The sequence below is a fragment of the Abramis brama genome, assembly GCF_963993115.1.
Source record: "Abramis brama genome assembly, chromosome: 8".
Taxonomy (NCBI): Eukaryota; Metazoa; Chordata; class Actinopteri; order Cypriniformes; family Leuciscidae; genus Abramis; species Abramis brama.
In genome coordinates, this window is record NC_139970.1 from 594,146 (window position 1) to 706,375 (window position 112,230).

Here is a 112,230-nt window from a genome sequence, read left to right on the forward strand (position 1 = left end):
AAACACACACTTTATCGTCACTAACACACAGTAGTGATGGACTCACCCAGTGAAACACACACTTTATCGTCACTAACACACAGTAGTGATGGACTCACCCAGTGAAACACACACTTTATCGTCACTAACACACAGTAATGATGGACTCACCCAGTGAAACACACACCAGCAGTGAAACACACACTTCAGAGCCGCGGAGCTTCATGTTTGCGCATCTGAATCCGCATCGCGATGATTCTCTTTCTCTGAGTTTGAGCTCAAGTTTGTTTCAGTTCCGCTCAGTCTCGAGGACAAGCTCTCTCTCTCTCACACACACACGTGATGCGGAAGTGACGAACAGCAGGAGGTGCTCTAGATAAGAATGAACGAGCAAACCATATGGAGCAAACGCCAGGGCGTGTTGTGGCGCATGCGCAGTGTTTCCTCAGCGTCACCACAGAGTCTCTCGAGCCTGAAATATCAACAACTGCTCAAAGAACTCATAACTAAACAACATATTTTACATCAGCAACAAACTCTTACATGCACTCTCCCATAGGAATGTTTTTTATGCTCAAATACAGTGAATGGTTCTGTCTTTGTGAAGGTGGAATTTACTTTATTATTAATTGAAGTAATAATCCAGTATAACCAAGACTGACAAAGTAATAATCCAGTAACAAGATTAACATCCTTAGAATGAAAATCGGACCAAAAAAAGATTATGTAATTTGTACAACAGAAGAACACTAACATGGTAACCTCTGACCTCTGACCTCTGACAGCAGAGATGTAGAGTTGATTCTTCTTCAATTACACTTACGATACATTCTCAGAAAACCTGCTCAAAATAAATGACAAGGGTGATATCTATATGAACAGTTCTTTAATTTTACTAGGGATAAAAAGTTTGTGAGGAAAAAGACCATTTGTTGTTGAGTTTGGATAACAGATTGTGCTTTAGGGAGGTTGAACTAAATTTAAGAATAATCTAGAATATCTACAATTAATATGTTAGAGATATGTCTACCTTTTAAAAACCCAGATTGATTGTTAGAAATTAGAAGCTGTGTAGAGCTTTTCAGCTTTCCAGCACACAGAAGCCAATAACTAATAATCAGAGTTCAAAACATGATCGTTCGGGCGCCAATTACATAATCATCTGTGATCCTCATTAGGCTTGTGTATGAGAGAGATGAGAGCATGTTTCATTGATTCTGCCAATTCATCTTTCATTACACACTCAATAAGTGGAGAAGATGCTTCACAGAGTCCCAGAAGACTTTAATACATTCAAAGGGTAACCATTGTTTTTACTATGATATAAAGATCATGAGATGATCCACTGAAGAAAGCGTTTCCATAATCTCTCCTGTTGAAATCCTCTGTCAGTGATAGAGCGCCCCCACCTGACGAACTGGAGTTACGACAGAGAGAAATAGATCTCCCGCACCAGAAGCTTTCATCGTTTACACAACAGTGTGTCTCTCCATGAAATACATGTCCCTTTTCATGGATTTACAAAACAAGACTGAACGCAGTTTTACCAGTGCCTCTTCTTGTAACTTGCTAAGCTGTTTGACTGCCGATAGCAGCACAGAATCGGATTGCATGTCTAATGTTACAGTTTGTTTTATGCTCACTGGAAGTGATGTGAAATGAGGCGTCTCGCTGAGGTCAGGGTGAGCGATGTCCCCCGAGTGCCCAGGGCAGGGGTCCTCCTCAATCCTCGTCTCCTCGCTCCCCCGTCCTCCAGCCGGGACCCGGGAACCCATCGAGCTCAGCCAATGTTTTGAAAAAACGTAACTTAACAAAAGCCAAGGGTCAAGAGCCCAACTAAAGCAAACGCTGATCACCATGATGCTGACCTCAAACGAAACAACCTATCATCAACACCTAAACCTCTGCTAGTTCTCCATAAGAACTGAAAGTCAGTCTGGCTAGTAACACGTGGAGCTGGTGATGCTGTTTGTGGAGTTGTGTTTAATCCTCCTCTGCTGAGATCTTTTTATTAAACACTTTTTTTTGTACTCGGAGTCAAGGATTCAGTAACTATGTGATACAAGTAGAAATGGTGGTACAGTTCTAAAAGTCTACTAATTATTTGGGGTTTTTTTGTATGTAAGAATCCCATTTCCTCCAGTACTTTCCCCCTTTGTCCTTCTGTAAGCGAAGGGAGCATATTTGACTGACAAGGCATGAACACATCAGGGGGATTTCTCTTGAGCCAACATTTGGTGACCGCTTGTTTGTAGGTGACCAGATCTTCAAGAGATAAATATCACTTTTAGCCAAACCCTCCGGAGTTACCCAGAGGAACATAGTGGGAAATGACACGTCTATGTTAAAAGCTAATATTCTGGACATTATTTGTCCCACCCTTACCCATAAAGAGTGTGTGGTGAACATGTGGGCATAACCCTAAACTGTGGCCTGCATCGGTAATGATCCACACTCCCTCCAGCAAGGGTGTTGTGTCCCAGAAAACTTTGATTTTTGCTTTGGTGTAAAAACAATCTAATCAGACTCTTCCAGCCAAAACATCTCCAAAACATGTTCATGGAGCACTGAGTTTAACCATACTTCCTCAGATATATCCATCCTCACGTCTTCCTCACATCGCTTTTTAACACAGTCAACTTCATTTTTATTCACTGAGGAGATTGCGTTGTATAATTTACCCTTTCACTCCTTTCACATTTTCACCCTTATATGCTTCAATACAAATCTGGGTCAGTTTAGAAAAAGTTATATTATTGGGGCTTTTGATCTCCGTCCAAAAAAAATGGCGTACTTGTAGATACTTATAAAAGTCCTGTCGATTGAGGTCGAAGTTCTGACAAAGATTCTTAAAATTATCCAAATCCCCATTAGATATAATTTTACAAATGGCGGTAATGTTGTGAGAGATCCAAGTCTTATATCTGTGATCATAACGAGCTGGAGCAGATTGAGGATCGTAGGCCGGCCAACCCAATGCCTTTACCTCTCTGTGGAGCGAGAAGCGTCTAACCACCTCCTCCCATAGCTGAACAGAATGACCCACACACTGATCCTGTATTAGATGTAGATCTTTCACCTGATCTGGGGCCGACTGTACTGGAGAGTACTAGTGGTCTTAGCTGTGCCGCCAGCTGATAATCCCTCAAGCACGGCTATGGCACATCTCCCCTCTCTCAGCATATCATGTGCGGGGTCTTCTGTTGCTCCAGATAAATCTAGAGATGTGTTTATCCCACTCTCTAAACTGGTTCCGAGGGATCTCAGTTGGCAGTGCTGTAAATAGATATAATACTTTGGGTAAAATATTAATCTTAATAGATATTACGGCCCATATCTAGAGGAAGCAAAGCCCATCTGTCCAAATCTTTATTGATTTTCCTATTTAATAGGTTGTGATTTAGAGTGTATAAAGAGGACGAATCCTTCGGTAGATATATCCCACCCAAGATACTGAATATATGATAAGTCCCAATTAAAATTATACCTATTTGCCAGTTCTTGTGTGGGAACCACATTTGTCAAAGCCTGAGTCTTATGAATGTTAAGTGAATATCCAGAGTAGCTCCCATACATCTTTAAGACATCCATCAACAAGGGCACTCCCGAGCCTGGGTTTTGTAATGTCACCAGTACATCATCTGCATACAAACAGATTTTGTATTATGCTCACCCTATAATTATCCCCTCTAAACCATTATTATGTCTAATTGTCTGGGCCAATGGTTCAATAAAGAGGTTGAAAAGAGAGGGACAGCCCTGTCTACATCCTCTGTGTAACACTATAGAGTTAGAGAGACTGGCGTTTATTTTTATCTTAGCTGTCGGGGATGAGTATAATGTCTTTATGCAATGTATGAATCCCCTACTGAACACACATCTATCTATAACTTCATAAAGAAAGTCCCAACCAACAGAATCAAAAGCCTTCTCGGCATCTGAACTAAGAAGAATCGCTTTGCTTTTTCTTTTGTTTATGAAGTCAATAATCTGCAGGAATCTCTGAATATTATCATGGGTTTGCCTATTGCTAACAAACCCGATTGGTCCTTGTTTATTAGGAGTGGCATTATCTTTTCCAACCTTCCCGCTAAAACTGATGCAAACCATTTATAATCCGAATTCAAGACACTTATTGGCCTATATGATTTGCAGTCTAGCTTATCCTTACCCTCCTTTAGTATTACAGAAACATAAGCTTCCCCAAGACGGGGGGAGGGACCCTCCTGCCATAATGTAATTGAAGCAAGTTGTAAGCAGTGCAAGTAGTGATTCCCTCATTGACTTGTACCATTCTGGAGGGAATCCATCTGTACCTGGTGATTGACCAGAGTTGAGGGATGAAATTACCTTGTCTATTTCCTCACTTGAAGTCTGAGAAGTAAGTTCATCATTATGATCATTGCTCAAAGTGGGGAGATTTAATGGGTTTAAGCTTTCTTGGGTTGAGTACATAAAGATCTGTAATATGTTTCAAATGATTTTTGGATTCTCTCCAGCTCAGTGATTATTGTATTTGATGTAGGATCTCTAATTTTATGTATTGTCCTCCAGGGCAACAACTGTGCTGCTTTTGGTCCCGCTTCATAGAACCATTGCTCCATATATCTTATTTTCTTTTCAACCTCTTCACTATGTATTGTATCAATTTCTTGTTTTATAGGTCTCATTTGTAAAGTATTGAAGGGTCTTTGTGGTGCCATGAAGAAGTTCCAACTTTTTGCTTTTTACTTTTTTTGTAAAGTTGCATGAGCTATGATTTTTCCCTGATAAAAGCTTTTTCTGCATCCCACAGTATAATCGGGCTCACCTCTACATCGTCATTGTGCTCAAAAAAAAAAAAAAAAACTTAAATTCTTCTACCTTTTTAGCTCTATATGTTTCACTATTAAACAAACCAATATTTCACTTTTAAACTTTTTCACTTTTAATATTTAGCTTCCAGACCGTTTTTAGGGGCATGATCAAGATGTAGTTTTAAATATAGTCCGGAGTGGTCTCAGAGATCTCTCTGGCCTATTTTACATTCCTTGATCCTATGCTGGTCTCTGCTAAACATAAGGAAATAATCTATACTTGAGTAAGTGTTGTGACGGGCCGAGTAAAAAGTGAAATCCTGGTCTGTGCCGTTCACATCTCGCCAAATACACAAAATTAAGTCCTGAATCATATTTCCCACCTGAATCTTAGAGGGGGGTCTTTTCCTTCTTCAAAAATCTTCTTAAAAGAGCTCTTTCACTCCCAGGTGGAGCATATACATTTACTAAAGTGACATCTGTGTGTTCAAGTTTTCCCTTGACAAGAGCATGTCCTCTATCTTTGTCCTTTATTTCAGAGGATAAATCAAAACAAATTGAATTTGGAATTAAAATTGCTACTCCCATTTTCTTACCAGATTTGCATGAGGAGTAAAAGATGTTTTGAAACATCTTATGTTTTAAGCTTTTCCTTTTTCAATTTAGTTATTAGCTTTTTAATGGGATTGTTTAGTCCATTTACATTTAAAGACAAGATGCTATAAAACTGAAAAGACATGTTTCTTTGCTTAGTAAATTACCAGTACCTGACATATCCAAAAGTCCAGACCTCAAGTAATAACAAAGATAAGTAGGAACAAATGAACATCTATAACTATAATACCGTCCAAAATAAAAAATCTGGGCTTCCAATCAAGAGGAAACATTTCTCCTCTAGAGACAATAAGGGTAGATGGCCACTAGGTGGGGCCCCTCGATCGCTAACAAAATAAATAAATAAAACAAACTAGGGAATACCAAAAAGTTATGGCACAGTTAACACTGCTTGTATCAGCCCTTAATAATAACCAATAGTATATTTAAGAGGTAATTTTAACCCTGTACATATTCTGTTTAATACGTACACTCGCCTATATTCTAAGAGGGATTAATAGATGACGATTAGTAGGTTGACCGACACAGTTTACAGTTCAGTTATTTCCATTGGACACATGCCCAAACTCGAGAGTCAGTTCTCCTTCTCCAGATCCCCTCTATTCCTCCTCTGAAACCAGCGGAGTTTCTCCCGTGTACCTTCCTGAGAACCAGACGTGTTACTCGCTTGGCGTTTACAGGTTACATTCCACGGAAGAAGTCCGGTGATGTCCTCCTCCGTGAGTCTTGCTGTACTACTCGAGTGAATTGGATCTACTGCGATGTCTCGCTTGGTCGGCTCCTCCGCCGTTTCGAGGCCGTTGTTGTAGGTGACTGTGCCTGAGTCAAAATGTACACGCATCTTTGTCAGCGGGGTTTGAAAACAAACTTTTTTATCCAGAAGCGCTCTCTAAATTGGGGCATACGTCCTTTCTTTTTTGTTGCACCTCAGGGGCGTAGTCATGATCTTCTTCAATGCTGCGTGCAGGATGTTCTCTTTCATTGGAAACTGTAGAAACTGGACCACGATCGAAATCCGAAAGTTTCATTTCTGATTCCCAGTCACCCATGCTTTGGGTCATGGCTTCGCTCACTACTTTGCGAATAGAACTGATTTAGGCCGTCGACTTCCTCAACGTCGCCATCTTCCCTTGAGCCGACTCCACTAGCGTGGGCTCTCGGCCCCTTTTCTATTTCTTTCTCTTTCTTTTAACAGTCTTTTATAATCCAAGTATTAGATAGTGATTGGATAGACCAGAAAGTAATAAGTGACGTAACATTTAAGTCTTCCTGGCAGAACTTTACGCTAGAGCTTTCATGTCTTGTGTTCTTATTTCTCTTTCTTTCAGTGTTTGTTCACAGCAGGTTTGAATGATTGAGAGAATGTTTCAGGAACTTCATACTAACCTTTAAATAACATTCTATTAACATTCAGGAAACTGGGCATTTTTATGGTCTTGGAATTTTACAAATCAACGTTCCTAGAATGTTGAATTGTTAATCAAAATTAAGTTAAAAGAACGCTTGAGGAACATCATACCTTTTAAAACACGTTCCTCTAACATCAAGAAAACTGGAAATTTTTTACGTTCTCAGAACCAACACTGAATATTTGGAGAACGTTCTTGTAACAGAACTCTGTTAGCTGGGTCGCATGATGTGGGAACCTTTTTAAAAACACTAGAACACTCTTTGTCATTACTTCACCGATCTGGGCTGCGTTTCCAGATAATGATGTTTCTTAGCACTTATGAGCATTTTCTACGAGCGACTTTATGAACGTTCGTGTTCATTTCAAGTGCGTTTCACAAAAATGCACTTTTTGAGTGCACTCTTTAAAGTGCTACTTAAGAGTCGCTGTCCGCCTGTCAAGTGCTGAAATGTCACCTTGTAGAATGGCTCGTAACTGTAGCAGTTTTAGAGGAGGGGGAGCTATACAAACATATTATTTTCAGCAGGTTTAAGGTCATACAAATAAACAAAAACAAAAAATCTGGGAGGACATTGCTACAAAACTGACTGCAACTAGTGGCATTAAAAGATCAGTGAGGGGGGTCAGGAAGAAGGGGAAGGACTTTGCCAGCCTTGCTCACTGAACTCAAGAAGGCCAAACTGACTTTAGAAGAAATGAGATTGGCACTGGAGGAGATAAAATTAAATATAATATCTTGCCAGATGAGTCAGGTAATATTGTTTAATCTTTACTAATTGTATGTTTTAATAATCTCTTGTGTACCATGAAATATTATTTTCCAAATGTAGTTAGGACTCATCCCCCATGCAATGTCTTAGGAGAAATAGTCCAACTGCTAAACGTCAGCTGATGCGTGCTACCAGGAGGGATTTTGCTTTGTCCCCTGACGAGCCGCTCTGAGATTTCATGGCAGTTTCCTTCAGGTACCTGGTGATGGACTTGGACTCAGTAAGGCATCTGTGTCAAGAGCTGTACAAGCAGTCCCCTATGCATTGCTTCCACTTGCTGCTGAACACATTACATTTCCAGCATCAAGATGACATACAGGCCATGTCAGACATACAGCAGTATTTGTTAAAACATCACCATATACCGCAAGTCATCAGAGTGATTGATGGTACTTTAATCCCGATCAGTACGCCTTCTGTGGATGGCCATATATATATATGCCACAAAGGTTATGCAGAAATCAACTGTCAGGGAGGAGGAGAACAAAGATGGCATGAGACATCACGATGAACAAGCAAGACATGTCCAATCCATCCTGCACGCCAGCATTGACATGTTTTTTTGAGTACCTCCTTTATTTTTAAAATCTTTAAAGCATAATAGCCATTTCCCTGTTAAGTATAACATTTGTACTCTCCTTGAAATGTCCAAACACAGCAGTGTACTTTTCCATTCCTTAATTTATTTGTGTTCAGTCATGTAATTTTGATTTTATTTTTTTTATTCATTAATATTTCTTTATTGAATTACGTTAAATGTATTTAAGGGGAAAAAATAAAACAAGTAAAAAAAAAAAAAAAACGAATAAAGAAATTTACATAAAACCAATATTAAAGTAAAGCTTAGGTGCAATTTTCCAGTTGTCCTGCTGGTGACCTCGTATCTCTGTCTCCTTGCGATGCACTGAGGGATTTACGATTACTTCAGAGCACTAGTAGTTTTACAAACATTTTCAAGTACTACTTAAAGGGTTAGTTCACCCAAAAATGAAAATTCTGTCAGTAATTACTCACCCTCAAGTTGTTCCAACCCCGTAAGACTTTCGTTCATCTTCGGAACACAAATTAAGTTTTGTCAGAACGGAGGCTCTCTATTGGCCGATGCTGGTCATGTGTGTGATGCTGGCCAATAATGAGCCGACGTTCTGACGTAGAACCCAGAAGTCAACAGCGTATGAGAATGACATGGAAGAGAAGAGATTGTTGAATAAAGTCGTTATTCTTGTTTGTTGTTGCGCACAAAAAGTATTCTCGTCGCATGATAAACTTAAGGTTGAACCACTGTAGTCACTTGGACTATTTTAACGATGTCTTTAATAACTTTTCTGGGATGACAGGTATCGATTACCTAAAAGCCTATGGAGGAGTGATCCAGCTCTCAGATTTTATCAAAAATATCTTAATTTGAGGGTGAGTAATTACTGACAGAATTTTCATTTTTGGGTGAACTAACCCTTTAAGTTACGACGGTTTTGGGAAATGGCCGGTAAGTCTAGGATGATTTGTGTGATCATTTTTACGATCTACTTAGGCTTACGATGCTTTTGGGAAACACAGTCCTGGTCAGTGTTTTACACTTTCACAAAAAATTAAATAAAGCTTTTACTTTGTATTGTTGTGCTGCCAGTTACCCAGCATGCCTTGTAACTTCTGCCTGTTATGGTTGTGTCAATAAATCATGTCCTGCTTAAGAGGTTGGTGTCTGACATTACAGTATTTTTCTGTGCTCATAATGAACACTTCTGTCACAAACATCACACCTTATTTTAATTTTTTTTTTATAAAATAAAAATAAAACAGAAAACTACAAAGTAAAAAGCTGCTCTCTCTAGAAACTCTCTGTATCTGATCTGTAAACACCTGCATCATCTAGAGTCTGGAGGAGGGATCATTTACTGATGCTTCCTTAACATGGCCTGATTTAAAGGAACACGCCGACCTTTTGGGACTTCAGCTTATTCCCCGTATCCCACAGAGTTAGATAAGTCCACACACACCCTTCTCATCTCCCTGCGTGCCGTAACTCTGTCTGACGCACCCACCGCTAGCCTAGCTTAGCACAAGGTAAATGGCTCCAGCTAGCATACTGCTCCCAATAAGTTACAAAATAACCCAACATTTTCCTATTTACATGTTGTGATTTGTATAGTCACAGCAGCGTGTACAGATAACAAGGTCACATGAGACACAACCATCTTCTAAACGTACACACACTGGGAACTATATTCTCAGAAGGCGAAGCACTGCTACTTGGGCGGAGTGATTTGCTCGCAGCTCCTGAGAAGCGACTCGCTCGTATGTATTCTAAATGGCAGATTATACACTTATGAGAATACTTAATTAGTTGGTTGAAGTGATTACACATTAATGAGAACGTATAATTTTGAAATAACGTGTTTTTTGCTAAAAATCAACTTAAAACATTACACAGTGTAGCTTTAAGAAAGGTCCGAAATTGGTTTTTAAACGTCAAAACAACCTTTGTGACTTGCTTGTGAAATCCAGATTTCCTTCACGTGTAAAACAAGGTATTCCAACTCTTCCTCCAGGCAATTACAGGTGTGGCAATTGTGTCCAGTGTGCCTTTACATATAAGTGCAATTCCTTTAGTCATCCACGCACTGGTCACAATATTCCGATACGTGGTACCATTACCTGTGCTTCTACTCATGTGATTTATCTCATTCATGCCCTTGTGGTCTTGCGTATGTCGGTAAAACCTCTAGATCACTGCGTACTCGCTTTAGCGAACATCGTAGTAATATTAGGACCAGAGATATGCGTAGTCCTATAGCGTCTCATTTTAAACAAGCAGGCCATAACGTCAGTGTTTTACAATATATCGGTATAGAGAAGGTAAAAAACCCTCAAGAGGAGGAGATTATGAGAAGAAATTATTACAGAGGGAATGTTTTTGGATTTATACCTTAAATACTTTGTCACCATTAGGGTTGAATGAGGACTTTGATATTAAGCCTTTTTTATAGTGATTGAGAAATTTCTTTATCTGTTGTTTATTATTAGTTAAGCTGTTTGTATATATAATGAATATAAAACTATTAAAACTAAATGTAATAACTAAATTAAAACTAAAATTTAGCTAGTGAGCCAGTTCCAGACACTGTCAGCAATCTTTACATCTTGTCATGGTCACATAAACATTGCTTAATCAGCTAATATATCTCCTATATGTTTAATGTCTACAGTCTCAGATCCGCTCCAGCAACAACAGCAAAGGCAGTAACTCACTTAAGGACTTTAGTAAGATTTTACCACAACAGGTATCACATTAATGTTAAAAATCTAGTATTAATTGCTGTATTTTTTTCTGTTTGCTTTGTTTTTATTTTCATTGTATAAATGTAACTTGTATTTTTGTAAATCAGTTTTTGCCATGAAAATAGCCACAGATGCTGATATGGCATTAAATAAAACTATACTGTACTGTACGAAACATGGGCCACGTTGATTTTGTCCTACACAGTTTACTATAACAGCTGTTCTTTATTATTCTGTATAACAGAGAAGGATAAGCCATCAGGTTGGGACAACTTAAAATACTTCAGTTTCTAATCCCAGAGTTATTAACAGGTGCACATAACTTATTTTTTTAACTTTTAAACTTAAAACGTGTCTTTTCTGTTCTGTTTCTTTTTCAAAACTGCATCAATGCATTTGCTGCTGTATATTGCGTTAGTAGCTAATACCACCAAATCAGTAAAATAATTTGAAACAGAACCAACGAAGCGGGAGCAAACGTTCCCTTTCCATTGGTGGTCCAGGGCCGGACATGGAGGGCGAGTTGATTGTTTATTGTTGTTTTGTTCATGCTTTCGTCGAACATAACTACGAACGATTCGTCGTTAACTGTTGTGGTCATTTGTCTTTTATAAATGGCGAAATTCCAAATCTGGCTTCGTATGCTGTTTTATCTCTGAATGTCTTTGCATGTTCGGCAAGTGTGTGTACGGTGTTGAACTGTGTGAATGGCGTCGGCTCACCGTGTGCAGAACTGTGAAACACCTGAACACCACGATCCAGTCCAACATCACCAGTCTGTGATCCAGCAGGAGTAACTGTTCAAGCACACACATTTTTTAGTCTAGCTTCATGCATTTTTATTCAACATTTGTAGGTGAGTTTCATTGAAAAAGCAACAACTCGCTTTTTTAAAAGACCACAATGTGCATAAGCAATGCTTTTATCGCTTGATTCTTCTTCTTCGCCTGTGTTTTGATCCAGAGATTATGCACTCTTTCAGAAGATGTGTAATAGCGCCCCCTGCCGTATAAGAGTGAAGACATGGACTGCTGGGAAATCCTGTCAATGGTGGCAAAGAGTTGAATATCTGGCTGATCAAAGCTTGAGTGAATACAGCAGCAAACGGCTCAAACTGAAATTACTGCAGGAGAGTTCGGTGTACAAGCGCAACAGATGTAATGAGAAATACAAACAGGTTCTTCTTGCCTTCAGATATTACACCGTTCCTTCTTAAACATCTGTTATATTTCACATTCAGATGTGGCAAACTGACGCCTCGTTCTGTTTATGTTTGCATGTCTTTATTGTCTACCAAGGTGGAAAATGATCTTTGGCTCACCAGCACATACAATAACAATACAGGCATAGTAAGAAAAACAAGAACAAAAACAAAACACACAGAACAGATTCACATTACATAGATATAAAAATACAGTTCATGTCACTGTCATTTGGTTTATCGATGACTTGCGGAGTTGATGTTTTTAATAGCGTTTGGAATAAAAGACCTCTTAAACACACTTAATTGGCCAGAGGGATTCAATAGCGCTGAAGACTGGCTCAGACTGACTAAAGAGAGGGTGAGAACTCTAGAATAATCCTCAACGCCGCCTTTGCCCTTTCAGCATTAAAAGCTCTGAGGTCTGCCGACTATTTTACTGGACATTGACACAATTCAGTTTGAGTGATCAGAGATGAAACGTTTGTACACAGTCCTTGTTTGTACACAAGTTATAAAATATGCTGACTAATTCCAAGGCCACTAGGTTGTCTAAGAAGAAATAAACGCAGCAAGCATTTTTTTTTTATTTACTCTGGATAACGAAGCTCAAATGTGAGTCCAGAATTGAGCCATGCTATTTAAAATTCTCCACAATTTAAATTTATAGGCTGGATTATCATGTCTAGTTTTGTGAACATAATTATTTTGTCTTTGCAACATTTATTTCTAATTGGCTGAAGTGACACCAAGTTTCAAGGGCCTTAGTTAGAGTTAGTTTTGTCCAGTAGGCCAACTAAGACCATATCATCAGTGTATTTAAATAGTCTGAAATGTTCCTCCTTAATCATAAACTCATTAGTAAACAGAGAGAAAAGCACAGGGGAAAGAGCCTGTGCTTAAAGTGAGCACTTCTGACAGGATCCCTCGAACACAGACCGTCTGCGGACGGCAAGTTTCTAATCCAGAGGACTAAACCTGTATTAACATCAAGATCAACAAGCCTTTTTATGAGTATACGTGTCTTCACTGAAGTAACTGTATTAAGCAGGGTCAGTATTGTTGTGCGGTTCTCCACGTGCTGTAGAGCCTAAAGCTGTTATTATAATTACAAACAAATGCAGTAAGAGTAAAAATAGACAAACAGTTGAATGAATAAAGCCTTCCTGGAGCAAATATGCATGTAAACAACAGGAACAGGGTTTTAACAAACTCTTCCTAGTGACAGAATCTGAAGAAGAACAAGGAGACTGCACATGATAGAGTCTATTTTAATCTGACGTTGGGTGGAGGTGAGTGTGAAGCTAACGAATGGATGAATAAAGATTCTATAAGAATCATAAAGAATCTGCATGCTTAAATACAGAAATGCAAATATGGCTGAAATGACAAACACACAAAGGTTTCACATGTACAATAAGATGATTTGAATGGAGAAAAACAAGTCTAAGTCATGTCTGTTTGACATGTGTTTGTGTTGTTAAGCGCAGATCTCCAGCGTCCCATCATGCATCTCTTCCCTGTGCTGCGTGTCTGTCTTGCACCTGTGGTCAGTGTGTGTGTCGAGACTGGAGTCCTCCTCTGTTGAGTTGAAGCCGGAGTCTCCGCTGCCGTGCCGGCTGGGAACGCTGGTGTCCTGATCCTCAGGGATGGAGATCTGGATGTCCGGGACTGTGTCCGTCTCAGCGCTGATCATGTCCAGCTGATCCCACACAGAGCCGGAGCATGGAGGAGGCAGAAGATGCGGCGTCTCCGAGTCCGACAACCAAAGCTGGAGACACACAGAGAGAACATGTTTTATTCCAGAGCAAGACTAATACTCTCTCATTAGATGGGCTAACAGTCCTTCATTAGATGGGCTAACAGTCCTTCATTAGATGGGCTAACAGTCCTTCATCAGATGGGCTAACAGTCCTTCATCAGATGGGCTAACAGTCCTTCATCAGATGGGCTAACAGTCCTTCATCAGATGGGCTAACAGTCCTTCATTAGATGGGCTAACAGTCCTTCATTAGATGGGCTAACAGTCCTTCATTAGATGGGCTAACAGTCCTTCATTAGATGGGCTAACAGTCCTTCATCAGATGGGCTAACAGTCCTTCATCAGATGGGCTAACAGTCCTTCATCAGATGGGCTAACAGTCCTTCATTAGATGGGCTAACAGTCCTTCATTAGATGGGCTAACAGTCCTTCATTAGATGGGCTAACAGTCCTTCATTAGATGGGCTAACAGTCCTTCATTAGATGGGCTAACAGTCCTTCATCAGATGGGCTAACAGTCCTTCATCAGATGGGCTAACAGTCCTTCATCAGATGGGCTAACAGTCCTTCATCAGATGGGCTAACAGTCCTTCATCAGATGGGCTAACAGTCCTTCATCAGATGGGCTAACAGTCCTTCATCAGATGGGCTAACAGTCCTTCATTAGATGGGCTAACAGTCCTTCATTAGATGGGCTAACAGTCCTTCATTAGATGGGCTAACAGTCCTTCATCAGATGGGCTAACAGTCCTTCATCAGATGGGCTAACAGTCCTTCATTAGATGGGCTAACAGTCCTTCATTAGATGGGCTAACAGTCCTTCATTAGATGGGCTAACAGTCCTTCATTAGATGGGCTAACAGTCCTTCATCAGATGGGCTAACAGTCCTTCATCAGATGGGCTAACAGTCCTTCATCAGATGGGCTAACAGTCCTTCATCAGATGGGCTAACAGTCCTTCATCAGATGGGCTAACAGTCCTTCATTAGATGGGCTAACAGTCCTTCATCAGATGGGCTAACAGTCCTTCATCAGATGGGCTAACAGTCCTTCATTAGATGGGCTAACAGTCCTTCATTAGATGGGCTAACAGTCCTTCATTAGATGGGCTAACAGTCCTTCATTAGATGGGCTAACAGTCCTTCATTAGATGGGCTAACAGTCCTTCATTAGATGGTCTAACAGTCCTTCATTAGATGGTCTAACAGTCCTTCATTAGATGGTCTAACAGTCCTTCATTAGATGGGCTAACAGTCCTTCATTAGATGGGCTAACAGTCCTTCATCAGATGGGCTAACAGTCCTTCATCAGATGGGCTAACAGTCCTTCATTAGATGGGCTAACAGTCCTTCATTAGATGGGCTAACAGTCCTTCATTAGATGGGCTAACAGTCCTTCATTAGATGGGCTAACAGTCCTTCATTAGATGGGCTAACAGTCCTTCATTAGATGGTCTAACAGTCCTTCATTAGATGGTCTAACAGTCCTTCATTAGATGGTCTAACAGTAAGAAGTCCACTGCTTTAATCTACCCTGCTGGTAGTGACTGCATGAATGCTCTTCTCCAGGTCTTGTTCAGACACATAAGATCTGATTTCTGCTGTTTGAGTTGGTAGAATTCAGGATCACTGACTTCATGACAAGTTTTTAGACCCTGGTTTACCTTTATCCTTCTGAAATCATTCTAATATGATGATTTGATGCTCAAGAAACATTTATGATGACTATCATTGTTGAAAACAGTTCATATTTTTATTGAAACTGTGATGCATTTTATTCTTCTGTATTCGTTGAATAGAAAGTTGAAAAGAACAGCTTTTATTTGAATGAGAATCTTTTGTTTTTTGATCAATTGAATGTTTCAGATATGTCTGGTTTCTGCACGTGAGGGAACTGGAAGTGGTTAAGCACCTGCTCGACCGGAAACACAACATCTGCAGCTGCAGGCGAGCGGTGAGAGACGGCTCACGTCACACAGCTTTGCTCTCGCATTTAGATCAGACCACCAAACCACATGCCATCACAAACCAAATGACATGCTAACTACAAAGCTTTCATAATCGTTCTAAATCTAAGAGAACAGTGAGTCCCCAGCACAACAGTAACAGCACAGAGAATCACTGCCAGAACAGTATTTTCCAGCCGATGAACGATAACATCACTGACAGTCAGAATCTATCCTTCTTCAAAGCATTTAAACAGAAGACAAAACTGCAGCACACTTATAATAAACAATGTGATCATCTGCCAGTGCGGATGCTAAAATAGTTATCGATATCATTCTTGGTGTGAACGGGCCTTTAGCCGGGTGTGAGAGCTGAGCGAGTTTCTAATGGTTACTCTTAGGGGTCTGAATTCATTGCTAATAATTCAGAAGTTTTATCATCCTGAGTTAATTTAGAAGGCTGTAGTGTGGATAACAAATATAAATTTCCAGGCTGTAAAGTTACAGAACTCATTCACTGATGAAGAAAGCACAGCCTCAACTCTTCGGAATCTCAGGACCTTCTATCACAACGATAGCGGTAGTTAGCATCCTAACAACACAGCTAACACAGCCTGGATAGGGAGCCGACCTGCCTTCCCTTCAGGATATTAATACTGAGTGATGCTGAGAAAAGGCTTGGCCAAGCGTGTTTGGGAGAAGGTGCTGTAGTATTAAAGCAGGCTCAGAGATAACTTTCCTCAGGACATCTGAGTATGAAACAGCACAGTCTGTGTTCTGGATCTGTGTGTGTACACAGCTGTTATATTGTGTAGCTCTTTGTTTCTGCAAAAAATGTATACATAATAACTAACTATTTGTATTGATTTGATTTGTATTATCTTCGAACTGTACATTTCTGGCATATGGACACAAAGTAAAATAACTAAATTGTAATGTAAAAACATGCATATGTATTGTGAAAAGCGCTATACAAATAAATGTCAATGGAGTGAGAATGTGAGAGAGAGAGTGAGTGAGTGAGTGAGTGAGTGAGTGAGTGTGTGTGTGTGTGTGTGTGTGTGTGTGTGTGTGTGTGAGAGAGAGAGAGAGAGAGAGTGAGTGAGTGTGTGTGTGAGAGTGAGTGAGTGAGTGAGTGAGTGAGTGTGTGTGTGTGTGTGTGTGTGATGGATCTGCTGACCTTCAGAGCGTGTGCAGTGTATGTCACTGAAGACACTGGTCTTGTTGTAGAAGTCATAGCGACTCTGAACTCTGACACAGTACCCCGTCCGTCGGTCCAGCTCAGACAGCGTCACCACATTATTCCGCGTCTTCAAGACTTCAGCCTTCTGCACAAGAGGAGAGGGAATGGGTTAGCTATAGCGAGAACGCTATACTTCACTCAGAAGTACCATTATTATCATTTTTAATATTATTATTATTGGTCCAAAAGTCCAGTGACATCCACATATTCAGACTTCTGGACCTCAGTGTTTGTGGAAATAGTTTTAAAGTACTTTAAGAGAGAAGAATCTGGATACAGATTAGAAACCAACATCTTTCTAAAGGACGTGGTCATCATGCTCTTAAAAGCACTTCTGTATTCCTTCAGTCTCAGGCATGATGCTGACATCAGAGATTCTACTAGTCCACATTAGATGCCACTTTCAGACACTATCGGTGCGTCCCAATTCGCATACTATCCATCCTAAATAGTACTTGAAAATAGAATAAGTACGTCCCAAATCATAGTATGTTGAAATGAGTATTCCAAAGATACACGGATGGTCTACCATTTCTGGTCAGAATCCAAAGTGCAGATTGATGCACACTTTAACGGCTAAAATTACCAACAACCAATGGCGCGCAGGATGAGGATTCGATTAGAACTACAAACACGAGTGAAAAGTGTTAAAAAAAAAAAATCTACAGACATGGAGGACACACGAGTCCGGCGGTTAAGCAGAGAGGTTTAGATAGAGCGGTTTGAGTGATTAATTATCAGTATCTAACCTGACAAAAATGTATTTATTCAGTGTTGTCCACATCATATTTCATCTGCAGCAGCATAGTGAACTTTTGTAAAGATATGTTTAACCATTACATTTTTAATGCATCATTATATTCAAATTGCAAACATTTCAGCGTGCTGCAACATTTCTCTCCGAAATGGTAGGAAATTATATTTAGATTGAATGGAGGATTTTAACTGTGACAAAATGATTGACTGGGCAGTTTATGGTGACAGGATCCACATAACAAAGCTGTCCGTTAAAGATGATGAAGTAGTTTGTCCAAAAGATTGACTACTCTTTTGCAACACACTCAAAAGTATGTACTTTTTCTTCACAAAAAGAATACATACTTTTAGGGCATAGTATAAGTAGGCAAATTGGGATGCAGCAGAACTGTCCTGCAGAGTTCCGGTGTGTTTGATCAGGGTTGATCTCTGCAGGGCCACTAGAGAACCCCAGGCCGGTGTGTTTGATCAGGGCTGATCTCTGCAGGGCCACTAGAGAACCCCAGGCCGGTGTGTTTGATCAGGGCTGATCTCTCCAGGGCCACTAGAGAACCCCAGGCAGGTGTGTTTGATCAGGGCTGATCTCTGCAGGGCCACTAGAGAACCCCAGGCCGGTGTGTTTGATCAGGGCTGATCTCTGCAGGGCCACTAGAGAACCCCAGGCCGGTGTGTTTGATCAGGGCTGATCTCTCCAGGGCCACTAGAGAACCCCAGGCAGGTGTGTTTGATCAGGGTTGATCTCTGCAGGGCCACTAGAGAACCCCAGGCCGGTGTGTTTGATCAGGGCTGATCTCTCCAGGGCCACTAGAGAACCCCAGGCAGGTGTGTTTGATCAGGGCTGATCTCTGCAGGGCCACTAGAGAACCCCAGGCCGGTGTGTTTGATCAGGGCTGATCTCTGCAGGACCCCTAGAGAACCTCAGGCCGGTGTGTTTGATCAGGGCTGATCTCTGCAGGGCCACTAGAGAACCCCAGGCCGGTGTGTTTGATCAGGGTTGATCTCTGCAGGGCCACTAGAGAACCCCAGGCCGGTGTGTTTGATCAGGGCTGATCTCTGCAGGGCCACTAGAGAACCCCAGGCCGGTGTGTTTGATCAGGGCTGATCTCTCCAGGGCCACTAGAGAACCCCAGGCAGGTGTGTTTGATCAGGGCTGATCTCTGCAGGGCCACTAGAGAACCCCAGGCCGGTGTGTTTGATCAGGGCTGATCTCTGCAGGGCCACTAGAGAACCCCAGGCCGGTGTGTTTGATCAGGGCTGATCTCTGCAGGGCCACTAGAGAACCCCAGGCAGGTGTGTTTGATCAGGGCTGATCTCTGCAGGGCCACTAGAGAACCCCAGGCCGGTGTGTTTGATCAGGGCTGATCTCTGCAGGACCCCTAGAGAACCCCAGGCCGGTGTGTTTGATCAGGGCTGATCTCTGCAGGGCCACTAGAGAACCCCAGGCCGGTGTGTTTGATCAGGGTTGATCTCTGCAGGGCCACTAGAGAACCCCAGGCCGGTGTGTTTGATCAGGGCTGATCTCTGCAGGGCCACTAGAGAACCCCAGGCCGGTGTGTTTGATCAGGGCTGATCTCTCCAGGGCCACTAGAGAACCCCAGGCAGGTGTGTTTGATCAGGGCTGATCTCTGCAGGACCACTAGAGAACCCCAGGCAGGTGTGTTTGATCAGGGCTGATCTCTGCAGGGCCACTAGAGAACCCCAGGCCGGTGTGTTTGATCAGGGCTGATCTCTGCAGGACCCCTAGAGAACCCCAGGCCGGTGTGTTTGATCAGGGCTGATCTCTGCAGGGCCACTAGAGAACCCCAGGCCGGTGTGTTTGATCAGGACTGATCTCTGCAGGGCCACTAGAGAACCCCAGGCAGGTGTGTTTGATGAGGGCTGATCTCTGCAGGACCACTAGAGAACCCCAGGCCGGTGTGTTTGATCAGGGCTGATCTCTGCAGGGCCACTAGAGAACCCCAGGCCGGTGTGTTTGATCAGGACTGATCTCTGCAGGACCAGTAGAGAACCCCAGGCAGGTGTGTTTGATCAGGGCTGATCTCTGCAGGGCCACTAGAGAACCCCAGACAGGTGTGTTTGATCAGGACTGATCTCTGCAGGACCACTAGAGAACCCCAGGCAGGTGTGTTTGATCAGGGCTGATCTCTGCAGGACCCCTAGAGAACCCCAGGCAGGTGTGTTTGATCAGGGCTGATCTCTGCAGGACCCCTAGAGAACCCCAGGCCGGTGTGTTTGATCAGGACTGATCTCTGCAGGACCACTAGAGAACCCCAGGCAGGTGTGTTTGATCAGGGCTGATCTCTGCAGGGCCACTAGAGAACCCCAGACAGGTGTGTTTGATCAGGGCTGATCTCTGCAGGGCCACTAGAGAACCCCAGACAGGTGTGTTTGATCAGGACTGATCTCTGCAGGACCACTAGAGACCCCAGGCTGGTGTGTTTGATCAGGACTGATCTCTGCAGGACCACTAGAGAACCCCAGGCAGGTGTGTTTGATCAGGACTGATCTCTGCAGGACCACTAGAGAACCCCAGGCAGGTGTGTTTGATCAGGACTGATCTCTGCAGGACCACTAGAGAACCCCAGGCAGGTGTGTTTGATCAGGACTGATCTCTGCAGGACCACTAGAGAACCCCAGGCAGGTGTGTTTGATCAGGACTGATCTCTGCAGGACCACTAGAGAACCCCAGGCAGGTGTGTTTGATCAGGGCTGATCTCTGCAGGACCACTAGAGACCCCATGCCGGTGTGTTTGATCAGGACTGATCTCTGCAGGACCACTAGAGAACCCCAGGCAGGTGTGTTTGATCAGGGCTGATCTCTGCAGGGCCACTAGAGAACCCCAGGCAGGTGTGTTTGATCAGGACTGATCTCTGCAGGACCACTAGAGAACCCCAGGCAGGTGTGTTTGATCAGGACTGATCTCTGCAGGACCACTAGAGAACCCCAGGCAGGTGTGTTTGATCAGGGCTGATCTCTGCAGGACCACTAGAGACCCCATGCCGGTGTGTTTGATCAGGACTGATCTCTGCAGGACCACTAGAGACCCCAGGCCGGTGTGTTTGATCACCTGCAGGACAGGGGCCCTCGAGGGCCAGAGTTGAGGACCGCTGATCTATGCAGTGCAACTGCTGGTCATTAGTGCACAGATACCTGATAGCCTTCAAGCTGCTTCCAGTAGTGGATGAGGTACTGCATGTCGTCGACCAGCGTCTTCATGGACTCGTTGGTGCTGCTCAGAGGGTCAGCGATGACGATCTCCAGATCTCCTTTAACAGAGGTCAGCTTCACACTGGACGGAGGACCTAGATCAGCTACAGAGGAGAGGGACAGAGCTGTGGTCACACCGCAGAATCAAGAGCCAAGGCCAGATTACAACAGACCAGTTTAATCACCCTCTTTATCTGGGCAGAAGGTAATGTTGGTCCAGTTGGAGAAATGCTGTGCTGTGTTGGCCCGCACACGCAGGAAATACATGCCCAAGTAACTCAGTCCAGCATCAGTGAAATCACAGCGCTGCTCCAGAACATCCGCACATACAGTCTTCCATTTCTGCTTGTGAGGCGGCTTACGGGAATGAACTGCCCTGTTGGAGGAAAGACCACATGAGTGACTCGATTCATCATGTGAAGTACAGCAGTCACTGACCCTGGACAGAGGGTTTCTACATGATGTCTGAGGGAAACTATTGGATGTCTCCCATTTGGAGATTATTTATTAAAGCATTAACATGTCATGGCTTGGACGTCCATCCCAATGTTTACTTGCTTCTGTGTCTGTCTGTATTCTTCTATATATTTACTTACAATATACAGTATAATGCTTTAGAATTCAATATCATTGGCTGGATGACGTCTGTTCCCATGAACTTTTGCCTATGCTTTGCATAGATTTGGCTAAACATTTGTCAGTCTGAAGAGGACTGGCTTCATGGATTGAGTGTCTGTAGGCAATGAAGATTATGAGCTTCAATAAAGCCCAAGCACAATTCAGCACATTTCACACTTAATTCTTACTATTATAATGCAAAAATGACACAAATTACTAGAAAAATAATTCTATATTACACATCAAGGTAGTATTTGTTGTACTGCCTTTAAGCAGACATTCATTTCTGCATTACAGAAATAAGTCACATCGAGAAGAGCAAGAATAAAACAAAACATCTGGACAGATTACGATAATGAGAAATTTGGAGAAAAATAACGTCAATATATAAAAATATTTTTATACTACAGGACATGAACCTCAAATCTCTCACAAGAATCTATAATGACCTGTCCAGCCTGTGTAATTATTTTTCATTTTGTTATCTGTAATTAGAAGATTGGCTCAAAAATCTGAATAAACATGATGTTATGGATGAAAGCAGAGATATAGTGTTCTTACGCAAGATACTGTGCAGTGAAGGTGATCGTCCCGTTGATGGCGCTCTGCTGATCATCAGCCCAGTCCCAGCGCAGAACATACTGTGTGTTGAGACTCTGAACAGAGAGATTCTGAAGAGGGCTCAAATCTGGAAGAGCTGGGAGAGACACACACACACACACACACACACACACAATCAAACACGCTTAGTTAAGGTCGCATATAGGTTTTCACACGTCACATAGTACTTTTAACGCTACCTATAACACCTGATATACTTGTTACATCATAAGAATGGCATCTACGCTAATGTTACTCTTTCTGTTTATATCCCGAAGTTTACATAAGTCAGCCGGATCCGGGCCGTATCCAGATCAGATGGAGGACCTGCGCCTAGACACGACCACAACGCATGATGTAGTCAGCCGGATCCGGGCCGTATCCAGACCAGATGGAGGACCTGAGCCTAGACACGACCACAACGCATGATGTAGTCAGCCGGATCCGGGCCGTATCCAGATCAGATGGAGGACCTGAGCCTAGACACGACCACAACGCATGATGTAGTCAGCCGGATCCGGGCCGTATCCAGACCAGATGGAGGACCTGAGCCTAGACACGACCACAACGCATGATGTAGTCAGCCGGATCCGGGCCGTATCCAGATCAGATGGAGGACCTGAGCCAACACATGATGTAGTCAGCCGGATCCGGGCCGTATCCAGATCAGATGGAGGACCTGCGCCTAGACACGACCACAACACATGATGTAGTCAGCCGGATCCGGGCCATATCCAGATCAGATGGAGGACCTGCGCCTAGACACGACCACAACACATGATGTAGTCAGCCGGATCCGGGCCATATCCAGATCAGATGGAGGACCTGCGCCTAGACACGACCACAACACATGATGTAGTCAGCTGGATCCAGGCCGTATCCAGATCCGATGGAGGACCTGAGCCAACACATGATGTAGTCAGCCGGATCCGGGCCGTATCCAGATCAGATGGAGGACCTGCGCCTAGACACGACCACAACACATGATGTAGTCAGCCGGATCCGGGCCAGATCCAGATCAGATGGAGGACCTGCGCCTAGACATGACCACAACACATGATGTAGTCAGCCGGATCCGGGGCGTATCCAGATCAGAGGCTTAGTAATGCGCCCGGCCCTGGGTTAGGGTCAGGAGCTGTGGAAGGGTTCCTCCGCTGCCAAAGCCCTTATTCTACACCTCTAAAGGGCGACATTTCCCCTGAGATGCACATATTTACAGACAGATTATGAAAAATAAAAAAATAAAAAAATGAAATTTAAACATAAATGTAACAAGCTTACACTTAAAAACAACTTTTTATACGATATACATCCACTTTTAATGAATTCATCTTTGAAAAATGTGGGGGTTAAATCTTGTATTGTCTTGTGATTTGCAACAAACTTCGGGTCAAGCGTGCTTATGTTCATGAGCCTCAGAGGAAGGGAAACTTGCATTAGGAGTATCATATGGATCAGCCAGAATGTGCTGAGTGGGAAAACGATCTTTATTAAGGATTAGGGTGACAAAGGTGTAATTATTGTTTTGGATTTGTTGAAGGAGGACGGCAGCTTTTATTCCTACACTGGATTTATCAACTCTTTCGGAGTGGATTCCACACATAAAGTTTATGACGTCTAAAGCGCCTGCCGCCCGAGTTGAAAAATCTGAACTTTGGCCTCAGTTCGTGCCACGTTAGCCAATCAGGAGCCTGCTTGCTGCAAGCGGTCAAGTAAAAACAAAGTAAATCTTTTATCACATAAAAACTTGATTTCAACATACGAGACATATTCATTTTGTATTGAATGCTATTTATTCCATATCTAAATCCAGATTATATGAAACATTATTATTCTAATGTAAAGACAACCAACATACTTTAGTGTACAAGAATAGTTTGTGTCTGGACAGTGTTGCGTGAGAAAAAGAAAAAACACAGGACAGGTTAATTACTTTTGGAGGCTAACTCCATTTATCATCAATACAAAAACTAATGACAGATTATGTGGGAGAGGGGGCGGGTGATCCTCGCTCTGGTGCGGGACAACAGGTCCTCAGACCGGGCGCGGGACAGGCGGGAGCACCGCTGAAGAGCGGCCGTCACCCAGGAGCAGCTCCTGGAGCAAAGGGGGAAACTCGCCAAACTGGGTTCAATCTGGGTCTGGTGGACCCAAATCCGGTGACGGTGACCCCTACGCCGCTGTTCTGCTCTCCAGAGCGGTGACTCTCTCGATGAAGGACCGATCAACATCACACATCTTGTAAAAAGATGGCCGCCAACGGGTTTCGCAACTTTTAAAACTTTCGCCTCTGATGCGCGTAGAAACAAAATTTTGAAGCGAAATTTACAATGGACACAAAAGTGGTCAAGCGTATAACTAGACGCTATTCGCATCCGGTGTGAACGCACAGTAAGACATTTATTGTGTGTGTGTAAATATAGTTTATTTTATTTTAATAATGAAATTCAACAAGTCAACTCAAAGTAAAAAAACTCAAAACTTGAATATAGGCTATTTGAATTTTCATTTAATCATTTAATATTGATAAAACAATTCTCATTTCATTTCATCATTTGATAGAATTTTAAATGCACAAATGGGCCTAATCATTTTTTAGTTTTTAAAAGCCTTTTCCAAGATTAACGCGTTTCAATTAATAGTAAAATTCCATAAAACTGAATTGAATAACCCTTACATGAATCAAGCATTTTAGACGAGTAGCCGACTAGAGCTTAATAACATATTTTGTATTAATCTTAAACTTAGCCTACATTTAAACATATTCATTTATTATTATTTTTTTATGAATACAAAACCCATACACTAAATGGTCCATTCCCTTCTTGCTTAATATAAAAATTAAGCTCTAGTTTTTTACTCATTTATTCTTAATTCATAATATGAATAACTTGTAAGGATTATTCAATTCAATTTGATGAAATTTTACTATTAATTGCATTAATTTTGAGATATCCTTCAAAGTTCGGCAATGACGGAAACGTCCCATTTCGGTTAATCGGCGCCGAGGCCCTACCCTAGGCTCTTCTGTTGCTTAGCTGGGATGACACTTGTATCTTCACCTGCCAGATGTGTGCATCTCTGGGACACAGCTGCAGCGAGCACGGGAGATACACCTGTCGACAGGTACAGAAGAACCTGAGCCAACATCAGTGATAAAGTGGAGTACGCAGGGCTCTGGATCATCTTCTGGGTGAAATGCAAGTGCGTTTCAGTGAGCGTAATTCAAAGTTTGCCACAGCACTTGCCGCTCTTGACCCAGAAATTAGACCTTTTTGGATGTAAAGTCCAATCATGGATTTAACTAATTCTACCATTGTGGAAGCGGAGTGCATTGCTGCAAAGCAATATATCTCCAGAATCAAAAGGGAGGAAAGCCAGCAGATGATGACTACTAGGAGACTTCTCTCTGAACACCTCAAAGTACTTGGAGCTATGCCTAGAGTTTCGCCCGCACTCAAACTCGCGGCCACATCCGGGGCCTTCTCCACCGCTGTGAGTGAGAGCTCACGAGCGCTTTCACGGACCACAGACGAGCAGTGAACCACAGCAATGATGACGAGAAGACCTCGCTCTGAGAAAGCTTAAAGGAGTAGTTCACTTTAAAATGAAAATTCTGTCATCATATACTCACCCTCAAGTTGAAAAAAATATACTCTGGAAGTCAATGGGACCCAGAAACTGTTTGGTTACTGACATTCTTCTAAATATCTTCATTTCTGTTCAGCAGAAGAGAGAAACTCATACAGGTTTGAAACAACATGAGGGTGAGTATATGATGACAGAACTATCCCTTTAATATTCTTACACTTTTTTTGTGAATGTTTTGAATGTGCACAATCTACAACTAATAATTAGTGTTAACAACATGTTAAATGAAATAAAAAATTAAAAGTAGTTTTTTAGTAGTTTTGCACATGTTTTGAATGTGATGCATTGCCCCATTTTATTTTATTATCAATTAAACGATGAAAAGACAAAAACACGGACTGTATGCTGATTATTTACATATATATTTACTGTTGTATTTTATTAAAGTAAAAAGAGATGAATTTAGGTTAGTTGAACGTTAGAATAATGTTAGGGGAACGTTAAGAAAACTTTACCGGCTAACTAAAAACAAACCATAAAAAAAACATTCTGGGAACCCAAAATTGTTAGCTGGGGCACCTCCACTGACTAAAACAGACACACACACACACACACACAGAGACAGAGATAGACAGAGAGAGAGAGAGAGAGAGACAGAGAGAGAGAGAGACGTAAACAATATCTACACAGTGACACACACACACACACACACACACACACACAGAGAGACACAGAGAGAGAGAGAGAGAGAGACATAAACAATATCTACACAGCGACACACACACACACACACACACACACACACACACAGCAGCACTAGATAAACACACGTCGTTATGGTTACTAACAAATACTTTACACCACTGTATCGTCACTAGTAGTGATGTACTCACCCAGTGAAACACACACTTTCTCGTCACTAACACACAGTAATGATGGACTCACCCAGTGAAACACACACTTTATCGTCATTAACACACAGTAGTGATGGACTCACCCAGTGAAACACACACTTTCTCGTCACTAACACACAGTAGTGATGGACTCACCCAGTGAAACACACACTTTATCGTCACTAACACACAGTAGTGATGGACTCAATCACCCAGTGAAACACACACTTTATCGTCACGTCACTACAGGCCCGGTTCTACGGGGGTGCTTGAGGGTGCTAAGCACCCTCAAATAAAAGTGAAAGATGAAAAATTATTAATAGCACACATAAACGAGATTTTGCCGAAAATAAAACACTGACGGATTTCACACTCTTGCCTATAATAGGATAGCCTACACAAAATAAATAAATTAATAAAATTAAACAAATATATATATATTAAATAAATTATTTCGTTATGCTTTCATGTTTAATGCATTGTAGTTGTCCTTTCGTGATCGCGATACGCAAAAGGTGAAGCTGTCTCTTTAATTGCCCACTTTGCTTGCGTGCGTGCTTCCCGCTCAGAAATTTTGTTAGCTGACTTTCTGAGACGGGGCTTTAGGTAACGTAAAAATAAGTGTCCATTTTTAATCATCATGGACATAAGAAAATGGCTTTTTTTAACCTTTTTTTTCCACTGCCCAGGGACAAGCATGTGAAGAGTCAGTGGCTACAGTTAATATTTACTAACACAGAAGTTTAGCCCGAACCTCGCGTCATTTTAATGACGTTTCTCCAACATAATGTTCTCCAACATAAATGCTTTCAAGTCTGGATTCGCAAGCCGTTTGAAGGAAGGTTACAGTACTGAATATATTTGGATTAGCTTCTTCCTCCTCCTCCGAATCACAACCTGTAAGTATTATTATTAATAATTGTAGCATGCTCAATAATAAGTATTTTGTGTAACGTTATGTGTGTTGTGTAACGTTAAGCTAGCGCAGCTTCTTGGTCTTTTGCTGTCAATTGTTTTGAACTGCTTGTTGTTGTTATTGGAGTTGTCATAAAGAATATAGCAGCAATACCTTGGTGTAATAACGTTACTGCAGCAGTGCTTTATCAATATGTTTATGCATAACGCTAACAATGAATGACTGATTGGGTGTTGATGTGTTGTCATGGTTGTCATATTGTACAGACCCGGCAGTCAGCGCTAGTGCATTATGGGTAATTGTTTGTTGGGAGTTGATTTATGCGTTATTACAGCAATATGGTTGGGGTTTGTGTTAGTAAAGTTACGTGTGTTTATGTTCAAGTTAGGTTGGATGTTCTTGGTACATTTTCTGCCTTATGTAAAAATGTGTCTCTCACTGTCATGGAGAGAGACGTGTGTAAGGCAGTGACTTTTGGCCATTCTAGGAGTGTTCAATTGAAGTTGAAGCCGGTTACAACAAGGGTATCACCACAGTGTAAGTAGGCTATGTGTGGCATGTTTTAATGTTTTGCAAAGTGAAGATTGCTGCTTGTTTACATGCTATTCTATAATTTACTGCCAGATCGTATATTGTCTAACATAACAGCAATAACAGTAGTATTGTTGTATACAACATCCCCAATTTTGAGATACTATGTTTCAGACTGATGACTGAGCTATTTCCTACGATTATGTAAGCAGCACCCTCACTATATTCAGAAGCACCCTCAGTGATTTGGTTCTAGAACCGGGCCTGCGTCACTAACACACAGTAGTGATGGACTCACCCAGTGAAACACACACTTTCTCGTCATTAACACACAGTAGTGATGGACTCACCCAGTGAAACACACACTTTATCGTCACTAACACACAGTAGTGATGGACTCAATCACCCAGTGAAACACACACTTTATCGTCACTAACACACAGTAGTGATGGACTCACCCAGTGAAACACACACTTTCTCGTCATTAACACACAGTAGTGATGGACTCACCCAGTGAAACACACACTTTCTCGTCATTAACACACAGTAGTGATGGACTCACCCAGTGAAACACACACTTTATCGTCACTAACACACAGTAGTGATGGACTCACCCAGTGAAACACACACTTTATCGTCACTAACACACAGTAGTGATGGACTCACCCAGTGAAACACACACTTTATCGTCACTAACACACAGTAGTGATGGACTCACCCAGTGAAACACACACTTTATCGTCACTAACACACAGTAGTGATGGACTCACCCAGTGAAACACACACTTTATCGTCACTAACACACAGTAGTGATGGACTCAATCACCCAGTGAAACACACACTTTATCGTCACTAACACACAGTAGTGATGGACTCACCCAGTGAAACACACACTTTCTCGTCATTAACACACAGTAGTGATGGACTCACCCAGTGAAACACACACTTTATCGTCATTAACACACAGTAGTGATGGACTCACCCAGTGAAACACACACTTTATCGTCATTAACACACAGTAGTGATGGACTCACCCAGTGAAACACACACTTTATCGTCACTAACACACAGTAGTGATGGACTCACCCAGTGAAACACACACTTTCTCGTCATTAACACACAGTAGTGATGGACTCACCCAGTGAAACACACACTTTATCGTCACTAACACACAGTAGTGATGGACTCACCCAGTGAAACACACACTTTCTCGTCATTAACACACAGTAGTGATGGACTCACCCAGTGAAACACACACTTTCTCGTCATTAACACACAGTAGTGATGGACTCACCCAGTGAAACACACACTTTCTCGTCATTAACACACAGTAGTGATGGACTCACCCAGTGAAACACACACTTTCTCGTCATTAACACACAGTAGTGATGGACTCACCCAGTGAAACACACACTTTATCGTCACTAACACACAGTAGTGATGGACTCACCCAGTGAAACACACACTTTCTCGTCATTAACACACAGTAGTGATGGACTCACCCAGTGAAACACACACTTTATCGTCACTAACACACAGTAGTGATGGACTCACCCAGTGAAACACACACTTTCTCGTCATTAACACACAGTAGTGATGGACTCACCCAGTGAAACACACACTTTCTCGTCATTAACACACAGTAGTGATGGACTCACCCAGTGAAACACACACTTTCTCGTCATTAACACACAGTAGTGATGGACTCACCCAGTGAAACACACACTTTATCGTCACTAACACACAGTAGTGATGGACTCACCCAGTGAAACACACACTTTCTCGTCACTAACACACAGTAATGATGGACTCACCCAGTGAAACACACACCAGCAGTGAAACACACACTTCAGAGCCGCGGAGCTTCATGTTTGCGCATCTGAATCCGCATCGCGATGATTCTCTTTCTCTGAGTTTGAGCTCAAGCTTGTTTCAGTTCCGCTCAGTCTCGAGGACAAGCTCTCTCACACACACATGATGCGGAAGTGACGAACAGCAGTTTTTTGTTTATTTTTTATCACAAAGAAACGTACAAAATACCAAACAAAGCTCAAGAAACAAATCTTATTAGATTACAAAGAAGTCCAAATAGCAGCACAAAATATAAATAAACCATAAACCTAAAGAAACGTAAATAACAAAAAGAAAATAAATAAAAAAGAAAATATTACACAAGGGGGTTATAATCAAAAAATACCTTAAGAAGATTATATAATTTAAGGGCTTTTTTGTTATATACAAGTCTAACGACTTGAAGAAGATCATTAAATCTTTATGGCCGTAATTCAAAGAAAAATACAAATATTTTATAGTTTTAAAGTTAAAGTCAGGCATTACATATTTCAAACTTAACCAAATATAAAGGTCATTCCATAATTTCTTTGAAAATTTGCATAAATAAAATAAATGTTCCAACGACTGCTTCACAAAAAGTGCACTCATTACAATCCATATTAAATCTGTGTCGGAGGAATAGAATAAATATCATTAATGATTTTAAACTGAACCTCTTTTACCTTTGGAAAAACTGGAAAAGTGAGAAATCTTGTTCTAATTTTCCCCCCTTTGTCTTTCGGGAAATCAAAAATAAGAGGTCTCTTTTTAACTTTACAAGGGAAAGTCTCCATATTTACCAATGTTCTTAAAACTTTAATCTTACAGCCCTCCTCTATAAAACTAAGGCCAGAAATGATTAAACTCTTCAATCTTGGAATCACAGGTGAATAACACAATGCACCTTTAACCATCTGAACCAAACCACCAGGAACAGCTTTTAACAAAGCCACATATGATTTCTGAGTGCAAATAATGTTATATTTTTCACAAAAATTGTCATATCTAAGGAAATTTCCTTCTCCATCCATAATGTGTACAATGGACCAGATACCTTTATCCATCCAGTCCTGAAAGAACACTGATTTCCTAATAATAAGGATACACTTATTATTCCACAAAGAACAACTATGTGGGGAAAAATTGTGTTTGTATATCAGTTTCCAATACAATAATTAATACCTGACGACAATTTACACTTTAGTTTTGATGGCTCAAAGTCACACCTCAAAAGAAAATCAATGCCCCCAAAAGAATCAAAGATTTCTGAAGAAAACCTAGACCAAACAGAATGTTTATTCCTAAAGAAGGCTTGGAGCCACCTCAATTTAAGAGTGCCATTCATAACATCGAAATCAATAATATCAAACCTCCCTCACTGATTGCCTTCACTACATCTGATTCTCTTATGTAAGGGTGTTTGTTTTCCAAAGAAATTTACACTGAATTTGATTGATATCCTTAATCCACCTGTCAGAAATACCCAAAGAATATGCAGGATAAATCAGCCTAGAAAGTACCTCAGTTTTCTGTAATAAAATTCTGCCAAAAAGGTAAATATCCCTTAGTAACCACACATTTAACATATTTTGACGTTTTGTTATATTGTCAGCCAAATTCATTTTTTCTCTAGTTTTAGTGTCTTTATAGCTGACTCCCCTAAAACATTCAATATCTTTAATATCTTTACTACTTTTCACGTAAATTGCCAAAAGTTCAGCTATTAAAACAAACAAATACGGACTTGTCGGGTCTCCTTGTCTAATACCTCTGTTTATGTTAACGCGCTTAGAAGACCCACCTGGAAGCGATACTGAACTATTAATGTCTTTATACAACATCTCTATCAATTTAACAAATTTGTAACCAATTCCAAAAAACTCCAGTGCATGTAAAACGAATGTATGTTCTACAGTATCGAATGCCTTATAGAAATCAAGAAACAAAATAAACCCATCATCCTTAATCAAATGTGCATTATCAAATAAATCCAAAATATTATTGTGTATTAACCTTCCTTTAATAAAGCCAGATTGTGTTTCACTTATAACTTGACAGAACCTAAATTTTAGCCTGTTTGCAATAGCAGATGTAAGAATTTTATAATCAACATTGAGTAGGGTAATCGCCTCAGATTATCAATAACTCTTTTGTCTTTGCCTGACTTTGGGATGAGAATGATCAACGCCTGCTTCATAGTTGGAAGTAAAGAGTTAGAATCAAAACATTCCTTTAAAGCTTTAACAGCAAATCTTTTAAATCTTCCCAGAAGAATTTGTAAAAGTGTGTAGTCAGACCATCCTGACCAGGAGATAGCATAGCAGAATCGATGTCCTCCAATCTCAGGTGTACATCACAGCTTTCTTTAAATTCAATATCAATCTGCGGAATAAAATGTTTTATCTTTTCTAGATATTCTTGACCATTTTTGACAGAATATGAGGAAGAATAAATATCACTATAAAATGAGTAAACTTCCTCGGATATTAATTTGGGGTCTGTGATTACCTTCTCATTAACAATAAAACTGTTCACATTGCTTTTCTTGAATTAAACTTAACTCTCTTTGTTTATGTTCTTTTTTTTCTTTTCTTTTTTTTTTTGCCAAATCTAATTGAAACTTCCCTTGTTTTGAATTTAAACTACTCCCATTTATTCCCATTAGAAGTTAAGGTGAGGTCATCTTGAATCTCAATAATCAAATTTCTTACTTGACTACAATAATCCTTAAAAGTTCTGCATTAAACTTCCCGTAGTTTTTTCTAAATGTATGTTTTGTTGTTGGTGTCAAAGTTAATGAAATAAGGCAATGATCTGTCAATGGTGCGGCAGAAATGGAAACGTTAGTGGCAAACTCAGAATGTTCCCCAGTAATAAGCCAAAAGTCTATCCGTGACTTAGAGGATCCATTCGGTTTGACCCAGGAACACTGAGACTTCAACCTCTAGATGTCATTAAGGGAATTTAACTGGCTAAACTCCTGAATAATGTTATTAAAATGGTGACTTGTACAACTAGAAGGAGATCTGTCCAGCCAATCATCTGGTGCTAGATTAAAACCACCTCCAATTAGTACAAAATTTGTTTGAAATTTCGATTTAAGCTGTGTGACAACATCTGTAACTTTAGAATCTTGTTTTGCCCACTACTATTATAACCATAAACATTAACTAAAATAATAAAAGTACCTTCACTATTAACCACAGCAGCCAGTCAATGACCAAGAGCATCAGACTGAAGAGTCACAATCTTCCCAGGGCAGTTGTGAAGGCATATGGCGCCACCTGCTGATCGATTAGAGCCATGACTAAACACAATTGTCTGTCTCTCCCCACTGCGTCTTCCAAAAGCAGCATCTTCTTCAGTAGAGCGAGTCTCTTGTAGAAAAACAAAATGTGACTTCTGCCCCTTGCAAAACGAAAATATGCCTTTGCGTTTTACACATAGACTGTAAAAAATATGGACAAAGCGTCTGTGACGTCACCCATAGACTTTCTGAAGAACGGGTTTGAAGCCGTTTATGGGGGGTATGGGCGGCGCCATCTTGGAAAATCCTAACCCCGCCCACCTTCTGACGCAGCGCGCGTCACTCAGCTCGCTCTGATACTCCGGTTATATTTTAGGCAACGAAATATGTTATAAAACACCACACTAACTCTTTTCCTTTTCATTTAAAGAATTCTTAAACATTATAGCCACACAAATGTGGTCAGGCAACGCGTATTGATTATATTCACTGCACATAACGTTTGCCTATTTATAACAAAACGAAATATAAAACACAAACCTGCCTCTTTTCGTTTTAAATATAATATAAAAATATTAAACATTTTAATATGGTCCAGGCAATATGTGCGTTTGTACTAAACAACAGATGTTGCAGTAAACAACATTACAGATCATATTCGTTGTATTAAAATTTAAAATGACAAAACTCAACCCAGTCTCTTTTTGTTAAATTTCAGTTTTATCAATATTAGCTATTATAAAAGTATAAGTAAAAGGTAAAGTTACAAGAAGCTATACAAATAAAGCAAACAATTCAGTCAAACATAAAAAGTCAGCGCTCTAGTCTAACCATACAACGGTAAAGTTAAATAGCTTATAAAGTTATGAAACTTCCCCTCAGCCAAAATGATTGCCCAGGGAACAAATTATAGATTTACGTTACGAGACCAAAAATCGCCCGTTAGATATAGACAAGACGAATTATATCTCATGTTTAACCACTACAGAGACGCCAGAGTCAGCGGCAAACCTCAGAACGTCAAGCCGATGAAAGGCTGCTCCAGGCGGGGTACATGAGCGCCGGGCGCCCGGTCATCGCTGGATCTCACAACTGGATTTTCATAAATCTTTATAAATAAACCACAGATTTGAGCTTTAAACAACTACATTCTCATCTGAAAAACTCTTAAAACTACATTTCATGATACAGAAACAGTAGTATTATATGTCAACTAGTGTTGTCACGGTACCAAAATGTCAGTATTCGGTACCAATACCAGGGAAAATCCACGGTTCTCGGTACCAATTTCGGTACCAAAGGGCTAGAAATCAATAAGTTATTTGCTGATACTTCCTCGTCATCATGGAGAGCGCAGTTCGCACCGTTTCAAAAATAGTCAATCTCCGAATGCGAATGAACTTAGTCTGAATTAGTTTTGTTTTTATACAGTATGAGGATCCTTTTTCAAATACAAGGTCAATATTGATTTTCATTAACGACAAAACAACAAATTATCCATGAACTTATATGGAACTACCCACTAAACATTGGGTGTCGGATAGACGTGCAGATCATGTCTATATTGGGTCCGTCGGTCCATGACCAATTCTGGACATCTATTTGACGTCCAAACTAGGTCCACTATTTGGACGTCCAACCATGACCCAACTTGGACGTCATATTGACGTTCAACATTGGACCTTTGAACTGGGTAATCTTTTGGACATCATTTGGACGTCTATGACAGGTGCAGGAAATTTACATGATTACTAGGGGTGTAATGGTTCACAAAATTCACGGTTTGGTTCGATATATATGATACACTTGTGTCACGGTTTGGTTCGGTACGTTTTTGATACAGCAAAAAGAAAGAAATGCCAGGGAAATTTCCTTGATTTAATTTTATTGAAACTAAAATCATAAAGTATGATTTTTTTTTACTTTGAGCAATTCTAGAGCTTTAATTGACTCTTCTTAGGAGCATATAAAACAAAACAGCTCCTTGGAAAAAATGAAATGTAATATTGTAGTAGTTATAAACAAAGGTTTATTTTAGTTCAGATTAACATTTGAGGGCATCAATTGTATTCATAATGTCAAAATAAAACTGACGTAATGTTACTTGAAGGCATTATGCCTACTATTCCTGCCAAACTTCCATGGTTGCAGTTAGTGTTACTACAGTAAATCCATGGTGAATGTTGCTGATCTGTGGACACTGGATAGTTCATTCATGGCACAATGTTTCTTCCAGGTTTCCACATCAGCGCTGTTTGATCCGTTAATAACGGAGAAATGTGAATGTTTCTCACTAGATCTCGCAGCGATGTTATTACTTCTGTGGCGAATTCAAATGCTTTCTTTACTGCATCTCTTATTAGCGCTGTGTAGTAACAGTGTCGCTTGATCACGATCGGCTCGCGCTGCACTGGTCCAAACTGATAAACGGTCCTTCAACCACACAATAACGAGCAGTTTCGTTCCGCTTGCATTACGTTTGCCATTTGATTTTGGGCAATGTTGTGGTCGCGCGGCGTCTCTTACATTATGAGCGCGCTTGCCACGCGCAATGCGCGTGTGTGTGTGTCTCAGCGCTTTAATAAAGAGGACGCGCAACAGCACGCGCTCAGTGCATGCGTGCGTGTATGCGCATCAAGGAACCGGGTTTGAACGGGTCCTCGGTACCACCGGTACTTAAGAAAACTTGGTACCGTGACGTTTACGTTTTTTTAGTACCGACTTGGTACCGAAGTACCGGTTCTTTTGACAACACTAATGTCAACTGTATTAAAAAATGGCGCTTCTTATGTTGTCATTCTCCGTGGCGCTGCCTTGTCAGCTGTCAATCAAGCTGTCAATCAAAGTTAACCACGCCCTTATTGTCATACATTTTATATCTAAATACGATCTAAACTAACGAGTTAGAAAAAAATTCACAGCCCTCATGGTTGTCAGGCACTCGGAAGCTATCGAAAAATACAATAAAAGTCCATGGGACCAACCTGTAAAAACATGAATTTATGCTGTGAAAACGGACATTTTAACATGGGGGCTATGGACATTTGCTCCCTTTTGGGACCTCGCCCTAGCGGATTTTCGATGTATTGCAGTTTTTCGCACTTCCGGGTAGGTTTCCTTTTTGAGATCAGAATGTTGCCGCTTGGTTTTACATTGTCCTTTAGTCCCCTTGCATTTAACGAACAAAAAGATATACGAGATTTCAGCGAGAACATACGCCCACTGGAACTCACAGTGAACGGATCGAGAGTGTCAATAAGCTATCGACAATGCGATTAGAAAAATAAAGTGCAACACTTACAAAAAAAGCCTCTCAAAAAACAACATTTCCCAATTTCCGAGCCTTCATCATCAGGCAAAACTTTGCTCCCCTTCAATGAAAGCGAAGGGACCACGAAAGTATGCCACTTTCCCTCCAGCTCGCGCTTGTTTAATGCGTGGCCAAAGTACTCCCCTAGTCTTCTTTGTTTGAGTCCTCAGCGAAATGAATGCCTGCCTCCTTGCACACGATTGATCCCTTTGACAGTGTCCATATTTGATCTCTGTAGATTCGCTTTGGAAACTGTATGATGATCTGGTGCGTTCTGCCAATACGATGAACCGTGTCAACCGGCTCTTCCATTCCCTAGGGCACACCAGGGGCAATCTTGGCCAGCAGGGTTACCACCTCCTGTCGGGTGTCTTTGATGCGTAAATTCCAACGTCTTTTGGCATAAATTACAACGTTTTTTGTAGCGATCCATTTCTCCTACCCTTGACCTCATCTCTTCATTTTCTTTTTTAAGATCAGAAAGTTCCAGCTCCTTCTCCTTGTGAGCTTTCATCTCTTCCCTAACCTCAGAAATGGCCTTACAATTCTCTTCCATGTTTTTGGACAGCTCCTCCAGCTTTTTTTCCTGCTTGTCAAATCTTCTACCGAGGGAGTGAATTGCCTCAAGTATATCAGTTTCAACAACCGCATCAAACACCTCGCTGAACTCAACACTGAGATCTTGGCGTCCAGAGCTTCTCTATGAATCATGCAGTGTGTCCAAATTACTTTCTTTACGTGCCCAATCAATCATTGCTCTGGCTGCATCGCTACACAGCGCCACACACTTCTGCCACCAAATATCGTGTTCTTTGAGAAAGTCATCAAGGGCTGAAAAGATCTCGGCACCTGTAGTTCGCCCTGGCAGTGGTTTGCAAAAGAGAAACTCATCACACATCGCACTATTATCCTCGTATCGCACAAATGCCAAAAGTTGCGCGTCATTTGGCGTCAATCCCTGAACTGATCGAAGTTTCTCTATCAGCTGCTCTTTCACATCATTTGCCGTTTCCTCAATTCAACGTCCGACTGTGCTATCGGACAAAGGAATAGTTTTTAATTTATTAGCACTTTCTTCATTCATCATGGTTTTACACATGTCTATAGCTGCTGCTCTGCGATTGTATGAGGCTTTTTGCATTGTGCAACTCCGAGAGCCACCAGATATGAGGCTTTCAGTGCATTTTCACTGACTTTTGCACTCTTTCTCATGAGCGTCTGCTGTCCTTTCGAAATCACGCAACATCTCTTGCATATACTCAATAGGCTTGGCCTTCAAGAAGCTGTGATGTGTCTCCATATGACGAGAAAGTTTCGACGGTTTCATGCTTTCATTTGAAAGCAACGTTGAACATACGAAACACAGTGGTACCTCCTCTCCTGTTTTGTCAGTCGTTACTGTAAATCCATATTTAACATATCTTCACTGTATTTTCTTTTTCGTTTCCCACTACATTTCCCTGTTTCCTCTGAAGTTGTAGCTTTGTCTGAAGATCATGCAGCAGGAGCCTGTCCATCTGTCACTTTCCGCACTAAAAAGCGATCCATGCTGGTGCTGACTAGCAAACTTCGCCTTGGTTAGAAACGTTAGCTAACAGCTATCTAGTAGAGGAAGAGGCCCAGGTAGAGGAAGAGGAGAAGAAGGAGATAGAGGAAGAGGAGAAGAAGGAGATAGAGGAAGAGGAGAAGAAGGAGGTAGAGGAAGAGGCCTAGGTAGAGGAAGAGGAGAAGGAGGTAGAGGAAGAGGCCTAGGTAGAGGAAGAGGAAGAGGCCTAGGTAGAGGAAGAAAGAAGGAGGTAGAGGAAGAGGCCTAGGTAGAGGAAGAGGAGAAGGAGGTAGAGGAAGAGGCCTAGGTAGAGGAAGAAAGAAGGAGGTAGAGGAAGAGGAGAAGGAGATAGAGGAAGAGGAGAAGAAGGAGATAGAGGAGGAGGTAGAGGAAGAGGAGAAGAAGGAGGTAGAGGAGGAGGTAGAGGAAGAGGAGAAGGAGGTAGAGGAAGAGGCCTAGGTAGAGGAAGAGGAGAAGGAGGTAGAGGAAGATGCCTAGGTAGAGGAAGAGGAGAAGGAGATAGAGGAAGAGGCCTAGGTAGAGGAAGAAAGAAGGAGGTAGAGGAAGAGGCCCAGGTAGAGGAAGAGGAGAAGGAGATAGAGGAAGAGGCCTAGGTAGAGGAAGAGGAGAAGAAGGAGATAGAGGAAGAGGAGAAGAAGGAGATAGAGGAAGAGGAGAAGAAGGAGGTAGAGGAAGAGGAGAAGAAGGAGATAGAGGAAGAGGAGAAGAAGGAGATAGAGGAAGAGGCCTAGGTAGAGGAAGAGGAGAAGAAGGAGATAGAGGAAGAGGAGAAGGAGATAGAGGAAGAGGCCTAGGTAGAGGAAGAGGAGAAGAAGGAGATAGAGGAAGAGGAGAAGGAGGTAGAGGAAGAGGCCTAGGTAGAGGAAGAGGTAGAGGAAGATGGAGGTAGAGGAAGATGCCTAGGTAGAGGAAGAGGAGAAGAAGGAGATAGAGGAAGAGGCCTAGGTAGAGGAAGAGGAGAAGAAGGAGATAGAGGAAGAGGCCTAGGTAGAGGAAGAGGAGAAGAAGGAGGTAGAGGAAGAGGAGAAGAAGGAGGTAGAGGAAGAGGAGAAGAAGGAGGTAGAGGAAGAGGCCTAGGTAGAGGAAGAGGAGAAGAAGGAGGTAGAGGAAGAGGCCTAGGTAGAGGAAGAGGAGAAGGAGGTAGAGGAAGAGGCCTAGGCAGAGGAAGAGGAGAAGGAGATAGAGGAAGAGGAGAAGGAGATAGATCTTTACTAATTGTATGTTTTAATAATCTCTTGTGTACCATGAAATATTATTTTCCAAATGTAGTTAGGACTCATCCCCCATGCAATGTCTTAGGAGAAATAGTCCAACTGCTAAACGTCAGCTGATGCGTGCTACCAGGAGGGATTTTGCTTTGTCCCCTGACGAGCCGCTCTGAGATTTCATGGCAGTTTCCTTCAGGTACCTGGTGATGGACTTGGACTCAGTAAGGCATCTGTGTCAAGAGCTGTACAAGCAGTCCCCTATGCATTGCTTCCACTTGCTGCTGAACACATTACATTTCCAGCATCAAGATGACATACAGGCCATGTCAGACATACAGGAGTATTTGTTAAAACATCACCATATACTGCAAGTCATCAGAGTGATTGATGGTACTTTAATCCCGATCAGTACGCCTTCTGTGGATGGCCATTTATATATGCCACAAAGGTTATGCAGAAATCAACTGCCAGGTGATCAGTGACTAAAAGTGTTTGATCACAGACATTGTGTCAAGGTGGCCTGGAAGCACGCATGACTCCTTTATCTTTCCTAACTCATCTGAGGGTCAAGAGGCCCAAAATCCACAGAGACAGTGGCGGCTGCTTGGGGACAGTGGATATCCACTATCTGTTCACCCCTGTAGCTAATCCTGGCAATTACAGGGAAGCAGATTTCAATGAGGCTCATCGTGTTGCCCGAAGTATTGTGGAGCGCACTTTTGGATGCTTTTGGGCTATTCACAAGTCAAGTGATGGTCTTCTCTTTGCGCCACAAAAGTGCTGTGCTGTAATATCAGTAACAGCTATGTTGCACAACATTACAGTGCGGGCGAGAGTGCCCTTGGACGTCAGGGAGGAGGAGAACAAAGATGGCACGAGACATCACGATGAACAAGCAAGACATGCCCAATACATGCCTGGGTTTCCTGCACACCAGCATTGCCATGTTTTTTGAGTACCTCCTTTATTTTTTAAAATCTTTAAAGCATAATAGCCATTTCCCTGTTAAGTATAACATTTGGGTAACCCTTCCTTTTACAGTCCCCTAATTACTAGGTATTTACCAGGTAAGTAAGTTATAGTTGGTTATTGGTAATTACCACAGGTAACAAGTATGTAACAAGTATGTAAATGCAGAGAAACTACAAACTAATTACTAAGTATTTACCTGGTAATATATGGTAAATTATAGTATTTTAGTGTGTAATTACTTAAGGCGATTAGTATCCAATTAAACTACCAGGGAAAAAAACACCACTGTTAAATATCAACTCAACAAAGTACTGTGTACTTGTTACCTGTTTAGGCTGGTAATAACTCAGATTTAATTGTGTACTTCCTCAGAATGTAGGCAGACAATTTGTTAGAAACACATCCAGTATTACCCATCAATTCAAGTTAGGTGTGTAGTTATCCTAGGGTTATGTTGGTAACAGTCCATGTTTATTTATTACGATCTTCAAATTGAGATGGTAGTTTCCAATAAATTACCTTGTCTTACATAGTTGTTGTTCATTGCTACACCCATTTATAGAGGGTTTATCAAATAATTTACCTTACACTTACCTGGTAACTACCCCGCAGGAACAGTTTTCCCTAATGTCATGGCACATCTTAAATACTGGGTATGTTCTTGCAGATGTTTTTACAATTTACTCATTAAGTAAAGTGCAACTGTACTGTAAAATGAAGCCTATAGAAAGAACGACTGAAATCGATGATTTTAGCCCATTTCAGCTTGTCTGCAGTGAAGGAGTACCTGTTTAAGACAAATACACAGTAAGATACATGCAAGAAATCACTGTGTGATGATTGTTCTCCTTCCTACAGTAGTTAACCCACCTGTGCGCTGATATTAGGACCTTCCTAGTCAGGTGGGACTGCAATGGTAGAGTCTTCTGGCTAATAAAATATCAAAATAATGCAAAAATATAAACTTAAGTTGTTTAGAATGCTAGATTTGGTATGAATGAATTAGTGAGAGTTTTACTGCAGTGCTTACCTGGATACATTTAATCTGGTGAGACTGAACAAAGACAATGGTCCATCTTCTGATTGGTTCATTTGCTGTGTAATAAAGTTAGACATAACGCAAAGGTCACTTATTTGATATAAAGTTAGCCAATTTTATAGAGATTTTATAAGATATTGTAAGCTACCTGGCTCAAAAGCAATTTTCACATAGCGTAATGCTAATCATTTCAGCAAACTTATCTCAAAATATATCACAAATGGGCTGGCCTACCTCTGGAATCTTGCTAGAAGTCACTGGCGCGAATTGGCACTTTGTTGCAGTTGCCTTTAAACACAAAAATGGAAGTAAATATTAAATTCCATTAAAAAAAAACTATAATATGGTATAGTTTGCAAACTAATGCTTAAACTATAAAGGTTCTCATCAGTAGGCCAACATTAGGCTATAAACAGAATTTCACATTAGTTTATTAACATTAATGTAAATAAAAATAAATTTATTGTTAATGTAAACGCGTTGCTCGTTGGCATATTTTAACTCGACAATTCAATAATCTAACAAAGTGTGTAAAATGAAACGTTAGCTCAGTTTACCATGGTAAAGTTCGTTACCGCCATGTTGACGACGAGTAACGTTAGGCTAACGTTAACGTTATAACATAGGTTAAACTGGGCACAATCCTGTCAACACACACATAATGTTTTTTTGCTTGTTTTTGTTTTTACCTTGCTTGCTGATCTCTCTCTCGGTGAAGTGAATTCCGTCTCTTCCCCGGGCCAGACACGAACGTCGCGATCCAACAAAAGACAGACCCCATTACCTACACTGGATGCTCTGACGCACACGACAAATCCCAGACAGTGTAGTGATGCGCCGCGGCCGTTATATTTCTGACGTAGTCCGATATACGAGTCCAATCACAGACATCACAGAAAATCCCCATGATGCAATGGGAATCACAGTTATTTACTGTAAAGAGAAATAGCAGTATAATACTGGGGGATTTAAATTAAATAACTGTAGAAATTACAGAAAAGTCTAACAGTGTACTAGTAATTAGTTTGTAGTTTCTCTGCATTTACATACTTGTTACCTGTGGTAATTACCAATAACCAACTATAACTTACCATATATTTACCCAGTAAATACCTAGTAATTAGTTTGTAGTTTCTCTGCATTTACATTCTTATTACCTGTGGTAATTACCAATAACCAACTATAACTTACCATATATTTACCAGGTAAATACCTAGTAATTAGGGGACTGTAAAAGGAAGGGTTACCAACATTGGTAATCTCCTTGAAATGTCCAAACACAGCAGTGTACTTTTTCATTCCTTAATATATTTGTGTTCAGTCATGTAATTTTGATTTTTTCTTTATTCATTAATATTTCTTTATTGAATTACGTTAAATGTATTTAAGGGGAAAAAATAAAACAAGTTAAAAAAAACACTAATAAAGAAATATACATAAAACCAATATTAGGTGCAATTTGCCAGTTGTCCTGCTGGTGACCTCGTATCTCTGTCTCCTTACGATGCACTGAGGGATTCACGATTACTTCCGAGCACTAGTAGTTTTACAAACATTTTCAAGTACTACTTAAAGCAGGGGTTCTCAATGGGAACCAGTCCTCGAGGGCCACTTTCCTGCAGAGTTTAGCTCCAACCTTGATCAAACTCACCTGCCTGTAGCTCTCTCGTAATCCTGAAGAGCTTAATTAGCTGGTTCAGGTGTGTTTGATTAGGGTCACGGTTCCTACGCTACGTCCTACGTCATACGCCAGCATCCATCTCCGTGAACGCGCGTTGACCGTTGCCGGAAGCCAGTTATTTTCATTTATAAAGTTTTAAATATGTATATTTTTACGACAAAACCGCACGGATTACCCTCAGAAGGCCTTCGTTTATCCCCCTGGAGCCGGATGGATTACTTTTGTGAAGGATGCATGCACATTTTGGGACTTGAAGCAGGTGGACCCCATAACTTGACATTATAACCACTGAAAGATCTAAGACATTTTCTAAAATAACTGAAAATGTGTTCGTCTGAAAAATGATTGACATATGCATCTCGAACGGCTTGAGGGTGAGTAAATCATGGGTTTAATATCATTTTTGGCCGAACTATCCCTTTAAGACCTCTAATAAATAAAAAAGACTTAAGACAACGCGGGAACTCTGCAACGTTTCCGCACCAGCCCACAAATTCTAGTTAACTCTTTCCAAGGCAGGTTTTTTTTTTTTTTTTTTTTAGAAAAGTTTCCAGCCACTGCTAGCATTATTGATAATTTTCCCAAAAATGTCATAGCCCTTAGAATATTTTGAACATAGAATATCTTAATATCTCAACATAAAATATATCAAAAGAAAGAACAGATCCTGCTTTTGAACACAAACACACACATTTTTTATTCTAGCTCTATGCATTTTTAATCAACATTAGTAGGTGAGTTTCATTGAAAAAGCAACAACTCGCTTTTTTTCAAAGACCACAATGTGCATAAGCAATGCTTTTATCGCTTGTTTCTTCTTCTTCGCCTGTGTTTTGATCCAGAGATTATGCACTCTTTCAGAAGATGTGTAATAGCGCCCCCTACCGTATAAGAGTGAAAACATGGACTGCTGGGAAATTCTGTCAATGGTGGGAAAGAGTTGAATATCTGAACGGCTCAAACTGAAATTACTGCAGGAGAGTTCGGTGTACAAGCGCAACAGATGTAATGAGAAATACAAACAGGTTCTTCTTGCCTTCAGATATTACACCGTTCCTTCTTAAACATCTGTTATATTTCACATTCAGATGTGGCAAACTGACGCCTCGTTCTGTTTATGTTTTCAGATTCACATTACACATTACATAAAAATACAGTTCATGTCACTGTCATTTGGTTTATCGATCTCTTGCGGAGTTGATGTTTTTAATAGCGTTTGGAATAAAAGACCTCTTAAACACAGTTAATTGGCCAGAGGGATTCAATAGCGCTGAACTAAATTCAAGGGCTCAGACTGACTAAAGAGAGGGTGAGAACTCTAGAATAATCCTCAACGCCGCCTTTGCCCTTTCAGCATTAAAAGCTCTGAGGTCTGCCGACTATTTTACTGGACATTGACACAATTCTGTCGAGTTTGTTCTTAGATCTGCAGTTTAAGTGATCAGAGATGAAGCGTTTGTACACTTTCTACAATAGATTTGTACACAAGTTATAAAATATGCTGACTAATTCCAAGCCCACTAGGTTGTCTAAGAAGAAATAAACGCAGCAAGCATTTTTTTTAATTTACTCTGGATAACGAAGCTCACATGTGAGTCCAGAATTGAGCCATGCTATTTAAAGGGGTGGTTTATTATGATTTAACTTTTCCAACTTTAGTTAGTGTGTAATGTTGCTGTTTGATCATAAACAACATCTGCAAAGTTACAACATCAAAGTTCAAAGCAAAGGGAGATATTTGCTTTTACAGAAATTGCTTTATAAGGACTATAACAAACGGCTGGTAGAGACTACGCCACATTCCTCCCGGGTTAGTGACATCACCAACCCTAAAATTTACATAAACCCCGCCCCTGAACACAATTTATAGATGACTAGAAGATAACTACACATCAGCTACATAAACTCATCACCTAACCATTCAGAAATGTCCTGTTGCTTCTACATGTTGTCACTTCTTCTTGAGTCTCTCCATCATTGTCTGACTCCGGTTTGAACATAAAAGGCTAAAGTGCATGTTGGTGTGAGGTAAAAGGACACAAGCTCTTGAAGCTCCGCCCCCTGTGCCGGGAAAATTACACCACCCCTTTAAAATTCTCCACAATTTCAACTGGTTGAGCCTCAAGGGAAATTAGTTTTGTGCACATAATTATTTTGTCTTTGCAAAATTAATTTATAATTGGCTGAAGTGACACCAAGTTTCAAGGGCCTTAGTGTGAGCCAGATGGCAACATCATCTAGAGAGTTAGTTTTTGTCCAGCAGGCCAAATAAGACCATAGAAATCATAGCAAGAGTTTCTAATCCAGAGGACTAAACCTGTATTAACATCGAGATCAACAAGCCTTTTTATGAGAATACGTGTCTTCACTGAAGTAACTGTATTAGGCAGGGTCAGTACAGCATCATCTGTTACTCTTATAATCAAACTGAAGTGGATCTGACCTCGAGGGCACAGTTGAAATTACATGATCAGCCAAAACTTGCTTCTTAGTTTTGCACAACATAGAAGTTATTGCAATAGGCCGGAAATCATTTAGCATAACCGCGCCTTGCTTTTTATGCCACAGGTATTTCCATAGTTTTGCAGTGTACATGTGTCCAGAAGAAACTGGAACAGCCTTGAAAAACTCCTTTTAATTGAGGAGTCTTGAAGACGACGGGCTTTAACCCATCAGGTCTTGTTTAACCTCAGTTTACCAAGGCTTGTGATAACCTCAGCTTTATTAATAACTATTGTTGTGAGGTCCTCCACGTGCTGTAGAGCCTCAAGCTGTTATTATAATTACAAACAAATGCAGTAAGAGTAAATATAGACAAACAGTTGAATGAATAAATCCTTCCTGGAGCAAATATGCATGTAAACAACAGGAACAGGGTTTTAACAAACACTTCCTAGTGACAGAATCTGAAGAAGAACAAGGAGACTGCACATGATAGAGTCTATTTTAATCTGACGTTGGGTGGAGATGAGTGTGAAGCTAACGAATGGATGAATAAAGATTCTATAAGAATCATAAAGAATCTGCACGCTTAAATACAGAAATGCAAATATGGCTGAAATGACAAACACACAAAGGTTTCACATGTACAATAAGATGATTTGAATGGAGAAAAACAAGTCTAAGTCATGTCTGTTTGACTGTCATGTGTTTGTGTTGTTAAGCGCAGATCTCCAGCGTCCCATCATGCATCTCTTCCCTGTGCTGCGTGTCTGTCTTGCACCTGTGGTCAGTGTGTGTGTCGAGACTGGAGTCCTCCTCTGTTGAGTTGAAGCCGGAGTCTCCGCTGCCGTGCCGGCTGGGAACGCTGGTGTCCTGATCCTCAGGGATGGAGATCTGGATGTCCGGGACTGTGTCCGTCTCAGCGCTGATCATGTCCAGCTGATCCCACACAGAGCCGGAGCATGGAGGAGGCAGAAGATGCGGCGTCTCCGAGTCCGACAACCAAAGCTGGAGACACACGGAGAGAACATGTTTTATTCCAGAGCAAGACTAATACTCTCTCATTAGATGGGCTAACAGTCCTTCATTAGATGGTCTAATAGTCCTTCATTGGATTGGGCTAATAGTCCTTCATTAGATAAGGATGAAGAGCTCACTCTCTTGGCTCTCAACGAAGGCGGTCGCATTTTCTTCCCCTCCTCTCCCTTACCTCCCCTGCTTTGCTGCTCTCGTCTCGTCTAGTCTACTGTCTTGTACTTTGAGAGACTTTCTCCGCACTTGCTCTCCAAACTAAGAAATTATGGATTTGATCAACTGGTCTCTCAACGCAACTGACACCATCTTCTCGACGAGAAGCTTGGGTTCGGGGGAACCTGACTGCCCTGCCGGAACGTTCGCAGCTGGCTACACGATGGACGCGTGGGAGAGGTGGCGGGTCGTGTGTCTGGCGGCTCTTTCCGTGGAGGACATTGAAGATATCTACCTATTCGGAACCATGATAACAGGTCTTCTGCTGATTGGATTAGGCATTGCCCTGGTTTATCGAGGAATGAAGAAGACGGTGACAGCTGCCCAAAGCCCCACAAGGCTGCCCATCATGATTGAAGCAGTGGGCAGAGCTGTCAGCACTCAGACTGGGTCTATGAACCACAATATGGATAACACCATGGAGAAGCTTACAGCTTTGCAAAGAATGGATCGTTACGGAGACCAAAATGGACCAGGAGAATAGCCGTGTAAATTGGAATGCGGCTACTCGCCCCAAGACCAAACAATCCCAATCTTATCTGCTTTCGGCCCCCCTCTACCAGCACTGGCCTTGGCCAAGGCCGCTGTTGGAACAACACCTCCCCCGGAAGAGCACTGCAGTGAGACACTCTTGCGTTCCTTCCCCCACTCCCCACAGACACCTGCTGATTGTTGACTCTGTCTGGGACCTGATCAAGGTTGTCTCCATGGCAACTTGCTGTGTATCGCTATGACAATCCTGCGGACTGAGGCACCTATATTATGATGCCAGGCGTAGCGACTCTCCAGGCCTACACATACACGAACGCTTACATATATACAGATATGCAATCACCCCCCCCCCCCCCCTCCACCCCCCTTCCCTTCCCTTCCCTTCCCTTCCCTCGCCGCTTTGTACCACCAGTCTGACAGGCAGGTCTGTGACCAGCACCGAGAATGGCTGCAGGACCGGATGGCTGCTTACCTGTGCTGGGTTACCTCCATCCCCCACTCCCCTCCCCTGTTACAAGTCTTGTGTGTTCATGTTGTGTACTGATTATGTGCTAATGTTGCTGAGGTGTTTTTTCCTGTTCCCACACTGTACTCCTCACAGGAGCATAGTCTGGGGGTTGCCTTTTTTTCTCCTCACCTCTCCTCATGTTATGCTGTATTCTTTTCCTCAATCCCCTGTCTTCCTGTCCTGTCTACCCCCTTGTCATATTGTATGTATGTTTGTATGGACAGGTTGATGGCTAATTTCGCTGGTGACAATAAAGGCTACTACTACTACTACTACTAGATGGTCTAACAGTCCTTCATTGGATGGTCTAACAGTCCTTCAAAGATGTCTCATATAGACAACCCCTAAAGATGACCCGCAAAGACAATCCCCATAGATGGTCCCCTATATGTCCCACATAGCCGACCAATATAGACGACCCCTATTTAATCAAAGGTCATTGAAACCTTGTGATATCATAGCATGTAATAAAGAGTATAGATGTTTTTACCTCCTGAATGTGAGGCGGGAGTTGAACATTTGGGTAGAAGATGCTCTTGAAGGACTTAAACACCTTGTAAAAGCTAAACCACACCAGCAGCCCCAGCAGGAAGCACAGCCCCAGCGACAACAGGAAGTACAGAAATATCTGCCAGTACGGAATCAGTCCTGAAATCACACACAGCACTCGTTCATTCATCTGGGCTGGACTAGCCATGACATCTGAAGCATAGATTCTGCCTTATGTAACATGATCCATACATGGTAGATTATAAATATCATAGATATTGCTGAATAAGGCCATCCTTAAAAATATTTTGGTTTGCAGTAACAGCAAAAAAAAAGCCATTTTTCACCGATGTCTAGGGGCTGTTCACACCAGGCCACTTCATGCATTTTCTCAGATCGGATTACAATCTGATTTATCAAAACGATTCCATTTACACCTGGTTACATATACAAATGTGTGTGTTTTTTTTTTGCGGATATAAATCCGATCTTCAATTCCCGCTATAGATTTAATGGAGTGCACGTCACCGAAAGCAACAGTTATGAGATACATTATTTTATTGATCATCAGCTAAAATTTCTGAATCAAAGCCCGCAATAAGAGAAAGCGGAAACAGCCCTGGTAAGATCATTTAGTTTCTTTACATTTAATGAAGATGATTGTGTGTTAAGCGTCTTACTTTCACTTTGATTTGCGATAGCACGTTGATGCTCAGCTTCATCTGCGGCGATGCGTGTTGCAGTAGCGTCGTCATATCTGACTAAAACATTACATATAGCCTATAACACGCTCTCACATGTTTATTTTTTAATAAACCATATTCAACAACATATAAAAATGAAATAATCTTTAGAGTAAAGCCGCAGCCATCATTACCAAGCGCGAACCATTGACAGTGAATGAAACGAAGCGAACTTAGCCTACAGGCCGTAGTGTGACATGCGTAAACCAATGGTGTAAACATAATCATAGATGACGCGCCACGGGTTTTTATTTAAAAGAAAGAACGTAGCTTATGTTTGTATGTAGGTCGAGGCAATTTATATTCACAATACTTAATAACTAATATTATTTTATTGCATTTGTATTAGTTGTTTGAAGAGTTAAAAAAAAAATCGGTCGGTCTTAACGCATTTTACAACCGGCAAGTCGGTCGGACTAAAAGGGAAAATAAATAAATAATTGGGTCGGTACTAAATTGACAGGGTCGGTCGGGTTACGGCAAACAAGAATATTTTTAAGGATGGCCTAACCATATAAATGATGTAGCTTAAGAGAATTACATTTATTAAATGAATCAAGTTTCTCAGAATGGTAGCCTACTAGGTAAAGGTGCAGTGAGGGGTAAGTTGTGTCAGTGGATCACCATATGTAGTTTTCACTTCTATGGCTGTATGTTTAAGAAACATTTGAGTGTGGGTTGTTCATTAACCTTTTATTGAACCATGAGGTTAACATGACACGTGACTCATAAATGACACATGAAATCTGTTATCAGACATGAAGAGTTATTAACAACATATGACTCTTGTTGATTTCACTGGAAAGCAAACTGAACTTAGCGTGTATGTGTGAGTGAGTGAGTGAGTGTGTGTGATGGATCTGCTGACCTTCAGTGCGTGTGCAGTGTATGTCACTGAAGACACTGGTCTTGCTGTATAAGTTATAGCGACTCTGAACTCTGACACAGTACCACGTCCATCGGTCCAGCTTAGGCAGTGTCACCACATTATTCTTCGTCTTCGAGAGTTCAGCCTTCTGCACAGGCACAAGAGGAGAGGGAATGGGTTAGCTTTAGCGGGAATGCTATACTTCCCTCATCAGTACCTTTATTATCATTTTTAATATTATTATTATTGGTGGATTAATGGTCCAAAAATCCAGTGACATCCACATATTCAGACTTCTGGACCTCAGTGTTTGTGGAAATAGTTTTAAAGTATTTTAAGAGAGAAGAATCTGGATACAGATTAGAAACCAACATCTTTTTAAAGAACGTGGTCATCATGCTCTTAAAAACCTTCTGTATTCCTTCAGTCTCAGAAATTATGTTGACATCAGAAATTGTACTAGTCCACATTAGATGCCACTTTCGGACACTAAGGCTGCATTTACACATCAAGTCTTAATGCACAGTTCCGTTTTTTTGGCCTGACTGTTTACATTAACTTTAGACAGGACTGGTATCCGATATCTGTTTACATTAATTCCCGCCCAAAATTACTTTCGCTGATCTTTTTACTACGCACAAGCTAGACCCTGGTTTTGAATGGCTGTGCTATTAAAATTATTTATATAATTCATGTCGGGTGGTCATGATTATTTTCCAGCGTGGACAAGATAACAGCTGTTGTGACTCATGAATGTTTTGCAGCGCAAAATCTGACGGAACAGATAGTCCGGAGAATTCTGAAGTGAAATAAAGTAGCCCTGTAATATACACTCACCTAAAGGATTATTAGGAACACCTGTTCAATTTCTCATTAATGCAATTATCTAATCAACCAATCACATGGCAGTTGCTTCAATGCATTTAGGGGTGTGGTCCTGGTCAAGACAATCTCCTGAACTCCAAACTGAATGTCAGAATGGGAAAGAAAGGTGATTTAAGCAATTTTGAGCGTGGCATGGTTATTGGTGCCAGACGGGCCGGTCTGAGTATTTCACAATCTGCTCAGTTACTGGGATTTTCACGCACAACCATTTCTAGGGTTTACAAAGAATGGTGTGAAAAGGGAAAAACATCCAGTATGCGGCAGTCCTGTGGGCGAAAATGCCTTGTTGATGCTAGAGGTCAGAGGAGAATGGGCCGACTGATTCAAGCTGATAGAAGAGCAACTTTGACTGAAATAACCACTCGTTACAACCAAGGTATGCAGCAAAGCATTTGTGAAGCCACAACACGCACAACCTTGAGGCGGATGGGCTACAACAGCAGAAGACCCCACCGGGTACCACTCATCTCCACTACAAATAGGAAAAAGAGGCTACAATTTGCACAAGCTCACCAAAATTGGACAGTTGAAGACTGGAAAAATGTTGCCTGGTCTGATGAGTCTCGATTTCTGTTGAGACATTCAGATGGTAGAGTCAGAATTTGGCGTAAACAGAATGAGAACATGGATCCATCATGCCTTGTTACCACTGTGCAGGCTGGTGGTGGTGGTGTAATGGTGTGGGGGATGTTTTCTTGGCACACTTTAGGCCCCTTAGTGCCAATTGGGCATCGTTTAAATGCCACGGCCTACCTGAGCATTGTTTCTGACCATGTCCATCCCTTTATGACCACCATGTACCCATCCTCTGATGGCTACTTCCAGCAGGATAATGCACCATGTCACAAAGCTCGAATCATTTCAAATTGGTTTCTTGAACATGACAATGAGTTCACTGTACTAAAATGGCCCCCACAGTCACCAGATCTCAACCCAATAGAGCATCTTTGGGATGTGGTGGAACGGGAGCTTCGTGCCCTGGATGTGCATCCCACAAATCTCCATCAACTGCAAGATGCTATCCTATCAATATGGGCCAACATTTCTAAAGAATGCTTTCAGCACCTTGTTGAATCAATGCCACGTAGAATTAAGGCAGTTCTGAAGGCGAAAGGGGGTCAAACACAGTATTAGCATGGTGTTCCTAATAATCCTTTAGGTGAGTGTACTTTTTTATTAATTAGAATGAATTAACCAGAGAGAGAGAGAGAGAGTGCATGAGTCCGAAAAACCGCGATACACCACCCACGATACGTATCGCGATACTCTCATGGCGTACCGAGGACGCCCCGCCCCCTGCTGCCCCGGCCCAGCCACGGCTCAATGGACCTCATGTCTTATGTGTACACAACGAATACAGCGTTTTAGCCTAACCACCATTAACACCCTATAATAGCAAGCTCAGTATTGTGTTACTTTCGATAATAAGCAAGGTGTAATCTTTCAAATTCTGTCTATTTGATCACAAAATTCAAACAATAAATGCCGTTTTGGCGCGCTTTGATGTGGCGTGACAGATCACTGTACTAGCTCCTTATTTAAAGCGGCAGCGCGGAGCGCGAGTAAACGCGATTCTCTTCCCAAGTTACAGAATAAACATGAATGGACACCTGAAAGTATGTTAAAAGATACAGTATACTTACTGAAAGGCATCATAACTTGTGTAATCAATCGATCAGTGTTTCAGCAGCGGAAAGACGCCAATAAAACATCTTAGTTTGTCTTAGTTTGTCACATAGCCTTATATATACCTCAGGCCTGAAATTAGGCTAAAAGTCTAGGCTCTGTTGTTAACCTTTAAGGTTATAGTAATGTGTGGGCTCCCTATATAGTTTACAGCATTAGCAGATCTTTTTTTTTATCCTTGCGAAAAGTTTAATTGTAATTGAATTCATTTAAAGACAAAGACAGAATTTGTTCATTAAACCACTGTAAAAAAAAAGAAGAAGCAATTTTAGCTTTCTAAACCCCCCACCCCACCGAACCAAACCGAACCGAACCGAGATGTCAAAACCGTGGGGCGTACCGAACCGTCAGTTTTGTGTATCGTTACACCCCTAGTGAGTAACCTAATAGTGAAGCTTGTTGGTTTAATTACAGTGAAGTTATCACCTCATTGCTGAGAAATATAATATAGGTTTCAGTAGTGAAGCTGTATTATTTATAAAAGTCATGGGCAGAGGTTGAGAACCAGCTCGCGCATTTTGCTGGATTTTCGTCACATTGTAGCACAATAAACTTAAATTACTCCGTCATTTATGGTCATACAGAAAAAAGAAATATATAAAAAGAATCTGTGATATTTCTGCTGTTGTATGTGTCCACTTACAATCAAATCAAAACATTGTGCTTTTGTAAAATAAAGAAAATAAACAGGGTGTGCGTTCTGCCTCCCCGTCGCGGTGAACTTTTTTTTCTTGAGCACGTCTATAAACTGAAACCAAACTCAGCGAATACTTGTCACACATATATGAGCCATATACCTTTATAAACATTTAAGTGTGTACTTTTAAATGATCGGATTCAAACTGAAAACAAATATTCTCTGTTTAAGTAATTTGTATAAAACCAACAAGATGTCCAGTATCTCAAACGCTTGCTCATTAGTTTTAATTTGACCATGCCCATGCACGCAAAGAGATTCACATGCAAATCTCCACATGGAACGCGAACGCGCTCGTTACCTCAAAAACAAAGCACGAAAAAACTTCACAAGTCTCTGCTTTTCGTCGAGTTTGAAAGACGCGCCTGAGCTTACATTGGATTTACCTCAGAAGAAGAAGAACGCGATTTGAAGACAAGAAAGATGTAAGGTAAGAAATTCTTACATATTAGTTTGTTATTGTTGCATAAATTTCACATTGCAGTTGAACTGTTGCTAGATATATGGTGAATATTATAATATTTAGACCCGTGTTTACTGTTACTGTGTTTGTGGATATCTGCTCAAACGTAGATATGTATATGGTAACCATAATGTTTCATATTTTGCAGCGCGATCGCGTTTGAATGTATCATATTTTGGAACGCGATCGCGTTTGAGTTGTTACTGAAATCTTTTGGAAGATTTACAGGCTGCTATAGGTTATTGTTATTATTTTATGCAGCACTGCGCATAGCCTATGCCTACAAGGCACAACAAACCTGGTGTTCATTATATTATATATTGTTGGAAACATTTGTGTGTGTGTGTGTGTGTGTGTGTGTATTCTGTGAATTTTAAAAAAGCAATTTTAACCAGAAAAATCTAAAATTTATTCCCAAAATCGTGCAGGCCTTTCTCTTGATATCAGTATGTTCACTTTTTTTTTTTTTTCAGGGCCCAGATGCCACTGAGTCCTGCTGACTTCAACATTCACATGAGTCTCTGTACATGAACATGGTAAAGTGAAAATCAAACACCTTGGAAATGAAAGGTATGTACAATGTTTTTAGGAATGGCACAAAGGTCTCTGTCTTTGGATCATTGTTTTCAATAAGTGCTTTTTTGTCATTTGTTGTGTATCTTTGGATTATGTTGTGTTGTAAATAAATCCAAACAATCAAAAAGCCATTCTTTTTTAAATCTCCTCATTTACAGTATTGTGCAAGGTTGCTCAGAATGACAGGGCCTGATAGCTCCTAATAGGGCCGTTAGGGGAGGGTCTTTGTCTTTCTCAGGTGTGAAAAGCTTACATATTAATGACCTCCCGCATAAAGCTTTCTCACGTCGTACAATTTTTAAATCAATGTATTGTCTTATCTGAATGAGTAGTCAGGGTGATTTTCACATAGTTTTGGAGCAAATATTCTAGGCTACGTGATACAATTTTCAAAAGTCTTGTGAATAAATAATCAGTATGGGTTTCATGGCCTTATTTCAGTGAGATTTTTTTTTTTGTATTTTCACAAACCACGCATAAATGTCATTATCTCAAAACTACAAACTTTTACATACATGCTGCTGATATATTAGTGCAGCAGAGTTTGTGCTGAATACAGTGTAATCAGACTTTAGCCATGAAAATGTCACAAGTAACAGAAATAAGCACAAATGTCAGAGCATGTCAGAACACCTCCAGGGCCCAGAAAACAGCTCAGACCCCAGAGGGTTAAAATCACTAGAGAACCCCAGGACGGTGTGTTTGATCAGGGCTGATCTCTGCATGCCCACTAGAGAACCCCAGGCCGGTGTGTTTGATCAGGGCTGATCTCTGCAGGGCCACTAGAGAACCCCAGGCCGGTGTGTTTGATCAGGGCTGATCTCTGCATGCCCACTAGAGAACCCCAGGCCGGTGTGTTTGATCAGGGCTGATCTCTGCAGGGCCACTAGAGAACCCCAGGCCGGTGTGTTTGATCAGGGCTGATCTCTGCAGGGCCACTAGAGAACCCCAGGCCGGTGTGTTTGATCAGGGCTGATCTCTGCAGGACCACTAGAGAACCCCAAGACGGTGTGTTTGATCAGGGCTGATCTCTGCAGGGCCACTAGAGAACCCCAGGCCGGTGTGTTTGATCAGGGCTGATCTCTGCAGGACCACTAGAGAACCCCAAGACGGTGTGTTTGATCAGGGCTGATCTCTGCAGGGCCACTAGAGAACCCCAGGCCGGTGTGTTTGATCAGGGCTGATCTCTGCAGGACCGCAAGAAAACCCCAGGCCGGTGTGTTTGATCAGGGCTGATCTCTGCATGCCCACTAGAGAACCCCAGGCAGGTGTGTTTGATCAGGGTTGATCTCTGTAGGGCCACTAGAGAACCCCAGGCAGGTGTGTTTGATCAGGGCTGATCTCTGCAGGGCCACTAGAGAACCCCAGGACGGTGTGTTTGATCAGGGCTGATTTCTGCAGGGCCACTAGAGAACCCCAGGCCGGTGTGTTTGATCAGGGCTGATCTCTGCAGGATCACTAGAGAACCCCAGGCCGGTGTGTTTGATCAGGGCTGATCTCTGCAGGGCCACTAGAGAACCCCAGGCCGGTGTGTTTGATCAGGGCTGATCTCTGCAGGACCACTAGAGAACCCCAGGCCGGTGTGTTTGATCAGGGCTGATCTCTGCAGGGCCACTAGAGAACCCCAGGCCGGTGTGTTTGATCAGGGCTGATCTCTGCAGGGCCACTAGAGAACCCCAGGCCGGTGTGTTTGATCAGGGCTGATCTCTGCAGGACCACTAGAGAACCCCAGGCCGGTGTGTTTGATCACCTGCAGGACAGGGGCCCTCGAGGGCCAGAGTTGAGGACCGCTGATCTATGCAGTGCAACTGCTGGTCATTAGCGCACAAATACCTGATAGCCTTCAAGCTGCTTCCAGTAGTGGATGAGGTACTCCATGTCGTCGACCAGCGTCTTCATGGACTCGTTGGTGCTGCTCAGAGGGTCAGCGATGACGATCTCCAGATCTCCTTTAACAGAGGTCAGCTTCACACTGGACGGAGGACCTAGATCAGCTACGGAGGAGAGGGACAGAGCTGTGGTCACAACGCAGAATCAAGAGCCGAGGCCAGATTACAACAGACCAGTTTAATCACCCTCTATATCTGGGCAGAAGGTGATGTTGGTCCAGTTGGAGAAATGCTGTGCTGTGTTGGCCCGCACACGCAGGAGATATATGCCCCAGTAACTCAGTCCAGCATCAGTGAAATCACAGCGCCGCTCCAGAACATCTGCGCACACGGTCCTCCAGTTGTGAGGCGGCTTACGGGAATCACGGTAATCACCCGCACTGTTGGAGGAAAGACCACATGAGTGACTCGATTCATCATGTGAAGTACAGCAGTCACTGACCCTGGACAGAGGGTTTCTACATGATGTCTGAGGGAAACTACTGGATGTCTCCCATTTAGAGTTTATTTATTAAAGCATTAACATGCATAGGTGTGATTGGCAAAGGACAAAAAAGCAGGAAAATATACGGTGCACCTACCATGACCCCACACCCCACACACACAAACACAGTGACATCATTTATATACATTTAATGAAATACAGTGCAAACGTCCTATATATTATATTATATTATATTTTATAACGTCCTATAATGGTAGCCTAATGCCATGTTGGTAGATTGGCACCTGTAGAATTTCCTTTTGTTGAAAGCCCAGATAAAATTATTTTGTGTAGATCCATGTCCGACCGAGGCAGTTCGACTTAACAAGCGCATTTCTTTACACACGCACGCACGTGTAATGAATTGGAAACACTCGATCTGCGCCAGTGGACGCGCACCGTTATGAATGCCTGTGCAGCAATGTGAAACAACGGCAAGCACACACGCAACTTCTACGGAAGACTGCATTCTCGTACTGTTTCGACTTTATTTTTGAAATGTTTCGACTTTCTTCTTTTTTTACGGATTTCTTTGTTTCTTTTTTTTCCTGTTGCGGCTATTCTGATCATGCTATGACATTTTCTCGATGTGCAGCTGCTCTAGAGGCAGTATTTTCTAACCATGTCGGGGGAGTTTTATGCGAATGCGTTTTAGAATAATGTCACTTGCCAGGTCAAGTAAGGGGTAGACTACAGAATGTATTATACTTGTCAAAACGAAAATAGGAACTCCACTATGTCTCTCTTTACATTTATTTTTTCCCGTAGTCGGCTTCAGCTAAGAAAAGAAATAGTTCGCCCCACATGTCCAAAATTCTTAGCACACTTTAGATAACCTTCTGCAACAAGTGCAGGCTCTTTGGTGGAGCTCTGCTTTGAAGGAAGTTCCATCATGACAAATGAATGGACTACTTGCGGAATGACATGAAGACATGAATCAGAGGCACAAAAAACGTTGACAGCGGTGAGCAGTCATTATGTTTATCAATACCCGAACCGTGCTTTACGCGCGACCCGAAAAAAATAAAATAATTTGCATGATTTACGAGAGCATAATTTTCAAGTCGGAAAAGCCGGATTTCCGGATTTATCCAGAAGAATCACACCCCTGAAAATGTCATGGCTTGGACGTCCATCCCAAGGTTTACTTGCTTCTGTGTCTGTCTGTATTCTTCTATATATTTACTTACGATATACAGTATAATGCTTTAGAATTCATTTTCATTGGCTGGATGACGTCTGTTCCCATGATGTTATGGATGAAAGCAGAGATACAGTGTTCTTACGCGAGATACTGTGCAGTGAAGGTGATCGTCCTGTTGATGGCGCTCTGCTGATCGTCAGCCCAGTCCCAGCGCAGAACATACTGTGTGTTGAGACTCTGAACAGAGAGATTCTGAGGAGGGCTCCAATCTGCAAGAGCTGGGAGACACACACACACACACACAAAATCAAACACGTTTATTTAAGTCTGCATACAGATTTTCACACATCACATAATACTTTAGTAAGTACATAGTACATAGTACATAGTAACACCTGATGTACTCATTACATCATAAGAATGGCATGTCTGTCATAATAATGTTGGTCTTTCTGTTTATATTCCGAGGTTATATTCCGAGTCAGTCGGACCCAGCCAGTATCCAGACCAGATGGAGGACCAAAGTCACACAGCGATGAGAAAAGCACCCTGTGAACTTCTGAACGGGTCAGGTTTATAAATCCAGACATTAGTTTGTCTTGTGGACTTCATGTTCACTGATTAATATTTAGCCGATTCTGCCAGGTGTGTGTAAACTCAGTGTTTTTCTGCATCGTAGATTCTCATGAGATGAAATGAGCATCTGAAACAGTGGCCAGCATATCCTCTGAAACACAGCAATCCACTACAGAAAGAGTGCAGAGTTCACTCATAAAGCCAGATAGATCTTTAGTGTGTTCTTTATGTTGGGCTCATCAGTTGCTCAGAAACACTGATGGACACAGACACACAGATCTGCCTGTAATCTCAGTGTCACCCAGGAAAGAGTTTTTACTTTTATGAACTTCCCATTTACACCATTATTTATTCATTCAGAACGCGCACGAAAGCAAGAGGCGGGACTTATCACGTGAACATCCAATCATAGCCGATCATGTGACTTTCCCCCATTCCTTCTCAATTACCCACAATGCACTCAGAGGAAAGAAAGGCGCTGGTGTCACTGTACAGGCACTTAGAAAAGCCAATCATTTATGCAGTTATTAATGTTATATTTCTTAGTGTTTGCCTCATTTCTCATTCAGTTGTTTTACGTGGCACTGCCTCTCTGTCTCCTCAGATGAACATCTACTGTAGAAACCTTCTACACACTCTTGCTTCTTAGACTCGTTCCCGAGTTTATCCGTAATGGGTTTATCCTGTAATGGGAAGGATTGGAGAGAATGTGTGAGAAGAGGCAGAGCCAGAGGGGGGTCTAGGGGCAGAGCCAGAGGGGGGTCTAGGGGCAGAGCTAGAGGGGGGTCTAGGAGCAGAGCCAGAGGGGGGTCTAGGGCCAGAGCCAGAGGGGGGTCTAGGGGCAGAGCCAGAGGGGGGTCTAGGGGCAGAGCCAGAGGGGGGTCTAGGGGCAGAGCCAGAGGGGGGTCTAAGGGCAGAGCCAGAGGGGGGTCTAGGGGCCAGAGCCAGAGGGGGGTCTAGGGGCAGAGCCAGAGGGGAGTCTAGGGGCAGAGCCAGAGGGGGGTCTAGGGGCAGAGCCAGAGGGGAGTCTAGGGGCAGAGCCAGAGGTAGGTCTAGGGGCAGAGCCAGAGGGGGGTCTAGGGGCAGAGCCAGACGAGGGTCTAGGGGCAGAGCCAGACGGGGGTCTAGGGGCAGAGCCAGACGGGGGTCTAGGGGCAGAGCCAGAGGGGGTCTAGGGGCAGAGCCAGAGGGGAGTCTTGGGGCAGAGCCAGAGGGGGGTCTAGGGGCAGAGCCAGAGGGGGGGTCTAGGGGCAGGGGCAGAGCCAGAGGGGGGTCTAGGAGCAGAGCCAGAGGGGGGTATAGGGGCAGAGCCAGAGGAGGATCTAGGGGCAGGGGCAGAGCCAGAGGGGGGTCTAGGAGCAGAGCCAGAGGGGGGTATAGGGGCAGAGCCAGAGGGGGTCTAGGGGCAGAGCCAGAGGGGAGTCTTGGGGCAGAGCCAGAGGGGGGTCTAGGGGCAGAGCCAGAGGGGGGGTCTAGGGGCAGAGCCAGAGGGGGGTCTAGGGGCAGAGCCAGAGGGGGGGTATAGGGAGGGTATAGGGGCAGAGCCAGAGGGGGGTATAGGGGCAGAGCCAGAGAGGGGTATTGGGGCAGAGCCAGAGGGGTGTATTGGGGCAGAGCCAGAGGGGGGGTATAGGGGGGGTATAGGGGCAGAGCCAGAGGGGGGTATTGGGGCAGAGCCAGAGGGGGGGTATAGGGGCAGAGCCAGAGGGAGGTATTGGGGCAGAGCCAGAGGGGTGTATTGGGGCAGAGCCAGAGAGGGGTATTGGGGCAGAGCCAGAGGGGTGTATTGGGGCAGAGCCAGAGGGGGGGTATAGGGGCAGAGCCAGAGGGGGGTATAGGGGCAGAGCCAGAGAGGGGTATTGGGGCAGAGCCAGAGGGGTGTATTGGGGCAGAGCCAGAGAGGGGTATGAGGCAGAGCCAGAGGGGGGTATTGGGGCAGAGCCAGAGGGGGGGTATAGGGGGGGTATAGGGGCAGAGCCAGAGAGGGGTATTGGGGCAGAGCCAGAGGGGTGTATTGGGGCAGAGCCAGAGAGGGGTATTGGGGCAGAGCCAGAGGGGTGTATTGGGGCAGAGCCAGAGGGGGGTATAGGGGGGGTATAGGGGCAGAGCCAGAGGGGTGTATTGGGGCAGAGCCAGAGGGGGGTATGGGGCAGAGCCAGAGGGGGGTATGGGGCAGAGCCAGAGGGGGGTATAGGGGCAGAGCCAGAGGGGAGTATGGGGCAGAGCCAGAGGGGGGTATGGGGTCCCCCATACCCCCAGGGTAAACCGTACCCTGCTTTATTGTTTTACTGGCACATTTTTACTCATACTATTTTAATCCATTTCTTTAATTAGACCTCTCATTTGCCCTTCTTAAAAAAACATTCAAATGATCTTACGTGGACTTTTCAAAATTAGCAATAAAACAATGCTCTTAGCAACAGGGAGAGCTAGTATGTTAGTATGTCAAACACGACAATTTATGAGATTAATATCATGTTTTGCTCCAAAATCATGTTGCTTATTAGGGATGGTTCACAATTTTCGAATATTCGATTAGTTGTTTTAATTGTAGAATATGGAATAGGTTGTGCGATTATTGTCTAAAAAAATCCCCATGTTTTTGGTGCTGATGCGGTGGTGACGCGTTTATGTAACCAGAGGGTGACGCTGCCAATAACACACCTAAAAGCTGTCAATCAACTCTCAGACAACAGAAGGAACACATTGTCTCACACCAGAGCATGTGAGCGGAGTGGGGATATTTCCTCCAGAGCGGAGAGAGACTTTATGAAGAATGCCCTTTGTGTCATGCTGGTTCGAAAATATGTGAAATAAGAAGGGCTGTTAATTTGTAGTTGTTCATTTAAGCCATTAGTTGACTAATCACATATTTATATTAATTGAATTACTTAATACTGGAGAGACTAAACCATAATGAGCGTTTACGTAATAAGCCTGTTCCGCACTCAAGCGCACACATGAAGTTTGCCACAAATCCAGCAAAAGTAATGATTATGAATGTGTCAAATATAGCAAGGAGACATTTTAATTGTTTATTAATCAACTGGTGTTTTCTGTGTCAGTGTCGGCTGCAAAGATGAAGTTGACAATGCTGACTCGCAATCTTCGGAGTATTGTGAACGTGCCTATAGAAAGAAATGCACGTTTTGTTTAAAAGTAGACATTTCAAGCTTTCCATAAATATATTTCTCATGTATGAGTTTCGGTTCATTTATGAGACGAGCTCCAGTTCACGCACCGGTGCCTCCACGTCCTGATTTTAGTGGTTGATTGCTTCTTATTTATTAAATCCAGACAATTGGTTGATGAAACATTGATTAAAATTAAGATAAAATTTTTACAAAACGAAATTCACTTTAAAGAAAGGCTTTCTAATCAAAACTTAATCAAGGGGTCAAAATCATGTCTGACCCACTCCATATGTCATTATCTCCCGATATTGCGCATCTAATTATCCTATCTTACTCCATCTTACCTATCTTATCCCTATCTTGCTGTTCACTTTTCATATAATCAACACAGATGAAATTAGAAAATAACATTATAGGCCTATCATTTAAACATAAATAAGAAACTAAATGCGTTTTCTTTAATGGATACAACACGTATAATATTATTATTAAAATATACTAAAGTACTTTGTAATGTAGTTACTTGAGTAGTTTTTCAGCAAACTACTTATTTACTCTTACTCGAGTCGTATTATTTTCCTGTATTGTATTCCTGTATTGTACTAATATATATATATATATATATATATATATATATATATATATATATATATATATATATGTATATATGTGTGTGTGTGTGTGTGTGTGTGTGTGTTATTTAGATATTTTTAATTTAAATGATTATTATTATCATAATTAGATAGGCTATCTTTGCAACAAACACAGAGACAAGCATTTTTTCTTTCAGCCCGAAAATCATTGCCTGTCCTTTGGTTTGTATAATAACAACAACTACATTTGGATTATTAAACAATGTGGAAATAAAGTGAATCTGCAGAGTTCTGCATTCACAGGCATGTAAAGGGAACCATTGACACAGAGAAGAAAGAGTTAAACTCTTCACATGTGCTCGCGCTCATGACCGCTACTGAACATCTGAACACACACTACCATCAAACGCACATCACGGGTCGTATTCTGTCTGTTCTCCAACATGTGATCAAGCTCATGTATATTTCTGCAAGCGTGTTACTGTGTCTAAGACAGGCAAAGGCATTCGTTTTCAAGACGAGTTCACACGCCACTGCGCAATACACACAACATCACCGCGTGTTCATTTCATAAACTGTGGACAATGGCTTATTTAATGTTTAAATTAATGTATATGTTCAAGAAACTGGTAATGTCATTCTTTCTAGTAGTGCTATCGTGGCGTAGACTAATAATCTGTCTGGTTGTAAAATATTCCCTGAATGAAATGAAATGGAATGTACTGTCCTGTGGAATCATTCATTCACAGACAGCATATGAAGATGTTCAACTAATAAAGACCTTCATCGCTGGCGGACAATAGGATGCATTTGCAGATTTGCTTTCACTTGACTGTAGGTCCACTTCATCCAACACTTGATGTTCTTAAATCTTCCTGTTACGAGACCGAGTGTGAAACCGCTTCAGATTCCGTGTGTGCAGAAACAAATCATTCAAACTGATTCCCGAACCGATTTAGACAGTTCTGCCAAATTGTTTAATGACGTTTTTAACAGAATCGATTCAAAAGAATTATTAACTTGTGAATTGAGCATCGTCCAGAAAAAAAAGATACAGCACGTTTAGAATAAACTACGCATAACAACATGTATTGCGTTAAAATAAAACAAAGAGAGGAATGTCACCCGGCACAACGAATTAAAAGTAGGCTACAGTTTTTTTTTTCATTTCAAAAAGAAGAGTACAGATTACAGTGGGAGTTAGAGGTGAGCGGCGCTGAGGACGCAAATATTAAGGCTTATTCCGGTTCCAGTAGCGTCATACACTACGATGTGTGTTCTTAAATCGGCTTAAAATATCAAACATGTTTTGATATCCTCCGACTGGATGGAATCATAATCTGACGCTAAAAAAATCTGAGTCTGTGCCCATCATACACTACGTGATTTTGAATCAGCAGAGCGGCGCCGACATTCGGCAACTCCTGCAGACTCTCCGGGTCGCAGAATACTAGTGTACGAGTTCATCAGGGTACTCTGTTAATCATGTGGTGTATCCCAGCCTTTCACGAGTAACGCTGGACTGGACACTACTAGTGTACGAGTTCATCAGGGTATTCTGTTAATCATGTGGTGTATCCCAGCCTTTCACGAGTAACGCTGGACTGGACACTACTAGTGTACGAGTTCATCAGGGTACTCTGTTAATCATGTGGTGTATCCCAGCCTTTCACGAGTAACGCTGGACTGGACACTACTAGTGTACGAGATCATCAGGGTACTCTGTTAATCATGTGGTGTATCCCAGCCTTTCACGAGTAACGCTGGACTGGACACTACTAGTGTACGAGATCATCAGGGTACTCTGTTAATCATGTGGTGTATCCCAGCCTTTCACGAGTAACGCTGGACTGGACACTACTAGTGTACGAGATCATCAGGGTACTCTGTTAATCATGTGGTGTATCCCAGCCTTTCACGAGTAACGCTGGACTGGACACTACTAGTGTACGAGATCATCAGGGTACTCTTTTTATCATGTGGTGTATCCCAGCCTTTCACGAGTAACGCTGGACTGGACACTACTAGTGTACGAGTTCATCAGGGTACTCTGTTAATCATGTGGTGTATCCTAGCCTTTCACGAGTAACGCTGGACTGGACACTACTAGTGTACGAGTTCATCAGGGTACTCTGTTAATCATGTGGTGTATCCTAGCCTTTCACGAGTAACGCTGGACTGGACACTACTAGTGTACGAGATCATCAGGGTACTCTGTTAATCATGTGGTGTATCCCAGCCTTTCACGAGTAACGCTGGACTGGACACTACTAGTGTACGAGATCATCAGGGTACTCTGTTAATCATGTGGTGTATCCCAGCCTTTCACGAGTAACGCTGGACTGGACACTACTAGTGTACGAGTTCATCGGGGTACTCTGTTAATCATGTGGTGTATCACAGCCTTTCACGAACAGTGTTGGGTGTAACGCGTTACAAAGTTCAGTAACTGGTAGTGTAAGGCATTACTCGTCTGAAAATGGTAATATTATTACAGTTTTCCCGAGCTAGTTACTTGCGTTACATTTGCCAGTAGCACCTTCATCACACACAAGGCACACAACAGAGAACAGAAGGGAAGGGGAGGAGGGCGTGAATGGAACAGTGATTGGTCTGGGTTTGGCACGAGGTATCATTTACCATCACAGATTGGTCGACACCCGGCAGCCAGCAGCAGAGCGGCACCCTCAAAGACAGATGGGGAAAAATGGAAGCGTCAACAACGGCAAGCTCTTTTTCAGAGGAAGGTTCCCAGCAACAGAAAGCTAGTTTCGACGGGTGGGTTCAGTAATTATTTTGAATATGTTCAACGGAAGGAAAATAACTTGACGGTGAAGTGCACACTCTGCCCGGGGAGAAAGCTGCTCTCCACCGCTTGTAACTCTACCTCCAACTTGAAGAAGCACCTGCAGCGACAGCACGGACACATCAAGTTCGTTGCGAAGCGACAGAGTGACATGAACGAGCAGCCCCACAAGCAGCAAAAACATTTTTATTTGAACATAAAGTACTACCAACATCAAAATCCGAGATAAATAAGCTTGTTGCCTCGTACGTAGTAGAAGAAATGTTACCTCTTTCTACCGTCGAATCGCTGTCTTTTAGAAAGATAGCAGGGCAGACCAGGACAGGAAAACCTTCGCAATGTACCTAGATAAATGTTACGCCATGATGGAAAGTGAGCTGAAGAAAACGTTTGAGAGCACTGAGTATGTGTCAACGACCGCTGACATCTGGACTTGTCACAACAAAAGCTACATAGGCATGACTGCCCATTGGATTGATCCAAGCAACTTCCATCGTGAAAAAGCAGCCCTTGCCTGCAAAAGAATCAAAGGACGACACACATATGACATTGTGGCCACTGAAATTGAGCAGGTTCACTCATCTTATGGACTGTCAGAGAAGGTCACAGCAACAGTCACAGACAATGGATCGAATTTTGTTAAGGCTTTCAGGTCAGTTGAATAATAGTTTACTTACTTGTACTTATTTGCAAATGTATAAGTTAATGAATTGTTTAATTTGATTGCATTAATCAAGAAGACACATGATATGATTACATTTGAATTGAATAGGCCACACATTATAGTTTTTTTTTTCTTCTTGCACTTCTCACATTCAGGGAGTATGAGCCCAAGCCAGCAGCAGCAGCAGCATCCGATTCAGAGGACGAGGGATCAGGGGAGGATGAAGAAGTGTCATTTACCGATGTACAAGAAGTGCTCTCCACGGAACAAGAAGACCCAGGACACTTTACTCTCCCCCCTCACTTAAGATGTGCCTCGCACACACTTAATTTGATATCAACTGTTGATATTGAAAAATGGTTGACAGTGACAAACAAAACAATTTACAGAAGTGCCACTGCAAAGTGCTCTGCCCTCTGGACTAAGGCCAGCCGGTCTACAGTAGCTGCAGAGCTAGTGGAAAGCCTTTGTGGAAAAAAGCTCATGGTGCCTACAGTGACGAGATGGAACTCTTTCCACAATGCAGTTGCACGAATAACTGAGATATCCAGACCACAGTTGACAACTCTCTGCAGTCAGTTAGGTGTACGAGCCTTTTCCGAGCGAGAGTACAAATTCCTTGTAGAGTATTGCACAGTCACAAAACCGCTTACAAAAGCTTTGGACCGTTTACAAGGTGAGATAAAGTATAGGTTAATGTAAACCTGTGGCTTCTTGCCTTTCCTTTTTTTGAATGTTAAACATTTGAATCAAACAAGTAATTCATTCATTGATTCATATTCATTCATTCCAGGGGAAAATGATTGTTATTATGGCAATCTATTACCGACACTGGAGTCTCTGATGTCAAAGACCTTGGCATTGCGTCCCGGCCTCTCCGAGATGATGGCAAATCTGCCTGATGTCATAGTGCAGGTAGGCTGTGAGTGTGTATTTAAGACTTACTGACTGTAACTTTGTGTGATATGAGAGAAGCCTGTCATATGCACAATTGCACATCCCTCCACTATCACAGATGCTTCCATTATCACAGTCTTCTAAATTTCACACTGAAATAGGCTCTTAGAGAATGTAAGAATTGTATACTGGTACTGTGTTTCTGAAGACCTGGTATAGTCAATATGCCTGTTGCATCATTTACATGTCAACTCCTTCCACAGGAAGGTATGTTTTTCCTCTTTAAGAGAAATATCTAATTTTAGAAATATTTTTCTTACAGGCCATCAAAACCCGCTTTGCTTCTGTTTTGGACAGTAGGGAGGGTCTCCTGGCTGCTGTCACTCTGCCGAAGTTCAAGATGAGGTGGTTGAGGGAAGAGACCAGGAGAGAGGCCCTAAAGACTCTGCTGATAACAGAGTGTCGTGCTTCACCCCTGGCTGCCCCCCACAATGAGGAGCATGAGGTCAGGCCTCCACAGATTAGTCCAGCATCCAGCAGTAGTGAGGATGACTTTTTTGTGTTTGAGGAAGAGCAGGATTCAGGATCTTTTGGCCCAGACAGGGAGGTGATGGAGTACCTGAAGTCTGGGTCAGAGATGGGGGTCCTAGACAACTTCCCCAGAATTAAGAACTTATCTTTAAAATACAATACAGCACCAGCATCCAGTGCTCCAGTGGAGAGGCTATTCAGCCTGGGAAGCCTTGTTCTCACTCCAAGGAGGAACAGGTTAGGAGACAAGCGCTTTGAGAGACTCCTCCTTATGAGGTATAACCACTACTTTGACAAATAAGCTGACACATTCAGAAGCTCATATTTTGCACCAGAAAAATGCATTACAGTAAATGCCAACTGTATTTTTCCTTTTATTTACTTTGAGTCTTCTGTATTTGCTTTAACTCATTTCAACAACCTACCTCTCCTCTGCACTGTGTTTGCTTTTTAACAATTTACCTCTCCTCTACACAGTGCTGGTAAGGCCAGTCTTTTTTATTTATGGATATATTTTTTTGAGGAAGTTAATATTTTTTTTGTTTGTACTTGTTAATCGACAATCAAATTGATTTTTTGCACTAGATGGTTTTTGTTAAACATTGAGGAAGTTAATATGTTCTTGTGCTTGTTATAAATTGACAATCAAATTGATTGTTTGCACTAGACAGTGTTTGTTAAACATTGAGGAAGTTAATATATGTTTGGACTTGTTATAAATTGACAATCAAATTTATTGATTGTTTGCACCAGACGGTGTTTGTTAAACATTGAGGAAGTTAATACTTGTTTGTACTTGATTGCACAAGTACAGTTGTTTGTAGTTATTTGTGCTAGACAGTGCCAGTCTGTTGTTGGCGTAATAAAGACCCTAAAGAACACTCCTCCTTTGTATGTTCTCCCTCCATCTGATGCATCTCAGGCAATTATAGAGTAATTAAGAAAAAAAATGTAACTAGTAATATAACTAGTTACTTTCTCCAGGGAGTAATAAAGTAAAGTAAGGCATTACTATTTTTGAGAGTAATATGTAATATGTAATATATTACTTTTTTGAGTAACTAGCCCCAACACTGTTCACGAATAACGCTGGACTGGACACTACTAGTGTACGAGTTCATCAGGGTACTCTGTTAATCATGTGGTGTATCCCAGCCTTTCACGAGTAACGCTGGACTGGACACTACTAGTGTACGAGATCATCAGGGTACTCTGTTAATCATCAGCGGTTTGACAGCTCGTCCCTTCTACTCGCATAAAGAGACATTTTCCATCTTATTAGGACACAAATAATAGAATTTCACCTATTTTTTTTATTTTAAAGGGGACATATCATGCCAAATGCACTTTTTTAGCCCTTAAATGCATTTTGTTGTATATTTGGAGTGTTTAGAAGTACAGAAAATATGAAATTATTCTCTTCAGGTGCTTCGTTGATATAATATTCTGTTTTGGTCATATTTTTCAACCTGTTCCGATTTTTCTGTTATCTATGACGTTTTTTGAACTATTACGTCACAGTATTTGCAGCGGAACTGCCAAATAAGGACATTGACTTCCGGCCCAACACTTCGAGCAATCCGCCATTTTTATTTCTCGCTGCAATTTTGTAGTCCAAGCTAAAGGATGCAGAAGTTACGAGAGGGTAAGTTAAAATGTTCGGTTGTTGGATGTAGTAACCCACACGCTTCATTACATCGCTTAATGTAGATGAACTGCCGCGCTTGTTACAGGACGCATGTTTAACTGAAAGAACGAGCAGAGAGAGAGACCCGGTCGCGCACGCGCACTCTCTCTCTTCGGAGCCAGGCGAAAGTGTAAACAAGACATCACCATCTCCAAACTAGACGCTGTCTTGCTCTCTCTCCCTCGCACATATTAATCAAAATAAATCGACACGGTGGTAAAAGGTCGGAAGACCAAAGTTTCATGTGTAAATACAGTAACACACCATTGCGATACATCCATATGAAGACGTTGTTCTGCAGGTTCGTCGTCTTCATTTTCATCTCGCTCCTGCTCCGACTCTGGCTCGAACATGTAAGGCTGGCTGGACAAGTCTTCCGTTGTTGACATTTTGTTAATAACGTGTGAATAAAAAGTTTCTGTGCCGCTAGATAATCGTATCTCTGCTATCAAACTACAAAAATGGCCGAACGGGGTGGAATTGAACCGAGTGTGGGCGGGGTATGAAGGGTCTCAATTGTATTTAAAGAGACCGCACCAAAACGAGTTGCTCTCAGACGCACATCAGAAAAGGGGTAGAAAAGGGCCTGTGGAGCTATAATAATGAGGAATTCAGACCCAAGCATTGCAGTTCCGCTTTATATAGACTACAAATGTATGATTTATATGTAAAAAGGAACAATTTAAAAGCATGATATGTCTCCTTTAATGTTTGCATCTCCAGGATACGTAACTCCTTTTGGGAGTAAATTAATTGAAAACAGAATGCTTGTTTGGCAATGTGTATTACAATATTTTTTAAAACATTTATTCACTACATTATTCTTTGTAAAATTCTGTTGAACAATAAGTATAATGCCTATTTATGACTATATTAGCCTTCTGTATCATATTTAATATGCAAATTTCTAGGGCCAATAAATTATCAATATGGCCAAATCTTTGCAGAGAACCCTGTTGTGCTCAATCTACTTCATGCCTTCTGTCCTCTGATCGAGAGACCAGACTTCGTCAAGTAATGTCTTTTTATCATGAATCTTTAATGATTTTTACAAAGTAAATGTTAGATGAACATTTACTGGACTGAAGCAACTTGGGTTTAGGCTACTTGATTATTCATACATCATTTGTTAATGTTAAACATTATTTTTACATTTGTTCGTCAAAATAAAAAGGTGAATATGATTCGTCAGTTGCTGTTAGTCTCGCCTATTACGTGATAATAGTACGATTCGTGTGTTTGTAGATTTGCATTTGAAAATGGCGACGCTAATAACAATCAGTAGATTTTTTTAAGAAGCCTAAATTGGATGTTTCAAGTGTACTGAAGAAACCAGGTCTACCAATGAAGCTAGACCACCTGCAGCTGAATCTGCATCTCCTGCTAATAGGCACGTCAGCAATTATTAAAGATGGTCCATCTAATGAACCAACAGAGTCAACTTCCAATGTCTCTGGAACCCCACCACAGGACCTGTCTGCCCTGGACGAGCCCCCCGTGCAACGGTTCTCAGTGCCTACTGGACACCTAAACAATTGATCTCTTCTCTCCTTTGAACGTGAACTGACAGAGACACTTGATTACGATGAGATCATATCCGTTTTTAATCAAAAACCCCGTGGTCTCAGACTAATATTATAGGAGCTGGAGTGGACGACATGTTAAGGAAGGTAGATGTAAATGTATATTATACAAAAATTCTCTCAATATTTTTTGCAAAGAAAATCTAACAATAATTCATATAGACTAAAATGTATAGGCCTACTTGACAGAAAATATGACTGTTATTGTGTTTGTTTCAGTGTATATGTGCATATAGTGAGTATATATGTTGTTATTTGCCATTATATTAAATGTTGTTATTTGCTAGTATGGAACGTTATGCTGTGTTGGAATTTTATTTTATTGTATTGTATTTTTTTGGGTGATCTGGCGTGCAGTTTCCGAACGCCACACTGCCCACCCTGTTTAATGAAGGCCCACCCACTTTAACATTTCTGGCCTCGCCCCTCTGTGAAAGGGTTAGGGTTAGGAGCTGTGAAAGGGTTCCTCCGGTGCGAAAGCCCTTATTTTAGACCTCTAAAGGGCGACATTTCCCCTGAGGTACACATATTTACAGACAAAAAATAAATTACATTTCAACATAAACATAACATGCTTACACTTAATAACAACTTTTTATACGATATACATCCACTTTTATCTGAAGGCGAGCAGATTTCCCACTACAGGTGATCATGTTGTTTTTAAATGCTAAAGATTGTAGCCTATGAAGAAAAGTCACCAGATCCAAATATTAGTGATGTAGTACTCGAGACCGATTTCTGCTTTCTCGGACTCGTCTCGGACTTGTTCCTTCAAAGACTCGGTCTTGACTCGGTCTCGGACCACAGTGGGAGGAGAAGGACTCGTAATTTCAGACCGAGTCCTCGAGATTTTTTTTTCCAACGCATTTTTTTATGTTCATATAAAAAAAAAAACACAACACATAACAACAATAATAAAATGCAATGTTGACGGGCATTATTTGAAAATGACATCCCATGGTGCAATGCAAAGATACTGCCGTCAGAGCCGTTTATTTATCTCTATGGGGGGGGGTCGCACACCGGACGCGCCGCGCCACGCCACGTCTAGGACAACTCGAGGTATCGCACACCGGACGCGCAATTTCTCAGTTTATGGCCAGCAATATTGTTATGTTTAAGGACATTATGAATGCCTGTACTATGTTATGATTGTACAGTACAATTAAATACAATCGTTGCTAAGTCTGCAGTCTGAATTCACTTTACCTCAGAGCATCCGTTAACTGAATGAATTGAGAATATCACCTGAAAATCCGATAACATCAGCAATTTTCATTCAAGCAGCTGATTTCTGTGAATGAATGTAAAACTAAATGTATATTGCAGCACAGGGTGAAGTCAGTATATACATTAACGACGATTTGAGACAAATAAATGTACATTTAATGTAAAACTATGTAAATGGCGCTCTGTGGCGCGGCAGGATTTTGAACAAGGTCCTGAGCCGTTGCTGGGCGCCGCAGACAGACGCTGAAAGGCGCCGCCGGTGTGTGTACTCTCATAGAGAATAATCCCAGTCAGCAAATTTCCTTTGGCAAAGATGTGGGCCAGATAAACAGCTGAGCTGTGGCCCAGATTAGTTTGTGTTTGCCGGCCCAGATATGGCCCACATCTCCTTTGCCAGAACTGAACCAAAGGACTGCCATAACTCCACCAAGCATGAGCCAAATACTACAATTTCATGTGGCCCATATGTGAGCCTGGTGTGCAACTTTAGTATGGCTGAGTTCTGTTAAAATCTAACGGCCCTTATGTGGCCCACATGCAGCTGACAGAATTTAAAGTCTTATTAACTCACAGGTAAATTAAACACTCAACAACAAATGTACTCAAAACTATTTATTTTGACAAGCATTTAAATAATTACAACTAAAGTGTTGTACTTAATTACAGTAGTATTCAGCTGAAAACATTTCATAAAAATAAATATAATTACAGCAACAGAGTTGAATTTAATAATTACAGCAACAGAGTTGAATTTAATAATTACAGTAGTATTCAGTTGAAAACATTTAAGAATACATAGAATTACAGCTACTCAGTTGTACTTAAGTAGAATTCAGTTGAAAACATTTAAGAATACAAATTAATATAAATAGCATTCAAAGTTAATTTTTTACACCAAAGTTCAAAACACGATCAAAGCGTGTATTAATGTTATGTTCAATTAGTCTAATGAGAGTAATACAAATAGATCACAGTAACTTGGTAAAGAGAACTTTAAAGAGAAATTAAGAAAGTTAAAGCAAACTTGAAACTTTGAGTTGAGAAGTGTGTTGATGTGCAGAGAAGTCTCCAATGAGGGTCGGCAATGTGTTGATCTTTTCCAGTAAGGGGATTCTGCCTGACTGCACCTGCAATAAAGAAGAATTTAAATAATGTTAGCAGCAATACAACCTGAAAGCTAGAGCTGCAGGAGAATGAAGAAAAAATCATTAATGTAAATATCCTTTAATATTTTAATTGCAATTAGTAACAAATTAAACACCTCTGAATTACCACTGTATGAAAGTTTTTTTCCAGTAAATTTTCAAAAGGAATTGCAAATTGTATTTTTCAATATGTCGGCCAGAATTATACCATAATTCCTTATAGAATACTTTTGCACCAACCGGTTAAAATTCACAGCACTGCATGTATTCTGCTTTTTTTTTTAAAAAGACATGCACACTCTAATGTAAAAAAACACCAACACAGATAGCATTAATGTCATGTTTTAGTCCAAAGACAGAGTCTACAAAAATAAGTGTTTTTACTAACACAAAATAAACTCAAGATAACCCGCAATGATGCGAGACAATTTGGAAGCAGAAACACACAAACAATAATGGGCCAAGTACTGAATGCAAGGAGGAACATAAAGGGTTAGTTCGCCCAAAAATGAAAATTCTGTCTGTAATTACCCTCAAGTTTTTCCAACTTCTGTGTTGTACGTCAGAGCGTAGACTCACTATTGGCCGGTGCTGGTCATGTGTGGGATACTGGCCAATCGTGAGCCTACGTTCTGACGTACAACACAGAAGCGCTGCGCTGTTATACTACGTGAACTCACTCAGAGGAAAATGAAGAGTTGAATGAAATGAAGAGTTGAATAAAGTCGTTATTTTTGCTTGTTTTGCGCACAAAAAGTATAACTCGACACTTGATAAACTTAAGGTTCAGCCACTGTATTCTTGGACTATTTTAACAATGTCTTTACTAACTTTCTGGGCTGGCAAGTTTCAATAACAGAGAAGCCTATGGAGGAGTGAGACAGCTCTCAGATTTCATCATAAATATCTTAATTTGTGTTCTGAAGATGAACAGAAGTCTTACGGGGGTGGAACAACATGGGTGAGTAATTGATTTTTGGGTGAACTAACCCTTTAAATACACAGTGATAATGAACTAAATACAGATAGTTGTAGGCATGCGCTGGTGTTTGGCTCGATCATGGTGCAAATGACCCTATAGGTTGATTTTACTCCGAACCATCCCTTTAAGCTCTGAACCATGAATTTGTGACTATTACTATTACTGAGATAACAGAAATAAAAATACAATGTTCTGTAAAGCGGTTTTGAAAAGTTTTGTATTGTGCAAAGTGCTACAAATAAAAGGGACTTCTAAAAAAGGTCTCACCAATGACAACTTCCTTTACGATCAGGCGTTGGACACCAATCTTCCCATTGACTTCTCTCCAATTCATAACGTGCCACAGCAGTTGTAAAAGTGCCTTTCAGCACTCTCCACACGGTGTTATCCAGGTCAAAGCCACCAACCAGACCCAGACAGGTAATCTGATAGGGAAAAAACAAAACCATTGTGTAAGTGGTTGAAATATGCATTTAAATAGACCACCCTAAAATGAAAGTGGTTTTATATTCAAAAATGAACTATAAACTATTACTTACTCCATCTGAAGCCATATTTTCTAGGTTTTTAATATGGAAATTATTGTCATTGCCCCACCCATACTGCACATTAGGGCTGGGTGGTATGACAGTATACCATAGCAATCTCGATCGTTAGGAATCAGAGTAATTATAAAAATGTCCTGCCTCTTCCAAGCTTTATAATGGCAGTGAATGGCCGTTCAATTAATTGATAGTTAAAGGTAGGGTAGGTAGGATTTTTCTAAAAAAAAAAACATTCCAAATTTGTTTAAACTGTCTTTATATACCAATACATAATTAAAATATAAGTACTCTGAAAAAGAGAGTATAAAAATCGAGTGTCTGTAGGCCTCTCACGACTGTTGTAAACACAGCTAATTATTTCCATTCACTCCACCCCCTCCCTTCTGAGCTCCTTCCAAAGCCACGCCCCCAAAACACATGAACGCGCGACGCCAAACGCTCAGGCTCAGCTGGAAGACGCATTATTTACCTGAGACGAGAGCAGAGGAAGGAGCGCAGTGCATGCAGTGACATCATGTCAGAATCACATGTAATAAAATACCTAACTTTATCACTATAAATATAAACAAATAAGATGGCTTTTAGTACTCACTATCAATCTAGCATATCGATACTGGTAAAGTTTAAAATATATTTTGTTTGATTCGGTAACGAGCTATATTTAGGCTGTAACGAGCTACATTTATAAGGCAAAGCTAAAAACAGGTTGCATTGATACACATTTTTCCATTACCATCAGTTAAACTGTGATGAAGGTGAATTTCGTGTACGATTCATAACATATACGGTGTTTTGCATGTAAGAGTTTCCATGATGAAAACATTGTTGACTCTGATGAGGACTAACGTTACACTCCGGTGACAAGTACCGCATCGTCGGTTCGAGGACAGGTCCGGGGTCGAGGGCGAAGCAGAGGAGGTCGTTCAAGAGTGCGGGCAACCAGGGTCCGAGGAAGTAGTTTTTGCCTTGTTTGCCTTCGCTGACTGCATATGCACGTGCTTTGAATTTTGAATGCTCTTTCTCTGCCATAATTTTACTCTTCGTAGGTTCCGCGCCTCTCTTGCACTCCTCAAATCAAACGGGTGCGCGCGCACATGGGCAGATCTTGTAGCAACAGGGGTGGTAGCCATGGTTGCGAGAGTGAGTGACAGTCGCCCAAACCAATCAATTGTTTCGTCCCGGATGGAAATAATGAGCTGTGTTTATTGCAGATTAAAAGGTCTACAGTCACTCGATTTTTAAACTCTCTTTTTCAGAGCACTTACATTTTAATTATGTATTGGTATACAAAGACAGTTTAAACAAATTTGAAAAAAAGTTTTTTATAAAAATCCTACCTACCCTGCCTTTAACAGAAATACAGCAATTCATTGTTTGTTCATGTTAGTTCACAGTGCATACTAAAGTTAACAAGTAAAAATTTTGATTTGAATGTGTTAGTAAATGTTGAAATTAACATTAACACATATTAATATATGCTGTAGAAGTGCAGTTCATTATTAGTTCATGTTAACTAGGTATTTTAATCGGGTATTGTATCGAAAGTCATAATTTTGGTATTGTGACTTGACACTAATAGCCTAACGTTACAACTTTAATTTTAAAGAGGGAAAAGTCATGAGAAAAAGTCTTGGTTGAATATCATTTCAGAGTTAAATAAAAAGATACATACAATAATGCACACGCATTAATGTGTTTATTCTTGGCATTTTTATATTATTATTAGTTGAATGATTGTGAACACAAATTAGGATTTAGGTTTTTTGACAAACAGTAACACCGACATTGGATCGCGTCGCCTTAATTCACAAACAGGCTACTACACATGACAAACTATACTATTTTATATGTGTACGACAGTGTGCTGTTGATTTATAAACAAAAACATCTTAATTTAAAACGGCAAACCAGCGAACTGCTATAGCCTACATTGAACTTTATTGTAAGTTATAGCAGTAAACTGAGGAAAATATTAGCTAGTTCAACCCCTTCCTCGATGAAACGAATAACTAAACGCATAATAACATGCAATATTGACACATGATGCTGCATATTTCAATTATATGACTTTAAAATGCCAAAACATAACTTACCTGAATGTACACAGTCGTGAGGAAAGCAGAGTAAATGGCGTCAGCTGGCCAGTGTCGCAGTCAAACTCGCGCCGTAGTCTCACTCCACCAATACATGAATATCAGTCACGTGACCTCTTACGTCATCCGCTCTTTTTCCAGTTGACTGCCGCCATCTTGAGTACCTACCGAGTACTGTCTATGGTACCGACAAGCATTAACTAGCTAGCTTGCTACTATTTACAGCTTCGTACGGATACAGTAAATGGCTACGAAAGACAACATTTCGCACCTCGACTGCCATGAAAAGAAATGCTACTTTCAAAAAATAATATCATTTGGGTGTGATCCCTACGCGATACCTGATGCGTACTTCCAGCCTCTGTCCGCTGCTACCGAACTACCAATCCTGGCATTCAATAATATTATATGTTGATCCAACTATTCTAAGAGTGTATTTAAATGGTCCAGTGGCAGAACTTTTGCCAAGCGTGTCAGAGGTTCTGGGTTCTAATCCGCACTCGTATAGTTTTTTTTTTTTCTCATCAAAACTGTGAATTTGTGTTCAGTTTGTTTTGTAATTTCACCGGAACGAATAGAGAGTCTCTCCACATTGAAGCGCGCGTCAGAGTGAAGACTGTGCGCGAGCCACAAACAAACACAGTAAGTTATCCGTGCCACTGATCGCAGCGGCAACGAGCACTTTGATCACTTGATTTCAGAAACAACACATTTCAGCGCTAGATCGCCTCTTATTTAACAAACGAACGAAATTAATGCTCTGCTAGTTAACTGGAGATGTTTTGTTTATTTGTATTGGTACATTCGTGCCGCGAGATGTTTCAAAAGTGGTGGGGATATGTCCCACTCGCCCCACCTGCAAATTACGGCCTCTTTTTTCGCCTGTAAAAGGATATTTTGGGGTCTCCTTTTTTGTTGTTGCACCCCACCGCACAACATATTGAAGATCAAATCAAATCAAATCAAGTATATTTGTATAGCGCTTTTCACAATACAGATTGTATCAAAGCAGCTTCACAGTATTAAAATAAAATAATACAACAAAGTTTGTTTCTAGTGGAATTTATTGATTGATAGAATAAAATTAAATATTCCCAAAATATCCCCAACTGAGCAAGCCAAAGGCAACAGTGGCAAGGAACCGAAAAAACTCCATCAGGTGACCTAATGGAGAAAAAAAAAAAACCTTGGGAGAACCCAGGCTCAGTCGGGGGCCAGTTCTCCTCTGGCATTTATGAACTAGAGGCCGGATTGTAGTTTGAAACTGTGAGATTAACAATATTATATGAATGCCTGGCTGAAAAGATGCGTCTTTAATCTAGTTTTAAACTGGGAGAGCGAGTCCGAGCAACGAACAGTATCAGGAAGGCTATTCCAGAGTTTTGGAGCCAAATGTGAAAATGCTCTCCCTCCTTTGGTGGATCTGGATACCCTAGGTATGACCAAAAGCCTTGAATTTATTGATCTTAAAGAGCGCGATGGATTATAGGGCGATAGAAGATCCGTTAAATAGACTGGAGCTAAGCCGTTTAGGGCTTTATAAGTCAGTAGCAATACCTTATAATTAATACGGAACTTTATAGGTAGCCAATGTAGTGATGATAAAATCGGTGTTATATGATCATATTTTCTTGATCTAGTAAGAACTCTAGCAGCTGCATTTTGGACTAACTGTAGCTTGTTTATTGAGGATGCAGGACAACCGGCTAATAAAGCATTACAGTAATCTAGTCTCGAGGTCATGAATGCATGAACTAACTTTTCTGCATCAGAAACTGATAGCATATTACGTAGCTTAGCAATGTTTCTAAGGTGGAAAAAGGCAGTTTTTGTAACATACAAAATATGATTTTCAAAAGACAGGTTACAATCGAGTATAACACCCAGGTTTTTTACTGTAGAGGATAAAGTAACAGGACATCCTACGATGTCAAAGTTGTATTGTGAGAGGTTCTGTGGGCGGTTTTTTGAACCGATAAGTATTACCTCTGTCTTGTCTGGATTTAATAAAAGAAAATTACGCGTCATCCAATCTTTTATATCTTTAACACACTCTGTCAATTTGGATAATTTAGCGTTTTCATCCGGCCGTGATGAAATATATATTTGAGTGTCATCAGCATAACAATGGAAACTAATTCCATGTTTCCTTATAATATTTCCAAGTGGCATCATATATATTGAGAATAACAGAGGGCCCAACACAGATCCCTGCGGCACTCCATAGTTTACTGGAGTTATGATCGATTTTTCTCCATTTAAATAGACAAAATGGTAGCGGTCAGATAAGTATGATCTAAACCAGCTTAATGCTTGTCCTTGAACACCAGTATAATTTAGTAGTCGATCTAAGAGTATTGTGTGATCTATAGTATCGAACGCAGCACTTAGATCAAGTAAAACTAGTATTGAGATACAGCCTTGGTCAGAAGCTAAGAGTAAATCATTTGTGATTTTAACGAGCACAGTTTCAGTGCTATGATGCGGCCTGAATCCTGACTGAAACTTTTCATAGATATCATTTTCTTGCAAGAAAGAGCCCAGTTGAGTGGACACAACTTTTTCTAGTATTTTAGACATAAAAGGTAGATTTGAAATGGGTCTATAATTTGCTAGATTATTATGATCTAATTGTGGTTTCTTAATGAGAGGTTTTATAACTGCCAGTTTAAATGTTCTTGGAACATGACCTAAAGATAAAGATGAGTTAATAATATTGAGGAGAGGCTCTTCCACTACAGGTAACACTTCCTTCAGTAGTTTAGTTGGTATAGGATCTAATAAACATGTTGTTGTTTTAGATGAAGTGATAAGTTTATTTAACTCTTTTTGTTCTATAGTTGTAAAGCACTGTAATTGTTCTTGCGGGGGGATAATTGAGGCTGAATTATAAGGTGCGATTGAGGATTGAACGTTTACAATTGTGGTTCTGATGTTTTCTATTTTCTCAGTGAAGAAGTTCATGAAATCATTACTACTAAACTGTAACGGGATATTTTGTTCGGGTGACGTCTGTTTATTTGTTAGTCTAGCCACGGTGTTAAATAAAAACCTAGGATTGTTTTGGTTGTTTTCTATTAGTTTGCGGAGGTGCTCAGCCCTGGCTGCTTTTAGGGCCTTTTTATAACGTGACATACTGTCTTTCCACGCGATTCTAAAGACCTCTAAATTAGTTTGTTTCCATTTACGCTCTAAATTACGGGTTTCTCTCTTTAGAACATGCGTAGTATTATTGTACCATGGTGCTTTAATTTTCTCTCTGACCTTTTTTAATCTAATGGGTGCAACAACATCCAATGTTCTAGAGAGAATGGTGCTCATAGTGCTAGTTAGTTCTTCTAGTTCATCTGTTTGTTTGGGTTCACTGAGCAGCTGAGACAGATTAGATAAGCAATTTGAGAAATTATCTATGGTGGATGGAAGGATTGTTCTGCCTGGTCGAAAACGCGGCACAGCATGACATATTACAGCAGTACGTAATATGCAAGTTACCAAGTAATGGTCAGTGACATCATCACTTTGTGGAATGATATCTATATCGGTTGGATCGGTTCCATATGATATAATTAAATCGAGTGTGTGATTAAGACGATGAGTTGGTCCGGTGACGTTTTGCTTGACCCCAAAGGAATTTAATAAATCTATAAACGCAGCCCCTAACGCATCATTTGAATTATCTACGTGTATGTTAAAATCTCCAACAATTAATGCTTTATCTACATTGACCAATAGATCTGAGAGAAAATCTGCAAACTCTTTTAGGAAATCAGCGTAAGGCCCAGGCGGTCTATATACGGTAGCCAAGGCTAGAGATAATATGGATTTTTTTCTAACATCTAAGAGCGTAACATTTAGTACAAGTATTTCAAACGAAATAAACTTATAACCCGTTTTCTGAGTAACATTGAGAATATCTCTATAGACCGCTGCAACACCGCCGCCACGACCAATCAGACGGGGTTCGTGCTTATAGGAGTATCCAGATGGAGTAGACTCATTTAGACCGAAATAATCATTAGGTTTAAGCCAAGTTTCAGTAAGGCAAAGTACATCGAAGCTATTATCTGTGACTATTTCATTTACAATAACTGCCTTAGGTGTGAGTGATCTAATGTTTAGAAGACCTAGCTTTAGAAATTGTTTTTGATTACTAATAGCAACATTTTCTGGTTTAATAACAATTAGATTTTTTCTAGATACTGCAGTAGATTTATTATTTGATCTCACTAAACGAGGAATAGACACAGTTTCTATGCAATGTTCTACACTATTTATATCAGTTAATTTGGTGCAGCAGAGACTATGATTTGGACTTTTGGTTACTAGTCAAAAGGTATTTAACATTTTGGAGATGTTATCTGACAGAAGATCCGATCCGAATCTGCTTGGGTGTAAGCCATCAGCACGGTAAAGCCTAGGACACTCCCAAAACAGATTCCAATTATTTACAAAGAGCAGTTTCTGCTCATTGCACCATGATATTAACCATTCATTTAGCGCGAATAATCTACTAAACTTTTCATGACCTAGTCGGTACGTGGGAAACGGTCCTGACACAATGATCGTTATATCAGGCGATGTGCTGCGTACCGTATCAATCAGATTCCTGAAGTCTTTCTTCAGAACCTCTGTCTGGCGCAGCCTGATGTCGGCCCCTCCCGCGTGCAGGACCACAGTTCCGATGCGCTCGTTCAGAATCTCGGGAACGTGAGCAGCGATTTCAGAAACACGAGCACCAGGAAAGCAGTGACTATGCACCTTACTTTTATTTAACGTAGCGTGTACGTGTCGAACGATGGAATCACCGATGATCACAGCATCGCGTTCTGTTTCGCGGAGAGGGGAGAAGCGGTTTTGTGTGGATATCTCGAAAACCGGGAGGGTCGGAGAGAGTCTTCTTGGTCTAGACCTGACTCGCGTCTTCCGCTGCGGAAATATCCAGGCTTCGTGGTGGCATGTTGGAGCCGGCGTAAACGAGACCATAGCTGATCGCGGCCTCGACGCTCGTGACCGATGCTGAGTAACGCACGGAGTAGACGAGGTCGGAGTCAGCGGGTTAGTAACGTTAATCACTGATTTGTGTGCATCGGCGCGTGATGTTTCAAGAGCCAAACGCCGGTCTATCAGCTCGGCTTTTCTCACTAAAAGGTCGTGGATCTGTTTCTCAACAGCTTCCAGCTCAGACTGTACCGCGTGTAGCTCAAATGTGTCCTCACCTGCACCAAAAGGTAGACTACTTACATCTGATATATTCGTCATTTTAACAGATGGACAGTAAGTTAAGTTAGCAACGACGCTACCAGTGATGCTATCAATATTAATACTACTTTATGGCTTAAGTCTTGGATAAAATCCGTCTTTTTAGTGGTACGGGTGTGGAGTAGACGCACGATAGGCGAAAAAAAATTTTGTTTATAAATGAGTGCGGAGAAGACGCGTTCAGCCGTGATCCACGGACGTAACCTATAAGAGTATCTAGCGTTGGATCACTAGGCTTGAGACGCGTCTGCTCAACAGTCCGCGTTATAACTATGAGGTGAGGAAAAATAGAAAATGTTCGTTGTAAGTGAGTTTAAAGAGAAATCAAGAATTATAAATCAATCGATGGAGCTCCAAAGACAACAACGCGTTCAGACGCGACGCATGCGCATTCGAAACAGGAAGTTCGAAAAAGTAAGATATAGCTATTTAGTTCCTTTGCGACTGACGTGAATCAGGTACTCAAAATGGCGGCAGACAAGTTTTAGAAGTGAGTGACGTCAGTGAGGAGACGTTGGTGACATCATCTGATATTCATCTATAGGAGGGAAGATGCAGAGCAACCTGAGGTGTGGAACGGCGGATGTTTGCCGCACTTGATTTCAGGATTCCTGCGTTTTTCCATGTATAAGCCAAATGTTTACCACAAGTCGGTGTTTCTCACTGTGTGCCATAGCTCAACCACATATGGTTCTCATGTGTTCGTTGTTATCTGGGCCATATACCTCAAAATCAGTTGTGAACCAAGAGAGCATTTCCCGCAGATTTTAAAGTTATGGCAAAACAAATATGGCTACAATTTGGCCCATATCTGTTCAGCCATGCCACATCTGCGTTCGATACTATAGATCACACAATACTCTTAGATCGACTACAAAATTATACTGGTGTTCAAGGACAAGCATTAAGCTGGTTTAGATCATACTTATCTGACCGCTACCATTTTGTCTATTTAAATGGAGAAAAATCGATCATAACTTCAGTAAACTATGGAGTGCCGCAGGGATCTGTGTTGGGCCCTCTATTATTCTCAATATATATGATGCCACTTGGAAATATTATAAGGAAACATGGAATTAGCTTCCATTGTTATGCTGATGACACTCAAATTTATATTTCATCACGGCCGGATGAAAACGCTAAATTATCCAAATTGACAGAGTGTGTTAAAGATATAAAAGATTGGATGACGCGTAATTTTCTTTTATTAAATCCAGACAAGACAGAGGTAATACTTATCGGTTCAAAAAACCGCCCACAAAACCTCTCACAATACAACTTTAACATAGTCGGATGTCCTGTTACTTTATCCACTACAGTAAAAGACCTGGGTGTTATACTAGACTGCAACCTGTCTTTTGAAAATCATATTTCGTATGTTACAAAAACAGCCTTTTTCCACCTTAGAAACATTGCTAAGCTACGTAACATGCTATCAGTTTCTGATGCAGAAAAGTTAGTTCATGCATTCATGACCTCGAGACTAGATTACTGTAATGCTTTATTAGCCGGTTGTCCTGCATCCTCAATAAACAAGCTACAGTTAGTCCAAAATGCAGCCGCTAGAGTTCTTACTAGATCAAGAAAATACATTTACATTTACATTTACATTTAGTCATTTAGCAGACGCTTTTATCCAAAGCGACTTACAAATTAGGACTAAATTAAGCGAGTCATCATGAAGAGGCAAAAACAACAACAACGCAAGAAGTGCTCAAAATACGAAGTTCAGGCATTATTCAGAGTAGCATAAGCCCGATAAGTGATGTTTCAAAGGGAAAGGAATTTTTTTTTTTTTTTTATGAGGTTAAGTGCTCACGGAAGAAATGGGTTTTCAGCTGTCTTTTGAATGTTGTCAGGGATTCTGCATTCCGGATGAGGGTGGGGAGAGCGTTCCACCAGCATGGAACTGTGAATGAGAATGTTCTGGAAAGTGATTTTGTGGCTTTCTGTGATGGAAATATGATCATATAACACCGATTTTATCATCACTACATTGGTTACCTATAAAGTTCCGTATTAATTATAAGGTATTGCTACTGACTTATAAAGCCCTAAACGGCTTAGCTCCAGTCTATTTAACGGATCTTCTATCGCCCTATAATCCATCGCGCTCTTTAAGATCAATAAATTTGAGGCTTTTGGTCATACCTAGGATATCCAGATCCACCAAAGGAGGGAGAGCATTTTCACATTTGGCTCCGAAACTCTGGAATAGTCTTCCTGATACTGTTCGTTGCTCGGACTCGCTCTCCCAGTTTAAAACTAGATTAAAGACGCATCTTTTCAGCCAGGCATTCATATAATACTGTTAATCTTACAATTCATATAATATTGTTAATCTTACAGTTCAAACTACAATCCGGCCTCTAGTTCATAAATGCCAGAGGAGAACTGCCCCCCGACTGAGCCTGGGTTCTCCCAAGGTTTTTTTTTTCTCCATTAGGTCACCTGATGGAGTTTTAGGACACCATTAGGTCACCTGATGGAGTTTTTTCGGTTCCTTGCCACTGTTGCCTTTGGCTTGCTCAGTTGGGGATATTTTGGGGATATTTAACTTTATTCTATCAATCAATAAATTCCACTAGAAACAAACCTTGTTGTATTATTTTATTTTAATTTAATACTGTGAAGCTGCTTTGATACAATCTGTATTGTGAAAAGCGCTATACAAATATACTTGATTTGATTTGATCTAGGCCATATGTGCCAGATAATACCCACATGTGGCCCAAATGTAATTGCTATCTGGGATGTGTTAGAATTTAAAAGACGTGACGCTGCGCGTGCGGTGTGCGACCCCCTTATGGCTCTGCTGCCGGTGAGTGTCAGTAGGTCAGTGTTAGTGACTTCACTTCAGCATAGTCCATATTAAGTCGTTAAGACTGCTCCTCTAAACAATTCCCAATCTAGCTTAGTCTGTAGGCCTAACTGTTGATTATTAACTGGGGTGATATTAAATCATGAATATGAAAACTGACATGTTTTTATGGTCTTGGTCTCGACTCCTAAAGACTCGGTCGCGACTCCTAAAGACTCGGTCTTGCTTCCTCAAAGACTTGGTCTTGACTCGGACTCGGCATAGGCGGTCTCGTCCCCATCACTACCAAATATTCACACACACCCTTTCAACATGAAACCAAGACATGAGCCCTACACTTTCCCCCAGGAGACAGAAAGCTTGTGTGTTTCTGTCAGTATTACTCACCCTCATGCGGGTCCAAACCTGTAAGACCTTCGTTCGTCTTCGGAACACCAGACATGTTTGATGAAACCCAAGAGCTTTCTGTTCCTCCACAGACTGCGGGGACCACTTTCAAGACCCAGAAAACTAGTAAATACATCGTTAAAATAGTCCATGTGACTACAGTGGTTCAACCTTAATGTTATGAAGCGACGAGAATACTTTTTGTGCGCAAAAAAAATTTTTTTTATTCAACTGAACCATTTCTTCTCTTCCGTCAGTCTCTGACGACCAGAGCCGACATGAGGGCGAGTGATTAACGACAGAACGTCCACTTTGGGGTGAACTAACCCTTAATGAAAGCTGTGACAACTGAGAGCTCACACACTAATGGCGCTTTTCCACTGCATGGTACAGCACGGTTCGGCTCGGTACGGTTCGACTCGGCGCGGAACGGTTCGGCTCGCTTCGCTTTTCCACTGCGTGGTACGACTCGACTCGGTACGGCACGGTTCGGTTCGCTTTAGCTCGGTTGCTTTTCCACTGCAGTTAGTACCGCTTCAAACTGGGTGGGACTGATCGTTATAGTTGCCGCCTCTACTGCCATGACATCATCGTAAACGCGCCACATTTCAAACGCACAACACAGGGGATGGTGCTCTTGATTCTCGGCATGTGGATGTTTTTAAATTAAATTAAACGTTCTTATAATGGTTTACTATATGGAAGGAAAATTCTTAACGTGTAATTAAACGTTGCGTTCATATTCTGGGCTCATCTGATTTTTTGTACATAGCATAGCCTACTTTGTTATGATTTTAGTATCATAATGATTAATAAATGCACGCACAATTATCCATGAACTTGATTTGAACAAATGCCTTTCAACTTGTGTGTGCAAAATTCAGAATTAAATGAATGTGCAGCAATCTTTACAAATAGAGAGTCTAGGCCTAATGTACTGTTTTAAACTAGCCTACTGCCATTAAAAAAGCGCATTTAGTTAATGTTATGTTATTTTTTTCCATCTGCCAGGTGTTGATTATGAAAAGTGAACAGCACGAGTAGAGAGACATGGAGCGAGTCGGACATAATTTTGACCACTTCATTAAGTTTTGTTTTGTAGAAAGCCTTTCTTTAAAGTGAATTTCGTTTTGTATAAATTGTATCTTAATTTTAATATTTTTTTCATCAAACAATTACCTGGATTGAATAAATAAGAGCAAAATAGACAATTTAATCATTGAGGCGCCCGAGCAGTCAGTTGCATTGTACGTTAACTGGAGCGCATCTCATCCTCAAATACACAAAGCTTGAAATGTCTTTAAACGAAAAAATTCAAAACAAAAAGAAATAGGCTACTCTCTTATGTAATCCATTATGTGCATTTCTCTCTATAGGCGCGTTTACTACGAATATGGCGATCGTCAACTTCATCTTTGCCATGCACAGACACTGACAGAAAACACTATTTTATAAATAAAAATCAGTGCACGCGTTTTAATAAAATTAAAACTTTAATTGTGATCATTAAAATAATTGAATATTAAATATTTTGTGGCCAAGTTTTGCTCATTTATTAATAGTATATATATAGGCTATATATAGGCGTAATTTTATTAAATTGAACAAGCGCAAAATTCAGCATTCAATCAAATATTCAAAAAGACTTAATAATAATGTTATTTCAACATAATATCTCGTTATTTCGACATAATGTGCGTGCAACAAGCAAGATGTGCATTTGTAAATCCGGGGATGCGTGCATTGATTTTTATTTATAAAATAGTGTTTTCTGTCAGTGTCTGGCAAAGATGAAGTTGACGATCGCCATATTCGTAGTAAACGCGCCTATAGAGAGAAATAACATTATTATTAAGTCTTTTTGAATATTTGATTGCTGAATTTTGCGCTTGTTCAATTTAATAAAATTAAAACTTTAATTGTGATCATTAAAATAATTGAATATTAAATATTTTGTGGCCAAGTTTTGCTCATTTATTAATAATATATTAATTACACACACACACACACACACACACATATGTGTGTGTGTGCCCTCAGCACATGCGTTAAAAATTATCCGGCGCCGCCCCTGACTGCAAGAAACAGTTTGCAAGAAACTTTTTAACTGCAAGAAACTACAGCGTTGGCTGTTTAAATCTAGCGGGTTTGTCTCGTGCATGGTCTCGTGTCGCAAATACAATGACACTGGTAGTGACGATTCTGTCTGACCAATCAGTGATCTTCAGTGTTTTCACGTCACATTTTAGTATCGGTATGGTACGCTTGGAACCTCAACAGAGGTGGTACCATTTAAAGCGAGCCGAAGCGAGCCGTACCGTACCGTACCATGCAGTGGAAATGCGCCATAAGTGAGCCGTACCGAACCGAGCCGTACCGTACCATGCAGTGGAAAAGCGCCAAAGCGTGCCGTACCGAACCGAGCCGTACCGTACCATGCAGTGGAAAAGCGCCATAACACTGCTACATGATTTACAGTAGAGTACAAGCGAACTGAGACGCACCTCCACTGACTGACTAACACACACGCACGCACGCTCTCTCTCTCTCTCTCTCTCTCTCTCTCTCTCTCTCTCTCTCTCACACACACACACACACAAACACTCACCCACTGAAACGCACACTTTATCGTCACTAACACACAGTAATGATGGACTCACCCAGTGAAACACACACCAGCAGTGAAACACACACTTCAGAGCCGCGGAGCTTCATGTCTGCGCATCTGAATCCGCATCGCGATGATTTTCAGCTCAAGTTTGTTTCAGTTTCAGTTCTCGAGGACAAGCTCTCTCTCTCTCTCTCTCTCTCTCTCTCTCTCTCTCTCTCTCTCTCTCTCTCTCTCTCTCTCTCTCTCTCTCTCTCTCTCACACACACACACACACGATGCGGAAGTGACGTCAGATTATGGCTCAGCTGCGACGAACAGCAGGACATTCTTCTTCTTCTTCTTTTAACGGCAGCTTGCTTCATAGTGTTGCATTACTGCTATCCAGGGACGGACTGGGGCTAAAAAACAGCCCTGGACTTTCTCCCAAATAGGAGAAATTTGAAAAATGAAAAATCATTTTTTTCTCCCAAATGATCTCCCATCATCCGGCCATTCGCCCCTAGCCGTGCGCTACAGACACTATAGCCAGGATGTCCTGATACTATGCCACACACTGTAGCCTATCAGACAAGCAAGTAACATCTCAAAACCAATCATGATAATTGGGGTTGTGTTTATTAATGAAGCCTCAGCCTTCAAATAAAAACTAAAAATTTGTACAATGCCATTACATCTGCATTGAAAATAAAATACAAATAATGAAATGTCACTGCCCACAGAAACCCCAAATTACACAAACTTGTAATTATAAAACATATAGTTACTATATACCAGGGGTCTCCAACCTTTTTGTGGGCTACCTCAAGGGATACAATAATCTAGAAGGGATACTTGTTTGTTATACTCAAAAATATTTATTATACATATAACATGGTGCTTTTTAACTTTACCTTTAACTTTTTTTTTTACTTTTCACCATAATATGCGAAATAATAAAATATCTTGAGATCTGGTTCTGGTTCAGGCAGTTTTAAACAATTCCTGAAAAATTATGAAAATATATATTGATTTTTTTTTCTCTATAAATCTATAGTATGTGTTATCAAAAACAAATATTTAGTATTAATATAAATGCAAAATAAATAAACTGCCATAACTTCTAAACAAAAACATTACTGCATTGATTACATTTAATAACATTACGTTTAATAACAACTTAATAACTTTAATAACATGACTATATATAAAAGCATTTTTAATATGAATATATACAGGCACATTTCTGCCAAAAAAAGTTTGTTTTACTACAGTTTTACTACAGTAAAGTTGTGGAGTGAAATGTTTTCTAACTGGTTTGTTGTTTCGCCTGTTTTTTCATCTGTCTTTTAACTAACTTAAATCACATAGTCATCTGTGGGTTTATAATAGAGAATTCTGCGCTGAATTGAAATGCTTCTCAGTGGATCGCGCAGCTCTGTGTAATAATGTTCGCGTTATCGAGATCAGCCCTGCTTGCTTTGGCCGCGCACAGATCAAACAAGTTTCGTTCCGCTTTTTGAGCGTTTCCCATTTGATGTTTATCAGACGCAACTGCTATAAAGCCTACTATAACTTATAACTATTCAAATATAATGTAAGCAAATTTAAAAGTGCAATAGCTAGGTAAGCCTTATAAAACTATTAAGTCAGTGGCTAGTAGGCCGACTCTTTTTTTTTTACACGTAGCATATAAGTGATCGTATTAGTGCCCCTGCTGTTGGCTGTTCATATTGCTTTATTAGACTTTTTTTTTGTGCCGACGGCCCTCGGTTGGACGGCCGTTCTGGACTTTTCCAGAACGCACAGATTGTAAGTCCGTCCCTGCTGCTATCTTCTGGTTCTCATTATTTCCCATATACTTTAGTCATCATATTCTTGTCATTAGTCCCGTTTTGGTCAGAAAACAAATCAAATATTTCATTCCTTGCTCACTCCCACTGCAGTCCATTACCCAGCAAACACATTTACGTTATGGCGACGTCGCTGTCTACGTGCTCGCAACATTGTAACAACGTAGAATTGTAAGACGCAACAGGGCTGTAGCAACGTTGTTGCGCGACATTCAGCAACTGAGAGCACGTTCTGACAATATTTGTATATGCTGCTATCATTTTGTTAGATAATTATATACTTTTTATAGTTTATTGTTTATCTATATTATTATTTAATGGGGCTATCAACACCTGCAAGTGTACACTTTGAAGAGTAAAAATGACAGAAGGTTTCGTTAATTCAACTTTATTAAAACTGCATATGGTAATCAAATTGCACTTCCAAAAGTAATACATTTGTGAAAAAAATAAATAAACGAATATACAAATTTATTTTAAGTATAATAAATAAAACATAAAAAGCAAAGGCAGATCAGAACATTTAATGAACAAAACCGGGTCTGTATGGCAGACAGTAGCCGAAAGCCGGCCGATAAAGGTCGGTAACCGGGGAAACATCCACAAATCCAGAGGAGCAAAGAAACGAATGAGATAGCGGAAAAATCAAATGACAAACTAAACAGTGCAAGCGAGTCTACATTAATCACATTAGAAATTAAAGTTGTAGGTTGTGTTTGATAGCTGAGGTAGGATAAATTTAACGCAATACTCACGTATCCTTGCTCGATGATGAATGAGAACACAATGAGCCCAACAGGTGGTTGGGATTTAAAAGGCTGATTTTCGCGCTTCAGGGCAGTGACGAGTACATGTAGTCCAGTGGTTGTCCAGACACCGTTGGCACAACCTTAAGCAATGGCCCTGAACGATGGTTTAATGTCAACATTGTGACAACGCTGTAACAACCTTCACCACACAACATATTTATAGCAACCTTGTGGCCATGTTGTTAAAACGTTGTTAGAAGGTTGCAACCAACGTTCTGTGTTTGCTGGGTATACTCTTTACTCCATGTCCTATTAGTCCTATTTTTTCCATGTCTTTTATCATATCTTTCCTCTGTAATTCATATTTTGAGCAATTAATAAGCACATGTTCTACAGTCTCATGTATTTGACAGTGATCACAAAACCCAGTTAGATGTTTCCCCATTATATGAAGAGTGCTATTTAGTTTAGTATGCCCTATTCTTAATCTGGTTATAATAGTTTCTTCTCTCCTGTTTCCTCTCTTATTTTCCACAGTGCCGACTCTTTTTTTAATTGAGTATAAATGTCTTCCTTTTGATTCTTGGTCCCACCTTTGTTGCCATTTTTTAGAAATGTCTCCCGATACTATACTCTTTCCTTCTGATCTTGAAAGGCTGAGGACTGCTTCTATATTCTCTTGTTTCAGTGCTTCCTTAGCTATTTTGTCTACCTTTTAATTTCCTATAATACCCACATGTGCTGGGACCCACATAAATATAACTTCATCACCTTTCTTTTTAATTTTTGAATGGATCAGTGGCGTAACTTTGTTTTAAAAAGTGGGTGGGACAGGTGAGGTGAGGTGGGGTGAGGTGGGGTGAGGTGGGGTGAGGTGAGGTGGGGTGGGGGTTGCTAATACAATGCTAAATTAGATATATGTACAATAACATTAGGATGTCCAGCAATCGATTTAAAAAGTAGGCTACATGGGGTTTAATTAGTTGTTTAATGAGATGTAGCCTAATATATGTTGTCAGTGCGAGAATTTTCGTGTGAATAAATACATAGATTCGCCTATTTAATGTGTGTCTTAATGGTCCAGTGGTAGAACTTTCACCAAGCGTGTCAGAGGTTACGGAGCCCCTGAGGGGACCTTTGCAAAAAAAAATATAATACAGACTCTCGCATGCACGAGAAACTATCGCGTGCGCAGAAAGTTTTGCGTGCTCACGCGTTACAATTTCCGGTTTGGTTATAGTGTCATTACTACAAATGTAGGAAAAGGGATGAGATGAGAGTGTGCTTGGAGTATGCCTCCAGAGATTTGTCTTATTAAAGGGAGTTTGCATTTGAGATTGTTTGTGGCCTGTGCTTTACTGTTAGAAAAAAAGCATGAATATCACATAAATGAATATCAGGTCCCACATCATGGAAAACATAATCAGAGAGTAGCCTATTTCTTTTCGTTTTGATTGTTTCGTTTAAAGACATTTCAAGCTTTCTTCAGATGTATTTCTCATGTATGTGAGGCTTACACTGAGTTTCGGTTAATTTATGATGAGATGCGCTCCAGTTAACGTGCAATGCAAGTGAACTGGAGCGCATCTCATGATTATATTGTCTGTTATATTTGCTTCTTATTTATTAAATACAGGCAATTGGTTGATGAAAAATTGATTAAAATTAAGATACAATTTATACAAAACAAAATTCACTTTAAAACTTAATGAAGTGGTCAAAATACATTTGCGATCTATTCCATTCTGAATAAACAAACAATGCAGTTTACATGCTTCGTCCTTGTTGCATTATTCATTAAGATAATAGGCCTAATTAATAAATGCACGCACAATTATCTGTGAAATTGATAAATGTTGCAGATATGTTTTACTATGCACAAACAAATGCCTTTCAACTTATGTGTGCAAAATTCAGAATGAAATGAATGTGCAGCAATTTGTACAAGTAGAGAGTCTGTAGGCCTACTATATGTTTGTACTATTTGTCAATTTGTCCTCTCAAATTAATCCAGTAATTTACAAGCAGCTGCTTCCGTCTTAGACTCAAAGGCATTTCTCCTGCCTCTTCCTGAATTGAGCACACTGGTGATGTTCTCATGGCTCCGAGACATAATCTCAATGCCTGTGCCTGAAGACTGTCCAACCTCGCTAATACTGATTTTGCTGCTGATCCAAATGCCTGACTCCCATAATCCAACCTAGATCTTACTAATGAAATATATATATATTTTAATGACTTAAAATCTGCTCCCCACTCTACTCCTGTAAGACACCTCATAATGTTTATGTTAATATTGTTAATATTTTTTTTTTTACATTTATCCTCTACTTGTTTAATGTGTGATCTCCATGTTAATCGAGAATCAAACCACACACCCAAAAAACGAAAACTTTCAACTCTTTCCAGATTATTCCCATATAATTTCATTTTGATATCTTTATTTTTCTTTCCAGAGAAAACCATCACTTTTGACTTTTCAACAGAAAACTTAAAACCCCATTCCATTCCCCATATTTCAACCTGATGTATTCCTTCCTGTATTTTCTTAACTACATATTTTACATTTTTCCCACGTTTCCAAAGCGCTCCATCATCTGCAAACAATGATCTATTCATATCATTAGGTACATTCTTAAATACATAATTTATCATAATGGAAAAGTGTAGGACTTATAACACTCCCTTGTGGTGTTCCATTGTCTACTTTATGCTTATTTGAAGTGTCTGCTCCTATTTTAACTTGAATTGATCTTCCTTTAAAAAAATCTAAAATCCAGTTAAAAACTTTACCTCTTACTCCCATTTTGTGTAATGTAATCATTAATCCCTCTCTCCATAACATATCATAGGCTTTCTCAACGCCAGTAAATACTGCTGCCACAGATTCATTTATTTGAGCTTTTCTTACATCATCCTCTAAACACAACACTGCATCCATTGTTCCCCTTCCTCTCCTAAACCCTCTTTGAAATTCCGTTATCAAACCTTTTTTTTCTCCAAAAAATACATTAATCTCTCATTTACCATTCTTTCCATTACTTTGCAAATATGCGATGTTAATGCTATAGGTCTATAGTTTGATGACTTACTAGGATCTTTTCCTGTCTTCCTTAATGGGGTAATTATTGATTATTTCCAAGGGAATTCTCCCTTCTTCCCATATTTTATTAAATAACATTAGCAATTTCTCCTTACTTTCTGTACTTAAATGTTTTAACATAATATGGCTTATTTCATCTTTTCCTGGTGCCGTTTTTCTAGTTTTAGCTAACGCTCTTTCTACTTCTCCCATATTAAAAGGGTTATTTAGATCATCCTCAAATACTTCCTTCTTTTTTAAAACTTCCATATCCTTAGATTTGGTGTTCTCTCAACCTTTCCTTCCCTCCAATGACAAATTGTTTGAGCTGTGTATACTAACAAATGCATCTACCAGCATCTCTGCTTTCCCTTTGTTAGTAACTGCATCTTTATCTCCATCCTTTAACACAGGATATCCACTCCCTTACATCCCCACTCTTCTTTTTAATCATCCCCCAAACTTCTCCTATCTGAGTAGTACTTCCAATTAAACTACAAAACTCCCTCCAATATATCCGCTTTGTTTGCCTAATTGTTCTTCTTACAACTGCCTGTGCATGTTTATACTGTATCATGTGCTGGAAATTATGAGATCTTTTCACTAACTTGAAGGCTTTATTTCTGTGTTTTACAGCTGCTTTACAATTATCATTCCACCATGGTACAGATTTCCTCCTTTTTATACCTTTACTTTTAGGTATAGCTTCTATTGCTGCTATTAATATTCCTGTAACGATAGAGATGAGGAAGCAATTGCAAGTAAAAGCTCTTTATTGAGTGAGAGAAACAACAATGACAAGTCCAGGAACAACAGGTTAGTGGCGCAGGGACCCCGATGGTCAGATGAATCCAGTGTGTGAGAGTGCAGCAGTGCGGTGAGAGGAATCCAACGGTGACGATAATCCAGAATAAATCCACAGGAACATGAACAGGAACAGGAACAAGGAAGGCACAAGACTCAAAACGCAGACTGGGACACAACCGGGTAACCACAAACAACGATCTGACAAAGGAAATGAGAAAGTGGTGAGTATATATAGGGTGATGAGATGAGCTGCAGCTGGTGACGGGAGTGATGAACTTGATTGCTGACGAGTGCTGATGAGTCGGCACGCCCACACAGTCAATACTCATACACACACATAACAACAGAACACGAGACAAGAAAGAGACAACGGATTTATGAACCGTGACAATTCCTTGTTTTATTTCATTATTTAATAACTCTATATCACTATAATTATCAACTTGACTTAAATATTTATCACTTTCTGTTTGAAACTTTTCCCAATCAGCTTTTTCATAGACCCAGTTTCCTCCTCTTCCATCTATTTGTTCCACTACAGAGATATTGACTTTAAATATAACCGGATAATGATCACTCCCTATTGTCCCATCTTTATGTACTCTCCAATCACAAATTGATGCCAATTTCTTTGATACTAAAGTAAGATCAAGTACTGATTCCTTTCCTGTCCTAATATCAATCCGTGTCTTATTTCCGTCATTTAGACACACTAATTCTCTTTCTTCCAATAACTCTTCTAATACTAACCCATTAATATCCGTTTTTCCACATCCCCACAATGTACTGTGTGCATTAAAATCCCCACACCATACAATACTGTTCTCACCCTGTCCCCCAATTTCTATAAGTTTGTTCATTTCAAGCTTTTTACATGGATTATAGTAATTTACAATTGATAATTTAGTTTTTCCTCCCCAAATCTCTATTTTCACATATTCTTGCTCACTTTCCAATCTTTTAACTCTATAATGTAACACACCCTCCACCCTCTTTCCTGTCTTGTCTAATTGCTATATATCTATTTAAAACAGAATCCAAATTAGGTTTTAACCAAGTTTCTTGCACACATACTATTTCTGGTTTTTCCTCTCTACTGTCTATAAATTGTTTAAAATCTTGTCCATTTGCAATTAGACTTCTGGCGTTCCATTGGAGGATTAACATAATTAATATTATCAACCCACCCATGTTGGATCTTGACTTGACTGCACATTAAGCTCATCTCTTACTTCTTCCCATTTTAATCCTACTAATTCCAAATGATGTACTGCCGCTTTAACTATGATTTGAATTCTTTCAGTTTTAGATTTCATCTCAGATGTTGCATTTATTACCCCTGCTATAAAGGTAAATAACTTAGTTTTTCTTCCCAAATTTGCCTCCATTCTTTCTTTTCACCTCCATTTTTTCTTTTGTCACACTCAGCATCCTTATCCTGCTTTTCCCCCTCACTTCTCTTGATAGCATCAGCATAAGAAATGTTTTCCTTTACCTTAATTTGTTGTACTTCCACCTCCCGTTTCATTACTTCACATCCCCAAAAGGCAACACTATGATTGCCTCCATAATTGCAACACTTCAACACATAATTGCAACACTTTGGTTTAACACCTTCTCCACATTTCCCATAATCATGATCTCCTCTAGCACATCTTCTTTGCTTTTTACATCACTTTGCCACATGACCAAATTCCTGGCAGTTATAACATCTCATAGGTTTATTTATGAATTCTCTTATGTTATATTTAATATAACCAAAGTATACCTCTTTAGGGAGGTCCTTACAATCAAATTCAATCAGAACAGATTCCGTTTCTTTTTTTTTTCTATTCATCTTGTCATTCTTTTAGCCGATTTAATTGATCCATTTCTCACCCTCAAATTATCTACGAACTCCTTCATACCCACCATAAGAGGAACTCCTGCCATTATTCCTTTACAACTCTCATCTTTTCCCCCTCCAACTCTTACCACTTTTGTTACTTTTATTTTTACCACACTGCTCATTCTCTTTGCCTTCTCTATCTGTTTTTCAGAGCTACATCCAATAAGCAAGTTTCCATCTCCCAGTACTCTTGCATATTTTACTTCTCCTACTTGTGCTTTAATGATTTTAGTAAGTTTTAACGGGTCAATTTTCTTTACTCCCCCTTCTCCCTCTAAACGTACTACTACACTGAACAATTCTGACCTCAAATCTTTTACCTCATCTTTTTCCCCTCACTTTCCATTCCATCCAAACTTTCTGAGTCATTTTTCTTTCTTTTATGTCTAGACAATTTCTTGTTTCTAGTTCCCCCTATCACTTCCTCCCATTCACTTTCCCCTTCTTGATCATGTTGTTGTTTTCATATCCTGATTCTCTTTCCTGAAAAGTTTGATATTATTTAGTCAATGGGAAATAGAGGAGGAGCACCGCTACTGTACCTATACAGGCCATCGGTCGGTACTCCCACACTCCTCTCCACTAACGACCTAACGTTACTGTTATCAAGTCAAAAAAAGTCCTCAGTCCAGTGTCCAATGATTAATCCAATAAATCAGTTCAAAATAATCCTCTGTTACAGTCAGATCTCTATTCCAATCGGACGTCTTCTATGGAGGCAGATTAGTCTCAAATATAATTCACGCAAAAAACATGATTCACACATGCGTAGACAATTTCACATGCATGAAACCTAATTCACGTACACACAAAAAAAATCCACGTGCGTGAAAAAAAATATATATTCACAAAAAGCAATTCACATGCGCAAAGTAAAATTATATACTCATAAAATACATTTCACAAATGCAAAACATAATTCGTAGATATACAACTGTGCACAAAAACCTTTGAATGTTTAAAATGTACGAGTGTATCCTTGCATTTGAATGTGCAAATCGTCATTCACGTACGAATTACCTTAGATATGTGTGTGTGTGTGTGTTTTTGAGACTTTCCTGGCAGCATAACACTGGTAACACAGAGCAGTCGTACTCTTTAGCCAATCAGATTTAAGCTTATCAATCGACCAATCAGTATCACGTGAGGGCGGGCCTACCTACATGTTACGTCATCAGCTTTCGACCAGTTCATGGCTGAGCAGAGGTAAGTGCAGTTAATCGTTCATTTCTGTATTTAGAAGTTAGAGATCAGTTGAAGCAATAGTTTATTAACTGCTGTTTAGTCCACATGTGAATATAAACATTTATTTTTAGTATTGATGGATTTTCATGTCCTGTCCACCACACATTCAACTGATGATAATGTATGTAATGACGTGCATATATAGGATACATGTTTTGATCTGCATATATTATGTAGTTTTATTGTTTCAGATTTCCAAGACAGATGATGTATGAAGTTGCAGACAACCAGTACTGTGATCTTACCATTCCTACTGTAATTCTTTGAAAACAGTCATGTTACAAGCCATCCATTTTGACAGTTGTTTCAACAAGTGGTTGAAAGTGATGCATTGTTACTGTATTAATTTGTCTCCTGCGGACTATATGAACACGCTTTAGGAATAAAGCCTTGCTATGCATGCATTATTAAATGTTCTTGTAAGAATTAAAAGATTCAGACATAGTTCAATTTGATGTACACGTTTTATTAATTTGAAAGTTTCCGAATCCTTTGGGAATAAAATATATAAAATGACTTGATCATGATTAATGTTCCTGTTACATATGAAGATCATGAACTGACAGTCTAAACTGTGAAGCACAATATTCAGTACAGAGAAATATACGTCTCTTCCAGAGTTGTGAGATCCAGTCAGAGTGTACTTTGCTTTATAAGTATATAAATATAAGTGCAATACATCAAGTGAAAAGTTAAAAAATGAATTGTGTTCAGTCCGGTCATCAGTAGACCTCTCTATTAGGACATATAAGATTTTGTCCTGATATTTAAAGTACTAAAACCCTATAGTACAAGAGGTGCAGACAGAGGACGTGGGAGATTAAGTGATGGTATTTGAATAGAGTTTACTGAGTAATCTTAGTCGCATAATCTTAATTGCCTCTCTATGATAAGTACATTTGTCTTATCAGCATAAAATCAGATTTGCCTATTTTACTAGGCAAAGTAAAATTAATGCTTCACAATATTGTCCTGTGAGACCTTAAGATGACAATAAAAAACCTTATTTAAAAACCTTGAGATTACAATACAGCATAAGGAAATGCATGTTGAATATATTGGTAACACTCTACAATAAGGTACAATAACTAAGTTAACATTAGTTCATGTATTAAATAACCATGAGCAATACATTTGTTGCTGTTTGTTAATCTTTGTTAACGTTAGTTAAAAATACAGCTGTTCATTGTTAGTTTACAGTGCATTTACTAATGTTAACAAGATTTTAATGAAGTATTAGTAAATGTTAACATTAACAAAAAATAATAAAGGCTGTTCACGTGCAGTTCATTATTAGTTCATGTTAACTAATGAAACGTTTTAATAAAGTCCAATTAAGACATAAATACAAAAAAAAAAGTATAAAAGAGAATAAAGAAACAACATGAATTAAGATGTTCGTGACTGCTATCCAGATGTCACACCAAAGGTGAGTAATCCTGAAAAAGTGTTAATAATAATTTAACATCATACACAAATGGCAAAAAACACTGGCTGCTCATTAAAATAGGTCTATTCACTATTTAAAGAACAATCTCGATGGGTATTGACCACAGATGATTGTTTTGCAATCATTAGCGTGATTGTAGCTGTGAGAGCTGTCTGTACCTTCAGCTAAAATACAACAAAACAAGCATCATTCTTCTTCATTTTTGACACGATATGGGACATCTGATTACAACAACACTTGCTTACATCAGTTAATAGTTCATAAACTATTGCTTCAACTGATCTCAAGCTTCTTTAACTTCAGTTAACACAGAAATGAACGATTAACTGCACTTACCTCTGCTCAGCCATGAACTGGTCGAAAGCTGATGACGTAACATGTAGGTAGGCCCGCCCTCACGTGATACTGATTGGTCGATTGATAAGCTTAAATCTGATTGGCTAAAGAGTACGACTGCTCTGTGTTACGAGTGTTATGCTGCCAGGAAAGTCTCAAAAACACACACACACGCATATCTAAGGCGATTCGTACGTGAATGACGATTTGCACATTCAAATGCAAGGATACACTCGTACATTTTAAACATTCAAAGGTTTTTGTGCACAGTTGTATATCTACCAATTGTGTTTTGCATTTGTGAAATGTATTTTATGATTATATAATTTTATTTTGCGCATGTGAATTGCTTTTTGTGAATATATTTTTTTTTCACGCACGTGGATTTTTTTTTTGTGTACGTGAATTAGGTTTCATGCATGTGAAATTGTCTACGCATGTGTGAATCATGTTTTTTGCGTGAATTATATTTGAGACTAATCTGCCTCCATAGTCTTCAGCAAGCACCCGTCTGATCCCCACCGGAAGCACTGCGTCGACCCTCTCCCCGTCTCTCTCTCCGGCTCTGCTAAATACTGGATCCTCTTGCCACTGATGAGGAGCAGCTGGAAGGTCCCATCACCTAAATAAGGACAGGGAGGAGCACAGGAAATTGGACAGAACATACAATTAAAACTACAACTCCCAGCAGGCCGTTGGGTCCACTGGCAGCACACACACAGTACATCAATGAATGACACTTACACATTATTGTAAAACACAAATGCATATGGGACATAACAATATACATATTGCATTATAAACACAGTGGAACTATAACAAGAGATCAAATGTTGTGGTAATTAGATACTTTTTTAAAACACATTGTGCACAAAATATTTTGACTTACTGCAATCTTTAGACACACACAGACATCAAGAATCAGCATGTGAATCTCAACAATGGTGACATGCTTTGTCGCATGCTGGGAACCGTGGATGAGTTTTATACTATGGTAGCTCCCAGAATGCTTTGCAGCATGAAGTTTACACATTTTTAGGAATTAAACTGTATATGTCTTTTTTTCAGGACGTAGGAGCTACAGCTACATATTTCATGTGCTATTTCTGGGAAATTTTGGGGGAATTATTTATTTAAAAATAATAATAATTGTTTTCAGTTTGTTGCCAGAAAATTACCACAAAAATACAATTTTTTTGTTTAGAGCAATGGTGGAGCAATGATTTATTATCTCTTATCTACTGTAATGAATGTGATCTTTCCTTTATTTACAAGTTTCTCTGCTTCATAGATGTTTTATGAATAATGAATCTCTAATTCATCTAAAAAGTTAATACAAATAAGATTGTGTCATACACTAATGATAAGAGTTTGAAATGAAAAAGCCAGTTAGGTGGACTCTGGGAAGACTGTTGCATGCATGACTTGAGCAATTAAGTATTTTGTTCCAAAAACTCTAAATGTTTTTATGAAACTGAACTAGAGTTTGTTTTAGAATGATCAAAGGGGCTTACAGAAAATAAACAACACTGTGAAAAGTTATTTAAAATTATGAAAGAGTCAGAAGTTTACAAAACTGAACCATGTTAAATGAAACAATATGATACAAGTACAAAATACACGGAACAAAGCGATCACACTTCATTAAATATCATGCTACAATAATGCTTCATTGTCACATTAGCTGAGGTCAGCAGTCTTATTTCATTAAGAACAGAAAAAAGACTGTGATGTGTCTTTACAGCATTATAATTATTAGTCTTTTTGAGAGTGTTGTGAATGTGATTATTAATAATAATGATAGTGAGTGTGTTATGTTTTTTCATTCAGTGTAGTGAAGAGAGAAAGAGCGTAAAACTGAAAGAGGAACTAGATTATCATTGTCTATTAGTTATATATAATATTTCTCATCTGCAATCCAACAGATTCATAATCAGAGAACCACTAAATCTGATCACTGAGTAACAAAAATACATTTTTCAAATATAAATAAAACTAAGAACTACTCATATCACAGTCATAGATCATAACTCCATAGGCTTCATTTTAATCACTGCTCTGATGTTGAACACCATTAAAGAAGAAATGCATGAGTCAAAGAGAAAATGTACTTTTTTCGAACAGAGGAAGAGATTTGTGTAAGTTTGAGAATGGATTTTATAGTTTCATAATGTTGAAATATTGAAATGAGCTGGGACTGAATTGTACAATTGTAATAATTGTAATCTTTTTGCTACACAGGTTAACATCAGCATTGCTTGTGATAGATACGTCTTAAAAAACAACTTCTAAGGCAGTCATGGAAAAATACTGAAGAGGCTACATGACGTCTTCACTCGTACACATTCTCTATGGTGACTGAAGATAAAGGAAGTGATTAGTGGCTCACGGACACATAAAGATAGACAGTTCTTAGAAATGACAGTTACAGACCATGCATGATCTTTTGCATGCGCAGGAAAACTTTTGCTTAGTTATAGAGAAGCTGCCCGAGGCATAAATATCCTTTAACGTGCAAAAAAGCAGCTGGGTTAAGATGAACTGATTCTCTTTGGCTTTGTTAGTACAAAATGTTGCATTTTTTTAGCTTGTTTTGTAATACATTATTTTGCTTTATTTACTCTTTATCATTTTTGTATTTATTTGTTCTGAACTAACACGTTTCCTGTGTGATGACGCAAGATAAGTTAAAGAAGAGAAGTGTTGTTTCTAAAGAAAGCCCTCATAGGTGTGGAAGTGTTCAGAGGGAAAGCCTGTAAAACCAGCAGCGGATCTCAGTCAGCTCGGCTTGAAAACATATACCTCACCAAATGGCAAACGCAGTAAGTAGGCAATCCTATTCATTTGGCATTAAACTCATAGCAGACACATTAAAATAATATAGTGAGAAACAAAATGTGCTGAATATATTGTATTATTTTTAATGCACCCAGGTGTCAAAACTTACAGTATTGCAGCATTTTTATAATATATGAAAATATGAAAATTGCTTACGTTCATTTAACTGCAGTTTTACAACAAAATAGTTTCAGTTGTGTGCTATGTTGTCCATGCTCTTGATTTATAAACTACTGTAGGTACACAGTTTGCAGATTGTTCAGAGCTCATATTTATAATGCACCCTAACATTTCAGTTAGAACTAACAAACGGATATAATCTATGTGAATGATTAATCAATGTGTTTGTATGACAGTGCCAAGCACCACACTTTATCACACTATTAACAATATTTCTGATACTATCACTGTCCTTCCCATTAAATGTCCTTTACTTTGTGCCCCTGTATCACTGATCAGTGTTATTTGTCTAGAGAGTATTTATAGGATGTATTTGTGCACTGCGGAAGAAAACTTTCATTTCATTGAATGTGGCTAGAATGAAACATACCTCAACTAAATGTACCTTATCTTCCCAGGCAAACTTCAATGCAAGAAGAAATGCTCTTCAAGCAAAAGAATCAGTCCGTGAAGGAGAATACATTGCAATACAATATCTAAAACTGAGAGATGACATAAAAGGAGAACAAATTTTCAACTATCTTTCTAAAAACATCTCAGATTATCCAACTCCTATTGAATTTCACATCACTGAAGTGATAAAGATTCATTTTCATGGTGAAGCCTGAAGATCAATGAAGCAGATATAAGAGCATCTGAGTAGCGTTTCCTCGAGAGTTCGTTCCAGAGAGAACCGGAGAAGAAAGAGCAGCTCAGCAGCCATTCCTGAGTGATTTCACCACATCTAACCTCACGCTACGGCAACCTCCGCTTCACATTTCCTCTTACTGAACTGATGGAGGAGCTGATGCAAAGAGCCGGTTATCAGGGTATACAGGACCAACTTTTCCAAGCAGGAGATTGAGTATGTTGTTCTCTTTCACAGCCCTCAGTTTAATGAGAATTTCAAAACACTTCCACCGTTTACATCCAACCCATTGGTTGCTTATGATGGACATCAAATCATCTGGAGAGCACAAGCCATTTGTCAAACCCACAAAAACCAGGAGGGTAATCAATGGATTCAAAAACTTGAAAGAAAGAACCAAGAGTTTAATGTGTGGGATCAGGTTAGCCTCGTCAGTGGGGTCCTTACCTTCCCTAAAAGATGGCAAGGATGCCTCAGTTGTTGTGAAATTGATCCAAGTGTAAACCTTTCAAAAGGAGAAAACTGCTCTTCCCTTGATAAAACTGAGAAATTCAGTGAAAGCCTGCCAGATGATGAATTTGAAAAAGAAGAAGATAAATGTGGGGGGATTTAAATGGAAGCAAACTAGTGTGCAAATTTTGTTAGTACTTTAACAGATTTGTGACTTTGTAGGGTTTTCCCTTACTATCAAATAGCTTGTGGTGAGATAGTAAATAAATAAAGGCTGGAGGGTGATTTGTATCTTAGTGTTATGTATTACTTGTCATTGAGAGGCTGTAATGAGATAAAAAAACAAACAAAAAAACATTGAAAATGTTGGATATCGCAGGATGTGGTAACCTTTAAAAAAAACTATAACGCTCTTTGTCATTATTTCACGGATCTGGTCAGTGTTTTACAATCTCACAAAAATGTAAATGAAGCTTTTACTTTGTATTGTTGTGCTGTCAGTTACCCAGCATGCCTTGTAACTTCTGCCTGTTATATAGTGATGGGCTGCGTTCGAAACCGCATACTCAATGAGTAGTTACTTAATTTCATTAAGTACTTACTTAACGAGCGCTAAAAGAGTAGGTACTTTATAGCCAGATCTCGTTGAGTATGAATGCAAACCGGACATCTGCCATGTTGACGTTATCATGTGACCTACGACGCGTTATCACACTCGCAACAACTTAAAAGATTCGAACGACACGTTTAATTCATCTATCTGTAAATATCTTGATATTGATTAAACTTGCTCATTTTGTGGTCTTTTTGAAGAAACTTCTGCCCATTTATTTTGTTAATACATTTAGGGTTGATTTAAGTTCTTATATTTAACCCTACTAATGTGACCCACCGTTTAATCCTTAACGATATTATTTATTTTTATTACGAAATCCCAAAATTGTCATCTCTTTCATATTGTTGTTAATTTCTTTATTTTATATCCAAACATTTTCATCCACAAGCAAAAGTGGCTTACTGCTTTATGTTTTCCTCTTTTTCTTGTTGAATTTAACTCTCGTTTCATCCCTCAGGCCTAGGCCTATAAATAACAAAAAATGCTTTTTTAAAATGTATTATAATTAATTATTTAAGAACATATATATTAAGATATTCAACCTTGTAGGTTCTATAACGTTATACCTCTAACGTTATACCTCATAACATCAGTAACTTGACAGCCATACCTAGAATGGTTTTCCTCAGCGTTTGTAATGTCTGCACAAAGGGCAGCTGTGCGAAGATTCGCCTTTGGAGAAAACTGTTGATTTTATACTCGAAAAATTTCAGTATCATTAATATTAAAAATTAATATTACCCCAGAATGAATTGCATTGCTATACCACCCCAAAACATACACTAACAACAACGATAAATGCTGACCAATACTTAATTCTATTACTTTTTACTGAAAATTATATAATTCAATAAAACAAACAAAATGTAATGTATGTCATATGACATAGCTATGCATGATTGAATACAATTAAACAATTAAATAAAGCATTAATTAAATAATTATATTTTATTTACTGACAACAATGAGAAATATTAATGAATTAGTAAAAGAATGAATCAAAGTCACCATCACACAATAAACAAATGCACATACAAGTCAACACATGAAACAAAGCTTTATTCAAACTACAATCATGTATGTAGGCTACAGGCGCTGAACCCCACATCCTTCTGCCGTCTCAACACAGCGGTTCCCATTCTGCGGCTTTATTCTGGTTAATCAGCTGACCACCAGAGGTGAGCCGTTCCTTCGTGTCGGAGGTTGTTGCGTGATGTGTTGTGCTTCACAATCTGAGGCAATAAGGGCAGGTGGAGTGATGGTGGGTCTCGTAAGGGCAGGTGGAGTGATGGAGGGTCTTGTAAGGGCAGGAGGAGTGATGGAGGGTCTCGTAACGGCAGGTGGAGTGATGGAGGGTCTCGTAAGGGCAGGTGGAGTGATGGTGGGTCTCGTAAGAGTGATGGAGGGTCCCGTAAGGGCAGGAGGAGTGATGGAGGGTCTCGTAAGGGCAGGTGGAGTGATGGTGGGTCTCGTAAGGGCAGGTGGAGTTATGGAGGGTCTCGTAAGGGCAGGAGGAGTGATGGAGGGTCTCGTAACGGCAGGTGGAGTGATGGAGGGTCTCGTAAGGGCAGGTGGAGTGATGGAGGGTCTCGTAAGGGCAGGTGGAGTGATGGAGGGTCTCGTAAGAGCAGGAGGAGTGATGGAGGGTCTCGTAAGGGCAGGTGGAGTGATGGAGGGTCTCGTAAGGGCAGGTGGAGTGATGGAGGGTCTCGTAAGGACAGGTGGAGTGATGGAGGGTCTCATAAGAGCAGATGGAGTGATGGAGGTGGAGTGATGGAGGGTCTCGTAAGGGCAGGTGGAGTGATGGAGGGTCTCGTAAGAGCAGATCGAGTGATGGAGGGTCTCGTAAGGGCAGGTGGAGTGATGGAGGGTCTCGTAAGGGCAGGTGGAGTGATGGAGGGTCTCGTAAGAGCAGATCGAGTGATGGAGGGTCTCGTAAGGGCAGGTGGAGTGATGGAGGGTCTCGTAAGAGCAGATGGAGTGATGGAGGTGGAGTGATGGAGGGTCTCGTAACGGCAGGTGGAGTGATGGAGTGATGGAGGGTCTCGTAAGGGCAGGAGGAGTGATGGAGGGTCTCGTAAGAGCAGGAGGAGTGATGGAGGGTCTCGTAAGGGCAGGTGGAGTGATGGAGGGTCTCGTAAGAGTGATGGAGGGTCTCGTAAGGGCAGGAGGAGTGATGGAGGGTCTCGTAAGGGCAGGTGGAGTGATGGAGGGTCTCGTAAGGGCAGGTGGAGTGATGGAGGGTCTCGTAAGAGCAGGAGGAGTGATGGAGGGTCTCGTAAGGGCAGGTGGAGTGATGGAGGGTCTCGTAAGGGCAGGAGGAGTGATGGAGGGTCTCGTAAGGGCAGGTGGAGTGATGGAGGGACTCGTAAGGGCAGGTGGAGTGATGGAGGGTCTCGTAAGGGCAGTTGGAATGATGGAGGGTCTTGCAAGGGCAGGTGGAGTGATGGTGGGTCTCGTAAGAGTGATGGAGGGTCTCGTAAGGGCAGGAGGAGTGATGGAGGGTCTCGTAAGGGCAGGTGGAGTGATGGAGGGTCTCATAAGGGCAGGTGGAGTGATGGAGGGTCTCGTAACGGCAGGTGGAGTGATAGAGGGTCTCGTAAGGGCAGGTGGAGTGATGGTGGGTCTCGTAAGAGTGATGGAGGGTCTCGTAAGGGCAGGAGAAGTGATGGAGGGTCTCGTAAGGGCAGGTAGAGTGATGGAGGGTCTCGTAAGGGCAGGTGGAGTGATGGAGGGTCTCGTAAGGGCAGGAGGAGTGATGGAGGGTCTCGTAAGGGCAGGTGGAGTGATGGAGGGTCTCGTAAGGGCAGGTGGAGTGATGGTGGGTCTCGTAAGAGTGATGGAGGGTCTCGTAAGGGCAGAAGGAGTGATGGAGGGTCTCGTAAGGGCAGGTGGAGTGATGGAGGGTCTCGTAAGGGCAGGTGGAGTGATGGAGGGTCTCGTAAGAGTGATGGAGGGTCTCGTAAGGGCAGGAGGAGTGATGGAGGGTCTCGTAAGGGCAGGTGGAGTGATGGAGGGTCTCGTAAGGGCAGGTGGAGTGATGGAGGGTCTCGTAAGAGCAGGAGGAGTGATGGAGGGTCTCGTAAGGGCAGGTGGAGTGATGGAGGGTCTCGTAAGGGCAGGTGGAGTGATGGAGGGACTCGTAAGGGCAGGTGGAGTGATGGAGGGACTCGTAAGGGCAGGTGGAGTGATGGAGGGTCTCGTAAGGGCAGGTGGAGTGATGGAGGGTCTCGTAAGGGCAGGTGGAGTGATGGAGGGACTCGTAAGGGCAGGTGGAGTGATGGAGGGACTCGTAAGGGCAGGTGGAGAGATGGAGGGTCTCGTAAGGGTAGGAGGAGTGATGGAGGGTCTCGTAAGGGCAGGTGGAGTGATGGAGGGTCTCGTAAGGGCAGGTGGAGTGATGGAGGGACTCGTAAGGGCAGGTGGAGTGATGGAGGGACTCGTAAGGGCAGGTGGAGTGATGGAGGGTCTCGTAAGGGCAGGAGGAGTGATGGAGGGTCTCGTAAGAGCAGGAGGAGTGATGGAGGAGGAGTGATGAAGGGTCTCGTAAGGGCAGGTGGAGTGATGGAGGGTCTCGTAAGAGCAGGAGGAGTGATGGAGGGTCTCGTAAAGGCAGGTGGAGTGATGGAGGGTCTCGTAAGAGCAGATGGAGTGATGGAGGTGGAGTGATGGAGGGTCTCGTAAGGGCAGGTGGAGTGATGGAGGGTCTTGTAAGAGCAGATGGAGTGATGGAGGGTCTCGTAAGGGCAGGTGGAGTGATGGAGGGACTCGTAAGGGCAGGTGGAGTGATGGAGGGACTCGTAAGGGCAGGTGGAGAGATGGAGGGTCTCGTAAGGGCAGGAGGAGTGATGGAGGGTCTCGTAAGGGCAGGTGGAGTGATGGAGGGTCTCGTAAGGGCAGGTGGAGTGATGGAGGGTCTCGTAAGGGCAGGTGGAGTGATGGAGGGTCTCGTAAGAGCAGATGGAGTGATGGAGGTGGAGTGATGGAGGGTCTCGTAAGGACAGGTGAAGTGATGGAGGGTCTCGTAAGGGCAGGTGGAGTGATGGAGGGTCTTGTAAGAGCAGGAGGAGTGATGGAGGGTCTCGTAAGGGCAGGTGGAGTGATGGAGGGTCTCATAAGAGCAGATGGAGTGATGGAGGTGGAGTGATGGAGGGTCTCGTAAGGGCAGGTGGAGTGATGGAGGGTCTCGTAAGGGCAGGTGGAGTGATGGAGGGTCTCGTAAGAGCAGATGGAGTGATGGAGGTGGAGTGATGGAGGGTCTCATAAGAGCAGATGGAGTGATGGAGGTGGAATGATGGAGGGTCTAGTAAGGGCAGGAGGAGTGATGGAGGGTCTCATAAGGACAGGTGGAGTGATGGAAGGTCTCGTAAGGGCAGGTGGAGTGATGGAGGGTCTCGTAAGAGCAGGAGGAGTGATGGAGGGTCTCGTAAGGGCAGGTGGAGTGATGGAGGGTCTCGTAAGGGCAGGTGGAGTGATGGAGGGTCTCATAAGAGCAGATGGAGTGATGGAGGTGGAGTGATGGAGGGTCTCGTAAGGGCAGGTGGAGTGATGGAGGGTCTCGTAAGAGCAGGTGGAGTGATGGAGGGTCTCGTAAGGGCAGGTGGAGTGATGGAGGGTCTCATAAGAGCAGATGGAGTGATGGAGGTGGAGTGATGGAGGGTCTCGTAAGGGCAGGTGGAGTGATGGAGGGTCTCGTAAGGGCAGGTGGAGTGATGAAGGGTCTCGTAAGGGCAGGTGGAGTGATGGAGTGTCTCATAAGAGCAGATGGAGTGATGGAGGTGGAGTGATGGAGGGTCTCGTAAGGGCAGGTGGAGTGATGGAGGGTCTCGTAAGGGCAGATGGAGTGATGGAGGGTCTCGTAAGGACAAGTGGAGTGATGGAGGGTCTCGTAAGGGCAGGTGGAGTGATGGAGGGTCTCGTAAGGGCAGGTGGAGTGATGGAGGGTCTCATAAGAGCAGATGGAGTGATGGAGGTGGAGTGATGGAGGGTCTCGTAAGGACAGGTGGAGTGATGGAGGGTCTCATAAGAGCAGATGGAGTGATGGAGGTGGAGTGATGGAGGTGGAGTGATGGAGGTGGAGTGATGGAGGGTCTCGTAAGGGCAGGTGGAGTGATGGAGGGTCTCATAAGAGCAGATGGAGTGATGGAGGTGGAGTGATGGAGGGTCTCGTAAGGGCAGGTGGAGTGATGGAGGGTCTCGTAAGAGCAGATGGAGTGATGGAGGTGGAGTGATGGAGGGTCTCGTAAGGGCAGATGGAGTGATGGAGGTGGAGTGATGGAGGGTCTCGTAAGGGCAGGTGGAGTGATGGAGGGTCTCGTAAGGGCAGGTGGAGTGATGGAGGGTCTCGTAAGGGCAGGTGGAGTGATGGAGGGTCGCGTAAGGGCAGGATGAGTGATGGAGGGTCTCGTAAGGGCAGGTGGAGTGATGGAGGGTCTCGTAAGGGCAGGTGGAGTGATGGAGGGTCTCATAAGAGCAGATGGAGTGATGGAGGTGGAGTGATGGAGGGTCTCGTAAGGGCAGGTGGAGTGATGGAGGGTCTCGTAAGGGCAGATGGAGGGTCTCGTAAGGGCAGGTGGAGTGATGGAGGGTCTCGTAAGGGCAGGTGGAGTGATGGAGGGTCTCGTAAGGGCAGGTGGAGTGATGGAGGGGCTCATAAGGGCAGGTGGAGTGATGGTGGGTCTCGTCCCTGGCACCATCTCCAGGATTCAGCTCTGGGCTCCTCATCCTCAGTGCTCACACCAGCCTGCAGACATTTCAGATCCTACAAAATGCACAAACATAACACAAAAGCAGTCATTTTAACCGCAAAATGTCATTTGATTTCAGTATTATTTAGAAGACAAAAACGCTTTTTTTCACAAATGCCGCCATCATCTTTCCTTGCAGGTCCTGCTCCACCACAAAAGATCTGCAGCAAATGCACAGAAATCAAGAATCAGAAAAGTGCTGTAATAGCTCTGTTTGAAATTACAATAATTAAAATAAACTACAACTTAATATAAATAGTTGTTGTTATTCATTTCTGTAGTATACTCACTCAAAGCCTCCACTGGATAAACACACATCTGTTCATCTGTCCCTGTAACATCCAGACAAGATTCACGTTACCTCTGTGATTTATGAGCTCAACACTACATTTACATGTTGAGGTTGTTTTAACTTTTTATCCAACATAAATGTTCCTCAATTTATCAACTACTAATGGACAAATAAAATAGATAACTTATGTTTAGTTACTTTATAGATTTGTTCTACATAATAGCACACATACATCACTCAGATGTCTATTTCATGTTGTGATGTGCTCTTCTGCAATACTTACTGAAGATTTTCCTGTCAGATGTAAATAGACATTTAAAATAAGCGTCTTTAAGATGTATATGGTTTATGTAAATCCACGTAATAAAACGTGTTTTTACAGCAAAATCACAACTATATGTAACCGGCAGAGTAGTCGCTGTCTGGTTGAAGTTTGTCCCTCTGTAGCTACGGTAGCCCCCTGACGTCACCCAGCTAGCCGTGAGTGGCTAAACAACTCATTGTTGAGTTCTCATTGGCCAGTTCTATAAAACAGTCTGTACTGTTGGGCTTAGAGAGATTCTCTGGTGTCCAGATACATTTTCAGTCTTGTTACTGCTTGGGTGGTTCTCCTGTGCAATGAAGGTATGGTAAATGTTTATATGATGTAGCAAGCTAAGCATTTATATTGGATCTAATACTGGGCTATTGGAAAATAGGTGTTTGACTGATTGCCAGATGCTTCCGGGTAATCGTGCTGTGTATTACTGAAGGTATTATTTGTGCATTTTACGGTTAATCATAATGTGGGTGTCATTGTTGGGACATATGCATTTTAATGAGCACATTTGCGCACAGGTCTTGGGCAAAGCACCCGCCGGGTAGCTGTACCGCAATTAAGCAGCAACGTCAAGAAGGTAAATGTTTATTGTTTATTGTGTTACGAGTAGATCCAGTGTGTTAGGACTAAAAGCTTTTAACACATGTAAAATGAGTCTGATTGTGTTGCCCTGACGTAATGCATGGCTGTGGTTTATTGTCAACTCTTAATATAAATGTATTTAATGAATATGCTGTGTGCAACAACTGTTATGTAGGATTGTGAAGACTGCCGCAAAAGGGCTGTTTTTCCACTGTTAGTTCGTATGTCAACATTGAGGTAAAAGAAAATAATGTTTTTATGAAATGTTTGCGATGCTACGTGACTATTTGTGCATGTGTATATCAAGCACTAATTTTAATGATTTTGTGTCTGCAGGCAGATTGCTCCTGCTGCTTTGCCTTGCCTAAATTAAGTTTTATATATATCTTTTCTTTTCTTTATTGTGGTTATTTTGCCGTAGCCTCCGTCTAATGCTCTGTCTGACTAATGTGGTATTGGCTGTTCTAGTAGTGTATAGTTTTACATTCTCTATCTACTCTGCTAGTGATAACTTTCTTGTCCTTTTCTTCCTTTTTCCAGAGTACTAGAGTAGCTGCTCACAAGAGAGGTTCCTGGTTCCGTCCTCGCGCACTGCACCACGTATTGTAGTGGTAAACTGCACTTCACAATATTGATTGAATCATTGGCTTGTAGTGGTTGTGCCTGTGTGTGTGTGTGTGACTGCATGTGATCGTGGGCACCAGATTCCAGAGCACGGGCGGTGAACGTCACGCGTATCCCGGACAGGTAACCTGCCTTGACAGTGAATCAGTATTTTCCAGTTAAATTGTTACTCGTATTGTCCCTTGTAACAGCCAATACCAGGTCTGGTCTCTCGCTTTAGTACTGTGCCTCTAGTATGATGGTGTGGCTCTTTTAATTATACCATTGTATAATAAAGTTTTGTTATTGTTTTTCTACTGAAAGCACGTCTCTGTCTAGTTCATCTTTGGTGTAGGCCTACTTCCACGAACCTGCTTGCCTTAGATTAGGTATTTAGCAGTTAAGGTGCAAAATATATCCTGGTGTGAGAGGCACCAGGTGGCGTAGTCAAGAACCTTTAAACCTAGATCTGGTCAAAGTTCCATAAGGTCACATATACTATACTGTGTAACGTCTTTACACCTTCAACAATTCAACAGTTTACTCTACAGTAGTTCAACACATGCGATTTTAACACAAGGACCCGTGTTTACTCACATTTGAAAGCACCCGCGTCGCTGATCTCCGCGATGTTTGATAATGACGTATACTCTCGCGTGGCCTCCTGGGATAGAAGAGTATCCATCGGTCGAGCACTCGAAAATCTGGGCGGAAGCAGTAAGCCATCCGGGAACTTCTCGCCTACTCTTTTATGAATACTGATGTTTCGAACGTACTGCTTCCTTCACGTACTGTTTTCGCCTACTATATAGTAGGAAAGTAGGCATATTCGAATGCACTTAAGTCCAAATCTCGCGATAATTAGTACGTCACCCAGGTAATTCTCGCCTACTCTTTTGGATTCGTACTTTTTCACTCGCTTACTCTTTTTCCCATACTAAATAGTAGGGGTGTAACCGTACGCGTATTCGTATTGAACCGTTCGGTACGAGGCTTTCGGTTCGGTACGCATTTTCAAACCGAACTGTTCATTGGACCATTTTTCCTGCAGACCAAAATTTTATTTCAAATGTAGGCGGGTCCAACATCAAATGGGCAGAACGAAACTGAGCTACTCGGTATTGTGGTTGATGGACCGTTTCTCAGTTTGGACCAGAGCAGCGCGAGCCGATCGTGATCATGCGACACTGTTACTACACAGCGCTAATAAGAGATCCAGTAAATAAAGCATTTGAATTCCCCACAGAAGTAATAACATCGCTGCGAGATCTAGTGAGAAACATTCACATTTCTCCGTTATTAACGGATCAAACAGCGCTGACGTGGAAACCTGGAAGAAACATTGTGCCATGAATGAACTATCCAGTGTCCACAGATCAGCAACATTCACCATGGATTTACTGTAGTAACACTAACTGCAACCATGGACGTTTGGCAGGAATAGTGGCTATAATGCC

General features: G+C 41.0%; 4 protein-coding genes and 2 long non-coding RNA genes across 10 annotated transcripts in view; 2 read left to right on the plus strand and 4 right to left on the minus strand.

Moving 5' to 3' along the window:
* The window catches only part of LOC311088682 (interferon alpha/beta receptor 1a-like), a 29,172-nt gene extending 28,850 nt beyond the window's left edge, over nucleotides 1-322 (minus strand). Inside the window, exon 1 of the mRNA XM_084122927.1 lies at nucleotides 151-322. Within this exon, the coding sequence (XP_083979053.1) occupies nucleotides 151-205 (55 nt within the window). The 5' untranslated portion in view covers nucleotides 206-322. The remainder of the gene's footprint in view (nucleotides 1-150) is intronic.
* Nucleotides 323-12,111: 11,789 nt separating this feature from the next.
* On the minus strand, nucleotides 12,112-30,097 carry LOC311088684 (interferon alpha/beta receptor 1a-like). Its single transcript, XM_084122933.1, has 6 exons — nucleotides 29,929-30,097; nucleotides 22,145-22,280; nucleotides 21,151-21,341; nucleotides 20,909-21,069; nucleotides 16,939-17,086; nucleotides 12,112-13,822 (listed from the first exon to the last, which is right to left on the minus strand). Exons 1-6 carry the CDS (start codon nucleotides 29,981-29,983, stop codon nucleotides 13,734-13,736), a joined length of 780 nt encoding a protein of 259 aa, XP_083979059.1. The 5' UTR covers nucleotides 29,984-30,097; the 3' UTR covers nucleotides 12,112-13,733.
* Nucleotides 30,098-40,974: 10,877 nt separating this feature from the next.
* On the minus strand, nucleotides 40,975-42,088 carry LOC311088729. Its single transcript, XR_014607555.1, has 5 exons — nucleotides 41,980-42,088; nucleotides 41,525-41,578; nucleotides 41,282-41,346; nucleotides 41,122-41,181; nucleotides 40,975-41,038 (listed from the first exon to the last, which is right to left on the minus strand). It is a non-coding gene; the product is annotated as an uncharacterized lncRNA (long non-coding RNA).
* A 3,809-nt stretch (nucleotides 42,089-45,897) lies between these two features.
* On the minus strand, nucleotides 45,898-87,417 carry LOC311088683 (interferon alpha/beta receptor 1a-like). Of its 5 annotated transcripts, none has more exons than XM_084122931.1 (8): nucleotides 87,198-87,417; nucleotides 84,522-84,644; nucleotides 57,728-57,863; nucleotides 56,144-56,337; nucleotides 55,902-56,062; nucleotides 49,762-49,909; nucleotides 48,152-48,309; nucleotides 45,898-46,421 (listed from the first exon to the last, which is right to left on the minus strand). In XM_084122931.1, the coding sequence occupies exons 2-8, from the start codon at nucleotides 84,574-84,576 to the stop codon at nucleotides 46,131-46,133; spliced, it is 1,143 nt and encodes a 380-aa protein (XP_083979057.1). In that variant the 5' UTR covers nucleotides 84,577-84,644; nucleotides 87,198-87,417; the 3' UTR covers nucleotides 45,898-46,130. The 5 variants fall into 5 exon arrangements, with proteins under 5 accessions (XP_083979057.1, XP_083979058.1, XP_083979055.1 ...); XM_084122932.1 differs by having other exon boundaries at nucleotides 84,522-84,626; nucleotides 87,198-87,364; XM_084122929.1 differs by having other exon boundaries at nucleotides 84,522-84,626; nucleotides 87,182-87,332.
* On the plus strand, nucleotides 64,508-67,087 carry LOC311088759 (uncharacterized protein; the record flags this gene model as incomplete). The annotated part of the gene is made up of 3 exons (XM_084123040.1): nucleotides 64,508-66,034; nucleotides 66,152-66,273; nucleotides 66,578-67,087. The coding sequence occupies exons 1-3, from the start codon at nucleotides 65,842-65,844 to the stop codon at nucleotides 67,085-67,087; spliced, it is 825 nt and encodes a 274-aa protein (XP_083979166.1). The 5' UTR covers nucleotides 64,508-65,841.
* A 13,413-nt stretch (nucleotides 87,418-100,830) lies between the features above and the next one.
* Nucleotides 100,831-102,899, plus strand: LOC311088386. The gene is made up of 2 exons (XR_014607497.1): nucleotides 100,831-101,340; nucleotides 101,935-102,899. It is a non-coding gene; the product is annotated as an uncharacterized lncRNA (long non-coding RNA).
* The last annotated feature ends 9,331 nt before the right edge of the window (nucleotides 102,900-112,230 follow it).

Bases quoted from the DNA above. Each gene is read 5' to 3' on its own strand.
- LOC311088684 (XM_084122933.1), bottom strand. From the start codon at position 29,983: ATGAAGCTCCGCGGCTCTGAAGTGTGTGTTTCACTGCTGGTGTGTGTT. The intron at 21,342-22,144 runs GTAAGAACACTA...TTCCTCCAACAG, and splicing joins TTCACTGCACAGTATCTTGC to GGCAGTTCATTCCCGTAAGC. The intron at 17,087-20,908 runs GTATCTGTGCAC...CCTCTTGTGCAG, and splicing joins AGCAGCTTGAAGGCTATCAG to AAGGCTGAAGTCTTGAAGAC.
- LOC311088683 (XM_084122928.1), bottom strand. From the start codon at position 87,236: ATGAAGCTCCGCGGCTCTGAAGTGTGTGTTTCACTGCTGGTGTGTGTT. The intron at 84,645-87,181 runs GTGAGTCCATCA...TGTATTTACTAG, and splicing joins GCTGGTGTGTGTTTCACTGG to TTTTCTGGGTCTTGAAAGTG. The intron at 56,338-57,727 runs GTAAGAACACTG...TTCCTCCAACAG, and splicing joins TTCACTGCACAGTATCTCGC to TGCGGGTGATTACCGTGATT.